Source organism: Ranitomeya variabilis, chromosome 4 (genome assembly GCF_051348905.1).
Source record: "Ranitomeya variabilis isolate aRanVar5 chromosome 4, aRanVar5.hap1, whole genome shotgun sequence".
Lineage (NCBI taxonomy): Eukaryota > Metazoa > Chordata > Amphibia > Anura > Dendrobatidae > Ranitomeya > Ranitomeya variabilis.
The window spans coordinates 273231281-273375459 of NC_135235.1; the positions used below are offsets into that span (position 1 = coordinate 273231281).

Sequence of the window (144179 nt, forward strand, 5' to 3'; positions counted from 1 at the left end):
CCCACAAGAGGGCAGTGCAGTACGTTTACGGCTGTTTACATTCAATGCGTTATACATTTACATTTACAACAGCTGCTATAGTCACATCATATGCATAAACTACATTTCCCGGCAGCCACCTCTTTATCATGATATCACATCCTGTTTTTCAAGATTCCGTCGTAAAACAAGGCCGCCGGTTACTTTCGGGAATTGTAGTCCATGTTGATAAAACGTATAATCTTTTGAGAACTTACTGTGGAGTGTGGACTTTATATTCCATCATCCTTTGCGCACACAAAGCTAAAGCCGTACGGAGCTGTCAGCTGCAATGTCGCTGTGCATGCCGGATATTGTAGTCTATTCGTTACAGACTAGACCGTCACACAGCCAGCGCTGGACTACATTTCCCGGCATGCCTTTATGGGTAGGTTGAATTCCAGGGTTTGAATGCGGCCCCGTCAGCGCCCGGGACGGCGGAGTTGGCAGGCGGGATGGCGTCCTTTGTGACCGAGGTGTTGGCGCATTCTGGGCGCCTGGAGAAGGAGGATTTGGGAGTAAAGATCAGTCGCCTGTCCCGGAGGGTGGAAGAAGTGAAGGTAAGTGCTGGGAATCCTATGGCGGAGGGTCCCTCTGTAAGACCTCCTGTCAGGACCCCGGGCCTGGTCATGTGACATGAAGGGCACAATGTATAAAACAATACACCTGGACTGCAGTGACTGCAGAACTAGCGGTAGGCCCCTGTTCACACTGTGTGAAGGGCTGGCAGGTGTATTGTTTTCTGCTTATTGCTGGACCTTACACCGTCCGTCGCCCCTCTGACCCCAGTGACACCGCTGCGGTCCTGTGTGATGGGCGCTCGGTGCCCCCCGTGCAGCGTTCTCCTCCATATTGCTGGACCTTACACCGTCCATCGCCCTGCTGACCCCAGTGACACCGCTGCGGACCTGTGATGGGCGCTCTGTGCCCCCCGTGCAGCATTCTCCATACTGCTGGATCTTACACTGTCCGTCGCCCCAGTGACACCGCTGTGGTCCTGTGTGATGGGCGCTCTGTGCCCCCCGTGCAGCCTTCTCCTCCATACTGCTGGACCTTACACCGTCCGTCGCCCCGCTGACCCCAGTGACACCGCTGCGGACCTGTGTGATGGGCGCTCTGTGACCCCCGTGCAGCATTCTCCTCCATACTGCTGGACCTTACACCGTCCGTCGCCCCGCTGACCCCAGTGACACCGCTGTGGACCTGTGATGGGCGCTCTGTGCCCCCGTGCAGTGTTCTCCATATTGCTGGACCTTACACCTTCCGTCGCCCTGCTGACCCCAGTGACACCGCTGTGGACCTGTGTGATGGGCGCTCTGTGCCACCCGTGTGGCTGTCTCCTCCATATTGCTGGACCTTGCACCATCCGTCGCCCCGCTGACCCCAGTGATACCGCTGCGGACCTGTGATGGGCGCTCTGTGCCCCCCGTGCAGCGTTCGTCTCCATATTGCTGGACCTTACACCATCCGTCGCCCCGCTGACCCCAGTGATACCGCTGCGGACCTGTGATGGGCGCTCTGTGCCCCCCGTGCAGCGTTCGTCTCCATATTGCTGGACCTTACACCGTCCGTCGCCCCGCTGACCCCAGTGACACCGCTGCGGTCCTGTGTGATGGGCGCTCTGTGCCACCCGTGTGGCTGTCTCCTCCATATTGCTGGACCTTACACAGTCCGTTGTCTCGCTGCCCCCCCGTGACACCGCTGCGGCCTGTGTGATGGGCGCTCTGTGCCCCCCGTGCAGTGTTCTCCATATTGCTGGACCTTACACCGTCCGTCGCCCCGCTGACCCCAGTGACACCGCTGCGGACCTGTGTGATGGGCGCTCTGTGCCCCCCGTGCAGCGTTCTCCTCCATATTGCTGGACCTTACACCGTCCGTCGCCCCGCTGACACCGCTGCGGACCTGTGTGATGGGCGCTCTGTGCCCCCCGTGCAGCGTTCTCCATATTGCTGGACCTTACACCGTCCGTCGCCCCGCTGACTCCAGTGACGCCGCTGCGGACCTGTGATGGGCGCTCGGTGCCCCCCGTGCAGCATTCTCCTCCATACTGCTGGACCGTACACCATCCGTCGCCCCGCTGACTCCAGTGACACCGCTGCGGACCTATGTGATGGGCGCTCTGTGCCCCCCGTGCAGCGTTCTCCTCCATATTGCTGGACCTTACACCGTCCGTCGCCCCGCTGACCCCAGTGACACCGCTGCGGTCCTGTGTGATGGGCGCTCTGTGCCCCCCGTGCAGTGTTCTCCTCCATATTGCTGGACCTTACACCGTCCATCGCCCTGCTGACCCCAGTGACACCGCTGCGGACCTGTGATGGGCGCTCTGTGCCCCCCGTGCAGCATTCTCCTCCATACTGCTGGATCTTACACTGTCCGTCGCCCCAGTGACACCGCTGTGGTCCTGTGTGATGGGCGCTCTGTGCCCCCCGTGCAGCCTTCTCCTCCATACTGCTGGACCTTACACCGTCCGTCGCCCCGCTGACCCCAGTGACACCGCTGCGGACCTGTGTGATGGGCGCTCTGTGACCCCCGTGCAGCGTTCTCCATACTGCTGGACCTTACACGGTCCGTCGCCCCTCTGACCCCAGTGACACCGCTGCGGACCTGTGTGATGGGCGCTTGGTGCCCCCCATGCAGCATTCTCCTCCATACTGCTGGACCTTACACCGTCCGTCGCCCCGCTGACCCCAGTGACACCGCTGCGGACCTGTGTGATGGGCGCTCTGTGACCCCCGTGCAGCGTTCTCCATACTGCTGGACCTTACACCGTCCGTCGCCCCGCTGACCCCAGTGACACCGCTGCGGACCTGTGATGGGCGCTCTGTGCCCCCGTGCAGTGTTCTCCATATTGCTGGACCTTACACCTTCCGTCGCCCTGCTGACCCCAGTGACACCGCTGTGGACCTGTGTGATGGGCGCTCTGTGCCCCCCGTGCAGCGTTCTTCTCCATATTGCTGGACCTTACACCATCCGTCGCCCCGCTGACCCCAGTGATACTGCTGTGGACCTGTGATGGGCGCTCGGTGCCCCCCGTGCAGCATTCTCCTCCATACTGCTGGACCGCACACCGTCCGTCGCCCTGCTGACTCCAGTGACACCGCTGCGGACCTATGTGATGGGCGCTCTGTGCCCCCGTGCAGCGTTCTCCTCCATACTGCTGGACCTTACACCGTCCGTCGCCCCGCTGACCCCAGTGACACCGCTGCGGACCTGTGTGATGGGCGCTCTGTGACCCCCGTGCAGCGTTCTCCTCCATACTGCTGGACCTTACACGGTCCGTCGCCCCAGTGACACCGCTGCGGACCTGTGTGATGGGCGCTCTGTGCCCCCCGTGCAGCGTTCTTCTCCATATTGCTGGACCTTACACCATTCGTCGCCCCGCTGACCCCAGTGATACCGCTGCGGACCTGTGATGGGCGCTCTGTGCCCCCCGTGCAGCGTTCGTCTCCATATTGCTGGACCTTACACCGTCCGTCGCCCCGCTGACCCCAGTGACACCGCTGCGGTCCTGTGTGATGGGCGCTCTGTGCCACCCGTGTGGCTGTCTCCTCCATATTGCTGGACCTTACACAGTCCGTTGTCTCGCTGACCCCCCGTGACACCGCTGCGGACCTGTGTGATGGGTGCTCTGTGCCCCCCGTGCAGTGTTCTCCATATTGCTGGACCTTACACCGTCCGTCGCCCCGCTGACCCCAGTGACACCGCTGCGGACCTGTGTGATGGGCGCTCTGTGCCCCCCGTGCAGCGTTCTCCATATTGCTGGACCTTACACCGTCCGTCGCCCCGCTGACCCCAGTGACACCGCTGCGGTCCTGTGTGATGGGCGCTCTGTGCCCCCGTGCAGCGTTCTCCTCCATATTGCTGGACCTTACACTGTCCGTCGCCCCTCTGACCCCAGTGACACCGCTGCAGACCTGTGATGGGCGCTCTGTGCCTCCCGTGCAGCGTTCTCCTCCATATTGCTGGACCTTACACCGTCCGTCGCCCCTCTGACCCCAGTGACACCGCTGTGGATCTGTGTGATGGGCGCTCTGTGCCCCCGTGCAGTGTTCTCCTCCATATTGCTGGACCTTACATCGCCTCGCTGACACCGCTGTGGTCCTGTGTGATGGGCGCTCTGTGCCCCCGTGCAGCGTTCTCCTCCATATTGCTGTATCTTATACCGTCCGTCGCCCCGCTGACCCCAGTGACACCACTGTGGACCTGTGTGATGGGCGCTCTGTGCCCCCGTGCAGTGTTCTCCTCCATATTGCTGGACCTTACACCGTCCATCGCCTCGCTGACACCGCTGTGGTCCTGTGTGATGGGCGCTCTGTGCCCCCGTGCAGCGTTCTCCTCCATATTGCTGGACCTTACACCGTCCGTCGCCCCTCTGACCCCAGTGACACCGCTGTGGATCTGTGTGATGGGCGTTCTCCTCCATATTGCTGGACCTTACACCGTCCATCACCCCTCTGACCCTAGTGATACCGCTGCTGTCCTGTGTGATGGGCGCTCTGTGCCCCCCCTGCAGCTGTCTCCTCCATATTGCTGGACCTTACACCGTCCGTCGCCCCGCTGACCCCAGTGACACCGCTGTGGTCCTGTGTGATGGGCGCTCTGTGCCCCCCGTGCAGCGTTCTCCTCCATATTGCTGTATCTTATACCGTCCGTCGCCCCGCTGACCCCAGTGACACCACTGTGGACCTGTGTGATGGGCGCTCTGTGCCTCCCGTGCAGCGTTCTCCTCCATATTGCTGGACCTTACACCGTCCGTCGCCCCTCTGACCCCAGTGACACCGCTGTGGATCTGTGTGATGGGCGTTCTCCTCCATATTGCTGGACCTTACACCGTCCATCACCCCTCTGACCCTAGTGATACCGCTGCTGTCCTGTGTGATGGGCGCTCTGTGCCCCCCCTGCAGCTGTCTCCTCCATATTGCTGGACCTTACACCGTCCGTCGCCCCGCTGACCCCAGTGACACCGCTGTGGTCCTGTGTGATGGGCGCTCTGTGCCCCCCGTGCAGCGTTCTCCTCCATATTGCTGTATCTTATACCGTCCGTCGCCCCGCTGACCCCAGTGACACCACTGTGGACCTGTGTGATGGGCGCTCTGTGCCCCCGTGCAGTGTTCTCCTCCATATTGCTGGACCTTACACCGTCCATCGCCTCGCTGACACCGCTGTGGTCCTGTGTGATGGGCGCTCTGTGCCCCCGTGCAGTGTTCTCCTCCATATTGCTGTATCTTACACCGTCCGTCGCCCCGCTGACCCCAGTGACACCTCTGCGGACCTGTGTGATGTACTGTGACGTCCCGTCCTTCTGTCTCCACAGGGCGAAGTCTGCGACATGATTAATAAGAAATATGACGAGTTCCTCCCCAGCATGCAGAGCGCCGAGGACCTGGTGGCCCAGGTGAGCAGTCTGCATCGGGACGTGGACGTGCTAAAGTCAACTATAGAAAACGAGGTGAGTCCGGAGGAAGAGCCGCCGTCTGTGATGTCTCCGGTGGGGTAGAGGCGTCCCCCCGTCTGTGATGTCTGGGACCCCTATTGATCCTGAAAATAAATGGGCCACAATGCCCTTATGGTTCTGTGTCCTCCTCATGGTTCTTCCCGCTCTGCACGGGACTGTCCCACAGCTCCCTGTGAATAAGGCCGAACTGCACCTCTGTGTCTCATAAGTTGTCCTCCCATCAATTATAAAATACCCCCATTACCCCGTCTTGACATATAACATTTATCTAAGGGGTAATTAGCTTCTCACCTGGTCAGATCAGTCCTCATACTTTGCTCTGATGAGGGGCAGTACCCTGAAACACCGTGTCTGCAAATTGGGATTCTGGTTTGGCTATTATCCTAAGTCATGTGACAAGGCTCGTTAAAGGGTTGATGTTGACTGTTAGGATTGCTACTTCCAACAGGTGGCGCCAGAGTTCTAGTCCTCTTACTCTTAGAAGAGACGATTTGCATACATTCATATCAGGTGCAGGTGTATGGAGCGAGCTCAGGAGCTGAGCCTGCACCATACCCGGCCTGCTCCTGCCTCTAACCAATCAATGACAGCAGCAGTTCAATGGCGCATGCATCGACTCTTGTTATTCAGTGGGTTGTGAAGCCCCATGGTGGCCATCTTGGTACACCCGCGGGAGGGCGTCATTTTGGTTGCATGCTGCAGAAGGTAAGTATGGGTTATTTATTGTAGGACAGTTTGGTGTCGCCGTGTTCCCACTGAGCTGAACAGTCATGTTGCAGGTAATTTTTACTGGATTGTGGGGACCCCTGCAGACTTCGCCGGACCCTACAGAGCCGCGGGGGTCTTACTTCTGACTGGACAGTATTTTCCTTTTATCTCTTCAGGTTCAGAATGAGCTGAAAGTGGCGATCAGCGAATTCACCGAACTGAAGCATCAGCTGGAGAGGAACACCATGATCCTGGCGGTGCTGCGGCAGCTGCAGGAGGTGAGCGCCGGATACCGCCATCATACGCCAGGAGGGGGTGCCACATGATCAGTATCCGACCACTGAGACTCCCACCCATCCAAAGGATAAAGGGGGCTGCAGAGTTAGTGCAGTGGCCTCTTTGTTTCCCCTGTCCATCCGCTGTTCTTGGATTACAGTCGACCCCGTTCACTTCCTTAAGGATTATGCCTCGCCTGGTGAGGTGGACCCCCGAGACCCTCAGTCTGGATGAGTGTGTGGTGTGCGATGCAGATAGAGCGAGGCTCACTGAAGCCATGGAGCAGAGTTACTTAGGTCGAGTGACACTCGGTAGCAGTATATTTGAGGACATGTCAATGTAAGGCTATGTGCGGAATGGTGTGCGAATTTTTCCGCACTGATTTTGATAAATCCGCAGGGCAAAAACACTGCGTTTTTTCCTGCGGTTTTATCGCGGATTTACAGCGGTTTTTGTGCGGTTTCTGCTGCGGTTTTCTATTATGGAGCAGGTGTAAAACTGCTGCGGAATCCGCACAAAGAATTGACATGCTGCAGAAAATAAACCGCTGCGTTTCCGCGCGTTTTTTTCCTCAGCATGTGCACAGCGGTTTTTATTTTCCATAGGTTTACATGCTACTGTACACCGCATGGAAAACTGCGGATCCGCAGTAAGAAACCGCAACGTGTGCACATGGCCTAAGCGGAGCTGGGAGGGTCCGGGGGGGCACACAGAGAAGAAGCAGAGAGTGGCTGCATAGCAGAGCTGGGTATGTCGGAATAGCAGAGCTGGATAGGTTGGTTGGCTCACTGGGTCATCAGATCGGAGATGCAGATAAGTGAAGGACACAGGGTTGGGGCCTTAGTGGCACATGCCAATACCCCGAATCCTCAGGAGATACTTCACTGCCTGAGCCGGCTGGTAGAGTGATGTCAAAGGAGCGCAGCGGGTTGCAATGGCATCCTGGAGCACAGAGGAGCAGAGAGTCGGGGGCTTTAGGGTATGTTCACACGTTGCGGATTTGACGCTGTGGATCTGCAGCAGTTTTCCATGCGTTGTACAGTACCATGTAAACCTATGGAAAACAAAATCCGCAGAGCACATGGTGCGGAAAAAACCGCGCAGAAACACAGCATTGTTTATTCCTCAGCATGTCAATTCTTTGTGCGGATTCCACAGTGTTTTACACCTGCTCCATAATAAGAATCTGCAGGTGTAAAACCGCTGTTGAAAAACGCAGTAATTCCGCAATAAATCTTCAGGTAAAACGCAGAGCGTTTTACCTGTGGATTTTTAGGAATCTGTGTGGAAAAATCGACGGTAGATTCCGCAACGTGTGCACATAGCCGCAGACCGAGGACACAGCACTTGTGGCAGGATCCAGGAGAGATAAAGTAACAAGGATTGTGCTGTAGTTCCCCCGCACAGTGTGCGGCGGTGCCACCGCCGTGCAGATAAAGTGTAGGACCGATTGCTCTGTATCCGCGCTGCAGCCCCTTCATTTTGGGGATCAGTTGGGGTGTCTGCAGTCAATCACAGATGCTAACGATACGCCATCACTTTATATAACTGATCTCTGCTACGACATTGGTATGGATGAAAGTGACAGTCATGGGGGGGTGAGCGTCGCTGTGACTGCTGCGCTCCCCTCCATGAGACCAGGGCAGAAGAGTCGTCCCGAAATAAGGGGTAACGTGGAGGAGTCGCAGTGCGCCCTTCTCATTTATCCATCTTCTTCCATCTCTAATCTGGGCCCATTTCTCTACATCTCCCCCTAATGTGCTGACAATCCCCTTCCTCCACGTCTGTGGCTTTCTGGCTGTGAATAAAGACTGAGCATCGTAAAAAGAGTTTGAGAGACCCCAACACACGACTCGCTCCCCAGCGACGGCACGACCTCCCTGTGTGGTGCTGTCACCACAGGCGGTGCATATAGAATAATCTGATCTATAGATTTATCCTTCTGACACTTGATTACTTGTCTCCTGTTTCAGTTTAATAGCGCAATAGAGATGTACAACGCCGCCTTGTCCGAGAGGAACTACATCAGCGCCGCCGAGCAACTGGAAAAGGTAAGTGACTAATACGGCCATAAATCACCGTGCCGCGCTATGTCCTATTTATAAAGTTACAGTATTTTATATTGTTTTATTGGGAAATTTAGCAATACTGTCATTCTTTCTTTTTTTTTTCCTGGAACAAGAAAAACATGTAACAGTTTTTAAAAAGATATAAAGACGGCAAAGTAAGAAAATGTGTGGGTTGAGGAACCATAGATATAACAATACATAGGTGCATAGGTGAGATCACAGCTCACCTCCTCCTCCTGTACAATGACTGATAACACCTCTATATACAGTAGGTAACACAGGATCCACCATTCACAATAGGTGATGTCACAGCTCACCTCCTCCTCCTGTACAATGACTGATAACACCTCTATATACAGTAGGTAACACAGGATCCACCATTCACAATAGGTGATGTCACAGCTCACCTCCTCCTGTACAATGACTGATAACACCTCTATATACAGTAGGTAACACAGGATCCACCATTCACAATAGGTGATGTCACAGCTCACCTCCTCCTCCTGTACAATGACTGATAACACCTCTATATACAGTAGATAACACAGGATCCATCATTCACAATAGGTGAGATCACAGCTCACCTCCTCCTCCTGTACAATGACTGATAACACCTCTATATACAGTAGGTAACACAGGATCCACCATTCACAATAGGTGATGTCACAGCTCACCTCCTCCTCCTGTACAATGACTGATAACTCCTCTATATACAGTAGATAACACAGGATCCACCATTCACAGTGGGGAATGTCACAGCTCTCCTCTTCCTCCTCCTGTACAATGTCCTCTGCAGAAATCCCAGAGCATGTCTGCATGACTCCCATTACAGTAAAAAAAGGTTTGCCAAATTATAGATCAAGAACAGTGATTCCTGGTTGTTGATGTTACAGCTCGCCTCCTCACCCTTCTTGCCCTGAGCATGACTGCCCACGACACTTTCCCATTACAATTAATGTAACTATAACCTATTTGTAGATAACACAAGATCCCACATTTATGTGTCACTCCCCCTCCTCCCTCCCTGCACAGCGACCTCTGCACAGGTCATAGAGCATGCCTATAACAATCTTGCAGCCATGTTTTCCAGCTGGTAATGCCAGTTGTTGTGAAGAGCCTGTGCTGGCAGTCCGACCACCAATGTTACGGCCACCAATGTTACGGCGTATCCCAGTTTTGTCGCGATCTGTGGTTTACCGCTCAGAGACCAAATAGGGAGCAAGTGATGGGCGCAGGAGAGCGTCATTCCGGCTCATGTCCACACAGGATGGATTTTTCTGAAGTGGGAAATTGTTAGTAAAGTTGTCAATGGCCAAATGGGCTCCAGTTTTGCAGCCATTTTCACAGCACCGCAGGTCACTTCAATGTGAATGAGTCCCATTTCTTAAATGCTTATCCACAATGCTGAGACAATATTTTGCAGCTGATTCTCCGGCCACAATCTGTGGGGTAAATCCGCCATGGGAATGTACGATTACAGGACACGATCGATTTTCTCTTTTCAATCTCAGGCGCAAAACTGTCTGAAAATCCTCAAGTCTCGGAAAGGCTTTGAGCTGAAGGTGCTGAAATCTCTGGGAATCGAGCTGACGGTGCAGAAGCAGAACATGCTGTACCACCTCGGGGAGGAGTGGCAGAAGCTGGCGGTGTGGAAGCTGCCCCCATCCAAAGGTACCAACCTCCGTATAAAGGGTGGAAGTCTCAGAAATCTCCAAGTCACACTTCAGTCTCTCTTACGGCTGCCTCCCCAAAGTCTGGGTGCCACCACACCCCCTCCAGTGGGGCGCTCTCTCCTTTTACTGGCACATTGGGTTACGATACATTGGATCAGTGTGGAATACACTTGATTTTCTTTGTTAATTTTTTACTTTCAGATTACTCAAGTCTGGAAATGGTCTTGAAAACCGAACTGCACTTGTGCACCCTGCTGTCACCGGACGACACCGGTTCTGCGCCAATTCTGGGATCTGTCCTCCAGGCCTTAGCCATTCTGGGAGAGCTGAACACAAAACTGAAGTTTTTCAGTAAGATCCTGATGGTTTGATATTATTTTGATGGGACACGGACCTTGGACGTCCCAATTAGGCTATGTTCACACTTTTTTGCTGCATTTTTTTTTTCTGCAGGCAAAACCCGCTAGCTTTTGTTGGTACTGTAAAACCCAGGATTTTAACCCCTTAAAAACCTATGACGGATTTATCCGTCATTGGACGCCTCTCCCTGTTTGGTGTGGACTCCGGCAGTGAGCCCGCACCTTTTCCAGCACAAGTCAGCTGTTTTGAACTGGCTTCTAATAACAGTGCGGATCTGATTGGTGCCTGCTGACATTTTTACACGAAGATTATTGGCAATGAAGACATTGTCTGGTTGACTGGCATTTGAAAGGTTAAACACCGGAGCTAAGCCGTGACTGTTACAGGCAGATGCCGGCTGTGAATCACAGCTCGCATCTTCCTGGTATGGTGGAGCCTCGGCTCCTGAGCCCGCCCCATACACCCGCCAAGACCACGTTTAATCGGGTTAAAGGCAGCAGGTAGACGCTTTTCTTGTAATAAGGCGGTGCGTAAACGCTCCGGCTCTGTCCCTCAGGTCAACTGCTCCTGAACTTCATCCTCAAGCCTCTGGTGTCGTTTCCATCTCTCCACGTCCTCGTGGAGAAGCAGCCTCAGGGGGTCGTACTGCGCTTCGACAGCCTCAAGAGCGACCAGACGCACCCGCCGCCCGCAGAGGTGTTCCTGAAGCTGAAGCAGGTGCTGGAGCTGCTGCACAAGCACTTACTAGGTGAGGAGCCAGCGAGGTTCTATAATATAATGTATCAGGAAGGATTAGTCACTGCCTCGTATACACACATCACGTCACATCGTGTGCGACGTACACCTGAGACAGAGGAGGTTCCTCCAGAATATCGGCACAGCCGGCACTCCTACACGGGAAGTGATGGGAACGTATACCACAAATACCAGTGCTGTATGCCTCCCACAAGATCAGTGCTTTGGGTATCTCTCCTTGACGTTAGGAAGCCTCTAACCTTACATTTAAATGGAATCTTTCATCAGATTCCACCACCATTTTGTTGTTGTATTGCAGTGGTGCTTCTATTCTGAGGTCCCTGACCCTAGTCTTATACTCGCCCACCACCGTCTTCACCTTCTATCAGCGTCACTCCAGTTGGACTTCAGCAGGTTGTGACCTGCCGGATCGCTCCAGTGTTTGCTGCCCGTCTCTTCTCAATGTGTTGTGGTGCTCATAGACTTACTTTGAGAGCTTGTGATCGTCACCTCTGACTTCCGGGCAGTCGGAAGTTGCAGTTATAAGATAGCGGGACTGGAGCGGTACCGATAAAAGGTGAGGACTTCGACGGGTAAGTATAAGTCATGGGACAGGGACCTTAGGTTGGTAGCACCACTCCAGCACTGATAAACACAACCCTGGAGTGATCGTCACCCGTTTTTTTTTTTTTTAATTGCATGTATTAATAATAAGCCGCTGAAGCCACCAGAAGAGCGGACCTGTCACTTCTCCTTGACGGCCAGAAGAGCCTACGATGCTGCACTAATCTACCCAGTGATGAAAAGATTATGGAAATCCAAGACTGGGAATTAATGACCGATCTGTCAAAGTCAAATGATCTTGGTAGATCAAAAGGCATCCATGTTATCTGCCACAGATTCTGTGTGGACTGAGCCTTGGTATTTCATTGGCTTTATTATTATTTTTTATACATTCTTTAGATTGTTATTTAAGACCACCATGCAGATTGGATGAAAGCCATCAGGACAGGCCAAGAGTCTGGGGCTTATGACGTGACGGCCTCTTCGCTTTTCCTCTTCGTAGATGAACGTTTGGGCAGTAGAAATTTTAACCTCCGCTCTTTTTGTTTTCATGTCTCATATCTGCCCATGGAAACCTCATGAACACCCGGCCATGCCTAACGTTAATTTATATGGGGCGATTGGGGGCGAGCTGTCATTTTGGGTTAGATTGACAGGCGCATACCCAAACACCTGGGATGTGGAGGAACCGATAGTCTCCGCTTTTCGAGGCCAAGCAGAGCGGGACTTTAATAATCTGGCAACTTAAGCTCCAAGCTTGATCTAAATTCCAGTGGAGTATGATGCTTCAGATCCTCTGGGAGAAATTAACATCACATTTCTGCTAGACCTTCCATCACTTTCTGTAAGAGGCAGCGCTGCCGTAAAACCACATCATTCACATTATTGCACAAGTTCACCAAATGTTTTGATTCTTTACACCAGTTTTCCGGTGACAACTGAATGATTAACCCCGCAAAGGGTTAGTAAGGGTCTCTCCGGACTTCAGGGATGACTTCTCTACTGAGGGGTGACCTTTTTGTCTGTTTTTTTTTTTCTAGATATACCCGTAGAAAACAAACGAGGGGAAGGAGGAAATAAAGTGGTCCTGGCTGAAGTTCTCGGTGATCTGATCTGGGAAGATATTTCAGAATCCATCATTAAAGACTGTTTGGTCTACTCCATCCCCACCAACAGCAGCAAACTGGAGCAATACGAGGAGGTAATTACTAAATAATCGGGGTCCTGAACTATTGGATCCCAGGATGAATGCTTCTTCTCTAACCCATGATCAATCGGCCATTATCAGCCGTTACGCTGGAGAATTGTGGTATTATATGGCATTCTCGTAAATGAACCTCGGAGGCTCCATCTTGGGTGGGCGTCTACCAGAGTCAGAGTGCCCCTTTATAACTTCAGCTGTGTTGTTCCACAGCAAGAATCCAGGGCTGTCCCCAGAGAGTTCTGTATTGGACATGCAACAGATTTACACGAGGATTAACCCCAATGTCATGTCAAAACGGGGCAGTTATCCCTGTTAAAATGGTGCACGTGTCAGACTGCCCCTTCGTTTGTTCCCTTTGGGGCTGCTGAGTGCCGCACTCCTTTTTCCAGCAGCCCCATAGAGAAAGATAGGAGTGGCTGTCGGGCATCAGACCTGTTGCTCTATTTTGCACTATGATAGAGCGCCCCCACTGTTCTTTTCATTTTCTCTCAAAGCCCTACATGTGTGTCTAGTGCTGGCGAGAAGTCGTCTTCAGTATTGATCGGTCATCTGCTCGTGTACAAGAGGATACGGGTAATGTCTGAGCGCTGGACACGTTGCACGGATGTTCTGAGAGGGAATTACACAAGCAGCAGGGGGCGCCACGTCACGGATGTAACAACAATGACTACACAAGGGAGCATTTAATAGGAAACGTTTCCATTTTAATTCGGTCTTGTTCATCATCATCATCATCATCATCATCATTTCTTTGTATTCAGGTTATAAAATCAACCGAACAGTTTGAGAATGACCTTAAAGAGATGCAATACCTGAAGGGCGACGCCACCGAACTTCTAAAATACGCGCGAAATGTTAACTCTCACTTTGCAAGCAAGAAATGCCAGGACGTGATCGTTACCGCCAGGAACCTGATGACCTCCGAGATCCATAACACTGTGAAGGTGAGAAAGTCCGATGTACGTCCTCTGTATTCTCTCCAGCAAGGGTTAAAGGATTCCTTAGATGGACTAGTGATTACCTGAGCGCAGAGGAATCTGTTCACATGACCGGATCTCCCCTCCTTCCTCTGACACTACAGCTCGTCCCCCAGTAATCCACCATGTAATCCAGACATCACCGCGCATGAGCGTAGCGGACATTGACTATCACAGAGTCAGAACCTTTTTGTTTTGTTTTGATACTTGCTTGTCCCGATATCGCTGCTGCTGCACAAAGCTACATGTCCTGTGTCGTGGCAGTCCAGCCCAGCCGTACGGATAGGCCATCAATATTGTGATCCTAATTAAAGCCTGAATAATGATGGCTAGTCTTAGGATAAGTCATCAGTATTTTATCATGTAGGAGTAGGATCATACATTGGTGACTGCGCCTGTGTCCTGCAGCTCTGCCGAATCTCAGGTAACCCTTTTTAAAGGGGTTTTCTATTTTCAGGCAGGTAATGCTATAAAATGGCAACATACGGTAAGCATTACTTACCTGTTGAAGCCCCTGCCGCTCCAGTGCCGCCTTTCTGCTGATCCTGGACAGTTTTTCTACACCGGTCCACAGCGGTGACATCCCCTCTCCAATATGTGACTGATGCAATCAAATTCTAGGCTCACCTGTGATGGCACCAGACTGATGAAGTCAGGGATTGACTGCAGCGGTCACGGGTTGCAGACCTGGCTCCTCCGCTGCAGTCCTGTCGGCAAAGACCGATGAGGATCAGTGGAGAGGTGGCTCTCCAGCGGCTACAATAAGTAATACTTATTCTGTATTTTAAAGTCTTGCCAGCTTGTGGGATGATATTTTTTTTTCTAAGCCGGACACTCCTTTTAGGAGAAAATCCTGTTCCCAGTGTGAATAGTAATAACACAATCGGTACAATGGGCTTCAATCACCTGCATTACGCTGCATTGTAGGGAGATCTGAAATGATGGCTTACAAGAGCTTGAATAATATTTCAAGGTTTGGTGTAAATCCAGCCCCATAACGCCCAGTTCACATGTCCAACATTTCCGGTCAGAGTATTAACCGCGATGCTTGACCTGAACTCAACACGATCATAAACATGTATGCGGCTATTGATTGCAGGTCAGGAGACCCGCGCCCGGTCTTGACCCTGTGGTCCGTGCACTGTATGTGACTGCACTCCTTACTGGACCTCCATGTTTTTTTGCTTTCTTATTGTAGATCACACCCGACTCTAAAGTCAGTATACCAAAGCTCCAGAGTCCCGGGGGCGAGAAGGTGAAACCACAGAAGAGTCCGTCACATGAAGCTCAAGCTTTAGAAAACGAAGTCAAGATGGGGCAGCACACGTTCTCGCTGCCCACCTGCCGGATCAGCGAGTCTGTACAGAAGCTGATGGAGCTCGCCTACCAGACCCTCTCAGAAGCTACTGCCAGCAAGAAGCCCTGGTGAGTGTGGCTCCGAGGACTAGAAGGATACGTGTTAGTTGTATGGATCCTTTGTAAGTCTGGGATTTCTTATCTGCCATCTAGGAACAGAATGTGCACTACATATTCCAAAGGGAATGCTCTTTGCAGCCTGTCGACACGTCTTTATGTAGATCCCATTACTATAGGGCCGAGATATTGGGGCATTAGAGTTGTATCCGGCAGCTTGAAGGCATTAGATGCTCATGTCTCCTAAAAATATGTCCCCTCTTGGGCTTTCAGGACGGAATTGAAATCTAGACATTCCTCCCCCTTGTGGAAGGGGAGCGCTGAATGAAAAAACATACTTTTTTTTTTCTTTTAACCAGAATCTGGCGTACATACCTTAAAGGAGTTGTCTAATTTTCAATCTGCTGGAGCACACCCCGCGCCTCTGCTTTCAAGCTCTTTTTCTGCAGGGAACCTGTGTTCTGACGATTGACAGCTCAGGCAGAGGCAAGGTCGCATCGGAGGAAGCTCCAGTGCTGCAAGAGGTGGTCTTACCTCCAGCATCAAGGGGGCGCGCAATAATATGACCAGCAACAGAGCTGCTCTTACATGCACATACATGCTCCTTGCCCAGGAAACCGGCCACACCAGCAGATGAAGCCGGTAACAAAGGCAACGAGTTGTAAATCATAACATTTTGAATAAATCATAAGTTGCAATGTTCTTTGTTTTTACAAGCACGTTGCAATTTTAACCATTTAACAAGTTGAGACAAACCCTTTAATAGATTCCCTCCAAGTCTTTTAAGCCTATAAATCATTAGTGTGGCCATTGGCCGAATGTGTGTGCAGCCAAAAGCTGTTCCTTCTGACCTTCCATGCACACGCACGCTCGTCTCAGTTGAGTTTGCATGAGTTCTCAATGGTGAGCAGGGAGTAAGTCATTGCCAGATCCCAATGGTGAAATCCAATATGCCCGACCTTTCTTTTCCTCAACATCTAGGGTCAAGGTAATGGCGTTGGTGGGACTTTGGAAGGCTTTATACACAGTAAGGGGGGCGGACAAACCTGACGATATTCTTCCAATGTGAACAGCCATGTTTGCTGAGAGTTTAACACAATGAGGTGGAACGATGAAGTCTAAATGCAGAACAGTAACCATCAAAGTGGGAGCATTGGGCACAATCCTGCTCGCTATATTTCCCCATCAGACCGTAAGGGGCGCATCTCAGTCTAAATAAATCAGGGCTGAAATAAAAAAAAGTATTGAGGTGATATCAATCAATGCCGACCATGGAATAATAAGCAGAAAACCCAATTGTACACACGGTGGTTGCGATTTTGACTTGGGTCAGATTGTAATTTAGCGATCCGTGAGGCCGGGGACCCCGGAGGTGAAGCCGGATTAATGGTGGGTTATTCTAGTTGTCGTTCTTATCTGGTCGTAATCTTTCTTTCTCCCCGTTTCTCCTTCTTTTCAGCGCCATCCAGCTTTTCTACACAGTCAGAAACATTTTCCATCTGTTCTATGATGTTGTGCCAACGTATCACAGGTGAGTGTCCTCCGCATCCCCTCTAAGTTTGCGCCTGTGTGTGTGTCCTGACACCGGTTGAGATATAATGGGGTCTGTCCTGATATTCGTCGCTATTCTTTCTCGAAAGTTTGCCAATAGAGTAGAAGTTGTAATCATCAGCGATCTGGCTGCTGAGACCCCTGTTATTTTTGCGAGGTACAGGAGTGTTTAGCTCAGATCTACACCTGTTCATCCTTTCTCTTCCACATGAATGTGAATTATGTGAATCCATATGGGTCCATGAGACACACCTGGCTCTCCAAATAGAGATAAGTGATGTCAAAGGGGCCAAGCACTCAGCTGAGAGTTCAACTGGTGGGGTTTTCAGCACCTGGAGCCCCCCACTAATTCGGTATCATGCACACAGGCGATATGGCGGCACACCTAGTCCCTTACGACTTCCTTTCCTTTAGGCTCAACACAACCTGAGATGCTCTTAAAAAGCCGAAGGTGACCACAACCTTAACCCCTTCCCGACCTTTGACGCCACGTAGGCGTCATGAAAGTCGGTGCCAATCCGACCTGTGACGCCTATGTGGCGTCATGGAATGATCGCGTCCCTGCAGATCGGGTGAAAGGGTTAACTCAAATTTCACCCGATCTGCAGGGATAGGGGGAGTGGTACTTCAGCCCAGGGGGGGTGGCTACTATCGCTCTGATTGGCTGTCGAAAGTGAAACAGCCAATTAGGGCGATTTGTAATATTTCACCTATGAAAATGGTGAAATATTACAATCCAGCCATGGCCGATGCTGCAATATCATCGGCCATGGCTGGAAAACCTAATCTGCCCCACCGCCACCGATCGCCTCCCCAGTCCTCCTTTCTGCCCCGTACTGTGGTCCGCTTCGATCCCCCCCCCCCCCCCCCCCTGTGCTCCGATCTCCCCCCTCATACTTACCGAGCCTCGCGGTGTCCGTCCGTCTGCTTCATGGGCGCCGCCATCTTCCAAAATGGCGGGCGCATGCGCAGTGCGCCCGCCGAATCTGCCGGCTGGCAGATTCGTTCCAGGTACATTTTGATCACTGTGATTGTGTGATGTGTGGTTTTATCACAGTGATCAAAATAAAAAAAATAGTAATTGAACCCCCCCTTTATCACCCCCATAGGTAGGGACAATAAAAAAAATAAAGAAAATATATATATTTTTCTCGGTCTCCCATGACAGCACTACGGAGAGAGGGGATCCGCCCTTCGGGGACAGGAAACCCTACAGACACATAAGGGCGGTACCTCTCCCTCGCATCAGTTGGTTTCCTGTCCCTGAACGGGGAACCTCCTTTCGGCGGTACCTGCAAGGAAGACGTCGTATCCACGGACCGGGACCGGACAGTCGAGTTCTGGCAGCGAGGAGGCTCCTGCCGCGGCTGGTCCGGCACCCGAAGCCGCCACCGCTGAGACCGATGGGGTTTTCAGGGTGAGCGGGGGAGAGGCCGCCGCCAGACTCCGACGGACGAAGGGGCGCTGGTCACCCGGAGCTCCTGTGCCGGCTGCTGCACGGGCCGGGTGTAGTAAGATGGCCGCCGCTCCGGAAATGCGGCATCAACTTCCGGGTCATCCCCGCGCGCATGCGCGGCAAGTTCTCCTCTCCCAGGGATGTGTGCAGGACCGGAAGTGACGGAAAACGCCGGAGCTGGCGCCGGATTTAAAAAGGGAGATGGTGCACACATGATTGTCGCACTATCTCCCTTTCACTATGGAGGACAGCGATTCACAGCAGCTGCAGCCAAGGCAGCAGCATCATAAGAAAAATGACCCAAAGAGCTCCAGAAGTGGATCAAGCAGTCGATCCACACAGCGCAGCAGATCTGCTGCAAGGACTAACTCTCCTCCTCAAGAGGCTTCACTTCCAGATCCCGGCCCTCCTCCAGAACCGGTACCTGCCTCCACATCTGAATGGTGAGTGATCTCCGTGAAAGTACACATTTCCTATAATAGGGCTCCCTCTTCTCCCTTACTAGGGTAAGAAGAGCCTGGAGAAAAAGAAAAATAGAGTTTGCCCCACATGTAACAAAGCTTTGCCGGCAACCTGGGGAAAAAAGCTCTGTAAATCTTGTATCCAGCGTTTGTTATGTGAAGAAACCCCTGACTTCGCTTCCGAACTTAAAACCATAATTAGATCGGAAGTTCAGAATGCCCTATTATCCTCCAAAAAAGGGAAGGAAAAGGTGAAGGAGACGGTATATGCTCACTCTGTCCGATCCTCATCTGAGGATGCGGACTCTGATGATTCCAAATCCTCCCTATCTTCCTCTGACGAAGATTCGGGCCGTCACTGCTTCCCATTAGAGGAAGTGGACGCTTTGGTTAAAGCCGTCAGGGCCACCATGGGGGTTGAGGATCCCAGACCCGATAAAACGGCTCAAGACATTATGTTCGGAGGTCTGACACAAAAAAAGCGGAGAGCTTTTCCATTAAACTCCAATGTCCAGACACTAATCAAAAAAGAATGGGAGAAACCGGACAGGAGAAATTCTTCAGTACCCTCGCTGAAAAGAAAGTATCCCTTTGATGATGAAGCGTCCACTTCTTGGGACAAGGCACCCAAATGGGACGTAGCAGTAGCTAAAGCTTCAAAAAAATTTGCGCTCCCATTTGAGGATATGGGTACCCTCAAAGACCCCTTAGACAAAAAAGCAGATACCTTTCTCAAAGGGGCTTGGGAATCGGCTGGAGGTAGCCTGAGACCTGCAGTCGCAGCGACCTGCACCTCCAGGTCTTTGATGGTGTGGGTTGACCAGCTGGAAAGCCAGATCAAGGACGGATCACCCAGAAGTAAATTGTTAGACTCAATTCCTGCAATTAGAGCAGCAGCAGCTTTTCTAGCAGACTCCTCAGCGGACTCAGTACGTCTAACATCCAAGGCCGCTGCTCTCTCCAATGCGGCCAGAAGGACCCTATGGCTTAAAAGCTGGCCAGGGGATCTCCAAACCAAATTAAAGCTGTGTTCTATTCCATGCGAGGGAAACTTCTTATTCGGGGAAACCTTGGATGACATCCTCCAGAAAGCGGGAGACAAAAAGAAGGGGTTTCCAAATCTGGGACCAGCCCCATTTAAACAGTCCTTTCGGAATAGAAAATTTTTTCGTCGAAGACCTCCTAGAGACCAAAATAAATGGGAAGAAGGTAGAAGGCGAGATAGAGGCTACCTCTTTGGCAACACCTCCCGCGACAAAAAACCCACCAAATTACATTGTCCCTGCGGTGGGGGGAAGACTCACCGCATTTCTTCCTGCTTGGAGGAAAATATCCAACAACACCTGGATTCTAAGACTCATACAATCTGGCCTAAAAATAGATTTCCTTTCCCTCCCCCCTCGAAATTATGTAATAACAAAAATGAGGTCTTCGTCGGTAGAGCAAGCGGCACTAGAGAAAGAGATTATCTCCCTACTGAAGAAAGCTGTAATTCAGGAGATTCCTCCTCAAGAAATGGGGGAGGGGTTTTTCTCCCCTCTGTTTCTAGTACCAAAACCCGACGGGTCCTTTCGGACAATTATAAACTTAAGAAACCTAAACAATTATGTAAGGAATCACAAATTCAAAATGGAGACAATAAAATCTACAATAAAAATTCTCTTTCCAAATTGCTACATGGTTGTGATAGATCTAACCGACGCATATTACCATGTGCCCATCCACGAGAATTCTCAAAAGTTTCTCAGGATGGCGGTATCCATAAAAGGGAAAATAAGAAACTTCCAGTACAGGGCCCTCCCGTTCGGGATTTCTATAGCTCCGCGGATATTTACAAAAATAGTAGCGGAGATGATGGCCCACATAAGGGAACAGAACATTATCATAGTCCCTTACTTGGACAACTTTCTTATTGCCAGCGACTCGGCTCAAAATTGCAGACATCAGAGAGACCGGGTAATGACTACTCTGACGGAATTAGGTTGGCTCATAAATATAAAAAAATCAAAGTTGGAACCCTCTCAGGTACAGGAGTTCCTAGGGTTGACGTTAGACTCCCGGGTTCAAGAATGCCGGCTCCCGGGCCCCAAAAAAGACAAAATTTTGGCCATGATAGCACAAACACTGCAAAACCCCTCCATGACTCTAAGGAGGGCAATGTCTCTACTGGGGTCTCTATCCTCATGCCTGCCGGCGATACCCTTTGCACAATTCCACACAAGGGAGCTTCAGTGGCACATACTAGAATGGCAGGAAATTTTAAAAAACAATTTGGAAAGCAGGGTCACTCTAAATTCCTCCGTTATTCATTCCCTCCTCTGGTGGGGAAAGAGCCAGAATATTTCAAAAGGGATTCCTTGGGTACCCAAAATATCTCGGGTAATAACAACCGATGCGAGTCCCAGGGGGTGGGGGGCCCACATGGGAAACAGAGTGACTCAGGGCAACTGGTCAATTCAGGAACTATCAGCATCCTCAAATCAAAAAGAACTCTGGGCGGTGTATCAGGCTCTCCTGTCGTTTCTTCCCTACATTCGAGGACATCATGTCCGAATTTTCTCGGACAATATAGTGACAGTAGCTTACATAAATCACCAGGGGGGAACAAGGTCTTGGTCACTGATGAATTCCTCCGCCAAAATTCTCCGCCTTGCAGAAACGAATTTACTTTCCCTTTCCGCACTACATATTCTAGGTTCAAAAAACGAGAAAGCGGATTACCTGAGTCGAACTCAGTTGAGACAAGGCGAATGGTCCCTGAATCAGTCTGTCTACAACCAGATCACGAAAATGTGGGGAACCCCAACAATAGACCTGTTCGCCAATCACAAAAACAAAAAAGTAAACAAATTTTGTTCTCTAAGCCCAGAAGGGAATCCCCAGGCTCTGGATGCTTTTCTCATTCCATGGACACACAAACTAACTTACGCTTTTCCACCAACCATTCTAATTCCGGCGGTCATCCACAAGGTCAGAGAGGACAAAACAAAGATGATCCTTATTGCCCCATTCTGGCCAAAAAGGACATGGTTTTCCTGGCTAAGGATGCTATCGGTCTCAGACCCATGGGTTCTACCGAATCTGCCAGACCTATTACAGCAAGGACCGATCCTCCACCCACAGGAGACGAACTTGCATTTGACAGCCTGGCTTTTGAACGGGAACTGTTAATAAAAAGAGGCTTTTCAGACAACTTGGTTGCAACATTATTAAAATGTAGAAAACCTATTACTACCAAAATATATGGCAAAACATGGAAAAAATTCTTGTCTGTATCCAAAGTCAAAATCCAGGACGGACCTTCAATTAATAAGATACTTGAGTTCCTACAAAAAGGACTGGAACAAGGATTAGCGGTTAGTACTCTTAAGGTGCAGATAGCAGCCCTGGGTACTCTCTATAACCAGAATATAGCAGCCAATCCATGGATAATAAGATTCGTTAAAGCGGTATCAAGATCAAAACCTGTAGTTACCCAAAAGATGCCCTCATGGGACCTAAATTTAGTCCTTTCTGCATTATCTGGTCCACCATTCGAACCTATAGACACGATTTCCATAAAAACACTGTCACTAAAAACCATTCTTCTAGTAGCCTTAACATCGGTCGCGCAGAATAAGCGATATTCAAGCCCTATCCTCTAACCCTCCTTTTACAAAAATATTGGATGATAGAGTTACTCTTAGACCTGACCCGGCCTATCTGCCAAAAGTGGCGTCTAAATTCCATAGGTCACAGGAGATATCCCTTCCGTCCTTCTGCCCGAACCCTAGAAATAGGAAAGAACAGAAGTTCCATAATTTAGATGTCAAAAGATGCCTAGTCCAATACCTAGATTCCACCAGGGAGTATAGGAAGGAAGGCTCTCTGTTTGTTTGTTTCCAGGGTCCCAGAAAAGGATTCCGGGCATCTAAAGGCACGTTGGCAAGGTGGATAAAAGAGGCAATAGCATTGGCATATTCATCTACGGGAAATGCGATCCCGGACGGTATAAGAGCGCACTCCACAAGAGCAGTTGCTACCTCATGGGCTGAGAGGTCAGAGGTATCAATAGAACAGATCTGTAAGGCGGCCACCTGGTCATCACCGTCAACCTTTTTTAGACACTATAGACTAAATCTAGCCTCTACGTCTGACCTAACCTTCGGTCGAAGGGTTCTTGAGGCGGTGGTCCCTCCCTAAGCTTAGTCTCTGCAATTCTCTCCGTAGTGCTGTCATGGGAGACCGAGAAAGTCATAGTTACTCACCGATAACGGTGTTTCTCGGAGCCCATGACAGCACTCGCTTATTTCCCTCCCATCACGAGTGCGGTGAGCACCTTTAATTACATATGATTTATATAATGTATATATTACAATTTAGGCACGGGGTTCCTTTTTTTGTTAAGAAATGTTATAATATGGTATTTTCTCTGTTGTAAACTAACCTGGAGGTCCTCCGATGCTCTGTAAACCAACTGATGCGAGGGAGAGGTACCGCCCTTATGTATCTGTAGGTTTCCTGTCCCCGAAGGGCGGATCCCCTCTCTCCGTAGTGCTGTCATGGGCTCCGAGAAACACCGTTATCGGTGAGTAACTATGACTTTTTCTTCCCCCACTAGGGTTAGGGCTAGGGTTAGGGTTAGAACTAGAGTTAGGGTTAGATTAGATTATGTGCACACATGGTGCGGATTTGGCTGTGGATCCGCAGCGGATTGTCTGCTGCGGATTCGTAGCAGTTTTCCATCAGGTTTACAGTACCATGTAAACCTACTGAAAACCAAATCCACTGTGCCCATGGTGCGGAAAATACCGCGCGGAAACGCTGTGTTGTATTTTCCGCAGCATGTCAATTCTTTGTGCGGATTCCGTTTTACACCTGCTTCTCAATAGGAATCCGCAGGTGAAATCCGCACAAAAAACACTGGAAATCCGCGGTAAATGCGCAGGTAAAACGCAGTGCCTTTTACCTGCGGATTTTTCAAAAATGGTGCTGAAAAATCTCACACGAATCCGCAATGTGGGCACATAGTCTTAGGGTTAGGGTTGGAATTAGGGCTAGGGTTGGAAATAGGGTTAAGATTAGGCTTGTGGTTAGGGGTGTGTTGTGGTTAGGGTTGTGGTTAGGGTTGTGGTTAGGGTTGGGATTAGGGTTAGGGGTGTGTTGGGTTAGGGTTGTGGTTAGGGGTGTGTTGGGGTTAGGGTTATATCTAGAGTTGGGATTAGGGTTTGGGGTGTGTTAGGGTTAGTGTTGGAGTTAGAATTGAGAGGTTTCCACTGTTTAGGCACATCAGGGGTCTCCAAACTCAACATGGCGCCACCATTGATTCCAGCCAATCTTGCATTCAAAAAGTCAAATGGTGCTCCCTCCCTTCCGAGCCCCGACGTGCGCCCAAACAGTGGTTTACCCCCACATATGGGGTACCAGCATACTCAGGACAAACTGGGCAACAATTATTGGGGTCCAATTTCTCCTGTTACCCTTGCGAAAATAAAAAATTGCTTGCTAAAACATAATTTTAGAGGAATGAAATTTTTTTTTTTTTATTTTCACGGCTCTGCGTTATAAACTTCTGTGAAGCATTTGGGGGTTCAAAGTGCTCACCACACATCTAGATAAGTTCCTTGGGGGGGGCCTAGTTTCCAAAATGGGGTCACTTGTGGGGGGTTTCTACTGTTTAGGCACATCAGGGGCTCTGCAAATGGAATGTGACGCCCACAGACCACTCCATCAAAGTCTGCATTTCAAAACGTCACTACTTCCCTTCCGAGCCCCGACTTGTGCCCAAACAGTGGTTTACCCCCACATATGGGGTATCAGTGTACTCAGGACAAACTGGGCAACAACTGTTGGGGTCCAATTTCTCCTGTTACCCTTGGGAAAATAAAAAATTGTGGGCTAAAAAATCATTTTTGAGAAAAGAAAAATTATTTTTTTATTTTCATGGCTCTGCGTTATAAACTTCTGTGAAGCACTTGGGGGTTCCAAGTGCTCACCACACATCTACTGTAGATTAGTTCCTTGGGAGGTCTAGTTTCCAAAATGGGGTCACTTGTAGGGGAGCTCCAATGTTTAGGCACACATGGGCTCTACAAACGCGACATGGTGTCCCCTAATGATTGGAGCTAATTTTCCATTCAAAAAGCCAAATGGCGTGCCTTCCCTTCCGAGCCCTGCCGTGCGCCCAAACTGTGGGTTACCCCCACATATGGGGTATCATCGTACTCAGGACATACTGGACAACAACATTTGGGGTCCAATTTCTCCTGTTGCCCTTAAGAAAATAAAAAATTCCGGGCTAAAAATCTTTTTTGAGGAAAGAAAAAGTATTTTTTATTTTCACGGCTCTGCGTTATAAACTTCTGTGAAGCACCTGGGGGTTTAAAGTGCTCACTATGCATCTAGATAAGTTCCTTGGGGGGTCTAGTTTCCAAAATGGGGTCATTTGTAGGGGAGCTCCAATGTTTAGGCACACAGGGGCTCTCCAAACGCGAAATGGTGTCCGCTAACGATTGGAGCTAATTTTCCATTCAAAAAGTCAAATGGCGCGCCTTCCCTTCCGAGCCTTGCCGTGCACCCAAACAGTGGTTTACCCCCACATATGAGGTATCGGCGTACTCAGGAGAAATTGCCCAACACATTTTAGGATCCATTTTATCCTGTTGCCCATGTGAAAATGAAAAAATTGAGGCTAAAATATTTTTTTTGTGAAAAAAAAAAAAAAAAGTACTTTTTCATTTTTACGGATCAATTTGTGAAGCACCTGGGGGTTTAAAGTGCTCACTATGCTTCTAGATGAGTTCCTTGGGGGGTTTAGTTTCCAAAATGGGGTCACTTGTGGGGGAGCTCCAATGTTTAGGCACACGGGGACTCTCCAAACGCGACATGGTGTCCGCTAAAGATTGGAGCCAATTATTCATTCAAAAAGTCAAATGGCGCTCCTTCCCTTCCGAGCCTTGCCGTGTGCACAAACAGTGGTTTGTGACCACATATGAGGTATCAGCGTACTCAGGACAAATTGGACAACAACGTTCGTGGTCCAGTTTCTCCTTTTACCCTTGGGAAAATAAAAAAATTGTTGCTAAAAGATCATTTTTGTGACTAAAAAGTTAAATGTTCATTTTTTCCTTCCATGTTGCTTCTGCTGCTGCGAAACACCTGAAGGGTTAATAAACTTCTTGAATGTGGTTTTGAGCACCTTGAGGGGTGCAGTTTTTAGAATGGTGTCACTTTTGGGTATTTTCAGCCATATAGAACCCTCAAACTGACTTCAAATGTGAGGTGGTCCCTAAAAAAAATGGTTTTGTAAATTATGTTGTAAAAATGAGAAATCACTGGTCAAATTTTAACCCTTATAACTTCCTAGCAAAAAAAAATGTTTCCAAAATTGTGCTGATGTAAAGTAGACATGTGGGAAATGTTATTTATTAACTATTTTGTGTCACATAACTCTCTGGTTTAACAGAATAACAATTCAAAATGTGAATATTGCAAAATTTTCTAAATTTTTGCCAAATTTCCGTTTTTTTTTTCACAAATAAACGCAAAAATTATCGACCTAAATTTATCACTAACATGAAGCTCAATATGTCACGAAAAAACAATCTCAGAATCGCTAGGATCCGTTGAAGCGTTCTTGAGTTATTACCTCATAAAGGGACACTGGTCAGAATTGCAAAAAATGGCCAGGTCATTAAGGTCAAAATAGGCTGGGTCATGAAGGGGTTAAACCGGCTGGCTTCTACAGCCTTTATGTGTCACAATACATAGCAGACTGCAGAATGAGCTCCCAGTGAATCCATCGGTGAGCTCGTTCTGACGCCTTGATCTAACTCTTAATTATCGACCTGTCCTGTGACGTCTCCTTATCCTCCAGCGGTTCTGACCGTTACGTCCTCTTTTTTTTCAGAGAAAACCTTCAGAAACTTCCTCAGCTGTCTGCCATCCACCATAACAACTGCATGTACATCGCGCACCACATGCTGACCCTCGGACACCAGTTTCGGTATCGCTTTCCCTCTCCGCTCAGTGATGGAGCCGCCACTTTCGTGGACATGGTCCCTGGATTTAGGCGTCTAGGTAGGAAGATTAATGGGATCTGGTGACTGACGCCGTTTACGAATATGTAAGACTGCAGCCGGACGCCATTTTTTTTTCATTTCAAATGAAGCAAATCACAGAAAATTTGTATTTCTGAGAATCGGAATTATTATTTTTTTTTTTATAATTGGAGGCTAATTTGACTCCACTCCAATGGATTCGCTCATTTCTGATTGTGATTTATATAGATAAAAAATAAATGTCCGTGGTGTAAGATCCGCAGCTAGAATGCATGCATTGTACATAGGGTGTGATATGCACGACATCTGATATCGAGCGTCCTGACGTGTCTGTACGTCGTCTCCATTAGGCACCGAGACCTTCCTGGCACAAATGCGGCTGCAGAAAGGCGACCTCCTGGACAGATTATCGAACGCTCGCTCCTTCGTTAATATGGAAGACGAAAACAATTACATTGCAGGTCACAAAGCGATTCGGCAGGTACGGAATATAATGCACAAGTTGAAAGTTATTCCCCTGGATGATCACTGAGGGTAGCAGCAGACAGATCGCCAGACATCCCTGTGTGATGGGTCCGAGGTCGAGTGTGCACCACCGCTCCATTCATTGTCTATGGGACTGCCGGAGATGGCAGCACTCAGCTTTCCACCAGTCCCATAGGTAATGAATGGAGCGGACCTGCTTTTTGTACTTTTTACATAAGGAACTGAAGTATACTGATAGGTAAAGGTCCCAGGCGTGGGTTATATGATCTGTCCTGAATGGGGGTCCCCTGCTTGCTGTCCCACCCAATGTGGTTGGCGCTGACTTCTGCTTTCAGGCAAGGAGCGAACACATTGGCGGCACAGTTTCTCTATTCATTTCTATGGGAGTTGATGGAAACGACTTTTTATGATGTTTCTGAACCTTTCTGTGTTGCTATTATCGTGCTGTTTCCTAGTATAATGATCCGTACGATCTCAGTCATTCTGCGAAATGTTGACGTTTTTATTTATTTATTTTTTTAGGTTATTCATCAGCTGAGTCGTTTGGGTAAAGTGTGGCAGGACGTGCTGCCGGTGGGCATTTACTGCAAGGCCATGGGGACGTTATTAAACACCGCCATTACTGAGATGATTACCAAGATAGCTGCACTGGAGGTACGACCAGTATAACCATTATAACCGCTATACTAATACCAGTCTGCCCACACTCCAGGGAAAGCTGTGGTGGGAGCTTCAGTGCCAGGACCCTAAACAGTGATTAATCACTGTCCCCTTAGCTTGATTAACTCCCTCTGAGCCCCCGTCTGCGGAGTCTCTGCTCGCATAGCGTCATTGACATCGACTCGGTGTTTTTCCTCCCTGCTGCTGCAATATCCCCCATATAGCCTCATTGATATTCCTTAGTGCTCCTCCTTTTTGCCGCCTGCCCACCTAGCCTGATGACATCTCCTCAGTGTCCCTCCTCCCTGCTGCTACTGAGGTCTCACTGCTCGGTGCAAGCTGCAGCAGGCTCACTGGGTGGGTGAGAGGGAACTAAATACACTTGGATTAAAAAATAAATGTACTCATTTCAATGATCATATTGTTCAGCCATTGGGACATTTATGTTCACGGTAAGTACACCAGTCTCGTCTGGTCTAAGACCTAATAATGTTTGAAGCTAGAAGCTTAAAGTGAATTTAACATAAGATCTCACAATGCGATGTATGATCTGATCAGTGGCTACATACCTATACATTACATATTGGCATCCATCTCCTTGTTCCTAGGATATTTCCACCGAGGATGGAGAGCGGCTGTATACTCTGTGCAGGACCGTGATCGAGGAAGGACCCCTCGTGTTCACTCCACTCCCCGACGAAGGCAAAAACAAACAGTTTCAGGAGGAGGTGCCGGTCTATGTGCAGAAGTGGATGAAATTCAAAGAACTCATGATCATCCTGCAAGCAAATCTGCAGGAGATTGTCGACCGGTGGGTGTCTGGTGGTCCGCTCGCCCACTTTTGGTTTTCGTGTCATCTGATTCATGTTCCCGACCCACAGGCAGCACAGATCAGACTGCGGCGTGGTTCGGGCATAATGAATAAGATGACAGGTTCCCATTAAAAGTGATTTTTCCTGAAAAAAAAAGATGAATATGGCATATCTAGGCGAGAGTCCGATCTGTGGAATCCCCCTCTGCCGGGAGCAGAGTGCCCTCATTTCTGTAACTGCCATAGGCCAGAATGTAGAAGACGGCAGACCTGCGGCCACCTCTCCCTTCAGTCTTGTATGGGTGGGCTTTTCTTGTTTCCCCTCCTGTCTCTATTCATTTGATTTCCACTTTCGATGTATTGTCTCGTGACTGCTGCAGAGGCATCGGGGGAGAACCACTATAGTGGGGGGTTTCTTCCATTTTTGCTGCAGAATCTCCTCCTTTTTTAACCCCGCATCTTGTTTTTCAGGTGGGCGGATGGGAAAGGACCCCTGGCCACGGAGTTCTCCACGAACGAAGTGAAGAGTTTGATCCGAGCTTTATTCCAGAACACGGAGAGGAGAGCGGGGGCGCTGGCCAAGATCAAGTAGCGCCATTAGCTGTAATATTCTGTACAGATTTCTTTGACATCACCCGTAAATAGATTTTTGAATTAAAAAATTAGGGTTTTTTTTTCTCTTTTTTTTTTTTTTTTGTGCAAAATTATTAGAAATGTTGTATGAGAGTAAAGCACAAAATGTTCCTACAGCGACACGTCGCCATTGATTTATCTCTGGGGCGGTGACGTCCGCAGCGGTAGGAAGTCAGCCGCACACACGACATCCCATCTGACGGATCCCAGACCTGCAGCTCTCGTCGGATTACATTACGGATTTTCTTTTTTCCATTTGCACCCTTCTTGTAGCCCATGCTGCACTCTCTAATCCTGCAGAATGAGTTAACTAAGAATCCTTCAGTGATCTCATTCTGACAATTTATTTTTTCTTTTACAGCTGATATTTGACCACATCCAAGGAGAGCTGGACTTTGGGGTGTTCATAAATCACCTAGGAACAGATAAGAGGTTCAGACTCGCTCACTGAGGGATTCCCAGCTAACTCACTCTGCAACCAGCAATGTGCAGGGAAGCAGAGCGTGTAAAAGTCAAACTGCGCCCCGTTTTTTTAAATGAAACCCGATTTCCAAATGCAAACATTTTTAACATAAAGTACACGCGTTTAAAGGGGTTTCCTGGTCACAGCATAGTGGGGCCCTGTCCCTATTCAAGACCATAGGAGATGTTCCGCAGCAGCCACCGTTCCACGTGTTTACATCCACGGCCGCCGGAGCAAACAGCGGACTGAGCAGTGGGGGAATTGGGTGTCGGACCCCAACCCATCTCATATTGTTGACTTATTGCAAGGATAGTAAATATGCGATAACTGCTTTAAGGGAAAAAAAAATACGCCCTTGAAATTATAAAGGTATACATATACTTTGAAGTCTCCACCTGACGTTTCCCCTCCTTAAACCCCGCTTTACAGTCGCTTTGTTTTTTGTATTAACTGTGTTTTATCATCATCATGAAGTTGTAATATTGAGCACACTGTACGGCAGTCACCTCAAGAGTCAGCTAGGCGGAGCTGCCCACGTGAAGGGCATGCAATCCCACTCCCCTTCTAGTCACATGGTGTCTGCAGACTCTTACCAGAGGACCAGAGAACCCCTTTAAGTCAGTAATGGCTACCTCCAGCCATATATAGTGAGATGTAATGTGCCGGATTTGGCTGGGCATGACTTATACTGGACGGAGAGCTATCAATCAGCCAGGAGGGATAAGGCACTCCGTGACTCTTCTGATCTGCTCCGCCCAGATGACTCTTGGGGAAAGGACTCCGATTTATAGCCCATGCCCTGTTGAGATATCACAAATCAGAATCTCTCTACGGATCCGCAATCTTTGCATTTCTTCCCTCGCCTTTATCAGATAAGCAGGATTTAGGGCAGCAATTGCAGGACTGTATTGTCCATTACTTGTCTAAAGGTGGGCTATATTAGCTGCCGGGGGGGCTTCAGAGCAATAAATGGGCCATTCCCGTAGTGGACATGTTAGGGAATTGTATAGAATAGATGACCATTCTGGCGACTGCAGGACTTCTTACAAGACTTGTTACGGTCAGATTCCATTATTCACTGCAGGTCCCCGCTGGTTTGGCAGAAAGGCGGAAATCGTTACACTCATAACTAATGTCACCAGGATAAAGGGGAACCATGAGTATTCTGGAAGTTTTTCAAGCTACGGTACTTATTTCCGCCCATGTAGATGGAGCACCTTGCCTCTGAGCTCACTGGCTGCAGCGCTGTTGACCTAACGAACCACATATTTGGACCAAGATTTTTTTGAAAGTGGACGACCCCTTTTAATTATTTCAACATCACAAAGATTAGTGTATCTTTTACATTTGATTAATTAACAATTGCGTACCGTATACCCTGATATTATGATGCAAAGCTGTGGAAGATTTCGATTTAGGAAGTGAAAGGCTGGTCAGGTCTCCCCCAGAAGAAGCTTGAATAGAGGCGAAACCTAGGATGGGGCTGTCTGATCGCCGTGCCACATGCTGATTTTTTTTTTTTTTTTTATAAGATTTCTTTGATATCTCTCTTTTATCTGAGTGATTTTTTTTTAAATTCTACTTGTTACTTAAAGGGGTGTTCTCAGGTTTCTAGTCATCCCCTATCCTTTTGATATGATTTAACTTCCTGATTGCAGGTGTCTGATTTGGTTACTTAAAAGGGGGGTTCTCAAGTTTAGAAATTATCCACTATCTCTTGCAAAGGGTAAAGGTTACTGATCGCTGTGGTTCTGACCTCTGGGACCCTCACAATCCCATGAATCAGGCCCAAGTGAATGGAATGGGGGACGATCATGTGCACTCCTGCTCAATTTATTCTTAATGGGAGCGATGCAGACCCCCGACTGAGCTCAGCGTTTGGCTATCTCCAGCGGACCCTTTTAAGAATGAATTGAGTGGATGTGCGCATGGTTGACCACCACTCCATTCACACAGGGGGCTCTCGGGATTCGGGGGGGGGGGGGGTGTATGCCTTCGAATCCCCAGCGCCCAGTAAGATAGACTCTATCCAATGGACCCAGGGGATAACTTTCACTCTAGAGAATGCCCCTTTAATTATGAAGTGTAATTCCAGGCTTGGCCACTGTGATTAGAGTGGCGCTGCTTCCCTATTCTCATACCATCCATTTAACCATGCAATCAGCTGATTGAAGCCCGGTGAGTATTCATTGTCATTTTTTTTTTTTGTTTGTTTTTAACCCTCCCTGGCCCGTGAATTAAATACTGGAAAAAAATCTAATTTCCCCAGTGACCAGGACACATTTTTCAAATCTGACCTGTAAATTTTTCATGACAATAGTTTGGAACGTTTCAACGCATCCCAGTGTGATTGTTTTTACGGGACACATTATACTTTATGTTAATGGTAAATTTGCGTTGATTTTGTTTTCGCCTTTTATAAAAATATCAGAAATTTTACAAACTTAAAATAAATAAATTTGGGGATGTCAGAAGCATAAAAATTGTAGCAGCAATTCTTCATTTTTTTTTTTCTAGGAAGTTTACAAAACTTTTTTTTTTTTTTGGGACCCATTCAGTTTTGAAGCGATATTGGGGGTCTTGTATATCAGGAAAACCTCCAATAGTGATGCCATTTTAAAAACGACACCCCTCAACATATCCAAAACTGCTGTCTGGGAGTTTATTAACCCTTCCTGTGCTTTTCAGGAATTAATGTGGCATGATCGGAAAGTATCGGGACCGCACAATCATGATCTCGGGGTGCAGTAAGGAGCCCCCCACACTGTTAACCATCTAGATGCTGTAGTCACTACTGACAGCAGCATTTAAGAGGTTAAACTGCGTGACTGATGCAGCAGGGTGTCTGCTACAGTGGACAGCTGCTGCATTTTCTCCCGGCGGGGGATTCTATTACCTTATATCTCAGGTCAGTAAAAAGGGGTATTGGGGATAAATGAGGGTAGTAATGAAGAAGCATGCATCTGATTGTGCCTCGTGAATATGCATGTGAGCCCCCCAAACACATATTCTGCACTTACCCCTATTATTGCCTAATTGTATATATTCACAGTAATTGCAGTTGGTGGCCACAAGAGGGAGCTATCTGCTTATCTTAGAAATTGTCTTCGCACCAGAATGGTAAAAAATATACGGGGTGTTTAATGTTAATTTCACGTTCCTTCACAAAAAATACGTAAGCCCTCTCATTTATTGCACTTTGACACAAGTTATGTGAACAGTCCGTAAACGATCTTGTTTTTTTTTAACTACATCTACAGCTACTGGGGAGGATACCAGACTGACGGGATCTGCGGTCAGCGCTCCTCCATCCTCGCAACTTCCATCACATTTTATTTTTATAGTTTTTCAATCATTTTATCGTCACAATTCTTCTTTTTTTTTTCTCCTTTCGGCATCAGAGGTGAACTGATTGACGACCTCACAACAAAGTGACATTATGTTCCATTATCACCCGTTGACCTGAACGATATAGTGGGTGGGTAGATATTGGAGAGTCGAAAAATCTGCAAGGAGTTTGTATGTTCTCCCTGTGCTTGGGTGGGCTGCCACCCATGCTCCAAAGACATACAGGAAGGGGCCAGTGATGGAAGTGCTGTGGCTAATGATGTGTCACCTGTATCAAGGAGGTAAACAGCTGCTATCCAGGGTTTCTCAGGGCTGGAGCAACATTTGGGTTCAGGGAAATTAGAAGGATAAAAGTTGAAATTTTTTTTATTAATGTAGTCCAAAAAGGACTTTTCACTGCTCAGCCACAACAGAGCTGCATAGATAACAAGTCAATTTGTTGCTACTTGTGTCAGAACATTCATCCAATCAGGATACTTGCCCAATCAAGCAGCCCTCCTGGAGGCTGCACAGGTGACCCATCATTAGCCACAGCACTTCCATCACTGGCCCCTACCTGTATGTCTGTGGAGCATGGGTGGAAGCCCACCTGAGCACAGGGAGAACATACAAACTCCTTGCAGATGTCATCCATGGTGGGATTTGAACCCTGGACTCCCATGCTGCAAAGCACCAGTGCTTTCCACTGAGCCACCGTGCTGCTCCGAAGATAACCTTTCATATCATTGATATGACTCGTAGCACCAATGGGAAGATCAGGAAAAACTAGAGCAGGTCCATTTTCTAAAGTACAACTGAGAGGTAGAATTACTCCGTCCTCAGTCAGAATTGAACTAAGGACCCAAGCGTTGAAAGGTTATCAAGCTAACCACTGAGCCAGCATAGCATTACCTGATGGCTAGCTCATCAGTATGCCTATCAGTACCCACCGACAGCTCATGAATAGGAAGAGCAGGTTTCATTTGAGGTCTCTGATTTCATTTTCTAAGATGTGTCTGAAAGGAGAAATCTCATTGACCTCAGTCAGAGCTGAACTAAGGACCCAAGTGTAGGATGGCAGTGGAGATAACCACTGAGCCACTGTGCTGCCTGCAAGTTTATTTCTGGCCAGATCATCAATAGGACTCTCAGCATTTGTGGGAAGGTCAGAAAAACTAGAGCAGGTCCCATTACAATCACTGACTACAATTTCTAAAATACACCTGAGAGGAGGAATCTCATTGTCCTCAGTCAGAGTTGAACCCAGGACACCAGCATTGGACAGCAACCGTGCTAACGCAACATGGCATCTACTAATTATTCTAGCAAATTTTGCATTCAAAAAGTCAAATGTCGCTTCTTTCCTTCTGAGCCCCGCCGTGCGTCCAAACAGCAGTTTTCCTCCACATGTTGGGTATTGGCGTACTTGGGATAAATTACGCAACAAACTGTACAGTGCAATTTCTTCTGTTACCTTTATGAAAATGCAAAATTTGTAGCTAAGAAAACATTTTTTTTTATTTTCACGACAACGTTACAGACTTCTGTGAAGCACCTGGGGGTTCAATGAGCTCACCACACGCTTACATAAGGTCCTTAGTTTCCAAAATAGTGTAACTTGTGCGTGGTTTCCATTATTTATGCACATCAGGGGCTCTTCAAACGTAACATGGCGCCCGCTAATGATTCCAGCAAATTTTATATTTGGAAAGTCAAATGGCGCTCCTTCCCTTCCGAGCCCTGCCGTGCGCCCAAACAGTGGTTTTCCCCCACATACAGGGTATTGGCATGCTCAGGAGAAATGGCACAGCAAATTTTGTGGTCCATTTTTTTTCCGGTTTCCCTTGTGAAAATAAAGAAATTTGGGTCTTAACTAAAATGTGAAAAAAGTTAAATGTTCATATTTTCCTTTCACCTTCCATTTATTCCTGTGAAACACCTGAAGGGTTAATAAACTTCTTGAATGTGGTTTTGAGCACCTTAAAGCCATGTGCACACGTTCAGTATTTTTCGCGGTTTTTTTCATGTTTTTTCGCTATAAAAACGCAAAAAAAGCTAACATATGCCTCCTATTATTTACAGTGTATTCCGCATTTTTTGTGCAAATGTTGCATTTTTTTCCGCGAAAAAATCGCATCGCGGAAAAAAAAGCAACATGTTCATTAAAAATGCAGAATTGCGGGGATTCCGCACACCTAGGAGTGCATTGATCTGCTTACTTCCCGCACGGGGCTGTGCACACCATGCGGGAAGTAAGCAGATTATGTGCGGTTGGTACCCAGGGTGGAGGAGAGGAGACTCTCCTCCACGGACTGGGCACCATATAATTGGTAAAAAAAAAAGAATTAAAAAAAAAAATAGTGATATACTCACCTTCGATGGCCCTGGAGTCTTCCCGCCTCTCAGCGGTGCATGCTGCCGCTTCCGTTCCTATAGATGGTGTGTGTGAAGGACCTGCGATGACGTTGCGGTCTTGTGATTGGTCGCGAGACCGGTCATGTGACCGCTCATGTGACCGCGACGTCATGGAAGGTCCTGCACACACACAGCATCTATAGGAACGGACGCCGCTGAGGAGATCCGCTGTCTGCAGGTGAGTATAACCATTTTTTGTATTTTTTTTATTACTTTTAAACATTCTATCTTTTACTATTGATGCTGCATAGGCAGCATCTATAGTAAAAAGTTGGTCACACTTGTCAAACACTATGTTTGACAAGTGTGACCAACCTGTCAGTTTTCCAAGCGATGCTACAGATCGCTTGGAAAACTTTAGCATTCTGCAAGCTAATTACGCTTGCAAAATGCTGAAAAAACGGGAAAAAAAATGCGCATTTCTTGCAGAAAATTTCCGGTTTTCTTCAGGAAATTTTTGCAAGAAATCCTGACGTGTGCACATACCCTGAGGGGTGCAGTTTTTAGAATGGTGTCACTTTTGGGTATTTTCTGTCATATAGACCCCTCAAAATCACTTCAAAGGTGATGTGGTCCCTTAAAAAAATGGTTTTGTAAATTTTATTGTAAAAATGAGAAATTGTTGGTCAACTTTTAACCCTTATAACTTCCTAACAAAAAAAAAAAATGTTTCAAAAATTGTGCTGATGTAAAGTAGACATGTGAGAAATGTTATTAACTATTTTGGTGACCTATTTCTCTGATTTAAGGGCATACAAATAAAAAATTTGAAAATGGCAACATTTTCAACAAATTTCTATTTATTGTTTTTTTTTTTTCACAGATAAGCACAAGTCATATAGAAGAAATTTACCACTATCGTGAAGTACAACGTCATGAAAAAAGTCTCAATCTGCGGGATCCGTTGAAGCGTTCCAGAGTTATCTCGTTGAGTCACACTGGTGAGAATTGTAAAATTTGGTCTGGTCATGAAGTTGAAAAGAGGCTTGGGGGCTAAAAGGGTTAAGTCAAGAAAGCAAGACAAAAAAGAAGTTTATTGGCAGACGCAAGCACGTGTAAAAACTGCGAAAAATCACGTCCCCTGTTGAGATTTGTGCTTTGTTTAAGTCTTCTCTTTCTACTCTGCACTTCCAAGATCTTTCTCTCATAAAACAAAAACTCCAGTGAGGAAGAGAGCTGTCAGAAGCAACTTAAATAGGATTTATTTTATCACTTCAATTCGACAGAGCAAATAAAAAAAAAAACAGCAAAGTATGACCCCGAGTAATTACTGGAGCTATCAATTATACTAATTACACCAGAAGCCAGTGCACAAATCTTTGTAGAATGGATGTGAAATGTAACTGGCTTTATCTATGGACGTCGCTTCTAGAACATGTCGGTGAAAACTTGTATTCGGAGGCCTAGAGATCTTCCACCTCCAAAGGTTCCCGTCCGTAGAAGAAGAATCTTTTCTAGAACGTTTCCAATCCTTTACTATTCACTCATGATGCCAGATAAACTGCAAGATGGGATTGCATAGTATATCACTGGATTTCAGAAGGCAGGCATCTGAATCGTCCTTATCATGGATGGAGTGCCACCACGGCCGGTTCCATTACCCAGAGGTCCAGATGGTCACATTGCGTCTAGTCCTCCTAAAATAAACAGAAATAGAATTCCAGGTGATTATTTGGGTCTTGGAGGGCTTGAACGCCCCGAGAGAAGGACGAATATTACCTCGATGCTCCTATGTATCCAGTCTAGGAAGGATGCAATCTTAGTGTAGACCCCCGGCCGGTTGGGCTCGGCACATCCCATGCCCCAGCTCACCACTCCAACCAGGCGCCAGGTGAAATCAGTCTGACAAACCAAGGGTCCACCGCTGTCACCCTAGAGGAACAAGGTCAGAGACAGTAAAGTGAGCAGACACCCTCCTTTTACGATGCTGCTTATTTTTTACCCTTGGCAAAATAATTGGGAACATTTTTAAATTTACACAACTATTCTATCTGGAACATCTATGTAATGTGCTGTTGGTGTAGGGGATGCTGGCAAATATTTATAGTCTTGGTCAATTCTATTTTAACCTTTTCTGCAATAACAAATTTTCATGTATTTATTTTCTAACTTATGTACAATTGCTTCTTCCTAAATTAGAATATCATCAGAAAGTTAATTTATTTCAGTTCTTCAATACAAAAAGTCAAACTCATATTATGTAGTCATTACAGAGTGATCTATTTCAGTCGTTTATTTTTGTTAATGTTGATGATTATGGCTTACAGCCAATAAAAACCTAAAAGTCATTATCTCAGTAAATTAGAATAATTAACAAAAAACACCATCAAAGGCTTCCTAAGCGTTTATAAAGGTCCCGTAGTCTGTTTCAGTAGCTCCACAATCATGGGGAAGACTGCTGACTTGACAGATGTCCAGAAGGCAGTCATTGACACACTCCACAAGGAGGGAAAGCCACAAAAGGTCATTGCTAAAGAAGCTTGCTGTTCACAGAGTGCTGTATCCAAGCATAACAATGGCAAGTTGAGTGGAAGGAAAAAGTGCGGAAGAAAAAGGTGCACAAGCAACCGGGATAACCGCAGCCTTGGAAGGATTGTTAAGAAAAGTCCATTCAAAACTTTGGGGGAGATTCGCAAGGAGTGGACTGCTGCTGGAATCATTGCTCCAAGAGCCACCACACACAGACGTATCCAGGACACGGGCTACAAGTGTCGCATTCCTTGTGTCAGGCCTCTCATGACCAATAGACAACACCAGAAGAGTCTTGCCTGGGCCAAGGAGAAAAAGAACTGGACTGTTGCTCAGTGGTCCAAGGTATTTTCAGAAGTAAAATTTGCATTTAATTTGGAAATCAAGGTCCCAGAGTCTGGAGGAAGAGTGGAGAGGTCACAATCCAAGCTGCTGGAGGTCTAGTGTGAAGTGTCCACAATCAGTGATGGTTTGGGGAGCCGTGTCATCTGCTGGTGTAGGTACACTGTGTTTTATCAAGGCTAACGTCAGCGCAGCCCTCTGCATGCTGTCATTTTGATACAATCAGAGTCTTCTCTGCTGCAGATTTAGCAGTGCTCTGAATGCTAAGGTGTGTATAAACCCCTCTCACAACACTGATTGGCAGTCTTTGTGCACACTGTGTATTGACAGCTGCTAATCAATGGTGGAGGCGGGGTTACACACAGCAGGAGGACTAGGCGGCACAAGACAACTAGTCTTGTGATAATCTCCTGCTGATGAAACACTTTTTTTTTTTTTTAGACCGCAGCACACAGTAAGTGACACTTCACTGGAATCATCCTCTACATCATGCTGCTAGCAGATTACATTGAAAAACCTGCTGACTTTATTTCTCAGTCCCCCTAGAGGACTTAAATGGGTCATCAGTTGAGTTTAATGGAAAATGCAATAAAAGTAGGAGGTGTTTGAAGTGTTCCAGGCTTTTTGTCAGTAACTATTCAGTAACTATTTTGTTCATACCTGACAAGCATCAACTTTTCCATCCAGGTATCCTGCACAAAGCATCTGGGGAGTAATATCTCCATCGTATATGCAGGAACTGTTGCATTTCTTGGTACTGATGAGAGGAACCATGGCTTCCTTCAGACTCTGAGGCATGAGAGCTAGAGAGACGAGATACTTATGAATCAGTCCGGCATCTTTGATAACGCCTAAGGCTAAATTCACACGCAGCAGCGACGCTGTGTCTGATAACTGCAGTAGTCCTTTGCCACTGTGGTCTTTCACCTGCAAATGATGGAGACCTTTACGATAGGGCAGGTTGATTTTTCAGGAGAAACAGCAGTTTCCCTACAAAATTAAGGGACCAGTGAAAAGACCACACCGGTACATGGCAGCTGCATTTTTTGTCTGTTTTAAAAATAGTGCACCATCTTGAAACTTTTACCAGGGGGGAAAAAATGCAGCGTAATCTGAATTTACGTGCTTTTATGTAGTGCCGCTTCTGGGTGGGGTGGCCTTCTGCTGCTGCTCAGGCTTTAAAAGTCATTGCCGTATTTACCCTTTTTCATCTGTAAATGTGAATATCCTTTTTATATGATAACAGCAAACATAAAATAACAAAATAACAACTTTTGCTTAATTGGACCTTGAAAACTACATAAAAGACACCATGCTGTGACCGGCAATGTTCACTGCGGAGCTGCCTCCTGGAAATTAGCCGAAGATTGGGAAAACACACAGTAATTAACGAAAAGTGGGTCTTACATAATCTTCTCTCTAACTGAATAAGTCTTATTTTATAAAAGTTTTATATGGTTTTCTCTTAAAGGAAAATTATTTAATATACACTTTCTACTTTGTCTGTTTTCAGACATTTAAAGGGAGTCTGTCGGCACATTTTACCCTGCTAAATTACTTAAACCATTGTTAACAAATCTATGCTGCAGTTTACAGCATTTTTTTAAATCGGTTTCATGAAAAATTATAGCACGTTTTGGTTTCTCTAGCCTCTATGCATCAGTGTACATAGGAGACAGGAAAATGGGTCTTTAACCCTTATCCATTATCCTAGTTCTTCTGGACGGCCATATAAGCGTATTCGAAAGTTAAGCTTTGTGGTTATAAATCAGAGGATGATTCAGGAGAAGTCAGATTACTGTTTGATTTGTCTGCACTTTGCTGTGTGCTGTGATGCATAGATGCTGTAGAAACTAAATCGTTCAAACGTTTTGAAGAATACCCATTGCAAAACTTATTTTTAGCCTAAAGTACATTAATTTAAACTGAAGTTGTCACATTGAAAATGCAGTCCAGTCAGCAGAAAGCATGAGAACAGAAAGAGCGGAGCAAACTGATATATAGTGTGAAGAATATTGGAGATATAATTTCATACCAATCATTTGTATCTTATTTGGCCTGGGATTATAAAACCCCTTCCTTTGTCCAGCAGTGACAGGAAACCGGGCTCCGTAGGAAGCCTACATTCTCAAAGCCTCAAAAAGAAAGCTGGCACCTATCTCAGCAGAGGAGCAAGCCTTAAAGGCTGCAAGTAAAGGATCTCATACCTTGACCAGCTCAGAGCAGGAAAAAGGCTTGCTTACTTGCAATATAGCGTCCCGCTGAAGCTGCAGTCATCTTCTAAAACATTCCAGAAACATAATTCCATAAGGAGTTATGGAGATGCTATATATCCTAGCCGTACATCGTGTATATTTCTGAGATCCCCAAAACACGGCAAATGCCTACCTGGGTCTCAACCTGTTCTAGCTGCCAGAGATATGGAGATACATAGAACAGCTAGTAGAAACCAGAAAGTAAAGCTGTGTTTGCTCTTAACGCATAGCATAGACCCCGCCACATCTGATGGTGCCAAAACCGCCTCCCTAGGATGCGGCGGCACCACAGTTCCAAGGTAAATTATGCCCTGCACAGAGATATCCTACCACCTCTTAATATTTATGTGTTGGTTCTCTTGGCTTTTTGAGTGCCCACTCACCAATTTACTAATGGGTATTTTTTCTGACACCTTTATGTATTTATTTTCTTCAAATCTCCTTCCTTTGTCCCTGTACATCATTTTTTACCATTTGTGTCATCAGTGTGTAGCTGTGGTGCCTGCTATTCTCTGACCATTCTCTGTCTTCACCATGATCGTTTTTCTGTCCTACCTTTTAAACATATTTCTAATAAATATTGTGTCTTATATTCTTGCTATTTTGCACTATAACCCTAGTATATTATCCTTACTCTCATACAGGGTCACTTGACTGTTTACAATTTATCTGTTTCTAATTCCCCTTATATGGTTCCATTGTATATGTGTAACCATAGTGTATATAGTGTATTTTCTAGGTGTCCTTAAGGCGATTAAATATATTTAACTTTAGGCTGCTCTTCTATCTCGATCCACGAATCCACACGTCCGTTTCTTGGTTTAACTTTCCATGCTACCGGGGCTGGTTTCTGGTCTGATATAATCCTGTTAACGGATTGTGCTTCTATCTTACGAGGAACTGGTGGCAGTCCTACTGGGCAGACAGTGCTCTGTTTCACTGGTGCTGGTGAAAGGGGCTTCTCAACCTGTCAGGATTGTGGACGAGCATGGTTCCACGTCACTGTCTGTGTGGGCAACATCTTACTCCCCATGCCTCCCTGGGCCCATGCGGACAGCGGGCATCTGTAAAACTACCAAGCTGACGTTACGTGTCCCCAGGGGATGCGGAACATCACATTGGTGAAAGTGGAGAGACAGCATTACATGATCTATCTGTCGTAATAGTGATGTAAGGCAAGGTGTGGATACATCACATAGTTTTGTGGGAAAAGATTCTGTATTACTTTTTTAAAGTAAGCATCTGTAAAACTACCAAGCTGACGTTACGTGTCCCCAGGGGATGCGGAACGTCACATTGGTGAAAGTGGAGAGACAGCATTACATGATCTATCTGTCGTAATAGTGATGTAAGGCAAGGTGTGGATACATCACATAGTTTTGTGGGAAAAGATTCTGTATTACTTTTTTAAATTTCAATCCTTGCTCATTTTGGGTTTTTAAGTCCTAATCAGTGAGTTACATCTTTCCTTGTATCAGTGTGCATACAGAGATAGCTGTCTTCATTGATTAGGACCACTTCCTTGACTAAAACAAATGATCAGGAATAAAATGCAAGTTATGCAGAATCTTTCCCCATAAAACTACATAGCTGTTTGCTCAGCTGCTTCTGTGCTGTAACATACTCCCTGCAGACTGGCCTGCATTTTCAATATGACAGGTTCTGATTAAAGAGGAACAGTCACTTAAATATGTATTTTTTTAACTCAGTATAAATGTCGCTGTTCTCCTGAATCCGGTTTTGTTTTTCTTTTGTTCCTGCGCCTCTCCGTTCCTGAGATATGACCCCTTCTTCACTGTACTTAAATCCAGTCTTGTAAGCCAAATAGGCGTGGTCAATAATGCTCCTCCTTGAGCCACACCTAGTTGACTAAAAATACTAGATTTATATACAGGGAATACCTCAGGAATGGAGAGAAGCAGGAACATAAGAAAAACATCTTCGGATTCGTGAGAACAGCGGCATTTACACCAGTTTTAAAAAAAACATCTTTATGGTAAGTGACAGGTCCTGTTTAAATTAAAACAATGCATCAATATTCTTTAGATGTAGTCATCAAGTGCCCTTAAAATATCATAGGTCAGGTAAATAATTCTAATTAGTGCATCGTTATTGACTATTATTAATGTACTGGATACCCTCATATTATGAAATGTTAGAGATATTTGGGACTGAAGTTTGGGGAACTACCAGGAAGTCCCCAAATTCTTTGCCACTCCTAAGTACCACCCTATATTAATATTTTGAGGTTTGATACCTGTTCTTATTGTTATCCATTTATCGTTATTTATTTAGCACAAACCTAATAGAATCGCTGCACATGGCACACACTTGTGTTTACACCCCGACGTGTGGATGAGGCCGGTTGCTCATTTTATAGGCTGCAGGCTTTAGAAATAACGACCCTTGCAGAAAGTCATCATCCATCATTGGAGATTACTCAGATACTACATACGTGATATCGCTAAAGCATTTCTTGGGTCTCCATTCTTCCTCCAGTTACCGGAGGTTTTTTTTCCATCTAGTGAGTTCTCTCTCCTGATAGGATTGAGGATGTCAAGTTGTCAGACCTCAGAACCGTATAACATGTATCGGACATGGAGAGCTTTAATTATCGCACGTACCTGCGAAGGACTCATTCCATTCATAAAATCGATAAAGGTCACGGTTGGACCATCCATCTATGCCGCTATAGGTTACCCATAATGAATGTGCCATCAGCACAACAGTGTGCATATAGTGCTAAGAATAAAAGTGCTCGGTCTCTTTCAGGAAACCCATAGTGTTGTGCAATTATTACATTAAGGATTAGAAACCCCTGAATTAGTTGTTATTTAAAGAGAACCTGTCAGCGGGATTTTGCCAAGTAAACTAAAAAAGAAAGTAACTAAGTAATCAGTGTTAGAAGTTTTCAGTTAATGAGATGCCGGTGCTCCGGTGCGAAACTGTAGGCAGAGTCTTGTCTTGGTGCTCTAAGCCAGAGAAATCAAGGAGAGACCTGACCGCAGGCAGCCACGAAGCACAAACATGTTCATCATAGAAAAAGAGTCAGACAGAAAGAGACACACAGAGACACAAACTCGGACAAAAATACACAAAGGGAGAGACAGACACAGAGAGAAAGAGACAGACACACAGAGAGAAAGACACACAGAGAAAGACACTCAGAGAGAGACAGATACCGACAGAGAAAGACAAACACACAGAGACAGATACCCATAGAGAGACAGACAGTCTCTGCGTCTCTCTCCCTCTCTGTGGCTGTCTCTTTTCTGTTCCCAATTTACTGAATCCAGTGCGCAAGGTCCATACAGACATGGAGGGGAGAACATGACCACAGAGCCCGGACCTCCACCCCATCCAACACCTATAATGGAGATTGTGAGCCCGGCCGCCCCCAACATCAGGGTCTGACCTCACAAATGCTCTCTGGATGAAGGGATAAAAATTCCCACTATCTCCAAAATCTTATAGAAATCTTTCCCAGAAGAGCAAGGCCGTTATATTTGCAGAGGAGCGATTCCATATTATGTCGATGGATGTAGGATGGGAGATCAAAAACGCTCCTAGAGGTAAATGTGGAGGGGCCCAATACATTTGTCTTCCATGAGTCTAATTAATGGGAACACCACTATGATAATGTAGATTGATAGAAACAGCTGAGCGTCTTTGCATATGACCACTGCAGCCGGTCACGTGTTGTACTTCTGTCATCATCATTGCTGAGTGGCCATGTCAGCAGTAGGATTGGCTGCATCTGTCTTGTGCCGGGGCTTATACACACAGTCCATGAGCACTGCCAGAGCCGAAAAAAAGAAGTGAATATCAAATGTCTAGATAATAAAATCTGCTCTTTTTATTTTTTTCAAAGGTGCGGTATCTGACTACACATAGTTTATTCGTAGTCTGTAACCATGGAGACACAGTTCTGTATGGGAGCTGTAAGATAATAGGATATATTTAATCAAGGCAATTTTCAACTTATTTTACTTTTTACGTCAAATGCACTGTGGTAATAAGGACTGATACTAAGGATGTATGTAACCTCATAGGGAAAATGTGATCAGATTTAAAAAAAAAAGTATATATTTCAAGAGAAATAATTTCTGGTGAAGTTTTATAATACTTTTTGGTTATTTTATTTTCACACTTATTGTAGTTTTCCCCAGCTGACGTAAAAAAAAAGCAAACATAAAGGTAATACTCACTGTTGTCAGGATGAGTATGTCCCCAGCCGGAGACCCAGCACTCGGAGCCCGCAGGGATATCTTGCTCATATTGCGGTAGACACACAGGGAGAACGCTATCTAAAAGAAATCATGTTCATCCAATTAAAAAAAGTGATATGCAACAGGGGTTAGAAAAATGAGAAGCGATAGACTAAAAAAAAAGGATATAATGTACACAACACCCACAACGCACAACATCATCTACAATATATAAGTACAAAGGGCTCGGAAACACATAAAACATTCAGCTGCCATGTTCCTGGACAGGAACAATAAAGATTTCCAGCTGAAATATGCAAAAATTAAAGTAAGTAGAAATTTAACAATTAGAATAAAATAGGGCATATAATATGGTAATCAATGTGTTACTTTCATTTATTTGTGATGTCCAAGCTGTGATGATAACAGATTTCATTCCAAACTGTGCTCTGCTGTAGCCCAGGCTTATAGGACTAAGAGGAGACCGGGAAACCAATCTACTTCCTTGTGAGAGCTCAAGTATGACGTAGACTTTCCCACATTGACATTATTGACAGATCCATGAAAAAACAACAACTGAACAATGAAGACAAAGACTTTACATACTTACTGCACCTTGAGATACTCGGGCAATGTGATATTTCCATTATTGGCTATTATATTACGCCAACAGGGTCTTCCAATTATGGTGGTTTCTTTTAGCAAAGTTCTTAAAAGGTCATTAAAGATTAAAAAACTGATATTTAGACCTTGTAAAGCTGATGTATTTACTCTGAAAATCCAAGTCAGAATGGCTGTATTATTCTTCTTGAAAGTTTATGCTCAATCTCATCCCACCTAGTCTGATTGACAGCTTCTCACTGTCCCTCCTCCCCGTTGCTGCTGAGTCTCCACCCAACAAGCTTAATTAACAGCTCCTCCTCATGCTTCCTCCCTGCTGCTGAACCTATGGCCACCATGCTGAATTGAGAGCTCTTCTGTGTCCATCCTGCCTACTTCTACTAAATCTCCACTCACAAAGCCTGATTGACGGAATTACACTCTCCCTTCTCCCTGGTGGTCCTGAATCTCCACCCATCTAACAATGTCCCTCCTCCCTGTTGATTCTTTATCCTCTTAGTCTGATTGACAGCGTCTCACTGTCCCTCCTACCTGTTGCTGCTGAATCTCCAAAGTAGCCTGATTGACAGCTCCTCAATGTCCCTCCTCATCTGATTCTCTGTAAACAGGCTTAACCATAGTGATGTCATGTCGCCAACGCAGACAATGGTTGGCTGCAACAGTCACATGTCACGTCAACACACTACATCATTGGAGAAGCCTCATTTAAAGAAACTTGTGAGGGACCTCACAAAAATTGAAGTGGGAGTTAATTTTTCTATTTTTGTTATTTTAGAACATTTGCAGCTATTTTTAAATACTTTGGGTTCTGGACATCCTCTTCGAAAGTAGAGAATGTTTTCATATTACATTCCAACTAAAACTTTGTTTCCACTCACATAGCCATCTCATGATAGTGAGGAAAATCAGTGATAGAATTGGTCCCATGAATGTTTATGGGATGGTTCCCAAATATATGACACATCATTTATTGCACCAGATTGGTCCCAATGCCACAAAATATGTTGCCTGCAGGCATTACTTGATTGGGCTATGGATGTCTACTTTGAAAGTGGAACGCTGGATCATCTGTGTCAATTACATGCTATGTGACCCCCTTACATAGACCCCCCATGATGATCCAAACAAGCAGGCAAGAACAAAATGTCTGTGCCCTTCTTCAGTCCATTAAATAATTTCTAAACCTATACGCCATAATAATAGAATAAAGAACCAACCTGAATAATTTAAAGGTTTCTCTAATTTCATCAATGCAATGTCATAATCATGGCTCCTGTCATCATACTTCTGATGATAAATGATTTTCTCCACTGCTGAAGAAGATGCGTATTGTCTTACAGGGGAGTGACTGACAATGCCTGAAAGGACAGACCAGCTGGACAGCGAAGGAGACCTGTAACTAATTGGACTACTTATCAATAACATATGAAACATAATAAGAAAATCATTATTCACCTTGTCACTTGCCATTTCATTTTCCATGTGATTAATCCTTGTGGGTGGGACTTAATATATATTTGCACTAAACCTCATGGGTGGGGCTTGATATAATTGAATAAAACAAGCTGTGTTGATATTGTTTGAGGGCTTTTTGGGTAGATTTAAAAATATAACACCTATTGCTATGTCACAGGAGCTGAATGCCCATAAACTAATCTATGCAATAGAATTTACTGTAAGTAAGAAACAGATACGTCCACTAGAAATGAGCAAATAGATTTCCAAAACCCTGGTTTAGCGGCTAGGTCAGCATTCCCTGGTCACTGTACAGGAACCCTGAAAACCGTCTCCCAGCTGCCAGCATCCCCGCCTCCTCTATTCATTAGCCGGCCTGGTGCAATGTTGTGTGTGTGGCACTCTATAACAATAATGTCCGGCTAATCAAGGGAGGATCCAAAAATGCTGACAGGTAAGAATCCCTTTAAGCGGTCATGGATTGTACTGCAAATCAATTACCCCATCACTAATGTCTACCGTTATACACTGCTCAAAAAAATAAAGGGAACACTAAAATCCCACATCCTAGATATCACTGAATAGTGTTGAGCGATACCGTCCGATACTTGAAAGTATCGGTATCGGAAAGTATCGGCCGATACCGGCAAAGTATCGGATTAGATCCGATACTTTGCCGGTATCGGCCGATACTTTCCGATACCCGATACCAATACAAGTCAATGGGACTCAAGTATCGGACGGTATCCCTGATGGTTCCCAGGGTCTGAAGGAGAGGAAACTCTCCTTCAGGCCCTGGGATCCATATTAATGTGTAAAAGAAAGAATTAAAATAAAAAATATTGCTATACTCACCTCTCCGACGCAGCCTGGACCTCACCGAGGGAACCGGCAGCGTTCTTTGCTTAAAATGCGCGCTTTTACTTCCTTCCGTGACGTCACGGCTTGTGATTGGTCGCGTGCCGCCCATGTGGCCGCGACGCGACCAATCACAGCAAGCCGTGACGTAATTTTCAGGTCCTCAATGCCTAATTCTAGGCATTCAGGAATTTAAAATTACGTTCTGGCTTGTGATTGGTCGCGTCGCCCATGTGACCGCGACGCGACCAATCACAAGCCGTGACGTCACGGGAGGCAGGAGACGCGCGCATTTTTAAAATTACGTCACGGCTTGTGATTGGTTGCGTGCCGCCCATGTGACCGCGACGCGACCAATCACAGCAAGCCGTGACGTAATTTCAGGTCCTCAATGCAGAAATAGGCATCAGGACCTGAAATTACGTCACGGCTTGCTGTGATTGGTCAATCACAAGCCGTGACGTCACGGAAGGAAGTAAAAGCGCGCATTTTAAGCACAGAACGCTGCCGGTTCCCTCGGTGAGGTCCAGGCTGCGTCGGAGAGGTGAATATAGCAATATTTTTTATTTTAATTCTTAATTTTACACATTAATGTTGTTTCGATACCGATACCCGATACCACAAAAGTATCGGATCTCGGTATTGGAATTCCGATACCCGCAAGTATCGGCCGATACCCGATACTTGCGGTATCGGAATGCTCAACACTATCACTGAATGAAATATTCCAGTTGTAAATCTTTATTCATTACATAGTGGAATGTGTTGAGAACAATAAAACCTAAAAATGATCAACGTAAATCACAACTAATATCCCACGGAGGTCTGGAGTTGGAATGATGCTCAAAATCAAAGTGGAAAATGAAGTTAAAGGCTGATCCAACTTCAGTGGAAATGCCTCAAGACAAGGAAATGATGCTCACTAGTGTGTGTGGCCTCCACGTGCCTGTATGACCTCCCTACAACACCTGGGCATGCACCTGATGAGTCGGTGGTTGGTCTTCTGAGGGATCTCCCTGACCTGGACTAAAGCATCCACCAACTCCTGGACAGTCTGTGGTGCAACGTGACGTCGGTGGATGGTGCGACATGATGTCCCAGATGTTTTCAATCGGATTCAGTCCATAGCTTCAATGCCTTCATCTTGCAGGAACTGCTGACACACTCCAGCCACATGAGGTCTGGCATTGTCCTGCATTAGGAGGAACCCAGGGCCAACCGCACAAGCATATGGTCTCACAAGGGGTCTGAGGATCTCATCTCGGTACCTAATTGCAGTCAGGCTACCTCTGGCGAGCACATGGAGGGCTGTGTGGCCCTCCAAAGAAATGCCACCCCACACCATTACTGACCCACTGCCAAACCGGTCATTCTGAAGGATGTTGCAGGCAGCAGATCGCTCTCCACGGCGGCTCCAGACTGTCACATGTGGTCAGTGTGAACCTGCTTTCATCTGTGAAGAGCACAGGGCACTAGTGGCGAATTTGCCAATCATGGTGTTCTGTGGCAAATGCCAAGCCTCCTACACGGTGTTGGGCTCTGAGCACAACCCCCATCTGTGGATGATGGGCACTTAGACCATCCTCATGGAGTCGGTTTCTAACCATTTGTGCAGACACATGCACATTTGTGGCCTGCTGGAGGTCATTTTGGCAGTGCTCCTCCTGTTCCTCCTTGCACAAAGGCTGAGGTAGCGGTCCTGCTGCTGGGTTGTTGCCCTCCTACGGCCCCCTCCACGTCTCCTGGTGTACTGGCCTGTCTCCTGGTAGCGCCTCCAGCCTCTGGACACTACGCTGACAGACATAGCAAACCTTCTTGCCACAGCTCACATTGATGTGCCATCCTGGATGAGCTGCACTACCTGAGCCACTTGTATGGGTTGTAGAGTCCGTCTCATGCTACCACGAGTGTGAGAGTGCAACCAACATTCAAAAGTGACCAAAACATCAGCCAGAAAGCACTGGTAATGAGATGTGGTCTGTGGTCCCCACCTGCAGAACCACCACCATCCATCTGTTGTCTATTCCATTTGCACAACAGCATGTGAAATTGATTGTCAAACAGTGTTGCTTCCTAAGTGGACAGTTTGATTTCACAGAAGTTTGATTTACTTGAAGTTATATTCTGTTGTTTATGTGTTCCCTATATTTTTTTGAGCAGTGTATTTGAGTTGAAAAAGTCTTACATACCCCATGCTAGCAATACCCTAATCAATAGCAATTTCCACCACTATCACCGAGTGGCCACTTAGACCAGTGCAATGGAGGCAAACGTGTTTCCAACTTGTATGGGATATCATTGTAGATTATTTAAATGAGAAAAAGAGAGTTGGAAAATCTAAACAAATAAAAATTAGCAGTTATGTTCATACTTGGACCTATTTTTGATCGATTGACAGGTTGGGTCCTCTAATTGGGTCATCTATGGTGGGTCTAAATCAGGCTATGTGGTAGGGATTTCATAAGAACAGTTTCTATATTTGGTCTGTGAGGGGTTTTGTCGTGGATGAAATTGCTTACAGATAAAACTACAAATCACTGATTGATCTCTCCCTTAATCCTTGAGTTTTTCTTGGCTTCCACTGATAGAATGGGATCATGAATGACTTGTAAAGTAAAGCATCGAGAAAAACTCAACATGATAGATCGATTTTCTGACATATTTGTCAAACATTCCTGCTATCACCTGCCAGCTGTCATCCCTGTTTAGATGAGGAAAGTTGGCAAAAAAAATAGTTTAAATTTATTTTTCATCCATCCAAAATCTCTAGCGTATGTCCAATTTAAACCGTATCAAGACCTACTTGTGCACACAGTGTGCTGCCGTTATGATCCATTGCTGGGCTATGATGGAGCCACCACAGACATGTTTGTTGTGTAGATACAGACTGACTAGCCATGGCCAACGACCCAAGCTTACATCACGTCCTCCAATTATTCGAGAAGATTTGGAACGGGATCCGCATTCTACAAAAGTAAAAGGTAAAGTTATAATTTGCTTTACGTTACCAAAAGAATTAACGGGGTTGTATGTGATTAGGAATAAGGTTTGCTTCATTTTCCAGAAACAGACCCTCTCCATGGACTCTGTGGGACATTGCAACTCGTGCTGTTCCTGGAAGCAAAAAAGCAAGTCTTGTTTTCTAGATTCATAAAACTTCTTTAAGGAACGACTGCAGACTTTTTGCATTCAGAGTTGTCTATAGTGACGTTAAACTTGGGTAAAATTTACAACTCACCTGAACATTTCAGTGCAACAATGTGTTCAGAACGACATCCTTGTCTGCAAAGTGAAATATGGAAAAAAAAAGTACAGTCATTGTGAGAAATAGGAAATCATAACAAACCAATTTAATAAAAAGAAAATTCATGGCATAATTGAGGTAGTAGGACGAAGCCAAAAGATTGAAGGTATCCATGTGAGAGCCTTATCTTTGCCAATTTTTGAGAATGGGCAATGGTAAGATTCAAGGATGCATAGGAGCAGGATGACTAGCGATGTTTGAAGCTCCCTATGTAATTTTTTTTCCCTTGTTCCTCACTCTTCCGCACAACCCAAAATGAATACAAACCATTCATCAGATCCCCGAAATAAAGATATACTGTAAACCAAACACGACCAACTAACTGAACAAATAGATAATAAACCTTCCCTCCCCACAGGAAGACCCTCGTCCTTTTTCCTTTCCCCAATTGAGCACTTTAAGAAAACATTAAACCGGAATACAGTCCATAGTCAAGACTTCTCCTATTTACAATTTTAAAGAACTTAGTCCAAACCTCGCCATTTACAGATCCCAAACTAGATCCCCTTAGTTTACAGACCCTACATAAGATCCCCTTGTTTACAGACTCCAGACCAAACATTCCCGTTTTTACAGATCTTAGACCAGACCATTTCTGTTTAAAAACACAACATCAAGCCAGACTCACTCTTCTCTACAGCCCCCCTACCAGACCTACTCCTGTCTACAGCCCCCTAACAGACCCACCCCCTGTCTACAACCTCCAATCAGACCCATGCCTGTCTGCAGACTCTTCCAGACCAACCACTGTCTACAGCCTCCAATCAGACCCACACTTGTCTCAGCCCCTCTACCAGACCCACCCCTAAGCCAAAGTAATACCGAACATGAGACTACCAAGAAGTATACATGCTAATTTCAGATTAAAATATGCCTTTATTTATAACAAGGTGGCAGATGGTTAAAATAAAAATAAAATAAGAACGTGCGCAAGACAGGACTAATTAATGTAATATAAGATAAATAAAGTGCATGTCAGGACACCCCCTGACGAAGGAGTTTTCCGAAACGCGCGTCGGGGTGCGCGCAGAGACGGGACCCAGCTTACCCCCCAGGTATAGGATATATACTTTAGTGTACCATTATATTTTGTGTGCATCTGTTCTTATTGTGGATCGTTGGAGATTTTGCACACCATTTGGCCCTAAATGTGCGGCCTTTTGCACTTTTTGCACTTCAGTGTTTATCCCAGGTATAGGAGATATATATCTCTCTATGATATATTCTGTATGTAGATCTATGCGTATTTTGGACATTGGTTTGCCCTAAATGTGTGGCCTTTTGCACTTTTGCACTTGAGTGTTTATCCCAGGTATAGGATGTATATCTCACTATGATATAATTTTTTATGTATTTGTTAGTACTATATATCTATGCATATTTTGCACATTGATTTGCCTTTATTGTGTGACTTTTTGCACACATGCACTTTATTTATCTTATGATTGATTCTTTTATATATGTATCAGTCATATTACACTTGGTGTAAAGTCGTATGCACCTTTTCTCACTTTATTGTGGTTTAATCACTTTTTATTTTGTGCTTTTTTACAATAACATATGCATGGTTGAGTAATATATAATCATCCTTATACTGAGTCCTTTTCCGGGGTAGCTAGAAATATATAAATATATTACATTAATTAGTCCTGTCTTGCGCACGTTCTTATTTTATTTTTTATTTTTATTGTAACCATCTGCCACCTTGTTATAAATAAAGGCATATTTTAATCTGAAATTAGCCTGTATACTTCTTGGTAGTCTCATGTTCGGTATTGCTTTGGCTTAGTTATCCTTTCTGTAGTGGTTTCCACTAAAAAACCTTCACAGCACACCACGACTACCTGTGTACTATTAGTATATACAGTGGGGCAAAAAAGTATTTAGTCAGTCAGCAATAGTGCAAGTTCCACCACTTAAAAAGATGAGAGGCGTCTGTAATTTACATCATAGGTAGACCTCAACTATGGGAGACAAACTGAGACAAAAAAAAATACAGAAAATCACATTGTCTGTTTTTTTATCATTTTATTTGCATATTCTGGTGGAAAATAAGTATTTGGTCAGAAACAAACAATCAAGATTTCTGGCTCTCACAGACCTGTAACTTCTTCTTTAAGAGTCTCCTCTTTCCTCCACTCATTACCTGTAGTAATGGCACCTGTTTAAACTTGTTATCAGTATAAAAAGACACCTGTGCACACCCTCAAACAGTCTGACTCCAAACTCCACTATGGTGAAGACCAAAGAGCTGTCAAAGGACACCAGAAACAAAATTGTAGCCCTGCACCAGGCTGGGAAGACTGAATCTGCAATAGCCAACCAGCTTGGAGTGAAGAAATCAACAGTGGGAGCAATAATTAGAAAATGGAAGACATTCAAGACCACTGATAATCTCCCTCGATCTGGGGCTCCACGCAAAATCCCACCCCGTGGGGTCAGAATGATCACAAGAACGGTGAGCAAAAATCCCAGAACCATGCGGGGGGACCTAGTGAATGAACTGCAGAGAGCTGGGACCAATGTAACAAGGCCTACCATAAGTAACACACTACGCCACCATGGACTCAGATCCTGCAGTGCCAGACGTGTCCCACTGCTTAAGCCAGTACATGTCCGGGCCCGTCTGAAGTTTGCTAGAGAGCATTTGGATGATCCAGAGGAGTTTTGGGAGAATGTCCTATGGTCTGATGAAACCAAACTGGAACTGTTTGGTAGAAACACAACTTGTCGTGTTTGGAGGAAAAAGAATACTGAGTTGCATCCATCAAACACCATACCTACTGTAAAGCATGGTGGTGGAAACATCATGCTTTGGGGCTGTTTTTCTGTAAAGGGGCCAGGACGACTGATCCGGCTACATGAAAGAATGAATGGGGCCATGTATCGTGAGATTTTGAGTGCAAACCTCCTTCCATCAGCAAGGGCATTGAAGATGAAACGTGGCTGGGTCTTTCAACATGACAATGATCCAAAGCACACCGCCAGGGCAACGAAGGAGTGGCTTCGTAAGAAGCATTTCAAGGTCCTGGAGTGGCCTAGCCAGTCTCCAGATCTCAACCCTATAGAAAACCTTTGGAGGGAGTTGAAAGTCCGTGTTGCCAAGCGAAAAGCCAAAAACATCACTGCTCTAGAGGAGATCTGCATGGAGGAATGGGCCAACATACCAACAACAGTGTGTGGCAACCTTGTGAAGACTTACAGAAAACGTTTGACCTCTGTCATTGCCAACAAAAGATGTATTACAAAGTATTGAGATGAAATTTTGTTTCTGACCAAATACTTATTTTCCACCAGAATATGCAAATAAAATTATAAAAAAACAGACAATGTGATTTTCTGTATTTTTTTGTCTCAGTTTGTCTCCCATAGTTGAGGTCTACCTATGATGTAAATTACAGACGCCTCTCATCTTTTTAAGTGGTGGAACTTGCACTATTGCTGACTGACTAAATACTTTTTTGCCCCACTGTATATTATTTCTTTAATAATTTATATTTTGGATAAGTTTCAGGTGTTCTGTGTTTCTAAACAGACCCACCCCTGCCTACATCCCCTCTACCAGACTCACCTGTCTAAAGCAACCCTATCAGACCCACCCCTATCTATAGCCACTCTACCAGACCCACCCCTGTCTACAACACCTCTCTCAAACTCACCCCCATCAATATCCCCTCTACCAGATCCACCCGACAACATTCCCTCTACCAAAGCAATCTCTGTCAACAGCCCCTCTAACAGACCCACCCCATCAACATCCCCTTTACCAGATCCACCCCATCAACAGGCCTTCTACAAAACCCACCCTATCTAAAACTCCTCTACCAGACCCACCCCATCAGCAGGCCTTCTACCAAACCCATCCCCATCTGTAACCCCTCTACCAGACCCACCTTTGCATACAACACCTCTATCAGACTATCCCCTGTCAACAGCCCCTCCATCAGACCTACCCACATTTACAGCCCCACCATCTACAGACCCTCTACCAGACCAACCACTGTGAACAGCCCCTCTTCCAGACCCTGAAATTTCTTATTAAATCTTAAACTTTATATGTTATTCTCAATGAGACCAGGGCTCCTTTCAATCTCATGGCATCAACATTTGGAGGGGGCATCTTTTGACAGCTGCCATGGCCACTGATTGGCTGCAGTTATCACATTTCGGAGAGTAAGACACCAACTTGGACAGAATGTTAAGGCTGCAACTGGCTTTTCAAGCAAGGTAATACCCCTTTAAGCTAGTTACCTCTCCCATCCTTAACTTCCCTGTTCCCAGCACAGCGTTGGATGCTTAGCATTAGAAGCAAAAAACGTCTAGTAAATAATACAAGCTATTGTCTTGTTATTAATGTGCATTTTTATTATACTTCTTTTACTTTGCACTATACATAATAATCTATACTTTTCTTTCACCTACTGACGTACCTGATGTGCCAAATATGCTCTGGTGAAGCGGTTTGTCCAAATGGGACCTGGACAAATTCTTGACTGTGATTTACATTTGCGGATGTCAGATTCACAGCTTTCTGATGCATCAGTCTGCAGGACACAATTCAGTCAGGAACATCCTAACTTCACAATGAACTTTATGTAAAAGTAAGGTTAAAAATTAAACTACCGGCTCTGCAGGGGCGTAATTAGGGAACTAGTGTTCCTCTGGGTGCTAAATTCTAGACAGGCTTCTTTGTGCATTGATATGGATATTTGGGTATGGAATTTAGTTTACTTAAAGGGAATTTGTTATCAGGTTTTTGTTGTCTGTGAACAGTATGATGTAGGGTCAGAGACCCAGATACCAGCGATATTTCACTTACTGATTGCTGCAGTTTTGATAGAATTACAGTTTTCTATACTGGAGATCTAGCAGTTCTCTGAATGTTGAGCTCTGTATAACCCCACCCACACCACTGATTGGCTGCTTTCTGTGCACACTGTGCATAGGCAAAAAGCTGTTAGTCAATTGTTGGGGAGTGGTTGGACTACATGGCAGAAGGTTTACTAGTCCTCAAGTGATATGCTCCTTTCCAGAAGCAGAACCGGGCAGAATCGGATTAGTCTCATCTCTGGCTATCATCTCTGACTGGATCATTAAAATATAGACTTTCTGCAATGACTGGATGTGTCAGAGAAAAATACACACTGCTCCTGACCAACTCTTCCCAACACTGATGCAGGTGATTGACCGGTCTGTCCATTGTATGTGCCTAGGTACAGACCTGTCAATCATTTCTAGCAGCGCTGGGAAGAGCCGGCTGTGAGTATTATCGGATTAGTCTCATTTTTGGCTATGGTCCTCGGCTGGATCATTAAAGTATATGCTTTCTAAAATGCCTGAGAAAAATATACCTTGCCGAAATTATGCTGCCAGGTGGCTCTGATTTAGGCTAGTTTCACATTTGGTTTAAAAACGTAGCATTTAAAACGCAAACGCAGGTGGTGAAAAAACGCATGTAAACGCGTGCAAACGCTGCGGTTTTTAGACGCATGCATTTTCTCATGCGGTAAAAAAAGCGGCGTTTTGACGCGTTTGCATGCGTTTTTTCCTGCGTTTGCGTTTTTAAAACGCACGCTGAGAAGTGTGTGACAGCTGCCAATCATCAAAATTAGGGTTGAGCGAAACAGATCGGCCAATTTCAAAAGTCGCTGACTTTTGGCAAAGTCGGGGTTTTTTTTTTTTTTAAATATATATATATATATATATATATATATATATATATATGTATATATATATATATATATATATATATATATATATATATATATATATGTCATTGAGACACACATATATATATATATATATATATATTTATATATATATATATATTTACTTAAGCGCGATATAGCAGAAAAGCCCATTGCCGGCTTTTCATTTCTCCTGCCTAAACCCGACATGATATGAGACATGGTTTACATACAGTAAACCATGTCATATCCCCCTTTTTTTTGCATATTCCACACTACTAATGTTAGTAGTTTGTATGTGCAAAATTTCGGCGCTGTAGCTATTAAATTTACTTACTGACATCGGACGGTATAGTACGTCCGATGTCAGCTCCCCTGCTTTAATGCAGGGCTCCACGGTGAGCCCGCATCAAAGCCGGGACATGTCTGCTGTTTTGAACAGCTGACATGTGCCCGCAATAGCGGCGGGTGAAATCGCGATTCACCCGCCGCTATTAACTAGTTAAATGCCGCTGTCAAACGCAGACAGCGGCATTTAACTACCGCATCCGGGGGTCGGCGATGTGTCAGGACAGTAACCATAGAGGTCATTGAGACCTCTATGGTTACTGATCGCCGGTAGCTGTGAGCGCCACCCTGTGGTCGGCGCTCACAGCACACCTGCAATTCTACTACATAGCAGCGAACAGCAGATCGCTGCTATGTAGCAGAGGCGATCGTGCTGTCCCTGCTTCTAGCCTTCCATGGAGGCTATTGAAGCATTGGCAAAAGTTTAAAAAAAAGTTAAAAAAAATGTGAAAAAAATAAAAAAAATATAAAAGTTTAAATCACCCCCCTTTCACCCCAATCAAAATAAATCAATAAAAAAAATCAAATCTACACGTATTTGGTATCGCCACGTTCAGAATCGCCCGATCTATCAATAAAAAAAAGCATTAACCTGATCGCTAAACGGCGTAACGAGAAAAAAAATAGACACGCCAGAATTACGTTTTTTTGGTCGCCGTGACATTGCATTAAAAAGCAATAACGGGCGATCAAAAGAACGTATCTGCACTGAATTGGAATCATTAAAGACGCCAGCTCGGCACTCAAAAAATAAGCCCTCAACCGACCCCAGATCATGAAAAATGGAGACGCTACGAGTATCGGAAAATGTCACTTTTTTTTTTTTTTTTTTTTTTTTTAGCAAAGTTTGGAATTTTTTTTCACCACTTAGGTAAAAAATAACCTAGTCATGTTAGGTGTCTATGAACTCGTACTGACCTGGAGAATCATAATGGCAGGTCAGTTTTAGCATTTAGTGAACCTAGCAAAAAAGCCAAGCAAAAAACAAGTGTGGGATTGCACTTTTTTTGCAATTTCACCGCACTTGGAATTTTTTTCCCGTTTTCTAGTACATGACATGGTAAAACAAATTATGTCTTTCAAAAGTACAACTTGTCCTGCAAAAAATAAGCCCTCACATGGCCAAATTGACAGAAAAATAAAAAAGTTATGGCTCTGGGAATGAGGGGAGCGAAAAACGAACACGGAAAAACGAAATATCCCACGGTCATGAAGGGGTTAAGGGTTAAATCGCAGAAAAAATTGGCGTGGGCTCCCGCGCAATTTTCTCTGCCAGAGTGGTAAAGCCAGTGACTGAGGGCAGATATTAATAGCCTGGAGAGGGTCCACCGTTATTGGCCCCCCCCTGGCTAAAAACATCTGCCCCCAGCCACCACAGAAAAGGCACATCTGGAAGATGCGCCTATTCTGGCATTTGGCCACTCTCTTCCCACTCCCGTGTAGCGGTGGGATATGGGGTAATGAAGGGTTAATGTCACCTTGCTATTGTAAGGTGACATTAAGCCAGATTAATAATGGAGAGGCGTCAATTATGACACCTATCCATTATTAATCCAATTGTATGAAATGGTTAAAAACAACACACACACAACATTGCAAAGTATTTTAATGAAATATACACACAGGTTGTAATGTTTTATTCCTCTCTCAATCCACCTGAAGACCCTCGTTCTGTAACAAATTAAGCACAGCTGCATTAAAGCAGAGCTCCTGCCTGTAAAATATTTGAACCCCTTCAGATGGATTTACATCGTGGGATGTTACAGTTCTACGTAAGGTATGTATATTGTTGGTTTATTATTTTTAATTTGTTACAGAACGAGGGTCTTCAGGTGGATTGAGAGAGCAATAAAATATTACAACAACCTGTGTGTTTATTTAATTAAAATACTTTGCAATATTGTGTGTGTGTTTTTTTTAACCATTTCATACAATTGGATTAATAATGGATAGGTGTCATAATTGACGCCTCTCCATTATTAATCTGGCTTAATGTCACCTTACAATAGCAACATTGACATTAACCCTTCATTACCCCCTATTCCACCGCTACATGGGAGTGGGAAGAGAGTGGCCAAGTGCCAGAATAGGCGCATCTTCCAGATGTGCCTTTTCTGGGGTGGCTGGGGGCAGATGTTTTTAGCCAGGGGGGGCCAATAACCGTGGACCCTCTCCAGGCTATTAATATCTGCCCTCAGTCACTGGCTTTACCACTCTGGCGGAGAAAATTGCGCGGGAGCCCACGCCAATTTTTTCCGCGATTTAACCCTTAAATTTAATAGCTACAGCGCTGAAATTTTGCACATACACACTACTAACATTAGTAGTGTAGAATATGCAAAAAAAGTGGGATATGACATGGTTTACTGTATGTAAACCATGTCTCATATCATGGGTTTAGGCAGGAGAAATGAAAAGCCGGCAATTGAATTACCGGCTTTTCTGCTATATCGCGCTGAAGTAAATATAAGTATATATATACAATGGTGTTCAAAAGTCCTGCATAGGCGTGAAGAAAACTATATGTTTCATACTTCTGCATCTCTACAGTGAAACTGGTGGAACATATATGTTTTTGTAATCCCTCATTGTATGCCATACTCATTTTTGAATGTCCCAAGTGTATAAATTGTTATGGTATGCGCATTTTTGATAATTTTTTTACAGCATAACCATACCTACACCAGTACAGTGTGTAGAATGGTGAACAGGTTTCTAAGTTCATTAACTTCCAATGCACGTTCACACAGACTTAAATTTTACTTTTTAAGATTATTTTTTATTTAATTCAGAGTCCCGAAAAGGGCATTTTTAGTGCATCTTTAGCTTCTAATACTTTATTGGCCAGCTTCTGCTCTTTAGCACCAGCTTGCATCTCTGTGGCATTGAGTGAACAAGCTTCTGCAGATGTTCACGAGTGATGTGGTTCCAGGCCTGTATCAGAGCCTCAATCAACTCACTCTTGGTCCTTGGCTGTTTTCTAGATATCTCTAATGATACCTTGTGCCACAAATTTTCAATTGGATTGAGGTCCGGGGACTGAGCTGGCCAGTCAATAGTAGCCACCTTGTTCTTTTTTTTCTATTCCATTACTGTCTTAGCTCTGTGACAAGGAGCATTATTATCCTGGAAGATATAATCCCCTGAAAACAGGTGTTGAGCAGAAGGCAGCATTTTTTTTATTAAGGATGTCTATGCATTTTTTTGCATTAACCATACCCTCCACAATATGAAGCCTTCCAACACCATTGGCTGCCATACAGCCCCAGACCATTACTTTCATCGGATGTTTCACAGAGAAGCTCAAACACTCTGGCTTGTACTCTTCATGTGGGAACCTTCTCACATAAGACTTGCCATCATTTCCTAAAATGCAAGAAGTGCTTTCATCACTAAATAGCACTTTTTCCCACTCCTCCTTCCTCCATTCTAAATATTTCAATGCCCACAGTTTTCGCCTTTGTCTTTGTATGGCTGTCATCAATGGCTTCTTTCGGGCCTTGCACCCTCTCAATCCTGCTTCCAAACATCTCTTCCTAACAGTTGATGTTGCTACCTCAATATTGCACTTTTCTTGCCATTCTCGCAGAAGCTGAGGAGAGGTGAGCTTTCGATTGGCAAGGGATGTTCTTATCAGTACTCTATCCTCCCTTTTAGTTGACTTTCTGGGCCGACCAGATCTGGGCCTGTCCTGGGTAATTCCAAGCTGCTTATGTTTCTGCAAAATTCTTACGACTGTACTCTGATTACAGCCGACCTTCCTTGCGATCTGGGGGCCAGTATAACCCTCTTCATGTAGCACCACAACTCGCACACGATCCTCCGCTGACAAAAATCTGAAGGCTCCCATCATAAAACTCTACAGTATGATTCACTAGATAGACCAACAGATAAAACAAACAAAGCAGCAGATGTGATGCAATGTAATGCAATGTGATTGGCTGCCATATCCAGGTTATGATTGGTCACAAGAACCTCATCTGTGATTGGCTAATTTTGGATCTGAAGCTGTACAATATTTAGTTGTGCTTTCAATTCCCATATTGTTGCAATAATATCAGGCAAAACTGCTTCAAAAGCTAAAAATATTAGAGGGAGAGAATGCAAAATTGTATTCTGAACAAAACCATATATAACACTGGTCAACAGCATTTTTGGTGCCAAAGATATTTCATCGAATTTAGGGTATTTTTGGGGTGCTGATTCTGAATATGTCATCAGTTTTGCCAGATTGGCTCAAGTTTTTTAGATTTTTGGTATCTTATTTATAGCACTTGTTGGTAAATGCGACGCATCATCTCATTAATTTCTTTGGATTAGTACTTGAACTGAGCAGTTCTCAATATAGTTTTGTGTTAATTAGTGTTCTAAAAGTTTGTTCATAGCTTGATTTTTGCACTAACTTTATGTTGTTGTCTGTTTTCCAGTGAAAAGCATGAACTCATCAAGAAGAAGTTGTCTTAACGATCCAGACTCATTCTGTTACATTTGTGGTGAATACACACTGCCAAAACATAGAAGAAACATAACAGACTTCGTAAAAAAAGTGTATTTTGCCTATTTTGGGGTTATGCTTGGGGACCAAGACAAGTTTTGGGCACCACACATAGTGTGCAAAGCATGTATCGAATTATTACGAAAATGGAGCAAAGGACAAAGAAAAAGCTTCAAATTTGGTGTTCCAATGGTGTGGAGAGAGCCAAAAAATCATCATGATGACTGTTATTTATGGTAAACACAGGTACAGGCACATCTTCACAATGAGGGACAGGCCTTCTTGCAGATTCCATGTTACTCCCATTTTCGTTTCTTATGCTTATTGAATCCTTGCACTGCACAGAAATAACAGTCATCATGATGATTTTTTGGCTCTCTCTTTTTTTGTTGACCTGTGTAATATGTCATATTAGCATCGAAGATATTCGACAGAAAACGTTTAAAACTTGAAAAATCAATTTATCCTATGCCTATGCAGGACTTTTGAACACCACTGTATATATATATATACAGTATATATATATCTATATATATAATTGTCTAAGGGTTTTTCCGTCTGTCTGTCTGTCTGTCTTTCTGTCTGTCTGTCTGTCCTGGAAATCCCACGTCTCTGATTGGTCGAGGCCGCCAGGCCTCGACCAATCAGCGACGGGCACAGCATGGCGACGATGATGTCATAATGGAAATCCCACGTCTCTGATTGGTCGAGGCCGCCAGGCCTCGGCCAATCAGCGACGGGCACAGTATCGACGTAGATGTCATAATGGTTGCCATGGCGACGATGATGTCATAAAGGTTGCCTCGACCAATCAGCGACGGGCACAGTCTGCCACGAATTCTGAAATCATCATTGTCCATATACTACGGGGACATGCATATTCTAGAATACCCGATGCATTAGAATCGGGCCACAGTCTAGCCTCGATCAATCAGCGACGGGCACAGTATCGACGTAGATGTCATAATGGTTGCCATGGCGACGATGATGTCATAAAGGTTGCCTCGACCAATCAGCGACGGGCACAGTCTGCCGCAAATTCGCCTCGACCAATCAGCGATGGGCACAGTATCGACGTAGATGTCATAATGGTTGCCATGGCGACGATGATGTCATAAAGGTTGCCTCGACCAATCAGCGACGGGCACAGTCTGCCACGAATTCTGAAATCATCATTGTCCATATACTACGGGGACATGCATATTCTAGAATACCCGATGCATTAGAATCGGGCCACAGTCTAGCCTCGACTAATCAGCGACGGGCACAGTATCGACGTAGATGTCATAATGGTTGCCATGGCGACGATGATGTCATAAAGGTTGCCTCGACCAATCAGCGACGGGCACAGTCTGCCGCGAATTCACCTCGACCAATCAGCGATGGGCACAGTATCGACGTAGATGTCATAATGGTTGCCATGGCGACGATGATGTCATAAAGGTTGCCTCGACCAATCAGCGATGGGCACAGTCGGCCGCGAATTCTGGAATCATCATTGTCCATATACTACGGGGACATGCATATTCTAGAATACCCGATGCATTAGAATCGGGCCACAGTCTAGTATATATATATATATATATATATATATATATATATATATATATATGTGTCTCAATGACATATATATATATATATGTATATATATATATATATATATATATATAAAAACGAAACCCGACTTTGCCAAAAGTCGGCGACTTTTGAAATTGGCCGATCTGTTTCGCTCAACCCTAGTTAGGATCCCTAGGGTTAGGGTTAGGGCTAGGGGTAGGGTTAGGGCTAGGGGTAGGGTTTGGATCCCTTTATCACCTTGATGGTGGGGGGTGGCTTATCAGTGTGTATTCTTGTTTTTTTCTATTGAAACGCATGCGTTTAAAACGCAACCAAACGCATGTGCTTAAAAACGCATGCATTTACATAGACAGCAATATGTTTTTTTGCCGCAAAAAAACACATGCGTTTTTTTGCGGCCAAAAAACGCCTCTAGAAATTACTACATGTTGCATTTCTGCAACAAAACGCAAGCATAGAAAAGACACATGCGTCGTCAAACGCGGCAAAACGCATACAAAAAAAACGCGTTTTTAATGTTAAATATAGGAAAAAAACGCATGCTTTTTTTGCGCTAAAACGCAGCGGCAAAAAACGCAAATGTGAAACCAGCCTTATGCTGCCCACATTTTAGGCAGCATGACGTGGGCAGTATTACTCAAATGACCTTTTCCCTTTAAATGGTTGAATTTATTTTAGAGGATAGTTCACATGGGCCCCTGAGCAGCCAAGAAGTGACCAAAAGATTAATTTGTGACCTATTTGGATCATTCACGACTCTCACGAGGCCTAAAATATGCAGACTGTATGGGGGCCGATCTATTGGACTAACGATCTTTCAGCCCCATAGACATTTCATCAGCCCCCATAAGAGAGTCTTAAAGAGCCCCTATCAATGTTAAGTCTGCAATTGGTGCTCATTATCCCAGAATAGAGAATTGCTCGAGACATTACTTTCACTACCATATTAAGATTTATACCTGATGAATCCTAAGTGTCTGCACACGTGGGTTCCCCAATCTGCGCTCCACCTCTCATGACACGTGTGGAGCCATTCTTCTCTGTACTCCACCTGCACTTCCAACAAGAAGTTTTCTGTATTTATTCTGAAAGATACTGAAACCGTTTTCATGAAAGAATGATTTCTTTCGATTTCGATTTTTGAACGGACACCAGATGCCTCTATTAATCACCGCGATAAAAGCCAAGCCTGAATCTGGTAACAAAGTGAGCGGCACGTACACAATTACATAACAGTACACAATATCTTACTATGTTACTACAATATATATGACTGTAGTCACTGTAGGACGCATTGACTTTATTGCCCTTCCCCAATTTTTAACCTGTAGTGATTTACATACAGTCTATAGCTTCCATCAACATTTTCCCCTGGGTTGTCCATACTGAAGACATGCACTTCCTTTAAGAGGTTGTCCGAACTGGGCAAGTAATCCCTCATCCATAGGAAAGGTGACAACTGCTGATAGGATAGCTGGGAGTCCACCAATGGGACCCCCAGTGAACCCGAGAATGGGGCTTTGATATGCCCTGTTAAGACCCCCATACACATTAGAGTAACGATGATGGAGCCCACCGACACTGACAGCTCGGACGACAGTCTAATGTACATTGGGGCCTCCTGACTTTCTTCCCGAAGGATTTGGTATTTCTAATTTCGAGCTGATGATCCTTTTGTTCTCTAACAGATAAGTGTTGTCTGAACGCTCCGGTGGATGGGAGAGTTGTGAGAGATGGCTGCCGGCTAAACCATCGTTCAGCATAGCCTTACCTATGGATTTACCGTATAGTGTTGTTATTCTGCCTTGTCTAAGCCTTAAAGGGGTTTTCTAGTAATAACTTATTGAAGTGTGGAGGTCCGAACTACTGGGATTGGTAGAATGGGACACTTTTTCCCTGTTAAAATGCAGCTGTAGTGCACATGCTCGACCACCACTTCATTCTCTATGGGGCTTCCCCGTATAGAATGAATGGAGCCGCGGTCAGACATCAGACCTAATGCTCCATTCTATAGGGGATAAAAAAAAGTGTCCTGTCGGGTACAAACATTTCCAAGTTTGTGGATGAAAGCGATCAGACCCCTATCGATCTATATGTTATCACCTATACAGAGGATAACTTGTTTTTACCAGACAAATACCGCTTTTACCTTACCATCCTATTTAATAATAATGAGATGACTCTGATGACTCTTTCCCAGCCTACAAAGCAAAGCTAAAATATGAGCAACGAAAAATATAAACGATCATGTGTGCAGCAATGGCCAGTATGAAAAGTACAAAATGTTAGTTTTTTTTGTGGATAGTGATATAAAAATAAGAAAAACATTCCAAACCTTTTCTTCGTGGCACAGTAGTGACTTCATTGTCAGTGTCGTTACATGAAGAGCTCACGTCAGCATCTTGCAGCGGTACAGAGCCTTGATAAACAAGAGGCGCCATGAAGTACTGCGCTGGAAAGAGTCAAAAACCAGAATGATGAAATCCTTTTCTTACAAGGAATTACATAATGTCACACATAAAGGGAAGGTTCACCTTAAATCATCTTCTGACATGACACTAAGTCCTGTGACCCCTTCTGTATTTCCTGATGTTGTACATTTCCCGTAAAGTACAATATTATGGTAGACACTTGTATTAGAGTCTCATTGCCGTAAATGATAAATTTCCAGCTGAAGACCGAGCAAACCGAATACCTACAAGTCCGATGAGCAGGAAAAGATTTTGGGCATATGTTTGGGTGATCAATGGGGTCTTAGGGAAAAGACCCAATGGATCATACATTCTGATAGGTCTATGTTTTAAGATGGGCATTCCCTCCAGCCAATTCATTACAACATTTTAAACAGTATAAAAGGTTTTCCCATCTTCTTTTCTTCAGGCACACACAGCTCCTCGGCCTCCCGTCTTCCTGGTGTTTGGGGGTGTTGCGCTCCTGAAGATTAACAGTTTTGACCAGCAGCATGGTCATACCGCAGGTCAGAACTGACTGGTCCGCCATGCTGCAAGAAGATGTACCTTTACCCCTGCAGCGAGGGAAAAGCACAGGGAAACTGAAGCTGACTGGACTCAGGGAAGTGGCTGGCTACAGAGCGGCATTTGTAGGCGCTGAAGTATAGAGCTCGCAAGTGGTGCGCACTCATTTCCTACTGTGCCCAGCCACTCTGGACTGCAGGGTGGCCACAACTTGGGCTGGAGCCGTTCACAATAGAAATAAAAATCCCTCTATTCTTGAGAATGAAGAAGAGTTTTACAAGCACTTTGCAATTTTGGCCATATAAGAATTCAAGACTATATCTTTAAGGGGTTGTCCACTTTCGGGACAAATCTTGTATTTTATTACTTAAATTCCTGTATGTGGGGCTAAATCTAATTTTTGTAAGTCAGCTTTTAGTAATTTTGCACTATTTTTCTTTTATTGACTTTTTGTTTCTCTGCACATTCAACTTTGATGTGATCTGTTGTCACATATCATCTGAAAGGTACTCAGAGCAAGACAGATAAAAGAGTTACAAACTTTCTCCGTTAGACCATCATAGCGGACCGACTGGCGGATTCTCAGATAACTCAATCTGCAGCCAGCCATAGACAGTGCAACACGGAAATTATTGTAGGCAAAGGGTATAAAATTTTACGTCATCAGTCCAGCGTTTTTATTGCAGCACCGGAGTGGTGCTTGTAATCCAAGTTCCCTGCCCCTAGTCTTATAATTAAGTGCCACCATTTTCACCTTCTACCAGTGCCACTCCGGTCGGTCTCCAGCTGTTTGTGACCTGCCGGATTGCTATGGTGTTTGCCGAATGAGCCAGAGGTCACTTTTCTATGTACAGTGGGTACAGAAAGTATTCAGGCCCCTTTAAATGTTTCATTGCAGCCATTTGGTAAATTCAAAAAAGTTCCTTTTTTTCTCATTAATGTACACTCTGCACCCCATCTTGACTGAAAACAAAAATAGAAATGTATAAATTTTTGCAAATTTATTAAAAAGGAAAAACAGAAATATTTCATGGTCATAAGTATTCAGACCCTTTGCTCAGTACTGAGTAGAAGCACCTTTTGAGCTAGTACAGCCACGAGTGTTCTTGGGAATAATGCAACAAGTTTTTCACCCCAGGATTTGAGGATCATCTGCCATTCTTCCTTGCAGATCCTCTCCAGTTCCATCAGGTTGGATGGTGAACGTTGGTGGACGTCATTTTCAGGTCTCTCCAGAGATGCTCAATTGGACTTAGGTCAGGGCTCTGTCTGGGCCAGTCAAGAATGGTCACAGAGTTGTTCTGAAGCCGCTCCTTTGTTATTTTAGCTGTGTGCTTAGGGTCATTGTCTTGTTGGAAGGTGAACCTTCGGCCAAGTCTGAGGTCCAGAGCGCTCTGGAAGAGGTTTTCATCCAGGATATCTCTGTACTTGGCCGCATTCATAGTTCCTTCAATGACAACCAGTCGTCCTGTCCCTGCAGCTGAAAAACACACCTATAGCATGATGCTGCCACCACCATGTTTCACTGTTGGGATTGTATTGGGCAGGTGATGAGCAGTGCCTGGTTTTCTCTATACATACCGCTTAGAATTATCACCAAAAAGTTCTATCTTCGTCTCATCAGAGCAGAGAATCTTATTTCTCATAGTATGGGAGTCCTTAATGTGTTTCTTAGCAAACTCTTTGTGGGATTTCATATGTCTTGCACTGAGGAGAGGCTTCCATCGGGCCACTCTGCTATAAAGGCCCGACTGGTGGAGGGCTACAGTGATAGTTGACTTTGTGGAACTTTCTCCCATCTCCTTACTGCATCTCTGGAGCTCAGCCACAGTGATCTTGGGGTTCTTCTTTACCTCTCTCACCAAGGCTCTTCTCCCAGTTCTCCCAGTTCCATCCAGCTCAGTTTAGCTGGATGGCCAGGTCTAGGAAGACTTCTGGTGGTCCCAAACTTCTTCCATTTAAGGATTATGGAGGCCACTGTGCTATTGGGAACCAAGAGTATTGCAGAAATTCTGTTGAAACCTTGGCCAGATCTGTGCCTTGCCACAATTCTGTCTCTGAGCTCCTTGGCCAGTTCCTTTGACCTCATGATTCTCATTTGGTCTGACATGCACTGTGAGCGCTGAGGTCTTATATAGACAGGTGTGTGCCTTTCCAAATCAAGTCCTGTCAGTTTAATTAAACACAGCTGGACTCCAGTGAAGGAGTAGAACCATCTCAAGGAGGATCAGAAGGAAATGGACAGCATGTGACCTAAATATGGGTGTCTGAACAAAGGGTCTGAATACTTATGACCATGTGATATTTCAGTTTTTCTTTTTTAATATGCAAAAATTTCTACATTTCTGTTTTTTTCAGCCAAGATGGGGTGCAGAGTGTACCTTAATGAGAAAAAAAATGGACCTTTTTTGAATTTACCAAATGGCTGCAATGAAACAAAGAGTGAAAAATTTAATGGGGACTGAATACTTTCCGTACCCACTGTAAGTCTGCATGAACTTCTTTCTGGCTCTCATAGACTTACATCCTAGAAGTCCTTGGTCCAGATAGGACTTTCTAATGCAGCGCGGACAGGTAGCACTGGTGCAGTCAAGCAATGTAGTTGGAATAATGTTAGCCGATTTGGCAAGACTGGAGAAGCAATATCTGGAGTAGCAGAACTGGCACAACAGTAGCAGAGCTTGAATAGTGATGCACTAAATTCAGTAAAGAGGAATATGTATAGCAGACCCACGTTTGTAAGGTGCATGATGGTATAAAATTAAAGATTTTATTCAACCAACGCATTTCTTAGCCAGACTGGTGCCTTTGTCAAGGTGAAAAAAAACAATATTTTTACTTTGAAAAAGCACCAGTCCATTGCTGAAATGCGTTGGTTGAATAAAAACTTTAATTTCATACCATAGCTGATTTTGCATTCCCACAGGGACTGTGATTTCTCCACTGAAGTGATTTGCTGTCTGGAAGATTGTCTCCCCCAGCCACAGGGCCCCGCATTCTAAGGCTCTTAGAGGTGTTGTGTCCTTACACAACTCCCCCAGATGAGCTCTGTTATTTCTCTGGCGGTATTGCCATATTGTGCACTTCTATTACAACCAGATCTCAGAAAGTTTGTAATGTGAGTTAATTATAGTAGATCTTGTTCAGAGATGTAGCAGAGTTGACTCAATGTTCTGCAACTGGTGCAGCAGAGCCGAGTTTACATATAAGGATCAGTGCAGCAGAGCTGGCACAGTGATATAGCAGAGCTGACTCAGAATTGAGGAACTGGTGTGGCAGAACTGGGGTTGTACAATGTAGCTTGAAGAAGTCCAACTACCTGAATACTCAGGCCGTATCCTGCCTTATGAGGCAGATTTAATTGATCCAAGTGGTCAACGCACAGGAGAATAGATAGGGCCACACAGATGCTCATGGCTAAGGAAACGTGACAGGTGAGTAACTGACATCCACAGATGGTGGTTGTGGGACTTTTCTGGATGCGGTCTTTTTCCTTTCTTTGAAATCTTAGTGGTTTTACTTCTATTGACTTTGCAGCATTTCATTATCGTTACGTAATATCTGAGAGAGCAGACAGAGGATTTGTGATGGAGTTTTAAGCACATGTTTGGGCATAATTCCTACAGCCCCATTATTGTAACATTAATACCTGTCTAGCAGAATATCAAGCCCATGACCCAGTAAATCGCATTTACATAGCAGTGGAATCACCTTCTAAACTTTGTAAAACGTAGGAACTGTTCATGCTTCACAAAGTCCCGTTCAAGGCCGTGTAACATATTAATGCCGGTATAATCCTGTAACACAATCTAATGCAAACAGAAATCCATCTCTCCATTCATTTGCATGAATTATATATCACATCTTTTCATCTGTAAGTGGGAACCTAATGAAGGTTATCTTTTGGCTATTAAAATGCTTATAAATGATACGTAATAAATCATTTACTAAAGAGCTAATTAGGAATATACCCATTCTCCCAGCAGCGCGGCGTGTAGGGCTGCTAGATCTTTGCGGGATGTTTTGCTAAAGGCTGCGGCGCTGTCTAAGAACTGCATATGACAAAAACGAATGATGCATTTTCTTGGCCATTCGCATAAATGAAGGTGAATTACCCATCATATTAAATCAGTATCTTATATTAGAAAGTATTGTTTTCGCATTGAATCTTTTGAAAACCGAATACTCTAGGATCAATGGATTTTGGAAAAAAACGACTCGCCAAGAATATTCCAAAGTCTCCAAGTTCCATGAAAATATGTGTTCAACACCTTGTTGTCTACTAAGACTGTGTCCAATCGATTTTAAGCTGTTTAAAGGGAATCGGTCTACAGGTTTTTGCTATCTCATCTGACAGCAGCATGATGTAGACAAAGAAACTCTGAATCCAATGATGCATTACTTAGTTTGCTGGGTGCAGCGGTTTTGACACAATCAGAGTTTTTAGATTTAGCAATGCAGCACAGCTGAGAAAGCTGCCACGCTCACACCACAGCTATCCCCGCCCACACCAAAGCTGCCCCGCCCTTATAGATTGTAAGCTGTCTATCACAGTAGGGAGCGAAGTCAGACAAGAGCCCTCACGCCAACTAGTCCAAGCAATGATAAATGCCAGGTGATAAAACTTTCAGTCTTAGTAAACAACAGCACACAGCTTGACATGTGACATATTGTTGAACTTGTGTTTTAACCCCTACTTTATGAAGTCCTCAGATTACATAGCAAAAATCTGCTGACAGACTCCCTTTAACCCAAACACAGCCTTACTTAGGTCAAAGTGACCTTACCATAGATGTAAACGGTAATAGACTTTAACAAAAATGAATAAATTGAAAAAGGTCCACAAATTATCCATCTTAGTCATTTATGATCAGGCCATTCTGCGTAAAACACTGACTTAAACTGACAATGTCGCTATGAGGAGTAACATCGCTCAGTTGTGTCTGAGACCGGTGATGTGCCACATATTCCATAACACCCTCCACTTCCACCCCACTTGCCAGAGGCAAAGGAGACCAATTATGACTTGTATTTAGTAATGCTACTGCCCGGACAGCTGGTGCCGGAGGTCGCGGTGGTGCTTCTGCTGCCTCTGGCAGCTCCCACATTCTTAGCAGTTTTATGCTTTTTTTCCTTTGTCATTGCCACTTTTCCTTTAACCATTTTGTACAACACTATAACATTTTCTCAATATTTTCATCCCCAGTTATTCAACTCTTGCCATAAAAAAACATAACAAGAAATGCTTCGTAAAGTATGTATGGTTGTCAAATTCGTCTAAAAAATCAGGGGTACAAAAACAGGCATGCACATATAAATGTCTTCATTAAAGGGAACCTGTCACCCCGGTTTTTCACTCGGAGATAAAAATACCGCTACATAGGGCATGAGCTGTGCTTTACAAAAGTGTTTTTTTTCTACCCTGATTCCCCACCTAAGGTGCCGAAATTACTTACCAAAGTCGCCGTTTTCGCTTGTCAATCATGCTGGTCTGGTCATAGGGGCGTGGTGACAAAGCTGTTTCTTCCCCCAGATCTTGCTTAGGTTTCCGTTGGTGGCGTAGTGGTTTGCGACTGCGCAGGTGACGAAAAACAGCGCGCTCTGCGCTATATCCCTGGTGATCGGTGGGGGCGGCCATCTTCCTGTGGCCGCGCGTGCGCAGTTGGAGCGCTCTGCTGCCCGGGGCTTCAGGAAAATGGCCGCGGGATGCCGCGCGTGCACAGATGGGGATCGCAGCGGCCATTTTCCTGAAGCAGAGTTCGCATCTCGGCTTCAGGAAAATGGCCGCCGCGATCTCCATCTGCGCACGCGTGGCAGCCCGCGGTCATTTTCCTGAAGCCCCGGGCAGCAGAGCGCTGCAACTGCGCACGTGCGGCCACAGGAAGATGGCCGCCCCCACCGATCATCAGGGATATAGCGCAGAGCGCGCTGTTTTTCGTCACCTGCGCAGTCGCAAACCACTACGCCACCAACGGAAACCTAAGCAAGATCTGGGGGAAGAAACAGCTTTGTCACCACGCCCCTATGACCAGACCAGCATGATTGACAAGCGAAAACGGCGACTTTGGTAAGTAATTTCGGCAGCTTAGGTGGGGAATCAGGGTAGAAAAAAAACACTTTTGTAAAGCACAGCTCATGCCCTATGTAGCGGTATTTTTATCTCCGAATGAAAAACCGGGGTGACAGGTTCCATTTAAAACAATCCCAAAACATCAATTTGAAAAAAAAAAAATTCAACTTCCTCTCCAAAAAGGCTGTAATACAAAAATACTGGGAGGGTGAATGTCCCAAAAGCGAGCACCTGCAGCATTGCATCATATTAAGGTGATGTATACGGATGTAAGATTTGACTAGTAAAATTGTTTGCAACACGCACAGTTTAGAGGTAGACAGTTGCTGTTAACAGTCTGAATTTTGGGAAATGTTATTTTGTCTTTTAAAAAAAGATATATTTCTGCATTATTTGTATACAGTATGTCATATGTGTTTGTGAAGATATGTGGTTGATTTCCAAATGTAGAGAGGACACAGAAATACAACCCTTTATCTACGGTAATTTTCTCTACTAATTCATTTCTTAATGAATCGTTGGATCTTTGCCCATTGATGATGATGATGAGAAAATCCCTTTATTGAAACAAATGTCAAATTACGGGACATTTGCAGAAATATTTTTTTGCATTTATCTGTGACTTTTTCCCCCTTTAGGCAGTTGCCCCACCGAAGAGTATATTCAGGTCTCCACTACTTTACCCATATATTAGCAGATTAGGTTTCACGTACACAGGGATATAATGGGTCCTCGTTGCATGCAGAAAGGGGGTCCTTGATTTTTTTTTTTAAACATTTAGCAGTAACTTCTCTTGTTCTCAAGTTTCTAGGAGTCTTTCGATGCTGGCAATTGCACTTTTCCCTTATTTATTTTTTACATGCCGTTTTAGCAGAGTTGCACATTTTAGTCATTTGGTTTAAGTGCGCTACATCAAGCCGTCAACTGGGGCCTGTTAGATGTTTCCTCATGTCTTTAAATTAAATGTATAGATATTGGCAGAAATAGATGATTCTGTATAATTAGCCGTCATGAGACCTAAGAGGATAGAAGCTGAATTTAAAACTACTTTAGTAAGAGAAGTTTTTGGCGAATTTGCAATAAAAAAGGCCAATCGGCAATTCAGTTGCAAAAATGTTAGTGCATGTTCATATGTTGCAAAGGGAGGATATTAGCAGTATAATGGGCCGACTTGTTTTTTTCACTATGGTGGTTTGAGCCATCACATATGCAGCTCGGTCTGGAATACCCCTCATTGGAGCTCTGACGCCAACTATTTTCTGTGCAGAAATGAATAATTTAGGAATCCTGACTGTGCGTTCTGGAAATGGCAGCGCACTGTCGGTCACATCGAGATCTGGGCTAATTAGAACAGATATGGCGGGGACATGTCCTGGACATACAACACATTCAGAGTCACGTTTTCCATTTGTGTAGGTTTTCCCTTGAGATGCTTTGACTTTTCAGACAAAACATACTTTGCAAGTAGGGAACAATGGGACTAGGATGACTAGTCCTAGAGGCATGTCCCCTGCTGCTTCTCCCCGCTGTACTTGACTGACAGTTCTCTCCCTATGAGTGTGTATACAATCTAGAGGATAAGAGAAGCTGCGGGGATTGGCCTCTTGGACAGTTGCATGGTCCCCAGTCGGCCTATTAAAAGTATTTTTCTGAAATACTGCACAGTTTCAGAGTGAGACATGTATGACTGCAACAATGGAGCTGAACTCTGATGAATGATGTCCATAGTTCAGGCAGTATGAATCTATGATCAGGTTTCCTTTAAAGGCTCCTTTCACATTGTGTTCTTCACCATGTTCAGTGGTCCCATCAGTGTTTATGTCTGAATCCCTTACAAAACTGGTTTCAAATGTTTGCACAGACAGGGCCATTGACCTTAGTGGTTCTGACTGAGTCAATGAGTGCTCTGATGTGCATCATTTTTGGGCGAGTATGCCTACTGGAGGAGGACACTCAGACCTAGTAGACTGGATCTAAGTGTCAGCCTCCAATAGGCATAGATGCTCAAAAATAATGCACAACACGGCACACGTTGACCCTGTTGGCACCACTATTGTCAATGGTTTGAAGGTTGATCGGACGTAAGCCCCGACGAGACCAACGAACATAGGACAAAGCGCCTTAGAGGTTATTTACAACTTAGCAAGTTATCATCTATCTACCGCATAGGTGGTAAATTGTTGATCACTGGGGACTCTCCGATGCACCCAGTATGAATGAATTGATAGCCGTACATGCACTGCTATGCTGTATTCATTGCTGTATTCAATTATGGAGATACAGCACAGTGTGAAGGCTTACTGTAGAGTCTTTCCATGGGACTAAGAAGTCTATGGAAGTCTATCTCCATGACTGGCACTTTATGTCACATATGAACAGATGTGAGAATCTCTAGGAGCTTTTATACTTCTGTGTCGTTGCTATAAGCCCCAGGTAGAGTTAATGTTCCTTTAATGTAGAATTAGCCAAGTCAAAAGGAATTAGAAATCTCTGTACGATACCTAAGATGTAAACTCCCACCGCTGTCACGATGAGGAATCCAAGAGTAACGAGAAGCATTAACATCTTCTGGAATTTGCATCTGTCGCCTTTGGACTTTTCTAGAGAAGACATGCAATATATTTTATGTACATTATTACTAGTAATTATTATAAGCTTCTAAGTTGGCCAATTTAATACATTTTGATTTGACTGAAATCTCTTTACTTAAGGAAGAATTAAAAAAAGTTTTTTTATATACGTATGTAGTGTCTGAAGCAATAGTTTAGTCTATATAAACCAGTTATGTGATCAGGGTTCATTGCTTATCTAATAGATTAAGCTTTTAATGAAGATCCTGATGCTGGAATCCTCGTTCTTTGTAACATTGGTCATGGTACAGTCGCGTTTGGCAATGACCAGTAAAATAGTATTTACCCTTATGCAGTGTTATTACTGACTAGATGGTGGCCCGATTCTAACGCATCGGGTATTCTAGAATACGTATGTATGTATATAGCAGCCACATAGTATATAGCACAGGCCATGTAGTATATAGGAGCCATGTAGTATATAGCAGACAAATACTACGTGGCCTGTGCTATATACTATGTGGCTGCTATATACAAACATATATACATATTGTAGAATACCCGATGCGTTAATACAGGCCATGAAATATATAACAGTGGCACGCAGTATATAACACAGCCCAAACAGTATATAACACAGCCCACGTACTATATAACACAGCCCACGCAGTATATAGCAGCCACTCAGTATATAACACAGGTGACGTAGTATATAACACAGGCCACGCAGTATATAACACTGGCCACGTAATATATAACACAGGCCACCCAGTATATAACACTGGCCACGTAATATATAGCACAGCACACGCAGTATATAACACTGGCCAGGTAGTATATAACACAGGCCACGCAGTATATAACACTGGCCAGGTAGTATATAGCAGCCACGCGGTATGTTACACAGCCCACGCAGTATATAACGCTGGCCACGTAATATATAACACAGCCCATGCAGTATATAACACAGCCCACGCAGTATATAACACTGGCCACGTAATATATAGCACAACACATGTAGTATATAACACTGGCCAGGTAGTATATAGCAGCCACGCCATATATTACACAGCCCACGCAGTATATAACACTGGCCACGTAATATATAACACAGGCCACCCAGTATATAACACTGGCCACGTAATATATAGCACAGCACACGCAGTATATAACACTGGCCAGGTAGTATATAACACAGGCCACGCAGTATATAACACTGGCCAGGTAGTATATAGCAGCCACGCGGTATGTTACACAGCCCACGCAGTATATAATGCTGGCCACGTAATATATAACACAGCCCATGCAGTATATAACACAGCCCACGCAGTATATAACACTGGCCACGTAATATATAGCACAACACATGTAGTATATAGCAGCCACGCCATATATTACACAGCCCATGCAGTATTTAACACTGGCCACGTAATATATAGCACAGCCCACGCAGAACATAACACAGCCCACATAGCATCTAACACTGGCCAGGTAGTATATAGCAGCCATGCGGTATATTACACAGCCCACGTAGTATATAGCAGTGTGGGCACCATATCCCTGTTAAAACAAATAATTAAAATAAAAAATAGTTATATACTCACCTGCCGGGATCCAATCCAGCGAAGCTGTGGCGCAGGCGATGAGCGCGCGGCTGCCGCCATCTTCCGTTCCCAGGATGCATTGCAAAATTACCCAGATGACTTAGAGGTCTCGCGAGACCGCTAAGTCTTCTGGGTAATTTCGCAATGCATCTCTGGGAACGGAAGATGGCGGAGGCCGCCCGCGGCTCGGCGGACTATGGAGGGTGAGTATAGCAGGTTTTTTTTAAATTTATTTTTAAAAGCGGTGACTGGAGGGGAGCATGCGGGCGCCGGGCACTGACTGCGGTGACTGGAGGGGAGCATGCGGGCGCCGGGCACTGACTGCGGTGACTGGAGGGGAGCATGCGGGCGCCGGGCACTGACTGTAGGGGAGTAGGGAGGGACTAATCGGACTGTGCCCGTCGCTGATTGGTCGCGGCAGCCATGACAGGCAGCTGGCGGGACCAATCAGCGACACGGGATTTCCGTGACGGAAGTTGCAGACAGAAAGACGGAAGTACCCCTTAGACAATTATAAATATAGATAATATTGGTCTTGGAATACTGGATTTTATCCTGTAACATTTGGTGATAGTACTTTTAGGCTCTGTGAACATTTCCATTTGCACATTATTTTTGCCTGTTCTGTTTCATAGATTTTAAGGTTGTAGGTAGAGAAACTCATTGATCCAGAGGAACCGACAAATGGATTTAATGTGCAGATCAATTATGAACCAAATGCAAACTGAAGTGGGAGGCAGTGATTATTTGGGGTCCATCTGGATTCTGTTTGTGTTGTTTTTAGAAGAGAAGAAAAAGAGCAGCATGCAGACCTTTTTTATTGTTATTCTAAAAACTGACACATAATGGAACCCATAATGTGCCCCTCTTCTCCTCTTTGCATCAGTTATGTAGCGGATCAATTTTGTATGTGAATTTCTTTGTCTATTCTTTGAAATAAAACAAGTAGAATAAGTTTTCGTTTTGTTAGTACGATAGTACCTGGTATAGCTACATAGCTTCTAAACTCACTCAGATCAGTCCTGCTCCTTACACCACACACTCAACTTGCAATGCCATGCATCATTTTGTGTTTCTAAAAAGGCACCCTGGTATGGCCTAATAGTCAGGAGAATAGTGGCTTAGCGGGTATTTGGAATTACATTTAAGCTACATTAAATTTTGATTTCTAAATTAGAAGTACTTCAAATGGCCTACTTCAAGTCTTCTAGGTTGGTATCCACCCCCCTTCAAAATCTTTAACACAATCACATTCTTAGTCACATTGACTTTAACATATATGGCTATGGGTACATGGTTGGTAGTTGTTATTCATTGCTGTACTGTACAGTTTCATCAATGTTTTATCACTTTCTCTCCCTATCTTAACGAGTGACATTTTCTTCCTACTCTGATTTGCCCCATAATTGCTGCTGCATTCCTTGTTTTGGCTTTTATACTGGCCATGATAGATCCTCCAGATGGATTGTGTTATACCTTGTAAAGTGATAGCTGAAAGAAATTATGGAGAAGCTAAGGGGTCATGTTGTTGAGGAGAGCCATAAGATCAAATACTTAATTAACCTCAAGACATAAGAGGTTGAGTGAAGTGACCCATAATGTGTATTGCTAACTTTACGTAAGTTTTCTCAGATCAAAGTGAGACACTAAAGATGGCTGCCATTTCCTGTATCAGCATGCCATGTGCTGGTATCCAAGATGACGCCCACCCTGATGACCTCATGATCCACCCACAGTGACGCCCACTCTGATGACCTCATGGACCAACCCACCCTCATGACCTCATGGATCCGCCCATGGACTTGCTCATTGCCCAACCCACTAACCAATGGAATTCATCTGATCACTCCCATTTTAGAGCTAACCGAGCCCCCTTACAGGAAATATATAAACTTGTGTTCTGACTAATAAAGTCCCCCTTTGGAGCTGAGCCATAGATTGATCAAGGAGAGTTTACATCTGACTGTGTGTTGTCATATGTTTATTTCTTTTGGTGCACACCTGATCAATATCCATTAGGCCAGGAGTAGGCAACTGAAGTGAAGTGAACATTTTATTAATTGTTCAACCCAACATATTTGGCCGCCCAACCTGGGGCCAGCAGAGGAAGAGCCCTGAACCCTGAGGACCGGCTAGTGGAACAGCAGGATGCGCTGAATACCCCGAACCTGGAGACTGATCACCTCCTTATCAGAACATGGTAAGTCTGCTGATTTTTTTATAATCTGTAGTCTTTACCTGTGTCCTTCGGGGTATCCTGTGCAGATTGCCTGACCGTATCTGGCTTTCTTGGTATCTGTAAGACAGCAGAAGGGTCTCTCTGCTGCTGGTCATTTAATTGCAAGAACCGTCACATGTTTTAGTTGTCTACTGCCTGTTACGTATTGTGAAGAGGGGAGATGACTGGTAGAAAAGAAAAGCAAGCGTTAGAAAAGAAAAGCAAGCGTTAGAAAAGAAAAGCAAGTGTTAGAAAAGAAAAGCAAGCATTAGAAAAGAAAAGCAAGCGTTAGAAAAGAAAAGCAAGCGTTAGAAAAGAAAAGCAAGTGTTAGAAAAGAAAAGCAAGCGTTAGAAAAGAAAAGCAAGCGTTAGAAAAGAAAAGCAAGTGTTAGAAAAGAAAAGCAAGTGTTAGAAAAGAAAAGCAAGTGTTAGAAAAGAAAAGCAAGCGTTAGAAAAGAAAAGCAAGCGTTAGAAAAGAAAAGCATGCGTTAGAAAAGAAAAGCAAGTGTTAGAAAAGAAAAGCAAGTGTTAGAAAAGAAAAGCAAGTGTTTTGGAAAAAAAAAAAAAATTTTGTCTGTGGTACAGTACACGGTTGTCGCCTGTGATACGATTTTCAGTTCTGTATAGGAGAGACTAGGACCTTGAGTGAATTGACTCGGCCTAGGAGGGGCCCGTTAAACTTGGAGTGAGATGACTCAGTTCGGTGCCTAATAAATTGTGTAGCGGCCCGTTAAACTTGGAGTGAGATGACTCAGTTCGAGCCAATTAAATTTATAGTTTTGCCTTGTGACATCGAGTGAATTGACTCTGCACAGGGACTGGTAAGTTAGGGAGCAATTTGATTAAGTAGGGAATAATTGGTTTGTAAAGTACGGAACACGGAAGTCAGACAGGGACCACGTGACAAGAAGGAATAGGAACTGAGTGCTGCAGACTCAGTTCCCTTTAGAATCTCAGGTTTGAGTCATCTCCCCCATCTCATCTAATTGTTTGTTTGGTGTTTGTTATCTTGATAGATATATATATACTGTATATCTATAGAAAGATGGAGAAATTAGTGCCAATACGGCCGAACTGCATTAAGCCAAATTCAGATGGCAAGTTAGACTCGTGTATAATAGTGGAAGTTGTGTGGAATGCCAGAAGGGGGGAGGTTACAGCCCCTGGAGTGGAAGATTGTCTTAGAAAAAAAAAAAGAGGCATCCTAGAAGATAATGGATTGTTGTCTACTGCTGGGGCAGGGGAAAGAGTCTCTGAAAGTCTGTATAGAGAAAATTGGGTAGAAGAGGAAAGGAATAAAAAGGGTAGAGTTTTGAGTTATGTGTATTACAAAAATATATCCTGTGAGTGGCCACCACCGTATAATGGTGGCCCAGGGCCATGTGCTTATTCTGATGGCAGCAGCCATTTTGTGGATGGGCCATGTGCTTATTCTGATGGCAGCAGCCATTTTGTGGATGGGCCATGTGCTAATTCTAATAGCAGACATTTTGTTGATGGCAAATGTGTTAATTGTAATAGCAGCCATTTTGTGGTTGGCAAATGTGTTAATGCTGGCAGCAGCCATTTTGTGGATGGCAAAAGTGCTTATTCTGATGGCAGCAGCCATTTTGTGGATGGGCCATGTGCTAATTCTAATAGCAGACATTTTGTTGATGGCAAATGTGTTAATTGTAATAGCAGCCATTTTGTGGTTGGCAAATGTGTTAATGCTGGCAGCAGCCATTTTGTGGATGGCAAAAGTGCTTATTCTGATGGCAGCAGCCATTTTGTGGATGGGCCATGTGCTAATTCTAATAGCAGACATTTTGTTGATGGCAAATGTGTTAATTGTAATAGCAGCCATTTTGTGGTTGGCAAATGTGTTAATGCTGGCAGCAGCCATTTTGTGGATGGCAAAAGTGCTGATTCTGATGGCAGCAGCCATTTTGTGGATGGGCCATGTGCTAATTCTAATAGCAGCCATTTTGTTGATGGCAAATGTGTTAATTGTAATAGCAGCCATTTTGTGTTTGGCAAATGTGTTAATGCTGGCAGCAGCCATTTTGTGGATGGCAAAAGTGCCTATTCTGATGGTAGCAGCCATTTTGTGGATGGCAAATGTGTTAATGCTGGCAGCAGCCATTTTGTGGATGGCAAATGTGTTAATGCTGGCGGTAGCCATTTTGTGGATGGCAAATGTGTTAATGGTGGCAGCAGCCATTTTGTGGATGGCAAATGTGTTAATTCTAATAGCAGCCATTTTATGGATGGCAAAAGTGTTATTTCTGACGGCGGCCATTTTGTGGATGGCAAATGTAATTCTGGCGGCAGCCATTTTGTGGATGGCAAAAGTGCTAGCTCTGGCAGCAGCCATTTTGTGGATGGGCCATGTGTTAATTCTGATGGCGGCCATTTTCTGGATGGCAAATGTAATTCTGGTGGCAGCCATTTTGTGGATGGCAAAAGTGCTAGCTCTGGCAGCAGCCATTTTGTGCATGGGCCATGTGTTAATTCTGATAGCGGCCATTTTGTGGATGGCAAATGTAATTCTGGCGGCGGCCATTTTGTGGATGGCAAATATGCTGCTCCTGGCGGTGAACATCTTAGAGTAAGGTTACACACCACATCACTAAATCCTTGCCAGTAATGACCACTAGCGGCCAATACTATATTCCTTCGGGAAGTGAACCCATGTTTCCCATCTCAGTGGTTTCCAATGGGGCACCGACCCTTTCCCCTATCGCTCCTGTCGTGAATCAAGCAATACTCCCACCTGGATCGTCCCCGGCACCGACCCTTTCTACTGTCACTTCCACTGCCAATTTAGCCGCACACCCACACGAGATGCTCCAAGCAACAGCCTCTCCTCCCAACGCTTCCACTACAACAGCACTCTCACGCAGTCTACCTCACCCTATACTCGGTACCTCACAGGCTCTCTCGCAGCCAAGCGCACACCTGTATGGGACGGTGGCAACTTTAACAAGGGGGGGCTCAATTTGGGAGGAGGATACCAATAGCACAGGAAGCACAAAGGGGAAGGAATGTTGGCAACCTATTTTTGAAAAAGAACTTCCTTAGGGACCATTGTTAGTCGTGGGAAAGGGTGACATAACAACAATGGAGACAGATGCTATTGTTAATGCTACCAATTCTCGGTTAGAGCACAATGGAGGTGTAGCTAGAGCTATAGTGGAAGCAGGAGGGGCGACTATTCAAGCTGACAGTCAAATCATTGTTGAGTCAAGTGGTCAGATAGCTGTTGGGGACATAGCGGTGACTAAAGCTGGCAATCTTCTGTGTAGAATGATCATACACACTGTGACCCCTACTTTTGACCCTATTCATCCAGACATTAGTGCTCAACAACCTCGTGCAGCAATAACTCGCATTTTAGAGTATGCGAATATTAGTGAGCAGATTGAGACCTTGACAATTCCCGCCATTGGTGTTGGCATTTTCGGTTTCCCTGTTCATGCATGTACAAGGGAAATCGTTGGAATTATAATAAAAAAGTTTAGCCTCCCAAGCATTTGCTGCCTCTCTGAAATCAGGTTAATTAGTAATGAGGACAGGACTGTTAAAGCTTTTAAGACTGCCTGCGTCACCTGGACCCCACACCATGATACTGGAACTGCCCAAATAGAGCCCCTCATTCCAGGACTGTTACCTCCTCCTGCTCCTCATATAAAAGTGATTACATCTGTACTCCCGGTGCCATCTCTACTCCCGTGTCAGGTGCCACCACCAACAGTGCCAATGCTTATGTCTGAGGAGTCCACACTCTACGTCAAGTTTACACCCCAGCAAGCTGCTACTCTGTTGAATGAAGTTCTAGATCCAGAAAAACAGCCGATGCCTTTCTACAGAAGCATGCTTCAAATCCAAAGTAATTACCCAGCCACGTGGCAAGATCTCATTTCCCTGGCAAATCTTAAAGCAGGGAATGCATATTGGCCTGTTATGGATATCGTGTTCAATGATGACTCGCTTGCCAGTGACAAGACATGGGACTCTGGTGTTGAGTTCTGCCAAGAACCTAAGACATGGGCCTCGGATGAGCTGGCTGACCTATCACTTATTGTCGCCAATGGATTCCAGATGCCTCCAAGCTGATGCAGCCATTGTACGATGACCTCAAGACGTCAGCGTTTCCACTATGTACCAAATCCGTGGAAGCTTTCTACGCTCTTAAAAAGGCCATACAGTCTGCACCAGCTCTTGGAATCCCAAATTCTGATATCATCTGAGGACATCCAGTTCTCTTAATGGCTCCACATGACATAATTGCTATTCTTGCAACCTAAACATCTGTTGGTGCAGCGTCATATGAGACTCCAATGTTCCCTCTTGATTCCGGATAATGTCACTCTTGTCCGCTGCACCATCCTCAACCCGTCCACGCTGCTTCCTCTTTCCAGGGGGGATGTGGATGATGATACTGATGCTCTCGGAGAAGATGCCTCTACACACTCAGAGGATCATGACTGTCTCGAACAAATGCAGGAAGAAGCAACCTCCAAGAAAAACGTGTCTGAAGACCCACTCCCACATGCTGACCTGACGTTCTTCACTGATGGTTCCAGATTTGCAGATGAAACAGGAAGATTCCATACGGGATATGCCGTGGTTACACATAACCAGGTCATCTCAGCCGGATCCCCACCACCGCACATGTCTGCACAAGAAGCGGAACTTAAGGCTTTGACGTTGGCTTGTCAGGAAGCGACGGAGAAAGTGGTCAACATCTACATGGATTCAAGATACGCTTTCAGAGTGGCTCATGACTTCGGCAGTATCTGGGCAGCCAGAGGATACCTAACGTCCAGTGGAACTCCTGTAAAACATGCTGCTACCATACAAGAACTTGTGGCCACTCTAGATCTACCTTTGGAGGTTGCAGTGATCAAGATCAAAGCTCATGGGAGATTGGATTCTCCAGAAGCAAGGGGGAACTTCTTTGGTGACAAAACAGCAAAAACCTATGCTGCGGATCCATTTGGGAAAAAGAAAGCAGCGGTGTACGTGTCACAAGACACTGAAGAAGGGACTAAAGGCTCTCTTATGAGGATTATCCATCTACATCAAGACAAGACATCAGATGATGAAAAGAAGTCATGGCAAGAAGGAGGAGCTAAAAAGGATGAAGATGGAGTCTGGAGGGTGAACAAAAAGCTCTATCTACCCCGTAATCTGTACCCCTCGGTGACAGAATGGGCACACGGTATCACCCACAGAGGCAAGAATCGGATGAATGACCTGATTTGGAAGACTTACATGGCACCTGGGATCTCTACTGTCACCCAAAAATATTTCAAGTCCTGCCTTGTATGTGCAGCATGCAATCCAGCACCGCCTCAGAAAGTTACTCAGAAACATTTGGCTAAACCACTCTATCCCTTTCAGAGAATTCAGATTGATCACATTCAAATGCCAAAAGTAGGGAAGTACGAGAATGTACTGGTAGTGACTGACATGTTCTCAGGATGGCCCGAAGCCTATCCAGTAACAAACATGACTGCCAGAGTGACTGTTAAGAGACTGATGACTGAAGTAGTATGCAGATATGGGGTCTCAGAGGTAATTGAGAGTGAGCAAGTACCCGCATTCATTGCAGTACTGACTAAGGAACTATGGACATTAGTGGGAGCTGATTTGGGTTTACATACTCCATATCACCCACAGAGCAGTGGGAAAGTAGGAAGACTGAATGGCACCTTGAAAAATAAAATACTGAAAGCCAGTCAGGAGGTCAGACTTGGACAGACATTTTGCCCGTTGCCTTATACTCAGTCAGAAACACTCCAAGGGGTTCCACTAAACTCACACCATTCGAGATTCTTTTTGGGGGGACTCCAAGGTTGGGTCAATATTTTCCACAACAGCTAGCCTCAGGAAGTGATACCCTTGTAAATTATGTAATTGTCCTTACTAAAGAACTGTCAGTAACACATGTACAAGTTTTATCATCCATTCCAGGTCCAAATTCCAGTGTATGTACCCATACTTTCCAACCTGGTGACTACATGCTGGTAAAGAAGTTCATCAGAAAGACATCCCTGGAGTCGAGATTTGAGGGTCCCTACCAAGTGCTCCTGACTACTACTTTGGTCAGGATTGCTGAGCGCCTCCTGGATCCATCTCTCACATTATAAACTTGTTAGACAGTTAGGGACAGAGTAGGATCTGACCTGCTTGTCAAAGTCCAGCTACAAACGGAGGTTTTCCACAAGGGAAAACTTGTCTCAAACTGGTGAAAACTCCAATTCCCCCCTCCCGGGCGAGACGGTCAGATCTAGGATGTGTTGCATCAGGGTGAGTCACATGTGTATTTTATGTATCCATGGAGATGGGAGATTGGAGAGTAATAGATCCAGCAGGTAGGAAAGTCCCGAGGACACTGGTAACGCGCTCCGATATACCTCCTCGGTATACCCATAATTGGTCACACATTCTCTGGTGTCAATAGCATCCATATTGTTATGAAGCCTCTGATGTCATAGTGACACTTAACACTGGTGGGTTAGGGAACCACGGTGGGATCAAGATAAAAAAAGGGTTAATAAAGTATTTAGGGGGGACTGTTGAGGAGAGCCATAATATCAAATACTTAATTAACCTCAAGACATAAGAGGTTGAGAGAAGTGACCCATAACGTGTATTGTTTAACCTTACATAAAATTTCTCAGATCAAAGTGAGACACTAAAGATGGCTGCCATTTCCTGTATCAGCATGCCATGTGCTGGTATCCAAGATGACGCCCACCCTGATGACCTCATGGATCCACCCACAGTGACGCCCACCCTGATGACCTCATGGACCAACCCACCCTGATGACCTCATGGATCCGCCCAAGGACTTGCTCATTGCCCAACCTACTAACCAATGGAATACATCCGATCACTCCCATTTTAGAGCTAACCGAGCCCCCTTACAGGAAATATATAAACTTGTGTTCTGACTAATAAAGTCCCCCTTTGGAGCTGAGCCATAGATTGATCAAGGAGAGTTTACATCTGACTGTGTGTTGTCATATGTTTATTTCTTTTGGTGCGCACCTGATCAATATCCATTAGGCCAGGAGTAGGCAACTGAAGTGAAGTGAACATTTTATTAATTGTTCAACCCAACAATATCAGTCTGACAGATGCATTCTTCCACAATATGTAAAACAACGGTGGCTGTTTTTGGTGATTTACGCAAATCGAATTGCAAATAGTTTGAATTCTCCGGGTTTGGCAAATTCCTAAAAATTCAATACAAATTAGATTTACTCATCTTCAGTGCTTTGTTATGTTCTGCTAGAAGAGAGGAAAATAAGGCAACTCCATTTTTCTTTTAGCTTTTTACCAATCATAGCAATTTCTATGATGTACGACCCATTCAGTAAAGGATTTCTTTTAATTTTGAAAGTCAAACGTATAATTTCACTGTTATCCATTCCCTTCACGCACAAAATAGATAAAAAGGCTATTAAGTAATAATAATATTCTGTGTCCTAAGTAATAAACCTCTTCAGTCTTTGCTGTCTAAAAACCTATTCAGCACGTTATCAATTTACATTGTTCATTTTGCGATGCTTTTTTGTAATATCCTTCCACAAAGGGATTTTGTGTACCGTAAATGTTCATTATCAATTTTCCCTTTGATCGAACGTTGTTGCATTTAATGAGTATTGTAGGGATGAGATTGTATTACTTGTATCCAGACTCAATATATATTATCATGTTAGCGTATTGAGAAGGTGATTGAAAATCTTCTGCATAACGCATTCCTTACTGCTTTGGGCGATACTCTAAAAGGGAGTCAATTACAGTCCGGGCCGCTATATGTTGTATTTGGTGTTGTATACCTGATGAGATTCTCCTTGAGCTTTTAATGCAAGGGAACCTTTTATTGAAAATAATATTGACATAACCATTCTGAAGGATTGATTATTCTCAATTTACATTGGCCTTGGCAATAATTCACTCTTCAGACGGTGGAGGATGCGGGCATAAAAAATAAGTATCAGACCCCATAACAAACTATTGGATTGAGCACCACTCAGCTGTGACCGTCATCTGTAGTTTATGAGCCCAGAAAGTGGAAAAGCTGTTATAAGTCACACCTTCCATCTTTACTCAGTGGCTTACATCTTTACATCCCTCCAAGGTCTCCTAGCATTCTGCATTCATTTTCCCATGGCAACTGCTTTGCATCTCTAGCTTTTGCTTCTCTCCGTTCCCAATAAAAGAATCATTGTGACCATTCTGGTTTTTTTTTACCTGCAAATGCTTCTTTAAATTGATTAGTGACCGTATCAATCAGAAATATCATATGTCACTACACGAGGGTGGACACAGACCAAAGAGGACCCCTGTGCAAGAACACTATATGGGCCCTGTTTACATTAATAGCTTTTGACCATGCACAATTCCTCCAGCTTTGGAGGTGGTAGTGGCCCCCTTATCTCTTTAGCTCCTGTGCAGCTTAAGAGGTTGCACCAATAATATATCCTCCCCTATCACTACAGTCCAGATTTTGTAGCCTTTACTTGTAATTCCTAGTTGAAATAACTCTGGATAACATATACATGTTGATCTTTAAAATAGCCCTTAAAAAGTGAAGAAGACCCTCAGGGCTGCAATGTGTATTATCATTGATCTATTTAGTGTAAAAAGGGTGATAAATAAAGACCCCCATATACATGAGATACATGTCAGCCAAATGATCGGCTGACAGTTTTCTCTTCCGACCTCTTTATATATATAGGAACACTCAGCTGAGTTGAGCGCTCCAGTATTCTCTAAGCATAAGCTGCTTCCATACTGGGTGTCCTAGCCAGATCCTTCTTTTCCCCACCATAATCTCATAGTTCGAGTCTGGTCACATTAGACTATTGGCTGAACTCACTGATATTGGAAATGTAAGATTGTAGTAGCATCGTACGTAGTGTAGAGGCAGTGACCCACAAAGTTCCAGCACAAAAATCTCTTTAATGTATTTCCTCACAGCATTAAAGTCCAATTCACGCCAGTTCATAGCAATACATATCATATGGCTTTATATTTACAGTCCCTAAACAGGCCAGACTTCCCTTGTCCAGTTTCCCTGGGCGACCGCACACCATATTAAAGGGAACCTGTCAACCCCCCAGGTGTTTGTAACTAAAAGAGCCGCTTTGTGCAGCACTAATACTGCATTCTGACAAGGTGGCTCTTTTAGTTTGGGTCCCTGGCACTGCTGAAAGAATCATTTTTGAAATTAGTCCCTCATACCTCGAAATCGCCACGGGGCAGGTCTTTCCCCCCTAATCCAGACGCCTCCCAGCTGTCACTCATTGCCTCTGCGCACCGGGCGCCGCCTCTTACTTTATTAGCGTCCCCGGTGCCTGCGCTGTAAGTTCAAAGGGCAGCGCAACTGCACATGCCCGAAAAAAAAAAATAACAGCGCAGGCGCCGGGGACGCTAATGAAGGAAGAGGAGGCAGCGCCCGGTGCTCAGAGGCCATGAGTGACGGCTGGGAGGCGTCTGGATTAGGGGGAAAGACCTGCCCCCGTGGCGATTTCGAGGTATGAAGGGACTAATTTCAAAAACAATTCTTTCAGCAGTGCCAGGGACACGAACTAAAAGAGCCACCTTGTCAGAATGCAGTATTAGTGCTGCACAAGGTGGCTCTTTTAGTTACAAACGCCTGGGGGGAGTGACAGGTTCCCTTTAAAGTCTCCATATACACAGCTTTACATGTTGCAGACACTACACACGCCAGCCCCCTCCGATTAGTTCCCGTGGGTGTCCTGCATCACTGTATCACAGTCTCTTACAGTCTCTTTACTCACACAGCCATAAACAGCCCAGGATATCCTCCGGATAGCAGCTGGGCACCATATCCACCTGTTCGCAATCGTTACACATGCTAGTCCTCTTTCGGGCACAGGACATCCACCTCTGGGCACAGGACTGTCCACATCTGACTCTTTTGGGCACAGGACATCCACCTCCAGGCACAGGACTGTCCACATCTGAGACCAGTACTATGGACGACTTGCATCATTGTATATGCTGCGGGTGCCAGGCTATTCAGCTGCCCTGGGTGCTGGCTCTGCTGGCCTGTGTCTCCATGCACTCAGTCAGCGCTCTGCAGACCTCTGCTCTTCAGACCAGCACACACCTGACTGTCACTGATGTGCACCTCACACACCTGACACACCCATACCTCTTACTGCAGGCTTTTAACACACACAAACCTGTGCCCTTCAGACACATGGAAAACCTGGACTGGAAATCTGTGATTCCCATGCACACCTATGGACTTCATCCATCTGCATGCACAACCTGGGGAGAAGACACAGCGACCCCTACCTGTGACATGAGTGACTGCCTCACATAGGGTTCAGCCAACTTTTGTGTATGGGGGTCTTTAGATTGACATACACTAGGCTGACCATACATTAGATTACAGTCAACCAAATATACTGGTTTTGGTAGGATTGACTCTTCATAATGAGTGTTCAACCAAATGGTATTTTATCTACTTAGATTAAGAATGGATTATCATGGGATCATAAGCGGTGACAGTATAATAGTACCTAATGCCAAGACACTATCTACCAGAATCCCAACAGCTTCTCTGTAGCTCTCTAAAAAGTTGCAGTACTTGCAATTCATTTCATAAGCATATTATGGATCATATAGCTCATGGGGTCAAGAAAGTAGCATAACTTGAAGCTCACGGGCCTCGATTCAAAAGCTCCAATGGGGCCCCCAATTTTTGCCTGTGTTTAATACTATTGGCTTTTTCTTATAGGCCAAAGAGCCTTTTAGGGCCTCTTAGACTCCATGGCCTGGGTGCGATTGTGACTTCTGTACCTATTGTAGTTAGTGTTCTTCCTGGTCCTTGAGAAATATCTGCCATATGAGTTCATGAAGGTCAATTTTCTGAAATAATAATCTTAGAAGTTGACTGTACTAGATACTGTAGATACAGTAGGTCATCGATCCAGGGATTTTTTGTGATTAACATACCTAGATTTTTTCCTTAGAAATTGAAACGTATGACCAACGACTCAATGAGATCTTTGCTTTTCTCTACACTGAGGGCTTATAGATTGAATTTGACGGACTTACGTCTAATACTATGTTACTATGTTCAACTTGTCACACTGAAGCATGAACTTATGAGGAGGCAGTTTCCCAGTTATGTAGCAGCCACAGAATTGAACATTAAGAACTACTGGTCTCAATCTGGAGGTGTACTGGTAATTTGCAATCTACAGGCCACCAATTATTTACAGATATCCATAGGAAAATGTATTGTCTTTCCTTACCTATGACTCAAAGTTTCTTGGAAAATTTTAGCTGGGTTTTACTATGGTTCAAAGTTTTCCTAAATTATTTACTCTTAGTTAAAATAAATGGTAAACTGGGAGCTCACTGAACCCACATTGGCCTTTTTTTCCTACATATTTTATGTAGTCTTATCTTATTCACAAGGTGAATCCTAAATTATTTACTTAGTTGTGCATGTATCCAGCTCAATTACTCATTTCTCATATTCTGAACTGAATTCATGGAAACACAATGTATATGTCTGCTCTGATATTTGTTATCTGCATACAAATGTCGCTGTTTTTTATTCCGTGCACTACTCATCTATTCGTATTGTTTCTGTGTCTTCTTTGCTTTTTCTTACCAGTCCATTGTGTTCTTAGGGTTCTCTGAAATTCACCACTAGAATGGAAGGTCTATGGCAGTACCGAAAATTGACAAATACAACAATTGAATCTCCAGTGGCCATGAAATCGTTACCTCTCCTGTGGACAAAGTTCTCACAATGACTTGGAGGCCACAAGAACTTTTCATTACAGGACCCCCTTCCAATGGTGTTTTATAGAAAGACTTTCCTCCTACCACATCATGTCACCAACATGTGACCCAGTTACAGGGAACCTGCCACCAGTTTTTTTCTTTACCAGCCATTCCTATAACACCTTGATACCCTCAGATGTGCCCTTGCATACCTCCGAAAAAGTACTTTATTCATGTCCAACGCGGTATCCAAATTATGTGGTCCCATTGGATGGGTTAATCCAGGTCGCGCTAAGTGCGGCCCGAATCCCACTGAATGGTGCCTCTTCTATCTAGATGGAAGCGGATGATGTCTCCTATGTCATCCACACAGTGCTTGTGTGAGTCTCACCTTAGACAGAGAGAAGAAGAAGTGTTTGACGGGACCAAGTGGCATTGAGCGTGATCTGGATTGACCCATTGGACCACACAAATTGCATACAGCAGAGGACACGAATAAATTATTTTTTTGGAGGTATGAAGGGACCCCTCTGATGGTATTGGCATTTTATTTGGGAATTGGTTTAGAAGGTTACTAAAGGATTTTTAATTTATTTTATGCAGCACATTACGGCCATTAACTTAGCTGTGGACAACCGCTTTATACTATTTAAAGATTTTCACATTATTGCAGTATTTTTATTCCGACAGTTCTATCATGTTAGACTAAGGCTACTTTCACACTAGCGTTAACTGCATTCCATCACAATGCGTCGTTTTGCCGAAAAAACGCATCCTGCAAAAGTGTTTGCAGGATGCGTTTTTTCGCCATTGATTAACATTAAGCGACGCATTGTGACGGATTGCCACACGTCGCACCCGTCGTGCGATGGATGCGTCGTGCAGTGGCGGACCGTCGGGAGAAAAAAACGCTACATGTAACGTTTTTTGCTCACGACGGTCCGCTTTTTCCGACCGCGCATGCGCGGCCGGAACTCCGCCCCCACCTCCCCGCGCTTCCCCGCACCTCACAATGGGGCAGCGGATGCGCTGGAAAAATGCATCCGCTGCCCCCGTTGTGCGGTGGAGACAACGCTAGCGTCGGGAACGTCGGCCCGACGCTAGTGTGAAAGAAGCCTAAGTCGGCTCAGGGCATCTTCCTATGTAACACTATGTCCTGTTGTACTTTACAGCTGGATGTATTGTATTGATTCTCATTGTGCACTTGTGAGACTAATGTTGCTGAGGACGACTATTTCCTGCAATGCTACACATTATTCTCCTTCCCCTGTCACGGAGACCTAACCCGACAGGTAACACTGTAATAATACAGTGATGTTCTGATGCGTCTCTGTACCCTGAACATTATTATCTATTGGCAATGAGTCAATGACCCTTTACTTTACCATGCAAAAATGACAATAAATACAGAACTAAAAAACCTGGAGTAAGAGGTCACACCTCGTATATTGCCGCAAGGTAGAAACACTCCATTTTTGATTAGTATTTTTAGCCAAAGAGTAGTATGCAATTTCCAGTAACTCAAATTTGCATTACAAAGGCATTCAATGTGCATTATAATGTTTTACATTTTTTTTTATTTTAAACATTTTCCAGGATAGGTGATAACATTCTGATGGATTGGAGTAGGTCCACAGTGACAGACCCCCAGCAATCAGACATTTATTGAAGAGAACCCCGAACCATGGGCAGCATGAATCATAGCCTAGGTGCATGAACGCAGCCAGACGTGTTTTTCTCTAAAATGTTCCTGCGTCGCAGTGAAAACACAATTTGAGGATCTGACTTCTCCCCACCCCACTCCTGGTGATTGACAGGTCTTTCTCAATGTACACACATAAGAGAAACCTATCCCTTATAGTGGAGCAGGAGAAGTCTACCAGGGGTGTTGTCGGCCATTTCTCATCTGTTTAGGCTCACCCAGTAAAGTGGACCCACTAAGCCTAGCTCTGGGTCCTGGACGTGGGTACAGCTGTCAGGATGGTAAGTGGGGAGTGAATACGGGACACCCTCAGGAATCTTTTGAGCAGCTGGGCAGATGAAGTGAAGTCAGCAGGGCAACAAAGATAACAGCAAGTAACATGGTGTGCACAGGAGGTGAAGAATAACAAACTAGAGTCTTGAATAACAATCCAAAGACACAGGTGTCTGTCCTAATGGGCCTTAAATAGGATCACAGGGAGCACATCAAGTCATTCCAGACAACCTGCAAAATCTGGCGCGGAACACAACAGAGGGCAGCAGTTGGAAGTGAAGGAAGCCGAACCCGGGATACCAGGGACAGATGTGACATTATCCCTCCCTATAGTCCCAGGCCAGCTCACCAAATTATTATTTCTCTGAAATACAGGAGCGTTTTAGAGAAAAACATATCTGGTTGCAATTACGAACCCAGGCTCTGCTTCATGTCCCCTGTGGATTGGGCAGCATGAATCATGTTACAAGTTCCCTTTTGCTAGCTGAGGATTGATGTGGAAATATATTTACAATGCACCGAAACAGCTAAAGGCATCAAAATGACATCCCAATGCACTAACCTTTTCATGGAAGACTGGAACATGACTTTTTAGCATCTTTTTTCCATCAAACCCCTGGAATACTTCCAATAGGTTGTTATATTTCTCTTATTGAGAGCAATCAACCTTTTTTAAATTGACTAAGATAGTACCAAAACCTTATTTTCTCCTTGATATTACCACCTCCCCACCTGTATCCTCCAGGATAGTCTCATCGTCCACTTGTATCCCCAGGTGTCCCATCACCGCCTCCAGGGCATTATCCCCACTTTGATGTTATATCACTTTTCCCCTGAATACTATAACCACAGTATCCTCCATTAGTCATCCTCTCATTCTTCCTTCAGATGTGTAGGATCAGTCCCACCCAGCTGGTGCTCCTGGCTTAGCTGGACTCCATGGCATTTGTAACTTCATGCACTAAGCACTCACATGCATCTACTCTGTCATGTTCCATGAAACTGGACCCCAACATCACCCACATAGACCATGCGTGTGCCATACATGGATCATTATCAATGTATCTCTGCACACCTCCTGCTGCACCGATGCTGACATGTGCCAGTCATGATAGAAGAGCCAGAGTTCTGGAGACAGGAGGACAAGGACCTGGTCTGGACACTGTGTTGCTCCAGTGCGGAAGTCTCATGAGTTCTAATATACATGAGACTTTTTAAAGCATAAAATAGCCTGCACAAGTATTGTTGTAACCTCTTCTTGGTGTCCTCTTTATAAATCTGTTTGTGATGAGTCAGTTGTGACCGATCCAACACAAAGAGCCGGCTACCTTCTATGAATGATGGCAGGTATAATGTCAAGGAGAGCTACTTGAAGTTTCTGAATACCTCTCACTTTGTTAAAATTTGAGTTTTCAAATACTAATGAAACGTATTTAATAAGTATTCAGTTGGGATCCAAAATAACCAGCTCTTTTTGGTGAACAATGCCAACTTGTCCAGTAGATAAAAAGAGCTGGACTGCCAATTAGTACTGCCGGGCCTGATTCCTCTACCAGCATTCTCTATGCACACTGTGTTCTGGACATCTGAGACTCTCCCTGATCTGGCCAGCTTCATGTAGGAGCAATGGGTGCCCCCGACGGGCAAAGAATAGTGGACATAGTCTACACTGAGAAACCACCCCTGCTCTGGGCTGGTCCATATAGGAGCATCTAAAAATTGTCCGTCTAAGAATTGTCTGAATAAACTTTTATGGCAATGTAGACCCTATTGGGGGACAGGAGTTTTTCTCAGTATTATCACCATTTTACCAATCAGGTCATATAGGTGTCCCACCATTGACACATTTAGTATTGGTCTTCTTATGTTTACTTTATGGGTGAAGGGTATTCATTTCCTAATTATTTCTCCACCTAATCAGGATTTTTTTGTAATTTCAGGGAATGTAAAAAAGAGGGGGGAGTCATCAAGGAATGCAAGAAGGGGGCTAAACTAACCATAAGGTTTCCAATTTCAAAGTTCTTCTAAATCTAATTCTTTTCATTGTGTAAAGCCTAACGTGTTCATGGCAGTGAATGACTAAATTATCAGTTATCCTTGGCACAATTCTTACTGATCATGTCTGTTTATGATTAGACGATACAGATGATGTTGGTGAAAATGTGTGTTGTGCGGTATAGTATGAATTTTCTTAGCGCTCAATATTTTTTTCCATGCAAATCTTTTCTCTTACCGGTATCTATCACTTCCAGTCGATCCTCTTTCATTTTGATAGTAGTCGATAGCCCATGAGTATTGCTATGTGTGGTCATCTTGTGAGCCTATGTGGAGATTTGTAAAACATTAACTGGATTCCATAGAAATCAGTGCAGAGGGGCTTATAAATTCTCCTCCTTCTTCATAGATTGCACAGCTCTCGTGTCCTCAAAATGTCTGGAGGAGCAAATGACAAGAGTTGGTCATCACCCTCTTCTCCAATTAAAAAAAACAGCTTTATTCTCATGAGCTTTGGTTTTCGATCGGAGGAGGCTGACGGACAGGTCTGTTCTTGTGCTCCTTTTTAATCAGCAATTTTGAGAACAGAAGAGCTGAGCTGTCTGTGATAAAGAAGAAGAACCTGTAATACAAATATTATTTTGTATGTAAACCCTTTTGTATTTTGCATGAAAATAATTGCACTATAGATGGTAAACTAATATCTACCATTATCCCCATAATCTATGTTAATGGGCATATACTGTAATACATAGACACAGGAGTATTAACATTTACATAACGCATCCAACTATGTACCTGATGTCCTGTGTCCGTTTCCATGTATGTAGGGCACATTCTGTCTTCTTGGCCAAGATTCAACCATCAAAACACTTCCTTATAATTCACCCTCATTAATAAAAATCATCCTTGTAATTAGAGAAGAGGATTGTGGCATCACAATGCATTTTGCTGTTCCCACGCGCTGAGTTTTGAAGGATTCTCAATGGCGACCACTTGTTACACAGTCAGCTAGAACAGACTGTTATTTGGTCAAACGAGAGAGCCAAATCAGCAGAGCTCGTTTCAATAGGTTTGTTGTTTTACCTCGAGTCAGGGGCTGAGCTGAGCCAGTGTCAGATCCTGTTATGTTAATCCAATGCTGAAAAGTCGCTCAATTTCCAAAAATCCAAGCATTCAACAATCCGTATTGCGTAATCCATATCTAAAAAAAAAAATTCTTGTTCATTTATAGGAGCAGTTTGCTTGTTATAGAAAAAGCAATGGGTGTGTATATTTAAAACATAACCTTTAATAGAAATATATTAAAATTAATGGCAACTGTCCCTCTGTGCTTCCTGACGCGTTTCTCCTGCAAAGGTTCCTCAGGGGAACTCAGCAGATATTCATAAGTCCAGAAGGAATACAGGGTTGAATCCCCAAAACCCCCATCTGCACCATCTGTGCCATGCAAACATCTGCTGGAGAAAAGTGTCGGTGGGCAGAAAGAGACAAGTCCGGGGCTTCCAGGGATAGCTGTGGACTGCCCATGTTTGGGCAGGAGTCATGGGGACAAACCAGGGCTATTTTAGGGCCCCCTACGGTTATTGCCTGCCTTCCGAGTACAAGGAAAAGGAGTTCCCTTGGTATAACCTGGGACACTATGACTACCTTTGGAAGCCTTCACATTGGTGAGATTTTTCCCGTTTATGCTGCCTATTATTAATGCTGTCTTTACACTGATGTCCGAATTATTAAGAAAGATTTACCTGTCTCACTACAACTTATACCGACCACTGTCGTCTTGTGTTAGCCATCTTGTTTTTATTCTCATCAGGATAATTCTTTCTACAGTTTAGCATAGAGCGATTATTCATTTTGAGAAGCTGCCTGCATAAGCACTGACCGCTCTCAGAATAGGATCAGGATTCTTAACTTTAATCAGGCTACCTATAGGTTGTCGATTTTTTTTATTTTTATCACCTGCTTTACTAACTTATTATTACTTTATTAATTTTAGATTGTTGAGATTGAAGTTGCAATTAATTTTAATGTATTCCTATTAGTGATAAGCGAATATACTCATTACTCGAGATTTCTCGAGCACGCTCGGGGGTCCTCCGAGTATTTTGTAGTTCTTGGAGATTTCGTTTTCCTCACCTCAGCTGAATGATTTACATCTGTTAGCCAGCATAAGTACATGTGGGTGCTGCCTGGGAACCCCCACATGTACTTATGCTGGCTAACAGATGTAAATCATTCAACTGCGGCAAGAAAAACTAAATCTCCGAGCACTAAAAAATACTCGGAGGACCCCCGAGCATGCTCGAGAAATCTCGAGTGACGAGTATATTCGCTCATCACTAAAGGCTATGTTTTAAATATACACACATTGATTACTGAGTAGATAACGTGACCATTAGTGATGGGCGAGTATACTCATTGCTCGGGTTTTCCAGAGCACGCTCGGATGGTCTCCGAGTATTTGTTAGTGTTCGGAGATTTAGTTTTTGTTGACGCAGCTGCATGATTTATGGCTGCTAGACAGCCTGAATACATGTGGGGATTCCCTAGCAACCAGGCAACTCCCACATATATTCAGCCTGGCTAGAAGCCATAAATCATTCAGCTGCGTCAACAAAAACTAAACCTCCGAGCACTAACAAATGGGCTGTCAATCTTAAGGAGAACACCGCCCTCTAGAAATCAGGAAGCCAGGACACTGATGAGCGGTGAGCTACCAAAGATGAAACTTTAAAACAAAACTTTATAAAACTTTTTAAATAGTCTTCATTGAACATCTTCTACCGTTTGGCGGCAGCAGTATCTGTAAGTGAGTGCTCTGAAAAAATACATACTGTACATTTAAGTAAATTAATTATTCCTACAGATGTCCATCTACTTAAAGCTGCCCATATATTGACACTATTACTCTCAATTGCACAAGCCAAGGAAGTGCGCATGTGTTTAAAATGTGGAGAGAAAGCAGCTACCAGATCCCTCAGCTGGATTATTTTCCCTAAGAACATACAGATCAGGAGATCAAATTCAACATGCTGGAAGGGGTTGTCCGGTCTACTGCTATAAGTCTGCAGTCACTCAATGTGACTGCAGACTTCTGAATCCCAACACCATACGCACTTGTGAGATTCCCAACTATTGCTGCCGAGACCGGGAGGTCACGCAATGGAAAATATTGCATTTGCATACATGCAGTCATGTGAAGACTAGACGTGCTCAACCTTGCTCAATACAAGTGAATTGAGCAAGACCGAGCAAGTCAAGTTGGAATGTGGCCGGAAGTATGCAAATCACATACTTCTCGGTGGTCATACTGGAGAATCTTGACTGCATGCCGTGAGGATTCAAAAGTATGTAGACACAGGGTGACTGCAGACTTTTAGCAGAAGATAGGACAACTCCCTTAATCATTTGTACCAAAGAAACCACACACCGGTTTATTGTCTCTTTAAATAACATGACATTTCCCGCTCACGTACACTGCCCCACATCCTATCATTTTTCTTAGAAAGACTTTACAAAAGAAATGAAAAAGAAAAATGACTACTGTTGAAAATGACCACAGAGGAATTTATCTGTTGATCCCTGGTGAGAATGATCACGCTCATATAACTCCTTTGTGGACAACTAAACTCAAAATGAAAAAAAAACTTCATATGTGTAATAAGAAAGTAAAATTGCTCAGCAGTGCAATGACTTCCCAATGAACCTCGACTGGAAGTGGGATTCGAGTCTCCTCTCTGTTATTTTTACAGCTTATAAGGATAATTCCATAAAAAATCAGGGTGCCTTTTGTGCTTCTTCCTGCATAAGCTCATCAAGAGCCAAAATAAAGATGGCCGATCTTTGGCCGATTCCAACCACATGCATGTTTGGATTGGTGGATTGTGCATGAGCTCTCAGAAAGAAAAGGGGAATAACAAGCTGGTAGACATTCCTGGTGGCAGCTTATTTCCTGTGACAATAAAGGATGGGACATGCTGAAATCGGACAGCACCATTAGAGATGTGCAAAAAGATTTGCACTACCTTGGTTCAGCATCCACTTTGGTTCTCCACTACAAATAGAATTTCCAACCAGACCAGGGCAGTGTGAATTTCTTTTGCCTGCACTTGAATTCTGGAGTCTTGGCTGCCATTTGCAATTACTAGGCTCATGCAACATCAAGATGTTGTAGGGGACATAGAAATTTCAAGAGATGCTAAGGATGCTACTATTTGAGTACTAGACTAGATCGAAGTGGACACTAATCTCCTTTTTTTTCTATCGACATCTACCGATGGAGGAGAGTCGGCAATCATCCATAGACATAAGGCAGTTGGTTGATCCAGACAAAGCTTTGCCAACTTAGTTCTTACGCGTATGGACACCTTTAGACAGACACTGTTTTATTGCCTGACCCTAGTTTCTATGTGTGATGATGATATCATAAGTTACAATTTGTGCATGGTCCACACAGATTCTAGAATTTAACACCACAAGATGTGTGGAAGATCCAACCGCTTCCTGCTTGTGATTAATTAGGAGATCATCTACAATCAGGATGCTTGGCTCGAAACGCGTCATCTGTTTATACACAGTTTGTCATGTCGGACACTGTTCAGACCAGGTCGTCCGACAGACAGCGGTAATTCCGCGTTTGACCACTGTTTGCTCATTGGCGTCGGCTAGTTTTCGTCTGGCTGCTCCGGGGTTAATTTATCTGATCCTCGGATTGGAAGCTGGGCCATGCCCATTTCCTTTAAATGGTTCTCCTGATCTTTGGGCATCGCCGATTATAGCTTCTGTCTTATCCGTAGTTATCTCGGTCCGGAGTGGAGAGCTGGTTGTTGGAGAATCGTTGCTGGTGGTGTATTTTCCTTTGTCTTATTTACTCTTTCCTATATTTGTATTTATTTTGCCCTGCACCTTTATAGTGTATTCCTGATTGACTGCGGTGTGGTGTATATTTTCCTTTATCCTTGTTTGTTATAACTGTGGGTATTGGTCTATTGCATTCACTGGGTGGTGGGCGGTGGTGTTCAGTCTAGGGCTGAATCAGGAGTCAGGGTGAGGGTGGAGGCCTGAACATGCACACCTTCAGTGTAAACTTCAGGTAGAGGGTCAGACAGGGTTTCCCTAGTCTGAGGGAAATTGCAGGGGCCCGGGTTATTAGCTCTCGCTCTCCTTGTATCCCCGTGACATTATAATCGTCCTAACAAAAAAAAAAGGGGGTTCCTTTTTTTTTTTCTTCTCTGTGTTTTGTCATGGATCCCATGACTTCCATAACCCACCAGTTGGAGGCGCTGTCCCTACAGGTCACTGAGTTGAGGGGAGCAGTGCAGCAACAGGGACTAGCAGTATCTAATATACAGGCTGGAGCGACAGGAGGAGTTAATGAGCCCAAGTTTCCTTTGCCTGAAAACTTTGCTGGGGAACGCAGTAAATTTGTTTCTTTTCGTGAAGCTTGCAAACTGTATTTCCGTATGCGCCCGATCTCCTCTGGTAATGAGGCTCAACGTGTGGGCCTGGTGTTGTCTTTATTAAGCGGGGATCCCCAAGCATGGGCATTTTCGTTGCCGTCTGATTCAGCTGCATTTAACTCAGTGGAGAGTTTCTTTTCTGCTCTAGGACACATTTACGACGATCCAGACAGAATGGCTCTAGCAGAATCTAAGTTACGCACTATTTGCCAGGGGGAGCGTGTTGCAGAGGATTACTGTTCTGAATTTTGCCGCTGGGCAGTTGACACTCAGTGGAATGAGCCAGCATTGTGGAGTCACTTTATTCATGGAGTTTCTAATAGGGTTAAAAAAGCCCTCCTGATGTACGAGACTCCTGCTTCACTGGATTCCGCTATGAGTCTTGTTGTCCGCATTGATCGCCGTTTGTGTCAGGGGAATCATGAGACGCCGCCTGTGGGTGAAGGTTTAGGTTCACGTGAGGTTGCTGCAGGTGAGCCCATGGAATCTATGCAAATTGCAGGGGTGTCACATGTTAAGAATCGTACCCCTGTACTCAGGAAGCAGGGAGCCTGTTTTTTCTGCGGTAAAACTGGTCATTTTATTAATATCTGTCCTCTGCTGTTAAAGAAAAACGCAACGGCGGAAAACTTCTGAGCTCAGAGGGTGTGGAGGAGTCCAATCTGAGCTTATGTGTATCCTCCATGATGATTTCTCAGTGCATGCTCCCTGCTCCCTGCTACCACAGGACCTAGCTACTCAAGGTATTGACCGATATATTATTTCTTTAGGTCCCCTCTGTGCACGTTGTTCACTTTAGCACTTTTTTCGAGACTCAAGGACTGTGTGAGCATGTAAGCACCGTTGGAGCATATGTTAATTATTTTTGGCACATAGCACTTTTTTTCAGCTGGGCTTATGATTGCTGGCTATATGCATAGCATATGTGCAATCTAACTCTCTTAACATGTTGCACTTTACATTGAGTGGATTATATAATTTTTGGCATCTAATTTGCACAATTAATAGGTTTTGTATATCATACATTTTTTATTAGTGGGGATCTATTAATGAAATATTGAGTTTGCTATAATTATTCCATTCTTATATGTCCTGTGGTGTGTACTAGTATTTGATTTTATATGATACATGTTTTAATGAATTAATTGTTGCTAATATGTTTATGTAATAAAAGCAGATTTTTAATCATATTTCCTGGTGTGGTGCTATCTCTGGTGTGTCTATGATCAGGGCGTTTGGGTCGTCTTACTTATCCGTAGTTATCTCGGTCCGGAGTGGAGAGCTGGTTGTTGGAGAATCGTTGCTGGTGGTGTATTTTCCTTTGTCTTATTTACTCCTTCCTATATTTGTATTTATTTTGCCCTGCACCTTTATAGTGTATTCCTGATTGACTGCGGCGTGGTGTATATTTTCCTTTATCCTTGTTTCTTGTAACTGTGGGTATTGGTCTATTGCATTCACTGGGTGGTGGGCGGTGGTGTTCAGTCTAGGGCTGAATCAGGAGTCAGGGTGAGGGTGGAGGCCTGAACATGCACACCTTCAGTGTAAACTTCAGGTAGAGGGTCAGACAGGGTTTCCCTAGTCTGAGGGAAATTGCAGGGGCCCGGGTTATTAGCTCTCGCCCTCCTTGTATCCCCGTGACACAGTTGTGCTTTATGCTCTTTTTTTAATAAGAAGCTACAAAAACTATTTAGATTTTTAGCCAAAAAGTTGCTCCTAGATCATATGAATGTATTCCTACAACTAAATTATATAGTTTTTAAACTAATCCCTCCAAAGACAACTCAGACGAAGACGTATATTTCTAATGCTGATATTTAGCCAAAAGTGAGGATCGGCTTCTTTCATCCTAACTTTGTGTCATAGTAACATGGACATAGCCAAACATAATTTATTACCTATGCTGCTTTTACGCAGCGTGTGCATTCGGTACTGCTGGGTCAAAGCTTTGCAGAGCTGTGTGTCATGTTCCGCCAGTTGGCATATTGAGAAAATAGGTTTATCCATTTGGTTCCCACCATAGGGGGTCTGACATAAAATTTTAAGTGAATATTTTACAATCCAGGCATGATATGAACATTTGTAATGATGCATAAACAGAAGGTGAGGTCGTCTCATAAAAACAGTTTTATTACTAAGCATCTGGTCTCGGAGACTTTGATTGCCAGGTTGCAATCGGGATATTTTGTTGGTAAATATAGAATGGAAAATCAGTTCACACTATTTGTTTTGCTAAAAAATACTTCATATTCTTATTTTGAAACAGTATGACTCCCAGTTAAAAAATCAGCTGTAGGGTACAATGTTATCAAGAGTCTTCACCTTTTCATATCATTCACATTGGACGAATATCTGCCGGTGTAAACATGTAATGTTCCCCAACAACTGAGCAAATTGGTTATTTGTTGAGTGATTGTGTAGCGCCCCCACTGCCGCAGGGCCGAGGGGTACCCGGTACCGGGCCTGTGAGTCTCTGCTCTGGGGTTGTCACGGTGGCTAGGCCCCGGTCCGTGACCCTGCCGTGGGGCGTACAGTGAATAATAGATATGGATGATGGTGGTGACGCTGTAGTGGTGCGGTGCAGTAAATAACGAGGACACCAGGTTGCAGTCTCTTTACCTCTTTACTGAAGATCTCTGGGTCCTCAGTCCGGAACACGGTTTACCAGGCTGCGCAAGTCCGACCGGTCCAATGGCACCTCCAGAGTTCTCTTCACAGGTGGAAATCGGTGCCTTCCTTCTAGCGCTATGTGTTGTGGTCCTTCCCTGCTGTGCTTACAGAAAGTCCCCCACAACTGTTGTGTCTGTTTCTTAAGTTCCCTCACAACTCGATTAGATGATGTTCTGCTAATCCTCCGTCCCTCCCTGGTGTTCTGGTTGGGACGGCACCCGTTTGACGGGTAGGCTCGGAGCTCTTCCGGGACCCTAGAGTCGCCCCTCTCCACAAGTTGCCCCCCAAGACTGCATAGGTGATATAAGTTAGACAGCCTGCCTTAGACTGACTGTCCTGCCGCTGTTTGGAGTAATGCTTGAAGCTGAATGTTATGATACTACCTCGGCGTTCCGGCCACCGGTAGTGCGCCTCAGTAGGATGTTGCTTCGGTCTTACAGCACGACTCCTACTGGTATTTCTCCTTTGCGTGATCTCGTTTCTCACTCAGCACAATCTATCTCGCTTCTAATCCTTCCTTGGGCACCGCCGCTACCCGGAGCAGGCGCGGTCCCGTTACGTTCGTTCAAGTTGCCAAGCCTCTGTCAGGATCCCACCCCTGACAGAGACCCTACTGTATCTTCCCCCACAACACCCTCTGCCACAAGGTGTTGCCTGGTTCCAACCCAGTCAGCTTTCTCCTCTAACTTCCTGCCTGACCCCCAGTTTACCCACTATGGTGGGGAGTGGCCTAGTGAATAGAACCCTTAGCTCCCCCCGGAGGCCCGACTGTGAAATGTATTGGTGTCTGTGATACCTGATCCGATGAACTCCTTCAGTGCCATCAGACGCACCATAGCTCCCCATAGTGGCGGAGCCACAGTACTGCAACGACCAGGACTCTGGGGCGCTGCACTCCCCCCTGGTTAAACACAGTACTCCGGGACTGAGATGAAAACAACAATACAAGTTAGCAAAAAGACATACAGTTTTGTTGAGTGCAATAACAATAAGCATATTTGAACAGAGCTTCCCTTTATGGGAGGTGAGGACACTTGAACGTTACAAACATGGTTAGATATCATAGCAACATGCTATAAATAACTCTTCTTACCCAACCGGGTATTCTACTAAGTGCAAAATTGTTGAACAATAATTTAACATTGCCTTTAAGGACTTACACTCTGTATCCACTAAAGACCTTCTTATAATCACATTATAAGGCAATTTAACTTTTTCATTCCCCTTCTTTAAATCTGCAGGACCGCCTGTCCTAACGGCACCAGACCTACTGCCTCTCCTTTCTATGCAGGACCGCCCCGTTCAGCCCGGGCCTACTGCCTTTTCAACTACTATACACTGTATAGAACATAACATTACTTTCAGTTTAAGAGCACTGAGCCATCTCTACATGACTCCTATGAGGACTCAGGGTTTACCTTCTATCCTAACTATCTATCAACATTATCAAAAACATTTTCTATTGAACATTAAGCCTTCTCATTATCTTTCTCTCTATCATGCATGCTGGACATCACGTCTATCCCTACGGGCCCACTGCATCCTTCTTCTATCTTTCACTTTTTCTTTTCAGAGAACATCATCAGCATTTCCTCACAATTTACTAGTCAAATACATATAACTTACTCATGTAAACATTATTATCACTTTCTTTCGTCAAAACATTATTGCTACCTGTCTTAAAGCAATATCATCGTTTAAGTGCGACAAATGAACATCCCCTTTAAGAGAGGACCAAGTCTCTATGAGGTAGCGTGTCTTCTCAAGCTACCAGTCCATACTCAGCAAAGGTTCCAGTGTGGTATCTTCACAAAGAGTCCTTCTTTAAGTAAAACCAGTAGGGAGCACCTTTAATAAGGTGCAAACTATATACAAAAAGTTCGCATCATGCACTGTTCATGATTTCAGCAGTTCTTTTCAACTATAAACTTGTGCAAAAATTTTGGAAAAACAACCAAAAACAAAACAATAGGGATCCCGGGTCAACAGAAGGATCCCCTTTAAGAGTTAACCCTGGACGGGTTTAGCAGCAAAACAGGAAACCAATAAACAGTCAGAGAACTATTTACATATTTAAAGCGGTCATGCTTACTCGTTCTTCGGGGAGGAAGGTGGTTTCCTCCCGGGCCTCACCAGACCAACGGGTCGTCCTGCTGGTTCAAGGATCGGGTCCCGCCCCAACAACGACAGGATCCCTCGCCGGGATGTTCTTTTCACCGAGGATCCGGCACGCCCCCAAGGCACATGGTGGGTCCGGGTCCCCCGCTGCTCCGCAAGGTCAGGTTCCGTTGTCTTTTCAGCGGGAAGTTCATCTTCGGGGGTTGCAGCGGCGGCCTGGAGCGCGACGCACCGCTGGACGCCCCGCGCCATCCAGCCAGCTTCGCCTGTTGCTCTCCTCCACCTGGTATAAGTTACGGCATCACCTGGCTCCAGGTCGCGAGCGAACCTTCCACCGCAATGTTCCACCTCCTCTCGGTCCACGTGGACTTGTAGCGGCTCCCCGATCTCCTGTATAACCCCTCTTCCATATCGGGGGTTAAAGGAGACCACTACACCCCAGTGGGATGATGGGATCTCTGCAACGCTGGTCAGATCAATCTGAACTGCAGGCTGGGGCCGGCTCCGCCACGCCGTCATCAGGTGCCGCAGGTGTTCGGCCTCCGGCAAGATCCTCATGCCCTGTGCTTGCAGCGTACCTTCAGCCGCGGCCGGGTTGGGAGGAGTCGGGGACACTGGAGACAGACGGATCTCCGTGGGCTGACCCAGCCGAGCGAGCACGCGGGCGTCAGCCTCCAAGCGGCGTGCTATTTGTCGGGCCTCGGCTGCGGCCACACACTCCTCAGACGGTGGCAAGGGGGGTCGGCCCATCGGTGGCCCCGTGAGGGTCAATCCTCGCAACGTTGGCGCGTCTGGGGCTATGTCGAGTGGCGCAGCCTCAGGCTGGATCGGGTCAGTCCCACGCGGTGTTCTCGGTGTCGCCATCTTTTCTCCTTCTCCAATGTCCTCTTACCGCGGTCTCTTTCGTGGGCGGCCCCGTCTCCATGGTCTCCACCCTCCAAACAGGATCAGGAGGCGGACCTCGGCTGTTGACGGACACGTCCGCAGGACACAGAAATATTTAGACTGGGCGGCCATTGTTGTTCGCGCTCTCCAGCTTGCCTACGCCTACTCCACGCCCCTCCTCTTCTCCTGCGCTCTCCTCAGCGCTACAATGGTGGCGGATTTTTGGCGGTAAATGGCGCAGCACACAGTCTCTCAATAAAGCACAGTAAATCACAGTTCCAAGGCACACATGACCTGATTCTTCAGGCTTAAGTAGATCCTGTTCGTGATGCCAAGTTGTAGTGCCCCCACTGCCGCAGGGCCGAGGGGTACCCGGTACCGGGCCTGTGAGTCTCTGCTCTGGGGTTGTCACGGTGGCTAGGCCCCGGTCCGTGACCCTGCCGTGGGGCGTACAGTGAATAATAGATATGGATGATGGTGGTGACGCTGTAGTGGTGCGGTGCAGTAAATAACGAGGACACCAGGTTGCAGTCTCTTTACCTCTTTACTGAAGATCTCTGGGTCCTCAGTCCGGAACACGGTTTACCAGGCTGCGCAAGTCCGACCGGTCCAATGGCACCTCCAGAGTTCTCTTCACAGGTGGAAATCGGTGCCTTCCTTCTAGCGCTATGTGTTGTGGTCCTTCCCTGCTGTGCTTACAGAAAGTCCCCCACAACTGTTGTGTCTGTTTCTTAAGTTCCCTCACAACTCGATTAGATGATGTTCTGCTAATCCTCTGTCCCTCCCTGGTGTTCTGGTTGGGACGGCACCCGTTTGACGGGTAGGCTCGGAGCTCTTCCGGGACCCTAGAGTCGCCCCTCTCCACAAGTTGCCCCCCAAGACTGCATAGGTGATATAAGTTAGACAGCCCGCCTTAGACTGACTGTCCTGCCGCTGTTTGGAGTAATGCTTGAAGCTGAATGTTATGATACTCCCTCGGCGTTCCGGCCACCGGTAGTGCGCCTCAGTAGGATGTTGCTTCGGTCTTACAGCACGACTCCTACTGGTATTTCTCCTTTGCGTGATCTCGTTTCTCACTCAGCACAATCTATCTCGCTTCTAATCCTTCCTTGGGCACCGCCGCTACCCGGAGCAGGCGCGGTCCCGTTACGTTCGTTCAAGTTGCCAAGCCTCTGTCAGGATCCCACCCCTAACAGAGACCCTACTGTATCTTCCCCCACAACACCCTCTGCCACAAGGTGTTGCCTGGTTCCAACCCAGTCAGCTTTCTCCTCTAACTTCCTGCCTGACCCCCAGTTTACTCACTATGGTGGGGAGTGGCCTAGTGAATAGAACCCTTAGCTCCCCCCGGAGGCCCGACTGTGAAATGTATTGGTGTCTGTGATACCTGATCCGATGAACTCCTTCAGTGCCATCAGACGCACCATAGCTCCCCATAGTGGCGGAGCCACAGTACTGCAACGACCAGGACTCTGGGGCGCTGCAATTGGATTGTTTATGCTGCATAAAAATTGCATCACCCTGTGTAAACAAAAGATGTGCTTCCAAGAAGATGTGGATGAGACGATGGTATTATCTAGCATTCTTTCCCATACAATTTTTGTTGGCCGATATAAATGGACTTATTAATAAATAAGCAGTGATTGACCTAAGTGTCGACTATGTACATTGACAAAATGAAATTGACCCATGTGAATGGGCCATTAGGTGCCTCTGATCGCTGATGGCTTCATAGAAGTGAATCAGACACAGAGGAAGTAGGTGGAGGTAGAGTAGATACGGTTAAGGAAATTTGGGCAAAAGTTTATTCTGAGAATTGCAAGGGTATAGCAAGGAATTGTGATTAGACAGTTCAAATGTCAGCAAAGGCCTCAAACACACATGTAGTAGAAGGGACATCGCGGAAATTTAGTCTGATAGACTAGGGGTCCAGTCACTGACGCCAAGCATGTCTGGAGGAGTGGTGCCATAATCGATAGTTCAAGAGTTTAGTTTTGCGAGTTTAGGATTTGGTAACATTAATTGAGAAGAATTGGGCATGTGGCAAAGCTGAAAGCGAGACAAGAATTAACCAAGCTGGGTAAAGTCGGCTGTGATATTCAACTGAACGGTCGTAAGAAACACAAACCAAATCAAGAGATCCTCATTTCTTTTGTTCTAATTTATTTCTTATTTCAATTGGAACTTAAAAATGTATAAAGGAAATCTTTTATACCAGTCTCAGAACCGTTTTGCCACTCCTCCTCCTTGTCCTTTGTAATTTGTAAGACAACTGACTGCAGCAGGAACCTCCCCCCACTCAGTAATAAAACAAACAGAAATATCACCATTCGTTGCCCTAAACTAGGCATGTGGATAAGATTTTGAAAATGTTGTTAGTTCTTTTGTTAGTTTATGTAATCTGCTACAAATTTTACCTGTGTAATTTTGTAGGTGACGGCCCTGATTCATCAAAGCGATTACGTCAGATTGCTGATGTACGGTAAATCATTTGGAAAATTCACAAAAGTTTTGTGCAACATGGTGATGGGCAAAACTTTTTTGACTCTTCCTGTTTTCCCGACAGTTTCGTCCAACCACAATGGGAAGAGATTAAATGGGACCAGGGCGGAACTGGGAAATGATGCCACAGGTCATCTAATTCATGAGGAGCTGCAGCATACTGATGCAAGAAATCTTACTCAAGTCTTTCTCGTTTCTTACATTTACCCAATAACCCCTATTGATTAATATTCAGTATCAGGCAGTAAAACTAATAAAGGTTGTAATCATGACCCATACTTCCCCTGCGCCAGATGAAAAATCTATATTTCTTAAGATCTTTGATATCTAAAGTTCATATTTAGGTTTCCCAGAATTTTACCTGATTGCACTGATAAATACATATGAGCAGTGTGTCTGCCACTGATCTCAGTAGGTAGCATGCTACTATGAGCTTTATGTAGAATTGTGCTTTGAAGCGTCCTGGTGTGAAGGCCTGGGATTCACACTATGTAATGACTAAGATACCTGTATGTCATCTTGATAGATCGCATTACTAGTAGTGTTGAGCATTCTGATACCGCAAGTATCGGGTATCGGCCGATATTTGCTGTATCGGAATTCCGATACCGAGATCCGATATTTTTGTGGTATCGGGTATCGGTATCGAAACAACATTAATGTGTAAAATAAAGAATTAAAATAAAAAATATTGCTATACTCACCTCTCCGACGCAGCCTGGACCTCACCGAGGGAACCGGCAGCGTTGTTTGCTTAAAATTTGCACGTTTCCTTCCTTACGTGAAGTCCCGGCTTGTGATTGGTCGCGTGCCGCCCATGTGGCCGCGACGCGACCAATCACAGCAAGCCGTGACGTAATTTTAGGTCCTTCAGGATTTTAAAATTACGTTCCGGCTTTGTGATTGGTCGCGTCGCGGTCACATGGGCGACGCGACCAATCACAAGCCGTGACGTCACGGGAGGCTGGACACGTGCACATTTTAAAATGCGCGCGTGTCCTGCCTCCCGTGACGTCACGGCTTGTGATTGGTCGCGTCGCCCATGTGGCCGCGACGCGACCAATCACAGCAAGCCGTGACGTAATTTTAGGTCCTTCAGGATTTTAAAATTACGTTCCGGCTTTGTGATTGGTCGCGTCGCGGTCACATGGGCGACGCGACCAATCACAAGCCGGGACTTCACGTAAGGAAGGAAACGCGCGAATTTTAAGCAAACAACGCTGCCGGTTCCCTCGGTGAGGTCCAGGCTGCGTCGGAGAGGTGAGTATAGCAATATTTTTTATTTTAATTCTTTCTTTTACACATTAATATGGATCCCAGGGCCTGAAGGAGAGTTTCCTCTCCTTCAGACCCTGGGAACCATCAGGAATACCGTCCGATACTTGAGTCCCATTGACTTGTATTGGTATCGGGTATCGGTATCGGATTGGATCCGATACTTTGCCGGTATCGGCCGATACTTTCCGATACCGATACTTTCAAGTATCGGACGGTATCGCTCAACACTAATTACTAGTCATCTTCTGTTGTCTTCAAGAATTTTTGCATTTATCATTCAGAAAATCTCCAACCCTCCTAGGTAGAGGTTTCATCTTCGTACCTCAAGGGAAGGATTTCAAAAAAATGAAATTCATAGGTTTGACCTAGAAATTTCATGTCACATCTTACTGAAGTATGTGCGAGATATCAAAGTAGTGACCCTGTTCTTCATTCTTAGACAGTAAGCTTTGTAAGGAGGGGGACAGCAACTCCTTCTCGGGAGGTCTAGTGTTCTCAGTTGCTTAAAGTGCGAGATTGACTATTTTCTGTTTGCCGCTGCACGTTAATATCACATTTGTCTATATACTTTCATGATTTCATGTGTAGATTGGATTTAACAAATTATTTTATATTAATAAATAGAACAACCAATAATAATTGTCGTGTGACCTTTAAAGAAGATTAATATACCTATTGTTAGGGGTCGAGTTCCCGCCTCTGCACAGGGGGAATCTCGAACCATCTCCACTGCGGTCTCTCATTCTTCTCCAGCCGCAGTGGAGCCTGCTCAGCGGAGACGTCGGTACCAGCGTCTGGCTCAGCCTGATACGGTGCAGATGGTTACTGCTGCCTTTCCAGGCTCAGCCATTGTGGCCAGTACTGGTCAGCGGCGAGCAGACGTCTCTGGGACTAAGTCCTACTTTTCCCCTTCTGAGCATGCCCAGGGTAAGACCTCTCATTGGAGGTCGGGGGTCACATTCTCAGGTACTGCAGCAGCTCCCATTGGTCCTCTATGAAGGTCCTGAAGTTGCTCAGGTACTGTAGCAGCTCCCATTGGTCCTCTAGGAAGGTCCTGAAGTGGCTGCAACTATAAAAAGTTTGCATGGCTGCACGGCCATGCGCTAGTATCAACTAAGTTACGTATTCAGCGCCAGTGTGGTCTTATGCATGTGGTTTCAGGGTTCAGCTGAAATACGCCCCTAGAATACCGGCACCTCCGGTGAGGAGTTTTGTGTGAGTGATTCAGGGCCTGGCTGAAATAAGCCCCTAGAATACCGGTACCTCCGGTGAGGAGTTTTGCACATGCTATTCTTCTCTTAAGTGACTCTGTGAAGTAACAGAGTTCACTCATACCGCCATATAGTACCGTCACTTACTAGCAGCGGGTTTTACTCCTGCACGGTGGATCCCAGGTTGCGAACGCACCTAGCACTCTATAAATAAATATTTGGTGCCTTCTGCCAAACCCTAACACCTATATAGTGGAAACACGACTAAAATAAATTTGAATATTTATTATTTATTAACATAATTAGAATCAGACAATAACAAAACAAACCTCTCAACAGAAAAATTGGGGATTGGACGGGATATGCTAAAGTGCTTATGTGTAATACATGATACCAATAGCAGCCAAAAATATTGCATAAAGGGGGTAAAAATATCACAGCTGCATTTCCAGGTAAGGGTCACAGAAATAAATATTAGTACTAAATAAACTGACTGTCCTGATCCAGACCGGGTTTTGAGTCCTGTCTTCCCCTTTTTCCGGTCTGGTCATGCCAGGGTTTAACTTTCTCAGCCTCATTCTGGTCTCAGGGTTGCCATGTCTCTGTCTCTCCACTGTGTCCTGCAGACCATGTCAGGTATAGTTTCTGCCTACGGCGTGTGTAGCTGACTCTGTTTGCCCTGATTTATACTGCTGCTTTCTTACTGAACCTGTGTCTGTTTTTCCACTCTTCCCTTCCTGACTCAGTGTTCCCATTTCGTGTATTGACTCTCTGGTTTTGACTTGGCTTGGACCCTGACCTGTGATTTTGTCTCTTGTCTTTGGCATATCTGCTCCTGACCGGTACTGACCCATTTGACTTGTTGTTGACTCTGTGTTTGCTTATTCCTTTTGTACTGCGCTACAGTCTTATATTGACCGGCTTGTTTTGACTATTCTGCTGCCACCTGGTGGTGGCCTCGCTGCTGTATTGAAGGTCTGGTCTTGCTGTGTGCAGTCCTTCCACCACTCTATTGCAACCTAGTGGAGCTTGCATTTACCTGCATTGCAGCAGCATGACTCTGACCAGTGCTCAGTAACAATTTCACCTATGCCCCAACAATAACACAGTGTGTTACATAATCCAAAGAGTATGGAATATAGAACATAGTGGCAAAAAGTCACACATACACCTTTCTGGCACAACTAGTTATAGAAGAAGTAAAGTATTAAAGTGACCAGTGCACAATACAGAGAGTAGATAATGCCAGATAGGGAAAGGGACTGCTCACCCGCTCAGGCCACCGTGCCCTACGTGCATTTCGCCACAGCTTTCACAAGGGACCACGATGGGTGTATACCCAAGATCAGAAAATTTTAGATGTCAGTCGAGGGAAGCAAGCTACATCTTTGGCTGAGTGACAGAAAGCTTAATAAAACTTTGCAGATTGTCATAAAGTACAAATCTAGTTAACTGATAAACATTCATTGATTTTTGTTTGCCTATTTTAATTAAGTTAAAATATTATTAATATTTTATATCCTGTGCCTAATCAGATTAGAACGTAGCAGAGGAGGATTAACATGATATCTGCTTTAGATTACGGTAAGGTTCGTGACTTTGAATTGGATAATCACTATTAAAATAAAAGTTTAACAGATTCAAAACAACTAAGTCATTAATTTTCTGTATAAAATAAAATCTTTCTACTGCTAAACAGACCACAGGATATAATTAAAAGATACAATACAATGTTTGTCACTTTTACAATAAGCTGGCATGTGTGTACATGAGGAATAATACTTTTGCAGGTCATTATATGATTTGTATCCTGTATTTTTCACCAATTTCCCCCTTTTTTAAGCTCTTTTCTCTCCCATACACAGCTCACACTGACATGAGGGATTCCTTCTCGCTTATCTTAATATACAGAATGGGAGGAATAGGGCTAAGCAGCAGCACATGTGAAAAAGACTTGGGTATACTAATAGATCATAAACTAAACATGAGTCAACAATGTGATGCAGCAGAAAAAAGGCAAATGCAATTCTGGGATGTATTAACAGAAGCATACAGTCTAGATCACGCAAAGTCATTATTGCCCTCTACTCCTCTTTCGTCAGACCTCATCTGGAATACTGTGTCCAGTTTTGGGCACCACATTTAAAAAAACACATCAACAAACTGGAGTAATTATTTCTCAGTAGTCGTTTAGTTATCTGTATTTTTATAACTTTTCTATTCTAGCCATTATAAAAAGAAAAAAAACACTAAAACACCTTTCCATGAATAGACTTGCTGGAGGGCGTGAGATGGGCTTTGGTTTATACACAGCAGACAATCTAAGGAGGCAGAACTGCAGAGCGATGGGGGATGATGGCTTTTTGGTCAAAATAGCATTAACTAAGAATCCTGTTATTTACTTGTACTATTACTATTTACTTGCTGTAGGGTATTTGCTCATTTTGTTTCCTTTTTTCGGTTTTGTCTGTGAAATGACCACAGTATGAACACGCTCTTTTACTTTTGCAAATACATCAGTTTATAGTCTGTCGCATTTCTTTGGTTTTCCCTTTACAGGGACCTGGACTTAAAGGGAACCTGTCACCCCGTTTTTTCCGTATGAGATAAAAATACCGTTAAATAGGGCCTGAGCTGTGCATTACAATAGTGTATTTTGTGGACCCCGATTCCCCACCTATGCTGCCGAAATACGTTACCAAAGTAGCCGTTTTCGCCTGTCAATCAGGCTGGTCTGGTCAGATGGGCGTGGTGACATCGCTGTTTCTTCCCCCAGATCTTGCTTATCTGTACGTTGGTGGCGTAGTGGTTTGCGCATGCCCAAGGTCCCAAATCCACTGCACAGGGGAGGGAAAAGAGCGCGACCTGCGCTATTCCCCTGGTGATCGTGGGGGCGGCCATCTTCCTGTGGCCGCGCGTGCGCAGATGGAGCACTCTGCTGCCCGGGGCTTCAGGAAAATGGCCGCGGGATGCCGCACGTGCGCAGATGGAGATCGCGGCGGCCATTTTCCTGAAGCCGAGATGCGAACTCTGCAGCAGTTCTCAGCAGAGTTCGCATCTCGGCTTCAGGAAAATGGCCACCGCGATCTCCATCTGCGCACGCGCGGCATCCCGCGGCCATTTTCCTGAAGCCCCGGGCAGCAGAGTGCTCCATCTGCGCACGCGCGGCCAGAGGAAGATGGCCGCCCCCACGATCACCAGGGGAATAGCGCAGGTCGTGCTCTTTTCCCTCCCCTGTGCAGTGGATTCGGGACCTTGGGCATGCGCAAACCACTACGCCACCAACGTACAGATAAGCAAGATCTGGGGGAAGAAACAGCGATGTCACCACGCCCATCTGACCAGACCAGCCTGATTGACAGGCGAAAACGGCTACTTTGGTAACGTATTTCGGCAGCATAGGTGGGGAATCGGGGTCCACAAAATACACTATTGTAATGCACAGCTCAGGCCCTATTTAACAGTATTTTTATCTCAAACGGAAAAAACGGGGTGACAGGTTCCCTTTAACAAGGACCCCTTGGCTGGGGCCATGGAGTTAGCTGCCATTTGTTGCTGCAAGCTGGCAAGTAGAATAGTCCGGTAGACGCAGGTAGAACCAGGACAAAATCACAAGGCAGGAGAGCATTCAAAAAATGAGCCACAGTCAAAAATCAGGAATGTCTATTGGGATTCCAAGCAGAATATTGTTTTCTTGTAGCAAGTCAAATTATAACTGGCAGTGTTCTACGGACATTCAGGAGGTTAAATAGCGGGCAACCCCACCACGGCCACACAGAAGATAGAAAACTCCTAATCTTCCAGGACTACAAGTACAAGAGGACAAAGAACTAGAGGTGTCCCCTTGCATTGTCAGCAGCAAGAGCATTGTACCATCTGGTGACAGAAGCAGAGACAGAAAGGGCAGGCAGCGATGCAGATGTAACAAAAATCAATTTAGTTTGGGAGCTCTGCAAGATGCCTCACAAACCCTGGAATCCAAGGTATATCTTGATTAGTAGCCCATCACTACATCATTCATGTAAGTAGGAGGTGGATCGTAGGGCTCCCACCCAGTGGCCACAGACTACTGATGGGGTAGCTGGACCAGGGTCTTGTGAATCAATTTGCTCATCATCACTTTTAGTCACAAATCGCAGCTCTGCCCTAATGAAGCCAAGCTAAAAAGGGATCAAATGGCAAGAATTGAGGAAAACTGAAAGCAGGCACCCATTGGTTTTGAACATTTTGTCATTTCTGAGCTCAGAACTGGAAAGTCACATTAACTAGGAAATAAAGTTTACCGCCTAGGTCTAGGCCTAAGTTATGCTCTAGTGATACAGATCAGTACAGAGCTCACTTGTAAGCTTTGGATTTTTAACAAGGCTTATTAATGCAAAGAAACTTTTCTCAGAATCAGATCAGAAGTTTGGCCAAAAACTTCTATTTCATTCTTGTCACTTGGATTAACAATTTTCCAGCTAAAGTCAGCTTTTCGGTTAAAAATATCACTAAATCAATAAAAACCCACAAGTTTCACTTCTGCTTATCACAGACCGTTCAGCAGCCTTTTCAGCTCCAACAGTATCTAGCGCCGACACACTTCACTACCTGCAGGATCACTAAAGTCTTCCAGAGGACGGTTCCCAACAGACCAGAGCAACATAACCCTTACAATCAGCATTACAGATCTCAGCAGTTCATTTCATTTTATCTTCAAATGTTCCTCTATATTTCTAAAATGTAAGGATTTTTACAGTTCTGAAATAGTTGAAGTTGCTCCTGTTAACATTTAGCATTTTGGCTCCGATCACTCATAACTTATCGAGATCCATTAAGGTACCGGTATTATTGCTGTTAATGTCTGTAGGGCTGTTCTTGCCCTTGCTTCTTACTGGAATTCTCCGACAGCATCTCTGTAGTTAGTGGGATCTTTAATGATTCTTCAGAATTAATTAAAGTGAGCCTAATAGACCTTTCATGGCTCTCTATAAGCAGAAATCATTGTTCCAAAGTGTTATAAAGGTTTAATCTGTGTAATGCCAATGAAAATCATTTATGGCAATGGTGGTCAACCTACTATAAAATGCTCGTCTTTCATGTTGCTTTTAATGCCACCCAAGAGACACACAATAAAGTACATTTATGGTAGGTTGTCCCCCATTTGCAATGTAAAGGTGGCAACCATGTAACTTCAATCATGACTGCATTTCTCTCCCACTATGTAGAGTGACTATGAATGTAAGACGTACTAGTCAATTTTTGAAGTCTGGTGTAAGCAGTTTACGGAGTGCATAGAGGACCCTAAAAAAGTTTCCTCTGTAATCACAAAACATTTCTAGCTCACAACCCAACCACACTTCATCTACTTTCCTTGAATGTTCATTTGTTTGTTATTTTTGACGTCCCTCAAAACCAGTCTTGGAAGGCTTTTAGGGTGTTAGAGATTTGCAAACTTCTCCTGGAATCCAGGAGGTCAAACGCAAACAAGATGAGAACATACAGACTCCTTGCAGATCTCGCTCTTGGCCGGATTTGAACCTAGGACCCTGGTGCTAACCACTGAACCACCATCTTGCACAGATGCCAAAAGGGCTGCAGTTTGAATAGCTGATAGCTGTTGATAGACCTTGTGTTGCCTTTGCCCTACACTGCTTTTTGTGTAATTTCAACTTACAAAATATATAGCAAAACTTGTAAATAAAAACCCTTAAAAAAACCCATCCCCTGTCCCAGACTTCCTGCGACAGATATTCAGTTACACAATGTATCATGCGTACTGGCTAACTCCTTTGAGAAGACCACTTTTTAAACTAATTTTGGGTGGTCATCTGAAAATAGTTGCATTGTATATAGAAACCAGAATATACTTTGACGGTCTCCAAAAAAATATTAGTTAGCATAGTGATATTTTACTGATCCAATTAAGAAAAAATAGCCAACCACAATTAATAGCAAGATATACAGGAGAAAATAGCAACAGGCTACATGGCATATGTGAACTGTCCTTACTCATGACATCAAAAAGAACCGTTCACATATGCCGGTTTGAAATGGGAAATGAATTAAGAAAATAATACTGTTTAACAAATATTTTTTAGAGACCGTGTACTGGACTGGTCATCTACTATGTTGACTTCACAAAAAAAATGGCTTACATGGATGCTATCCAAGTCACCAATGTACAAAGCATGAAAAAAAAACCTCAAAAGCCATTGAGGGAGCTGACCTCCTTTCCAAACGTTAGTGCTTGCTGAGCATCATCAATGAGTTGACCCATATCTTTTTCCAGGGAAATACACCAGTGGGTCACTGTCAATGGCAAAATTAAAAATAAGATTTAACAGTAACACAGTGTAAATGTAATTTATTCAATCTTTGCAGACATCTTGGCACTTACAGAAGTTGCTGTTTTCTTTTGTTTGGACATTATGCAGTCGTAGCATCTTGCACCTGTTCACACTTGCATTATTCTGTTACTAGGTCCTGGTGAGTTTTACCGAATCTTTCTTTGCAAAATCTAAATAACAAACACTAAGTTGTGTGGGACTGACTTTGTGACTTTGTATACAATGTGTCGAGAGTTTAGTGAATCCTGCTTTGATCGGGGGTTGGACACGATGACATGGGAGGTCCATTCCAACTCTAACATTCCATGATTCTATCGGATGTTATTAGCTTACTTCTCAGCAAAGGAAACACTGAAAAGCCACAATAATTTCCCATAAAATGAGAAACGACTTGTCCATTACAAGGTTCCGTTAGGCTTAATGTCACATTAATCTTAATGGAATTAGAGGGTTCAAGAAAATGTTCCTATGAGGTTTTAGCCCCTGACTGAGTGTTTGACATGTACTAATTCTTCAGACTAAATTTATCATTGCTAATTGACTCGTGGGATGACATAAGTTAATCAACGCCCTGATGTATTGTTACCTGATGTGTTTCATTGTCTGCATCTAATTAAATGATCATCTGTAATTACTATCTAATTATTCTTTTCAGATATATGAAGGCTGTTTAGTAACCCCCACACTGTAATACCTGATGAATGGGAAATGATGGTAGATGGCAGGAGTCTGTAGAGTCACTCCTCCTTGCAAAAACCTTCTACTTGCTACAAGAAGGCACATTTTTTACTCCTAACCAAATATTTCAGAAATAATCTGTTATGTTACTTTCCACATAAACATTCTTTGTTTTACAGTTAGGTAAGTCAAACATAAAGGGGAAAATGTCCCTTTGTACATTTAGTCCGACCTGTAGACAGCACGGTATAGAGAAGGAGAAGCTGAGCAAAAATATATTTAGGTTTGTCGGGAAAGATTCAGTATAATTTGTACTTTAGTCATTGAAATCCCTGGTGTTTTGTGTGCATGAGTCTAGTGGGCGGTACTACTCAGTGGTTGACAGTTATCTCTGCATGCACAGAACAGGAGACACTGTAAATCACTGAATAGATCCACCCACTGGACTCAGATGCACATAACTCCAGGGATTTTAATGAATAAAATATGAGTTTTACTGACACATTTCCACAGATGTATATCAATTTGATCATCTCCTCTTGCCGTGCAATATCCTGCCTGTAGATCAGATATCATTTACAACATGGCAAGTTCCCTTTAACTATGGATAACTTTTTTTAGAATACCCCCCATCCCAAAAAAATAAAAGATATCCTCTTTTTGGAACACCTACAATTGCTCCAACCATATAGAAGGGTTTGCTCTTGGAGTCAAAAGGTCATGACTTGGTTTGTACAGTAGGAGGAAGAGTATTGGTGAAGAATCAACTGTTTAGACGGAGCTATAGAAGGGGGATAAGCGCCACTCATGTACAGGGACAGGGCAAAGAAAAGAACCTTGATTAAGTAAAACAGTTATGGAAACATGATCGTTGGCAAAAATCAGTGTTACTGTCATGGAATATATAATGACCCCATGGGGGGGTTGGTCAGCGGATGGCACGACACACACACAACAGAATGGTATAGGGGAGAGGAAGGCCCTACCGATAGGGAATGAGGGATGGTCACCACCTGAACTCAAAATAGAGTATGTCCCTGCACTCCCCTAACTCCCTAAGTGGGTCCTTCCCCCCTTCGCCTTTAGGAACCTCATCTCTCGCTATCACCTAGCACTGCCCTGGCTAGTGCACTGGCCGGCAAGGGGTGCTAGCCTCACCACTGCAGATAGTACCACACAGGGGGCAGTGACAAACACGAAAGGGACAAGGAATAAACACAACACTTAGCTTCCAGACACCACTGCCAAGCTCCACACTGCAGATGACACAGAAACAGGACCCCAAACACCAGAAAGCTGCAACTGCACGGCTGGTCTCCATAGAGAAACTCTATCACCAACAGTCAGCTGATGCATCAGGTGACCATTTAAAGGATGATGGGAGTGGTCATTACTCACATCAGCTGACCCAGCAATTCTGCAGTTACAGCAGTTTGCCAGCGGGGAAAAACTGACATTAACCCTTGCTGGTCCTGAAAGGAAAAAAAAGCTACTTTTAATACAGAGTGGAACCAGCGCTGCCACGAATCCAAAAATGAATCGTGACAGTTACAAAACTGATTTCTTTACTCTATTTCAAAAATACAATTTCCTTGCATTTTTTTGAAATGAATCTCAATCCTCCTTTGCATTATGTTCTTTGGAAAGTTGTCACTTCACTGCTCATGGGCATACATCAAATGCAATGTACCGTAATCTAGGTTTAAAATGTGGAGCCGCTCATGCTCTGATTGGTGCATTTCGCAGCTCACTTTTACAAGAGGTAAGGTGCGGCAATTTTAATGTGACAGGCCACTTTTATGCTCTGTAAGGCTCCATGTATTGGAATCTAATCTCTTCAATGACATTCAGAAGAAAACAGCTACCTGCTAAGAATAGCATTAGCATTAATAATTATGCCTGTATGTAACCACTAGGAAACGTCCAATTCTAGCTAATAACTTCTCTATCATGATAAATCATGCAAAAAATATTAATTTATGAGAGAAGATGCAGAAGATTAACCCAAGTGGGACTGCTCAAAAACATAAATATGGTAATGAGGACCAGGTATGTTGAAGGCAGTGTCCATCCCTTTGATTTTTTCTTAACCAGAAGATTAAAATGGTATAAAGTAAGAAATTGAGTAACACGTAATGATCGCACCCTGCTTCTATACTATGGCTTTCCAATTCTTTAAACCTCAACACCTTACATGTGACCACTGCAGCCAATTGAATTCAGAAGATACCACTCACTAAGATCACTCCTGCATTCAACCATGGCCTCAGTGATGTAGAAAAATAGAATACAAAAATATAATAATTAGAAATAAATAAAATTTATTCTTTAGTTTTAAAAAATAGACAGATCACACTTCTCTATCTCGACGAGCCTTGGTTTGGTGACTGCCAGGAGAACATTACCTGCCTGATTGCATTGTGCCGGCTGTACAGATGGTAGAGGATGATAATGCTATGGGCTGTTATCAGGGGTCAACTTTGGTCCCTTAGTTCTGGTGAAAGGAAATCTTAATGCTTCAGCACCAGACATTGTGGACAATTGTAGCTTCCCGCTTTGTGGGAACAGTTTGGGTTGTAGATGGGAGTCTGGGATGAAGAAGACATTGTGGCAGCGGGGGGTTGTGACAGTGTTGTTTAGTTTTATATACTAATATGTGATAAAGTAATGTTATATTTTATCACTCTGGCCGGTGTTGTGTGTTCAATTCTTCTACAGGCTATGCCTATAGCCATCCCTGGAAATGCAGGATGTCTGTCCACTAGGGGAACCATACAGCGTACAGTAGATAGGGGTACAGTTTGCACTACACTAGGGATTGGATAGGTGATAGAGTTGGGATTAGCTCACAGTATAGGAGGGGTTACACCAGGTTTTATAGAACATGTTTTCCGGGTTAGAGTTAGTCAGGAACAGTCTAGTGAGAGACAGTCTAGTCAGAGTCTAGGACTCCAACAAGTGCCGGTTCTGGGTGGAGTAGAGAGCAAGGCTGAACATAGCTGAGTTATCAGGTTCTAGTGCAGCTAAGCTGCAGCAGAAGAGAACGGATCTGGTCAGTATAAGTGTCCTAGAAGAATGAACGTACAGCTTCGGTCACGTCTGGATGCCGGGACAGTCTTGGACCTAAGGTCTCATCATGCCTCTGTCTCCCTGATGAGAAAGATGTAAGCCAGGTCACAGAGTGAGGTGAAGATGGTGGGTCTCAGGAAAGGACAGGAACATGCAGTGGTGGATCACAAAACCAAGGGAACATCATTAAAAAGAGACTTTGTCTTAATCTGTACACTACAGCCACGTGTAAATGAATTGCACAGTAAAGTCGAACCTGTTGACCCGGACCAAAGATCTTCTGTTTTGTATGTAGTCAGAAACGGTTCCATGGACAGGGAGGTAACAAAGGCTCGCAAAGCAAAAGTGAGTAAAGAACATACTCCACTGTTATGATCTGGTGGTTTAGGAGCAACATGGGACGTGCTCTGGAGGAGGTGGTACCTGTACTGACCGCAGTTCCTGAGCTCAACACAACACTAGAAGTAGCCGTGGGATGTTCCTGTCTCTCCCTAGACACCTCATCACAGCCGGAGAACTAACTACCCCTAAAGATAGAAACAGGAAAGCTATCTTGCCTCAGAGAATATTCCCAAAGGACAGACAGCCCCCCACAAATATAGTCAATATAGAGGGAAATGACATACACAGAATGAAACTAGGATGTAGCAAAGGAGGCCAATCTAGCTAGATAGATAGAACAGAACAGAATACTTTGCGGTCAGTATTAAAAACTAGAAAAATCCACCACAGAGTTTACAAAAATCTCCACACCTGACTAAAGGTGCGGAGGGTAAATCTGCTTCCCAGAGCTTCCAGCTTAACTGAATAAATCCATACTGACAAGCTGGACTAGAAAAAAACATAGAATGTGCTGAACGATTAAGTCCACAACAAGTGGAAAGCAAAAGAACAAAGCAAGGACTTAACTTTGCTGAACTGGTCAGAATATCAGGGAAATCCAAGAGAGATGTGAATCCAAGAAGGAACCATTGACAACTGGCACTAGCTGAAGGATAGAGCCAGGATAAATAGCCGAGCCAGAATAGACGATCAGTGGAAGCAGCTGCTGACTGCTAAATCCAAGGAGCAGCAGTTCCACTTAAATCCACCGGAGGGAGCCCAAGAGCAGAACTCACAAAAGTGCCACTTACAACCACCGGAGGGAGCCCGAGAGCGGAATTCACAACACTCCACTACACCACACACTCCACCAAGACATTCATTTAGAAAAGGGGCTGCAGGGCAATCAGAACTCAATTCCGGCCCGCAGCAAATGCAAACACGTGTGCCCCGGCCCCGCTTCAGGGGTTCACTCTTTTTTTGTTCCTATGACTATGCCGAGTGCACAAGCTCCATACAGACATGGTTGGGAGGTTTTGGTGGAAAGAACATGATTGGCCTCACAGAGCCCAGACCTCAACCTCATACAACACCTTTGGGGTGAACTAGAACAGAGATTGTGAGCCCGGCCTCTCCCCAACATCAGCGTCCAATCTTACAAATGTTCTTATCGATTAATGGACAAAAATTCCCACAGACGCCTCCAAAATCTTGCAGAAAACCTTCTCAGCAGAGCAGGTAGCCATTATATCTGCAGAGGGGCCAACCCCATATTAATGTCTATGCAGAATGGATGGCCAATGGGGATTCAGAAAAGCTCCTGTAGGAGTAATGTGAAGGGCGCATGCATTTTTGTATGTATAGTGTTTACACAGCTTTTAAACTGCCCCAATCCCCATTAAAAATTAATTTACCACTTAAACTTTCCACCAGAGATCCCAGTTATAAAGGTAATGACTTAACAGCCACTTGTGGAACCTCATGCGCCATGAAATAATTCTGGGGCATCTTATCAAATAACTTGCAATTGTTCCATTCCTTTATTATTCAACCTGAAAATTTTTGAATAAATTGACAAGTGGGTGTTACCATTCCCCTTTTACATAGGGGTGTGTTCTTAAACAGTTTAATACTGGCGACTCTGATTGGTCATTGTTAGTTCATGTAAGGACCCACCACCAACTGTTTATGTACAGATTTGTAGGAGGAATAACAGAGGAATGACACAACATCGTTATAAGAAAAGTTTATCCAAAATGCTCATTTTTCAGAGGAATACAAGTATGTATTGCCAGGAGTGGAAACAAGTCCTCCTTAAAGAAATGCACGGTTGATCAGCTGGTTTTTGTTCCTATTCATTCTTGTAAATCAACGCTCCTCCATAGGTTTCTATATGTTCCCGCAGATTCAGAGTGGAAGACGCAGCCTAAGTGCATTGACACTCCCCCAGTGCACTTTCAGACTGATTTGCATATGACTTATATGCTAGATTTCTCATGACTGGCTCATCAGATCCCTACAAAAAAGGTATCATTTTTAATGGGTTACAAGCGCCTATACAACCATATGGCTACATCTATATGTCAAAACTTTATGACAAATTCCCTTTAAGTGATGAACTGGAAAGCTTCCCATTAAATTACAAATAGGAGCAGGAATTGCGATTCATAAAGTGCAGATTTACCACTGCTTTATACATTGTGAATAATCATAATATTAGTTGATCTGCAGCAATATACATAAATACATTTTTAATACTGCCAAAATGCAATATTCTTTATTAAATTTTCCTTCTGATGCTTGTTTGAGTGGAAATCATATCTGATGGGGAAAGAAAGCTGAAAGCTATAGGACTCCGGGGAAATTTGTTGCAAACTTTCAGTCCCAATTAGCTGATGTTAGAACAGTTTATCCCACATAGTCCACCCACTTTATACCGGAGAGATATTTTTATACCTACAATGGATGACAATACAAAAACAGGTTTCATGTATTATGATTGATGCCAAGCGAAGAAGCAGCAATCACACATAAAGATGTAAAGAAAGGAAAAGGGGCTTAAATTAAGAACTCACAGGAGAATATTTCCATAGGAGAAGATACGTGTTCTGAAGTATCGCGTTGGATATTTAGCTATTTTAAACTGTAAATATGAAAAAATAATTAAAAAAAAATAATATTCAAAGTAATCCAGCAAGAAAATCTCTGCGGTGTTGTGGACCCACTCTGATTGTCCAATTATAGGGACCCTACAGAATAAAGCAGGCCATACACACGAGACATTTATCTGCACATCACTGAAGATTAGACATGGGCAAACCCAAACAATAGAGTTGGGCACAGATGCCGAACACGGGTTTCACCAGGAAGTCCATGCTACTGATCACTTTTGACCCTCCGAACACTGGGTGTTTCTTGCGCTGTCATGTCTATCTTACATTCAGTCCATGTGATCACATCGGGTGTGACGCTCATCATTAACGTCAATGTTGGACTGCCATTTACCTGGATTGGGAAATTCGTAACAAATTTGATTTGCTCTTCTCTAGTCAGAACCCCATCAGAACAGTAAATCATCTGCTTCTTTATGGAAGAAACCAAATACATTTTGCATTTGTCTTGAAATTAGAGTAATGGGTCAATCTATTATGGGAAAAAGGAACATGGGGTTATTGATCAAGCTCAAAACTTATTTTTTTTTTAAAATATTTTTTACTATAAAACTATGAATGACAGCTAAGTCTGATATCACATCCAGCTTATCCAACATTACGTGTAGTAATTAAATTATAATGAAATCAGTGAGGTTATTTTTGGGGACCACAGGCTGCTATGTTGTTGGTTACATCAATCTATCAGCTCCCAATTCGCCAGCTTACTAATAGTAAAGCAGAAAACTGCACAAACTGCTCCCTGTCTGATGCTATAAGCTAATCAACGTGCCTCAGGGAACTGGTTGACAAATGCAGCTGTCGTCTTAGACCTATGATATGACAAGAATTCCCGGGATGTATGCTGAGCAACCACAATATTGGGAGGTCTTCAACATCTTTTCTGAGGTCTGAGACTTTAGACGTGAATGGAGAACAGGCTACTGACTGGTCACCAGAATAGATGACAGCCTCAGATATGGTAGTTTGGTATGGTGCCCTTAGTAACTAATTAGTAGCAATGCTACATGTTAGTCAAAATTTTTTGGGACAATCTTAATGATTAGCTCATAAGACATTTAGAGACTATCTGTCCACAACTACATACTGTGACAGAGTCACTGGTGAAGTGATGGAGGGCAGATACATGTAACGGCTTCAGAGATGTAAAATCAGAATAGTTTCCTCCAGCACACTACATGTTCGGATGGTTTATTGAAAGTTATATTATGGGCTGTTTTAGTGGACATTCATAGAGCGGGAGGGAGAATGTCCATGTAGCTCCACTTGCAGTGTCCTGACAGGACCTGTGTTATGTTGAGATCATGTGATTCATCACATGATGGAGGAGTTACATGGTCTTGGCTTAAATGGCTGACTGCCAAAGCTTTCAGTGTTCAGTATGTGTCTGGAGAGGGAACACTCCAGGGAAGTGTGTGCTAAACCTTTAACGTGGGCATTGCTACTTGTGAGCGGGCTGATCCCTGCTAGGAAAAGGACTTTGTTTCTTTTTGATTTTTTGCTTTGCTGTTTTGCCCAGAGGGCCGTGTTTACATTCCCAAGCTTGGTTTATGCTGTTTTCAATAAACCAAGCACTTTCTTAGAGACAGTGTTCCTGTTCTACCTCTGTGTCCAGCTAAGTGAGCCACTCTACCACAATACTTAAAGGGGTATTCTTAAGTTTGAAAACTATCCCCTTTCCACTTGATAGGGGAAAATTTCCCGATCACGGTGGGTCTGATTGGTGGAACCCCCACCAATCTTGAGCACCTGCGCTCTAAAGTGCCCCATCTAAATGGAATAGCGAAACGTTATGCACACTAATGCTTCATTCATATTTAATGGCGCCTTTGGAAATAGTCAAGTGTTGCGCTCAGCTGGTCTTTGCAAACCCTAAGTGTGAATGATGCAGCAGTGCACATGATCGACCATTACTATGTTGTCATGGATTCCACATTCTCAAGATTGCTGCGGGTCCCTGCAGTCAGCCCCCTAACCGATTAAGAAGTTATTCTCTATGCCATAGAAGGGGATAACCTACAAAATTGAGAATAACCTTTTAAGGCCCAGAACATCATATTTTAATCCAAAGAAGAAAGGACATTTCTAATGACCGTCAACTTAAAGTGAAAGGCCGAAAGAAATGCCCCCATGTCAGGTTTCTAAAAGTTTATTAACAAGTGATAGGGATTAAAAAGGGGCATTTGTGAAGTTAGGTTCTGTTATTGTTGAAAACTGTTCATTGAAAGGTTCTATGCCTTGTATTATCAAGTAGTCTTCTGAAAAGTATCACAAAATGTCCCCCTCTTAAGTGTTTCATTGACCACAGGGGAAATTATATATTATACTGTGCCTATTCATAAAAATGTGATGTCTATGTAATAATGCAGGTCAGGTCTTCCAGAGTGAGAGATGATCTTTATAATGGCTCCTAAACACGATACCCCTCAGCATTAACTCAGAATTAATGGTGCACAGAAATGAGTTTCTGAAACCAGACCAATCCTTTTAGAATTACTTTAAATTGTTTTGAAAGATGTGAAGTAACTATTAACTAGTGATACAAGGCTTATGTAGAAGATGTGCATCCACTGGCTAGCTAAGGGATTTTCCGTTGGTTAAACCGAAGAGAAGAATCTAAGAAATTATGAGATTTTTCACTCATGACCCTTGGAAGGAGGTTTGGACTTTCCTACATACTAAATCCCAAGTTTGCTCCTTCCAGACTAGTCTTCTTTAGCAAACGGCTGATGGTAGAAAAATAAAGGACTCCAAAATGCAGAATGATGGAAACCAGCAGAAATTATGGTCAGGTGGCCATCAGTCGGGGCAGGCAGAGTTTAGACATAAACGGTAGAAGGGCAATGGTTTGGATGGGCAGCAGACATTGACACGTGGTCAAAAACAAGCTGGATAAAGGCAAAGGATTATAGAAGAACTTATGGAATTTTTTTTTTTCAGAACAAGAGCAATGGGAAATGGTCAGGCTCAAAGCCAGGGCATCTGGCCCTTTAGGAGGTTGCTCGGTCATCAGAAGAGAGACGCAACAGGAAGGGACACAACACATGATCCAGGGGTGATGGAACAGGTCTTGGCACATATTCTGGTTTCTCTATGACTGACTGTTATTAGCTAGTGTGCCTCTGGTTTGTTAGCTTTTATAACATGTTGGCATACAAGACACTTCTGTATTGTATAGAGTGCAAGGACAACATTTGTTGAACATTTGGTTTCAAAAACCAACGACATATTTTTCGTCAAGAATTTTAGAAAACAGTGGTGACACCAATTAGCATTCTGCACGCCGCGCTCATTCAGCTTATGTGTCCTGTACTGTTTATCATGGTAAAGACTCTGGAAATTGCTTTTCACACATTAGCTAAGCTGGCGTCTCTTTGTGGCCGACATCATTTATAGTTTTCAAGCAAATTAGTCAGATTTTTTAGCTTCACAAAGTAATTCACCTTCAGAACAGTTTGACAATGGCCATATTTATGTAAAACCTACGCAGGTCCTCTGCTTCTGAATTATAGAGCATAGATTGCACAGTTTACAAATTGTTTTACAGCCTATCCAACTTCTTAAAAATAAATTCTGCTCACCTATTTCCTCTACCATCCAGTGCTACAACCATTAGTCATTCAGTAGAGCTAAGCGGTTAAAGAGTGAGGCAAACCATATATGATTTCTTAATGCAAAGACATTTTGGAACTTAGATCAACTGAAGCAAAAAAACAGTGAAGTTAAAGCTGCAGCTAGGTTTTAGAAAGAAGCCTCACCCTAGCACTACAAGGCATTAAAGTGGTTGTCCACTTGGAAAAATATTGTTATGTGTTTCATATATAACAGAGTTTATTGAGCAAATCAATTTGCAGGACCCTGGTCCAGCAACCAGGTTGGACGAGAGTCCCAAGAACTGTCTTCTACTTGCCGGTATCCCAGGAGCATGGCATGATGTGTCACCACTGTTGTGTTGTGCCCACACCATTCCAACTAATAGGAGGAAGTTGTCGGGTTCCCATCCAGTGGCCAAAAAATACTGACCTGGCAGCTGGAAAAGGTCCTGCAAATATATTTGCTCCTTTCTATTTGTAATGGGTCAAAAATGACCCAATACTTCTGTTTATCCCCCTTCTTAAATTCTTGCACTCCTGACATTCAGTGATGTAGTGACTTGTTCTACAGATGTGCACCTATATTCAGCTTGATTTCCTTGGGATTCTCTTATTCCTCTCCTGGATGTCCCAAAATGTTGTTATCTTTTCATTTTGTGGCATCAACTATGGATTCTGAGATGCCACTTTTGGATCTAGCCTAATGAAGGAAAAGAATCTCAGCACAACCATCTGGTAATGTAAATTTTTTTTCCATTATTGAAAATCTATGAAAACAAGGGGATTTATGCAGAGGTTATGCTATGGTAAGGGCGTTTTTTGTGCCAGAAACACGTCTGTTTTTTAAACTCTGTATGGATCCCCTCATTTTAATGGATTTTCAATAAAGGAAAACTTTTTTTTACATAACTGGATGGCTAAAAGATGTGAGCACATTGTGGATTTGGAAGCCCAGATTCTAAATCTAAATATGCAGCTGGCAACACTGAGATCCATTGACAATATGGAAAGGAGTCTTCTGCTCACTGAGCAGACGCTCAATGGGATAGATGAGGCGGGGGATGGTAGGATGGAGCTGCAGGACAGTGGAGCAGCAAGCCGGGTGACAGTTAGAAGGCCGGGTAGAGGGGAGAGTGCCAGGGAGGCTAGTCCTGATCTGGCACACCCCAATAAGTTTGCTAAGTTGGCAGATGAGGGGGGTGCCAGTACAGGGGTAGCACTGCTGCAGCCAGGCATGTCCTCTGAAAGCCAGAGGAGTGACTGCTGCAGTAAGGAGGGAAATAGGAGAGCAGGGCAGGCCAGACAGGTGCTGGTAGTGGGGGACTCAATTATTAGGGGAACAGATAGGGCAATCTGTCACAAAGACAGGGATCGTCGAACGGTGTGCTGCCTACCTGGCGCTCGAGTCCGACACATCGCTGATCGAGTGGACAGATTACTGGGAGGGGCTGGTGAGGACCCAGCGGTCATGGTGCACATTGGCACAAATGACAAAGTTAGAGGTAGGTGGAAGGTCCTTAAAAATGATTTTAGGGAATTAGGCTGCAAGCTGAAATCAAGGACCTCCAATGTGGTATTTTCCGATATACTGCCTGTACCACGTGCCATGCCAGAGAGGCAACGGGAGATTAGGGAGGTTAACAAGTGGCTCAAGAATTGGTGTAGGAAGGAGGGGTTTGGGTTCCTGCAGAACTGGGCCGACTTCTCAGTTGGCTACAGGTTCTATGCTTGGGGCGGGCTGCACCTCAATGGGGAAGGTGCAGCTGTGCTGGGGGAGAAAATGGCTAGAAGGTTGGAGGAGTGTTTAAACTAGGGATTGGGGGGAGGGTATTCATTTTATAGGAGGGGAAGATAGTGCAGATAGAGACCTGGGCACAAATAAGGAAGTTGGGGGTGGCGGGGGCATAAGCCTCGCCAACAAAATGGACGAATTAGAATTAATGTTGTTGGAGCTGGAGCATAATTATGACATGGTGGGAATATCTGAGACATGGCTGGATGAGAGCTATGACTGGGCTGTTAACTTGCAGGGTTATAGTCTGTTCAGAAATGACCGTACAGATAAGCGAGGGGGAGGGGTGTGTCTGTATGTAAAATCATCCTTAAAACCCATCCGGCGTGATAATATAGGTGAATCTAATGAAAATGTAGAGTTCCTGTGGGTGGAGATAAGGGGAGGGGGAAAAATAATAAATTACTGATAGGGGTTAGTTATAAGTCTCCTAAAATAATAGAAGCAACAGAGAATATCCTCGTAAAGCAAATAGATGAAGCTGCGACTCAAGGAGAAGTCATTATTATGGGGGACTTCATCTACCCTGAAATAGATTGGGGAACAGAAACCTGCAGTTCCAGCAAAGGTAATCGGTTTTTGACAACTATGAGAGACAATTACCTTTCACAACTGGTTCAGGACCCAACAAGAAGGGGGGCACTGCTAGACCTAATATTAACCAACAGGCCAGACCGCATAGCAAATATAAGGGTTTGGGGTCACTTGGGGAATAGTGATCACAAAATAATAAGTTTTCATGTATCCTTTAATAAGATGTGTAGTAGAGGGGTTACAAGGACACTAAACTTCAGGAGGGCAAATTTCCAACGGATGAGAGATGATCTTGGTGCAATTAACTGGGACGATATCCTGAGACATAAAAATACACAAAGAAAATGGGAGACGTTTATTAGCATCCTGGATAGGACCTGTGCACAGTATATACCGTATGGGAATAAACATACTAGAAATAGGAGGAAACCAATATGGCTAAATAGAGCTGTAAGGGGCACAATACATGACAAAAAGAAAGCATTTAGAGAATTAAAGGAAGTAGGTAGTGAGGAGGCATTAAATAAATACAGAAAATTAAATAAATTCTGTAAAAAGCAAATCAAGGCAGCAAAGATTGAGACAGAGAGACTCATTGCCAGAGAGAGTAAAATAATCCCAAAGTATTTTTTAACTACGCAAATAGTAAAAAACATTTTTTAATGATAGTGTTGGCCCCCTTAAAAATAGTCTGGGTGAAATGGTGGATGAGCATGAGGAAAAAGCCAATATGCTAAATGACTTTTTTTCATCAGTATTTTCACAAAAAAATTCTATGGCAGACAAAATAACTAGTGATAAAAATTCCCCATTAAGTGTAACCTGCTTAACCCAGCAGGAAGTACGGCGGCGTCTAAAAATCACTAAAATTGACAAATCTCCAGGACCGGATGGGATACACCCCCGAGTACTGCAGGAATTAAGTACAGTCATTGATAGACCATTATTTTTAATCTTTAAAGACTCCATAATAACAGGGTCTGTACCACAGGACTGGCGTATAGCAAATGTGGTGCCAATATTCAAAAAGGGGACAAAAACTGAACTCAGAAATTTTAGGCCAGTAAGCTTAACCTCTACTGTGGGTAAAATCCTGGAGGGCTTTCTAAGGGATGCTATACTGGAGTATCTGAAGAGGAATAACCTCATGACCCAGTATCAGCACGGGTTTACTAGGGACCATTCATGTCAGACTAATTTGATCAGCTTCTATGAAGAGGTATGTTCCAGACTGGACCAAGGGAACCCAGTGGACGTACTGTATATGGACTTTTCAAAAGCTTTTGATACGGTGCCACACAAAAGGTTGATACATAAAATGAGAATAATGGGGATAGGGGAAAATATGTGTAAGTGGGTTATGAGCTGGCTCAGGGATAGGAAACAAAGGGTGGTTATTAAAGGAGCACACTCAGACTGGGTCGCGGTTAGCAGTCGGGCACCACAGGGGTCAGTATTGGGCCCTCTTTTTAACATATTTATTAATGACCTTGTAGGGGGCATACAGAGCAGAATTTCAATATTTGCAGATGACACTAAACTCTGCAGGGTAATCAATACAGAGGAGGACAATTTTATATTACAGGATGATTTATGTAAACTAGAAGCTTGGGCTGATAAATGGCAAATGAGCTTTAATGGGGATAAATGTAAGGTCATGCACTTGGGTAGAAGTAATAAGATGTATAACTATGTGATTAATTCTCAAACTCTGGGCAAAACCGTCAATGAAAAAGACCTGGAAGTATGGGTGGATGACAAACTCACATTTAGTGGGCAGTGTCAGGCAGCTGCTACAAAAGCAAATAAAATAATGGGATGCATTAAAAGAGGCATAGATGCTCATGAGGAGAACATCATTTTACCTCTATACAAGTCACTAGTTCGACCACACTTAGAATACTGTGTACAGTTATGGTCTCCGGTGTATAAGAAAGACATAGCTGAACTAGAGCGGGTGCAGAGAAGATCGACCAAGGTTATTAGAGGACTGGGGGGTCTGCAATACCAAGATAGATTATTACACTTGGGGCTATTTAGTTTGGAAAAACGAAGACTAAGGGGTGATCTTATTTTAATGTATAAATATATGAGGGGACAGTACAAAGACCTTTCTGATGATCTTTTTAATCATAGACCTGAGACAGGGACAAGGGGGCATCCTCTACGTCTGGAGGAAAGAAGGTTTAAGCATAATCACAGATGCGGATTCTTTACTGTAGGTGCAGTGAGACTATGGAACTCTCTGCCGTATGATGTTGTAATGAGTGATTCATTACTTAACTTTAAGAGGGGACTGGATGCCTTTCTTGAAAAGTATGTTACAGGTTATACACACTAGATTCCTTGATAGGGCGTTGATCCAGGGAACTAGTCGGATTGCCGTATGTGGAGTCGGGAAAGAATTTTCTTTCCCAATGTGGAGCTTACTCTTTGCCACACGGTTTTTTTTTGCCTTCCTCTGGATCAACATGTTAGGACATGTTAGGTTAGGCTATGGGTTGAACTAGATGGACTTAAAGTCTTCCTTCAACCTTAATAACTATGTTACTATGCTACTATAATGTAAAAGTAAAAAAGTAGGTAAAAGTTTCCCCTACATTACACTATTTGCTGTGCCCCACCATCAAGATTCAGCACCCACCGGTCTCGAATCATTCATCTGATCAGCAAGTGTGGTGAGCTCTGTCCTTTTTCTTCTGCATCTAGCCATATATACTGCTCTTTGCTTGAACGGGAAGAACAGAAGAATTGGAAATTGCCCAGAAGATGTAGAACAGTCATAAGTGATCCTGGGTGTACATCTGCCTCCACTATAACAATTTCCAGATGCAAAAAACACTACTGTCCACCACAGAGACAGCGATGGGCCACAGTCATTTCTTACACTTCTCTGGTGAAATAGAAGCCAACTCTTGCTTTACTGCAAGACCATTCAGATGAAAGAGGCTCAATAAGAATCTTCCTGCACAAACAAACAAGGGAAAAGGGGACGTTTTTGTCACGGGGAGACTAGGTGAGCGAGAGCTAATAACCCGGGCCCCTGCAATTTCCCTCAGACTAGGGAAATCCTGACTGACCCTCTACCTGGAGTTTACACTGATGGTGTGCATGTCCAGACCTCGAACCTCACCCTGTCTGATGTTTCAACCCTAGGCTGAAACCTCCGCCCACCACCCAGTGAAGAGGTAATACACCAATACCCACAGTTAGCACAGACAAGGGTAAAGGAAAATATACACCATGCCGCAGTCACTCAGGAATACACTATAAATGTGCAGGGCAAAATAAATACAAATATAGGAAGGAGTAAATAAGACTAAGGAAAATACACCACCAGCAACGAATCTCCAACAACCAGCTCTCCACTCCAGACCGAGATAACAACGCACAAGACAGAAGCTATAATCGGCGACGCCCAATGATCAGGAGAACTATTTAAAGGCAATGGGCAAGGCCCAGCTTCCAATCCGAGGATCAGGTAAATTAACCCCGGAACAGTTAGATAAAATCTAGCCGACGCCAATGAGCAAATAGTGGTCAAAAGCGGAATTACCGCTGTCTGTCGAACGACCTGGTCTGAACAGCGTCCGACATGACAGGTTTTTGTGGACCACCCAGTAATTTGCCAAGTTTCATGGGCATGAAGTTGGGCCCAGTTCTCCACTCTTCTTATAAAAATCATTACACTTGTTTTGATGTGTGAAAAAAAGAAAAGACATCAGAAATATTGCCTTAAACCACACTAAACTGGAATTCAGTAAAACAAAGGAAAACATCTCACCAAACAATTTGATATTACGAACACCGCAGAACCATTTATTGTGTTTCATTCGCTTGTCATATTTTCCATTAAAAACACCATTAATTTTTTTCAAGGTCTGTAAACAAGATTATAAGTTTGTTTTTTTGCAAAATAAAATTTTGTCTTCTAATTTAATCAGCTGTTAAATATTTTCTATAGAAAAAAAAAAGATTGAAGCACAGATATAACAAAATGTCAGTGGATTCTGCACATATTCTGATAAACCTATAACCTGAGGCATCCGGATTGTGATATTATTATGTTCTTTTTTCAATTTGCTTTTTAACTCTGTAATTTTGCTGTGTTTGTGTGGAGATAAAATGACTGTCTGGCCCTATCTTTCTGCTAAGGCAATATATATAATCTCTCGCTATTGATTTTTTGGAAAAAAAAAATAAAATACAATTGCAGAAAAGTATGACTTTGGCAATCAGAGCACGGGACGATGTTTCACAAGCTTGAAAGCAAAACAGAATCTTCCTATCAGGAAATAATAAGTGCAATTTAACCAATTTAAAAAGAAATTGTAGCAAAGCGGACATACAGATTGATCCAATCCCAACATGGAGGCTCTCACTGTTTCTTGCTGGATTTCTACATTGTAAGCCTCGGAATACATTAAAGGGGCTGTCCAGCTCCTTGAGATTTTTTGCCATTCTACAGCTTTAGCAAAGAATAACAATCTGAGCCGCACCTTTGTTTCCAACTTTGTAGCTCCCCCGTCAATCTTGTAGGTCCCAAGTGACTCCCCCAAGATATTAGCTTCCAGTGATCGGCTGCAGTGATCACTTTTCCATATTGGCTTGTCATCCATAGAGGTCAGGATTCAGAGGCAGGCAGGGCATCCAGAAGGTGGCGGCACTAGAGCCGCAGAGCATCGTTATTTTATACTGTTCTTAGGCTAAGTTCACACTTTTGTTTGCACATTCCGAACAGACAAACGATATTCATAAAAAATTCAGACCCATTGCATTATTTATGCAATCGGAAGCAGATGTATCCCATAGATTATGGGTTTTTTTCCGGGTTCTGTTTTTAGAACGGAATCAAAGGTTCTGGTGCCGCATGGAAGATGGATGCTTGTGTACCGCGTTTCCATTGACAGATGAGCCAGATTGGCTTGGCTGTATCCTAAACTTTCATTGAATTCAATGTAGAGAGCTGCTCATTTGCGTCCGTCCACCTCTCTGACAGTCTGACAGTCGCCATGGCATCAGATAAGATGGGAAGCTCAGGGGAAGTGTAGATCCTAACAGCAGGGTCAACATCCAATCAGATTTTTATAGGCCGGATAAGCCATAATTATCCAATATTCCCTGTTAGGAAATGTTTTTTCTTTGATCATTACTTCCATGGTAGAATGTCTCAATAATACAGTGCCCTTTAGAAGAACTTAAAATTTTATAACTTAGTCTCTTGACATATAAGACTCAGTCGAGAGACATACTTGCCTACGTCCTCTCTATTCTAAGGGGCACAGAAGTCAACCATTCTTATATATAGTGGGCTTCCATTGGTTGGACCACCACTCATCTTTTAGTTTGTTCTTGTGATCATAGTAACTAGAGAGGAGTTGATCATGCAAAATTCAAATCCACATTTTCTCATAGATTTTCGAGAGAAATTAGAGTTGCAGAGAAGTTAGTTTAATGTCCCCGATGATGCTTTAGGGTCTCTCTCCAGATCCCATGGCATATTAAATGTAAGAAGTAAACAAAAATCCTTTTAGTCGCCTCACCATCCCCTCCACTCCTCAACATCATGTGTCCAGTTCTCATCACATGAAAAGATCTCCACTGCAAGTCGTGACATTCCCCGACTTCTAACACTGAATCAGGACCCGGGAGGGTTCTGTGCGAGAGCAAAGAGTCACGGTGTCCTGAATTCAGGATGTGCGTCGTGACCTTGCACATGACTGGGCAAAATTGTTTCAAGCTTCATCAGACCTGTATGTCAATTTGAGAGGTCCGGGGATTCCAGTGCTGACAGTGGGGATCAGAAGAGGATCGAAAGGGTGACGTGGACAAGTGGAGGATCTGGAGTGGAGAGCGGTAAGGTAAGTATAAGGTTTTCTATTTAATTATTAACCTTTTATGGCCTTTTATGGTTCAGAAAAATGGTGGTCTGTTCTGCCATTTTGCTGACTGCTCGCAGAAGCAAATTATACATTTTTTTGCATAATTCCTCTTGGATGTATTAGCTCATCTCTAATAATGGAATACACCTTTTAAGGCTCATTATTCCAAATCTCACGTACTGATATTTCAGGTAACAGTGTGATATAAGTTTACAAATCAGGTCACTTAAAATCATAAAATTTCACAATTTTGACCATCCGATAACGAACATTTCTAATACATTTCCCACTTCAGTTTTACCCGTAAAAAGATCTCCTTTGTGCATATTCCTATAGCGACATGAAAAGAATTAACACCTTCATTAGTACTTGCCACAGTCTCGTGGGAAAACGGAAAACTTTTCTTTTCACCGAGACGGTGAAGCAGAAATAATTAAGAGTTTTAATGATGAAACTTTTTGTCATTGAGAACTTAAAATGCGAGAAAGTAGAAATCTGGTAACGGGCCGTTTACTGTGAGCAATAGGAAAAGAGGGTATATTATAATTATGGAAATTAAGAGACTTTACAAGATGATTACAGGCAAAATGTTTGCAAGAATCCAATACTCTCACTGAGCTGGCATCTGCTTCGCTGGCTGCAGTTTTTAGCAAGAAGGGGTTATGCAGAATTAATGAAATACATGAGCACTGTACATCCTTGCATAACCTTATCTGTGCCAACTCTTGACGTTAATCATAAAGTTAATTATGCCGGGCCATTATAATTGGACTAAACAGATATCAGAGAAGGACTGAAATGTTTCATATGAAGTTTTATTTCATAGAGGTTGAAATATTAATGAGACGTCAAAGAAGTTGAAGAGTTTCTTTTTATATTCAGTTATTTCTTGTCACATTGGAATGGGCATCAACGATCTTTACAAGTTCTGCAGCTTCATGAATAAATAATAATAATAATCTTTATTTTTATATAGCGCTAACATATTCCGCAGCGCTTTACAGTTTTCACACATTATCATCACTGGGGCTTACAATCTAAATTCCCTACCAGTATGTCTTTGAAATGTGGGAGGAAACCGGAGTACCCGGAGGAAACCCACACAAACACGGAGAGAAAATACAAACTCTTTGCAGATGTTGTCCTGGGTGGGATTAGAACCCAGGACTCCAGCGCTGCAAGGCTGCAGTGCTAACCACTGTGCCACCGTAGTGCTCATGAAGACTAATGCTGAATGGAAAAATGGCAAAGATGGCTTTAAAAGGTTAATCACTTCTGCAGTGGAAGGTGATGAGCGCTGGTGACGTCTCATCTACAAATACCTGCCTGGATGCACATACGATCGGCACTAGAATATAGGACTGGTGCATCCACCGCCACCACACACAGACGTATCCAGGACATGGGCTACAAGTGTTTCATTCCTTGTGTTAAGCCACTCATGACCAATAGACAATGCCAGAAGCGTCTTATCTGGGCCAAGGAGAAAAAGAACTGGACTGTTGCACAGTGGTACAAGGTGTTGTTTTCAGATTAAAGTAAACTTTGCATTTCATTTGGAAATCAAGGTCCCAGAGTCAGGAGGAAGAGTGGAGAGGCCACAATCCAAGCTGCTTAAGGTCTAGTGTGAAGTTTCCACAATCAGTGATGGTGTAGGAGAAAAAAAGGTTGATTCAGCTCACCCTTATGAAGAAATCCTTATGTTCAGGACATTGGCACACAGATTTGGTTTTCTGCCAAACACCTCACTTGTGACCATAAAGATGGAGGAAAATCCAGCTCCGACAGATAAAATCAAAATACTTTATTCCTATTCATATAAAACAGAGGTAAGGCTGTATGGCATAGAGAGACTGGGTAAACTGGAGGAAGAGTGCCTCCCTTTAACTTAACGCATTTTGAGCATGTGACTGTGCGGAGCGCCCCCACACCGCCGCAGGGCCGAGGGGTACCCGGAGCCGGGCCTCTAGGTCTCAGTCCTGGGGTTGTCACGGTGGCTAGACCCGGTCCGTGGCCCTGTCTGTCAGTGGGGGACGTCCGGTGCAATGAGTGGTGTTGTAACGGTGCAGTTGTGGGGTGCAGGTCGCGGTAAATAACGAGGACACCAGATTGCAGTCTCTTTACCTCTTTACTGGAGATCTCTGAGTCCTCAGTCCAGAATACGGTTCACCAGGCTGCGCAAGTCCGGCCGGTCCAATGGCACTTCCAGAGTTCTCTTCACAGGTGGAAATCGGTGCCTTCCTTCTTAGCGCTATGTGTTGTAGTCCTCCCCTGCTGTGCTTACGGAAAGTACCCCACAACTGTTGTGTCTGTTTCTTAAGTTCCCTCACAACTCGATTAAATGATGTTCTTCTAATCGTCCGTCCCTCCCTGATGTTACGGTTAGAACGGCACCCGTTTGTCGGGTAGGCCTGGAGTTCTTCCGGGACCCTAGAGACGCCCCTCTCCCGCAATTGCCTCCCAAGACTTCATAGGTGATATGTGTTAGACAGCCCGCCTTAAACTGACTGTCCTGCCGCTGTTTGGAGTATTGCTTGAAGCTGAATGTTATTCTACTCCCTCGGCGTTCCGGCCACCGGTAGTGCGCCTCAGTAGGGTGTTGCTTCAGTCTTACAGCACGACCCCTACTGGAATTCTCCTATTGCTTGATCTCGTTTCTCACTCAGCACAATCTATCTCGCTTCTAGTCCTTTCTTAGGGCACCGCCGCTATTCTGAGCAGGCACGGTCCCGTTACGTTCTTTCCAATGCCAAGCCTCTGCCAGGATCCCACCCCTGGCAGAGACCCTACTGTCTCTTCCTCCACAACACCCTCTGCCACTGAGTGTTGCTTCGTCCAATCCAGTCAGCTTTCTGATCTAACTTCCTGCCTGACCCCCGGTTTACCCACTATGGTGGGGAGTGGCCTAATGAATAGCACCCTTAGCTCCCCCCGGAGGCCCTGCTGTGAAATGTATTGGTGTCTGTGATACCTGATCAGATGAACTCCTTCAGTGCCATCGAACGCACCATGGCTCCCCATAGTGGCGGAGCCACAGTACTGCAACGACCAGGACTCTGGGGCGCTGCACTCCCCCCTGGTTAAACACAGTACTCCGGGACTGGGAAGAAAACAACAATACAAGTTAGCAAAAAGACATACAATTTTGTTGAGTGCAAAACAATAAGTATACTTGAACAGGCTTCCCTTTATGGGAGGTGAGGACACTTTAACGTTACAAACATAATTAAATATCATAGCAACATGCTATAATTAGCTTTTCTTACCCAACCGGGTATTCTACTAAGTGCAAACATTATTAACCAATAATTTAACTTTGCCTTTAAGGATATACACTCTTAATCCGCTAAAGACCTTCCTATAATCACATTATAAGGTATTTTAACTTTTCATTCTCCTACTTCGAACCTGCAGGACCGCCTGTCCCTATGGCACCAGACCTACTGCCTCTCCTTTCTTTTACAGGACCGCCCCGTTCAGCCAGGGCCTACTGCCTTTCTCTACTATACATGGTATAGACATAACATTCCTTTCAATTTGAGAACATGGAGCCGGCTCTACTTGGCTCCTATTAGGACTCACTCACTAACCCCTACGGGTCCACTTTCTGTCCTTAGTAACACATTTCTAACTTTCTATGGGGACTCAGGGTTTACCTTCTATCCTCACCTTCATTATTACTTTCTTACTTTCACTTAAGCAGAACTCTAAATCTACCCCTACGGGCTTTCTGCATCTTTCCTTTTAAAGAACATTATCTAGGTTTCACATCTTAAACAAATTGAACACACATAACTTTCCTGTATGCAAAGCAGTTACATTTCTTCCAGAGCATCATCATCAGCATTTCTTCACATTTAACTAGTTAAAACACATACAACTTTTCTCATTCCAACATTACCATGGCATTACTGTTCTTAAAACAGTATCTCTCGTAAGTACACTGTTGGACATCCCCTTTAAAAGAGGATCAAGTCTTTCTGAGGTAGCTCGTCTTCTCAGCCTACCAGTCTTTGTTCAGCAAAGGTTCCAGAACGGTATCTTCGCAAAGAGTCTTTAAATAAAACCAGTAGGAAGCGCCTTTAATAAGGTGCAAACTATTTACAAGAAAGTTTGTATCACGCACAGTCCATGATTACAGCAGTTCTTTCAACTTTTGTGCAGACTTGGAAAAGATAAACAAAACAACAGGGATCCCGGGTCAACAGAGGGATCCATAAAGAGTTAACCCTGGACGGGTTTAGCAACAACAATCAGGAACAGTAACTATTTACATTTTCAGAAGCATTAAAATCTCAGAATCCCCCACGAGGCGCCACCTGGCGGGGGAACCCCTGCAATACAGGCAGTTCAGGTTCCAGGTTCACTCCCGCGGCCAGGTACACCCCATGGGTGCGGGTCTGTTGCACAACCAGATCGTGTGCGGTGATGAGGGTCTGCGTTCCCTTTTCCTTCTGCGCTGGTACATCAGGAGCATCAGTTACTTGAAAAGACACTTCTTTGGCCGCTGCGGTGGTTGCGGGGGTCATGTGGCAGATCGCAGGTTCCGTGATCGGACAGGTGGGGGTGACCAGGGTGGTTGCAGATCGGTCACACGGGGGCACTTTGGCTACAGGGGCTGGTTTCTCTTTCTTGTAGACGTTCAGAGCGAACCACCCCTTTTCCCCAAAATGCCGGGTGTAAGTAACGCTGTCCCCCGGGTAGAGGTCTCGATCGGGGTGGCCCTCTCTGAGGTGCGACTCGACATCCCGTCGGTTAACAGAGACCTCCGCGTACAGCCCCGGTTCTTTAATAAAGCCCCAGCCTCCTCGGAGTTTAAAGGTGGTAACGATGCCCTGCCTGCGCGGGGCCTGGTGAGTGGTGGGGTCCTTACGGGCCCGGTCCTTAACCGCCAAATCCTTTTGATGGTGGGCCTCCCACCCAGCCTGATGTATTTTCTCTTCCTCTCGCCACCGTTGTTCTAGCTGGACCCGGTATTCCTCCCAGCTTAGGGCCTGTACCATCTCCCCCTTCTGGGTCTCCACCCCGGGGAACCCCATAAGATTGGATCCGGGGTTCACCCAGCGGCACACTGTGCGCTCCGCATGGACCTCACACAGCAAGGGAGTAGGGGTGATTGGGGCTCGCATACGGTGTTCCATGCCCGTGGCTTCCTCCCATGGTAGCAGGCGCTGGAGTCTATGGGTTCCCGGGAGAGGTGGTGCCGCTACGGGACCCACTAACACACCCTCGGCTGGCGGGGCAGGATCGGCGGACTCACCAACTGGTACAAGTTCACTTTCTGCAGCAGGTCCTGCTGGTTCTTCCGGTGAGAACTCCGATGTCCGGGAACCCTCTGCCGGCACCACCGGGTGCGGAGCCTGGACTCTCACATTCAGTTGGAGGAGCTGGTTATATAAGTCCTCCATCTCGGCTCTCAGGAATCTGGTGTTATCCACGGAGGACGGGTTGCTGGGCTCATCCAGGTAGTCGGGGGAGACTTCCACTTCAACCCCACTGTCGGGTTCGGAGCTGCTGGCCATAGCGTCCTCCACGTGGGTCACTTCCTGGTCTTTTTCCCGCTCTCTCCTTCGGGAGCGGTTTCGTTTTCTCTGCCTCCGCCCCCCATTAAGGATTAGGAGGCGGATCTCTGCTGCTGACGGACACGTCCTCACCGCGCAGAAATATTTAGACTGGGCGGCCATTGCTGTTCGCGCTCTCCAGCTTGCCTACGCCCCCTTCACGCCCCTCTTCTCTTCCTGCGCTCTCCTCAGCGCTACAATGGCGGCGGATTTTGGCGGCAAATGGCACAACACACAGTCCTCTCAATAAAGTACAGTCCAAGCACAACAAATCACAGTCTCTAGGCACACATGACCTGATTCTTCAGGCTTAAGTAGATCCTGTTCGTGACGCCAAGTTGCGGAGCGCCCCCACACCGCCGCAGGGCCGAGGGGTACCCGGAGCCGGGCCTCTAGGTCTCAGTCCTGGGGTTGTCACGGTGGCTAGACCCGGTCCGTGGCCCTGTCTGTCAGTGGGGGACGTCCGGTGCAATGAGTGGTGTTGTAACGGTGCAGTTGTGGGGTGCAGGTCGCGGTAAATAACGAGGACACCAGGTTGCAGTCTCTTTACCTCTTTACTGGAGATCTCTGAGTCCTCAGTCCAGAATACGGTTCATCAGGCTGCGCAAGTCCGGCCGGTCCAATGGCACTTCCAGAGTTCTCTTCACAGGTGGAAATCGGTGCCTTCCTTCTTAGCGCTATGTGTTGTAGTCCTCCCCTGCTGTGCTTACGGAAAGTACCCCACAACTGTTGTGTCTGTTTCTTAAGTTCCCTCACAACTCGATTAAATGATGTTCTTCTAATCGTCCGTCCCTCCCTGATGTTACGGTTAGAACGGCACCCGTTTGTCGGGTAGGCCTGGAGTTCTTCCGGGACCCTAGAGACGCCCCTCTCCCGCAATTGCCTCCCAAGACTTCATAGGTGATATGTGTTAGACAGCCCGCCTTAAACTGACTGTCCTGCCGCTGTTTGGAGTATTGCTTGAAGCTGAATGTTATTCTACTCCCTCGGCGTTCCGGCCACCGGTAGTGCGCCTCAGTAGGGTGTTGCTTCGGTCTTACAGCACGACCCCTACTGGAATTCTCCTATTGCTTGATCTCGTTTCTCACTCAGCACAATCTATCTCGCTTCTAGTCCTTTCTTAGGGCACCGCCGCTATTCTGAGCAGGCACGGTCCCGTTACGTTCTTTCCAATGCCAAGCCTCTGCCAGGATCCCACCCCTGGCAGAGACCCTACTGTCTCTTCCTCCACAACACCCTCTGCCACTGAGTGTTGCTTCGTCCAATCCAGTCAGCTTTCTGATCTAACTTCCTGCCTGACCCCCGGTTTACCCACTATGGTGGGGAGTGGCCTAATGAATAGCACCCTTAGCTCCCCCCGGAGGCCCTGCTGTGAAATGTATTGGTGTCTGTGATACCTGATCAGATGAACTCCTTCAGTGCCATCGAACGCACCATGGCTCCCCATAGTGGCGGAGCCACAGTACTGCAACGACCAGGACTCTGGGGCGCTGCAACTGCTGTTAGACTCAGTTGAGACTCACGTGCTCGAAACGTGTTCAGTTAAAGACAGGCACTCTTCCTCCGGTTTACCCAGTCTCTGTATGTCATACAGCCTTACCTCTGTTTTATATGAATAGGAATAAAGTATTTTGATTTCATCTGCTGGTGTAGGTCCACTATGTTTTATCAAGACCTAAGTCACGCAGCCGTCTAGCAGGAAATTTTAGAGCACTTCATGCTATCCTCTGCCGATCAGCTTTTTGGAGATGGAAATGTCATTCTCCAGCAGGACTTGGCACCTGTCCACACTGCTAATAGTACCAATACCTGGTTGTAAAAACAACAGTATCACTGTGCTTGATTGGCAGCAAACTCGCCTGACCTTAACCCCATAGATAATCTGTGGGGTATTGTAAAGAGGAAGATGAGAGAAACCAGATCCAACAATGAAGACAAGCTGAAGGCTGCTTTCAAAGCAACCTGGGCTTCCATAACATCTCAGCAGTGCCACAGGCTGATCGCCTCCATACCACGCTGCATTGATGCAGTAATTGATGCAAAAGGAGTCCCGACCGAGTATTGAGTGCATTTACTGAACATACATTTCAATAGGCCAACATTTCAGATTTAGAAATCATTTTTCAAGCTGGCGTTATAAAGTATTCTAATTTACAGAGATAATGACTTTGGGGTTTTCATTGGCTGTAAGTAGTGATGAGCGAATTTACTCATTACTCGAGATTTCTCGAGCATGCTCGGGGGTCCTCCAAGTATTTTTTAGTGCTCGGAGATTTAGTTTTTATTGCCGCAGCTGAATGATTTAAATCTGTTAACCAGCATAAGTACATATGGGGGTTGCCTGGTTGCTAGGGAATCCCACATGTACTTATGCTGGCTAACAGATGTAAATTATTCAGCTGCGGCAAGAAAAACTAAATCTCCAAGCACTAAAAAATACTCGGAGGACCCCCGAGCATGCCCGAGAAATCTCGAGTAATGAGTAAATTCGCTCATCACTAGCTGAAAGCCATAATCATCAACATTAACAGAAATAAACAGGTGAAATAGATCCCTATGTCTGTAATGACTTTATATGATATATTTTACTTTTTGTATTGAAGAACTGAAATAAACTTTTTGATGATATTCTAAGTTTGTGAGACGCACCTGTATATATACTACCGTTTTATTGCACACATATATATAGTCCTGCACAACTGATAGGCCACAGTTCATCAATTGCAGGTTTTTTTTTTCCCCTGATAATGCATTATTTTTGGTCTAGTGGTATTCATTGCCATTTCTTGCACCAAATTCTTCAAAATTATGCCTACGGATTGATGAATTTAGCTCAGAATCAAAAATGCTCCTTTTTTTTTTTCTCTAATCTTTTTTGCTCTTTTTTTTAGCATTAAAAAGTTACATGATACTTTAAAAGGTCACACGTTAGTCATCTACTGTGCAACAAGGAAATGAGACAGATGTTGTGCTTTACCGGGGAAATATTGTGCAAAAGTTTTACGACATTTTGAAAAGTTGCAAATCATGAATTAGGCTAAGACATCTGGATAACGACAATTAAGCCCA

General features: G+C 44.4%; 3 protein-coding genes across 3 annotated transcripts; 1 reads left to right on the forward strand and 2 right to left on the reverse strand.

The window, feature by feature from the left end:
• The first annotated feature begins 365 nt into the window (after positions 1 to 365).
• On the forward strand, positions 366 to 38042 carry ZW10 (zw10 kinetochore protein). Its single transcript, XM_077249971.1, has 17 exons — positions 366 to 578; positions 5333 to 5467; positions 6358 to 6459; positions 8431 to 8508; positions 10038 to 10197; positions 10401 to 10550; positions 11116 to 11307; positions 12899 to 13059; positions 13824 to 14006; positions 15238 to 15464; positions 16912 to 16983; positions 26809 to 26978; positions 27310 to 27440; positions 27968 to 28099; positions 28714 to 28916; positions 29388 to 29519; positions 36578 to 38042. The coding sequence occupies exons 1-16, from the start codon at positions 474 to 476 to the stop codon at positions 29506 to 29508; spliced, it is 2322 nt and encodes a 773-aa protein (XP_077106086.1). The 5' UTR covers positions 366 to 473; the 3' UTR covers positions 29509 to 29519; positions 36578 to 38042.
• On the reverse strand, positions 37259 to 64479 carry TMPRSS5 (transmembrane serine protease 5). The gene is made up of 9 exons (XM_077249972.1): positions 64334 to 64479; positions 55697 to 55810; positions 51201 to 51244; positions 50766 to 50928; positions 46867 to 47048; positions 45029 to 45127; positions 39226 to 39368; positions 37474 to 37626; positions 37259 to 37391 (listed from the first exon to the last, which is right to left on the reverse strand). The coding sequence occupies exons 2-9, from the start codon at positions 55804 to 55806 to the stop codon at positions 37383 to 37385; spliced, it is 903 nt and encodes a 300-aa protein (XP_077106087.1). The 5' UTR covers positions 55807 to 55810; positions 64334 to 64479; the 3' UTR covers positions 37259 to 37382.
• Positions 64480 to 65659: 1180 nt separating this feature from the next.
• Positions 65660 to 95947, reverse strand: LOC143767835 (uncharacterized). The gene is made up of 4 exons (XM_077256356.1): positions 95352 to 95947; positions 94792 to 94879; positions 74921 to 75019; positions 65660 to 65826 (listed from the first exon to the last, which is right to left on the reverse strand). Exons 1-4 carry the CDS (start codon positions 95388 to 95390, stop codon positions 65660 to 65662), a joined length of 393 nt encoding a protein of 130 aa, XP_077112471.1. The 5' UTR covers positions 95391 to 95947.
• Between the last annotated feature and the right edge of the window lie 48232 nt (positions 95948 to 144179).

What these genes read in the sequence shown, in the direction of transcription:
- ZW10 (XM_077249971.1), top strand. Translation starts at nt 474, where the DNA reads ATGGCGTCCTTTGTGACCGAGGTGTTGGCGCATTCTGGGCGCCTGGAG. An exon ending in TGCTGCGGCAGCTGCAGGAG is followed by an intron (nt 6,460 to 8,430) that starts GTGAGCGCCGGA and finishes CTCCTGTTTCAG; the next exon opens with TTTAATAGCGCAATAGAGAT. An exon ending in GTCACAAAGCGATTCGGCAG is followed by an intron (nt 27,441 to 27,967) that starts GTACGGAATATA and finishes TTATTTTTTTAG; the next exon opens with GTTATTCATCAGCTGAGTCG.
- TMPRSS5 (XM_077249972.1), bottom strand. Translation starts at nt 55,806, where the DNA reads ATGCATCAGAAAGCTGTGAATCTGACATCCGCAAATGTAAATCACAGT. An exon ending in TGTTGCACTGAAATGTTCAG is followed by an intron (nt 50,929 to 51,200) that starts GTGAGTTGTAAA and finishes TTACTTTTGTAG; the next exon opens with AATGCGGATCCCGTTCCAAA. An exon ending in GCAGCACACTGTGTGCACAA is followed by an intron (nt 47,049 to 50,765) that starts GTAGGTCTTGAT and finishes TAGTCCAATTAG; the next exon opens with TTACAGGTCTCCTTCGCTGT.
- LOC143767835 (XM_077256356.1), bottom strand. Translation starts at nt 95,390, where the DNA reads ATGTGCCCTACATACATGGAAACGGACACAGGACATCAG. An exon ending in ACTGGAAGTGATAGATACCG is followed by an intron (nt 75,020 to 94,791) that starts GTAAGAGAAAAG and finishes TGTCTTCTCTAG; the next exon opens with AAAAGTCCAAAGGCGACAGA. An exon ending in GGTGGGAGTTTACATCTTAG is followed by an intron (nt 65,827 to 74,920) that starts GTATCGTACAGA and finishes GACTCTTTCCAG; the next exon opens with CGCAGTACTTCATGGCGCCT.